Raw genomic sequence first — 121,896 nt, forward strand, 5'->3', positions numbered from 1 at the left:
CTCACGACGTTTCGGCCACAACGCAAGCAGCCGTCCTCAAGTGAAGACCAGGTCTGTCGGGGAGACAGCGTCTTCACCTGAGGACGGCATCTTGCGTTGTGGCCGAAACGTCGTGAGAATTATTTTATTATGTTTTATTTTTATTATTTTATTATTTCCATTCTACGTGACTTTACCGAAAGAACCAAGAAGATGAATCCCTGCAGTCACGAAAGCTTTAAATCGAAATTTCACCTTCCTCCTGTTGGATATTATATGTGCTTATATCCAAACGTGTGCTTGTATCAGACGTTTCCACCAGCGTAATGTAAATATGTTGGGGGGGGTGGGGGGGGGTGCGTAACGACGCGCTGTTTGTGTCGTGCGTGTCGCGCGCGGCGCCACGTGCTGCGGGCAGCGTGTTTGTGACGTGTTTTCTGTATTTTGTGTGAATTGTATCGAAATCGGCTCCAGTGCTTTGGCTGCTGGCAGTAATAAACGTGGTGTAAAAGTAAAATAAAAAGCTAACGTGTTGCTATATACCCAGTACCATGCAGTGGAATAATATACGACTTGTATGGATTGGCACACCTTGTACCCGGGTGGTATATTGCCTTGTGTCGCTAATCGCTACTCCAAACCAGTCTAGCAGCGTGCTGGAAAACATCGAGTGAGGAATTATAAGCCCCGCTAAAACAAGAACGGCTAATATTAGGTGTGCTTATATCTAGCTTGCACTGGTGCTTCACTTCAGGATTGAGAGGGAGAGTCGGGGGTAGACAAATCAGGCCCTTAAATGCCTTGTGGTGCGTTAGGGTACGAATGTGTGCCATGCTGATCGATACGTGTATTACGTCATTTTCATTTGTGGGGAGCGGTAGTGCAGTGGTTAGCGCGCTGCGCTACGAACCCGTTGACCCGAGTTCGATTTCCGCTCACGGACAAACACCAGTGACGATTATCTTAACCGGTCATGGGCCTCCCCTAGGTCGACTCAGCCTCAAATTAGTACCTGGTGCGGTGTGTAAAACATCACCACTGTAGAGGCAAAGGCGGCCGGGCGTGGTGCTGGCCACCCACCCCCTCGTGTGCCGTGCCGGCCTTAATAGGTGTTCGCTAACAGCACTTGCTCCAACAGTCTGTTAAAGCCATAGGGGGATCTTTGTATTTTTTACCTCATTAAGATGGTCACGTAACTCATTACCTCGTTAAGATATCACATTACAAATGAGCAGGTTTGACTATTTAAGGGCACCTGGTAGCCATGGCTGTGGATCTGCTTGGAGAAGATGCCCCCTGTACCTGTTCTTTATGCTGCACCAGTATATGCCTGGCTGATTATTAAATAGCCATTTTGGCCTTACCAGTACTTACGTGTGCGTCTATGTCTCTACACAGGGAAACAACATGGCCCTTGAGTGAAACAAATGGGAAGCGATATTTCCCGTTCGTGTGGGTTGAATTTAATGTTCCTGATAAATGTGCGGCTTATTGACCAGAGCACCCAGAATGTGGCATTTTTTTGGCGTATTTAAGATGCCAAGCAGAGACTGAGACCAAACAGCGCTTGGACAGAGCGGTCCGCATGGATAACAGGTATTATAGGCTGCGAGACTACGTCGTGGGCAGCGACAGAGACCAGTGCAGCATCATCCCTTCTTGTAGAAAGGCCGACGTGATTGCTACCCACCTTCAACCCGCACTGACTAACGCATGGTCAAATAGCCCCACAGGGAGGGGGAGGGCGGGGGAGGGTGGTGGAGGGTGGCTCATCCAGCAGAAGATTGACACAAGGCTTCACGTGTATATATATATCTGTGCTGCATGGGTATTTTCATTGGCTCATTTTCATCCGCCACTGTGCGAAAGCCTCACTGTGTTATGATGAGCAGCAGTCAAAATAAAGCATAAACGCGATCCTTAAAAGTTTAGATGGATCTGGAAGTATTCGTTTATTTCTCAATGCAATTACCCACAATGTCACCCCACTTGCTCTGCTTCATGATTATTGCCTTTATAGATGGCTTAAACAGATATGTCACATTAGGCCAGAGCGACATTTTGTATATGTGTGTCTTAAAACATTCTACCACACATATATGTTGCTCAAAATGATAAATGTTTTAATTATATTTTTATACGTAAAACCGGAAATCAGATGCCACAGTCAATCAAGGAACTTGTCATTGCAAACCCATCATTGTGAACATGTTATTTAAAAAATATGTTTTTGCATTCCCCCCCCCCCTCCATTATACAGTATTCCGGTTGTGGGTGTTAAATGGATTGTTACAGCAGGGGGATGACCATGCCTAATGATGATTAAAATTGTGCAATTGGCACCATGCCATTAAATGAATTATATAAATTCAGAACTCTGCAGCGAGCATTGCATCAGCCTGTGTCAGAGAACAGTCCCGGAAGGTCAGTCGAGATGATTTGTCCCTGAGATCCATAAGCTGGCTACACTTGACAATCTGGATTGATCACGGGCCTCTGCCCGGAGTTAAACTCAGCGTCTCATCGGCACCGGCTCAGTGCTCCAACTCCTGAGCCACCTGGCCCCTCGATGAAAGCATAATGAGCCAAAGAAATCGCACGAAGTGATGAGAAAATCCTGGACTCGAGATATTTGCAGTCTGTAACACCAGCATATGATAAGCCAATGCCAGCATTGAACAAAGTTTAACTGTTTTAGTGTTCAAACAAGATTTTTGCCGAAGAATGTGAAACCTTCATATTTGGTACACACGTATAAAGTAAAACAAATAAGAATGTACAAACTCTTAATCGATCCACTGCTGAATGAAGGATGTTGTTTGACCATACTTCACCACGCTGGCCAGTGTGGGTTAGTGAATGGGGGGGATGGCGCTGGGGGTTCTGTAGCGTTTTTTTTTTTATAGCGCTCGCCACTGACGTTGGCAGAGCACGGTGCGCTTACCTCTGTGTGTACATTTGAATGAAAGAATTGTGGATGGCAGCAAAAATGTCGCATTCTCTATGGGGAGGACTTTCAAAAGGCTGCCATTGTTCAGCGTTTAGAGCTGCAATTTCCATGAATGCTGCCAGATAACATTATAATTAATATTATATTGCAATGTGGCCGCATGCTCTGCCAACCACGCAATTTTTTAAATTTACATTTTATCAGAGGTTCTTAAATCCGTTTAAGAAGGAAGCCACGTGACCTGTCGGTCATCACCATCGCACAATTAAAAAAAATATCGGTTACTGACAGAAAACGGAGCGATGAACCAGCACCTCTGGGATCCTGGGTTATACTTTGAGTTGATAGCCACCCATGATGAAATTGAAATTGTGTTCTCAAGTGCAGCAGGTTGATGGTGTAAATCCGGTCATTAAGGACTGCACATAAAAAGCATAATTAAATTTGGAGTTGCATCTAACTTTGGCTAATTTTCAGCTCTGAATTTCATAAACATCAGTTTGACTCCATTGGAACCTCATTTGCCAGTAAAAAATATGATAATTGGTTTTTTACCCTTCTATCTGGCAACACAACTGACACCTTTTTTTTACAAGGCGTCATGTGAGACGAGGCTCTAAGGAAAGCTGTTTCGGGTGTGGACCAATCAACTTCAAGGACAGTGCATATATTATCAGAGTTATGTTTTTTGTTTGCATTATGACTGCAGGTATTGTGGTCTATGCAAACATGACTCCTTGTAAAAAAAGGTGTCAGTTTTGTTGCCAGATAGAACAATAAAAAACCAAGTATCATCAGTTTGACTGTTTACGTATCAGATATTTTCAGAGCAGCGTGTGTGGGCGAGTTGCGACTCATCTTGTGTAAAGAATCAAAGGGACACTTGACAGATTTATTTTCTCTTCTACAGCTATTCTCTGAAAAATATCACAAATGCTCTATGCAAATTTGTCATTGATTCTTTGTCTAATGACAGCACGGTTTTAATAAATTGGTGTAAAAATACATTTGAAAAAATACTGTCTACAAAGTGACAAATACTAATAATGTAATTTGCAACGTTAGCAATATTTGCTTTGTATAAGAGGTATTCTGTATCGACATACTTGCTAATATTAATTCGTCCTAGCCAGCAAACCCCTTACTAAACGAAAACGAAAGAGAATTAAGAGAAAAGGCGGAGGACTGTAATGGCTTTAATAACCACTTTTTTTTCCGACTTAATGTGTTGTGCAGCTACCTCTGCGTCATCCCAGCGGCGTTGACACATTGGCAGATTGGGCTGCCACTCTAGAAAGCGTGCCGATATTTTTAGTTTTTGTGTCAGCCTGCAAATTTTCAAAACGCTATTCGAGGCATTAAACGTCCACGGATGAAAAGTGGATAATCCACGGCTTCAGTTCCCTTCGCACTCAAATGCAGTTGAGTTGAGTCAGTCGTACACTGCATTATTTTCCTCTTACATAACCTCTAAATCAGTGGTTCTTAACCTGGGGTGCAAGCACCCCCTGGGGGTGCGAGATGCCTTTTCTGAGGTGGGAGACATATCGGATTGTTTAGAAGGTAAATAATCAAAAACACAAATTAAGCATGGGTACATAATTACAACGACTTTGTTTCATCAAACCGACGTATTTATTAACATAAAAACTATTTACGATTGAGAACCAAAGGGTTGCAGGCTGTAGTAAAGGTCAAGAACCACTGCTCGAAATGCACACGGACAGCTCGGTTTTGGTTTTTGCAATCCACTACTGGATGAGAGCACCCCTATGTAGTGGAGGTGATTTGCCCATACTTCACCACGGTGGTCTCTGCGGACTAGTGAAGTCGAGGGGCATAAAAGCTCAATGCAACAATTGGTGTTGCTGCCCTTGCCCTCGGAAAAGTTCAAGTTCACTTATTAGGTATAGCCCTGCGAGCCATTCGGCTCTTGAATCGGGTGCAACCGCAACAAACAAAAAACATGAACAAAAAAGCATCTTAATAAGTACAAAGTCCTCCTGCAGTAGCTTACAACACCTGCTTTATGCATGACGGTCGCCCATCTCAGGACTATTCCGGGCTCAAACCCGCTTAGCTTTCGAGAACTGATGCGAGCAGTTGCATTCTGAGTGATTTTGTCATAGGACACCTATACAACCCATGCGTTAAGAAAGTAATGATTCATCGCTGCCCGAGCAATTTCATGGAATGCCATAACTCAGGGTCATTATTGAATTCAATAATCACTTGATATTGTCTCGTTTTAACCATTTCGTTGGCATTGTCTCTGATTTAATAGTCTCGCCTTCATAGTTTTGTTCGTATATGAGCATGAATGCAACATTAGCATAATTTAATGTATATTACCTACAGTGCGCACACGAATAAATTGTTAAATGGTTGAATGAACGCATCGTTTACCTGCCAATCTCACAGCGACACATTGTTGTTCCAAAATGTTTTGTCAAGGGACGAGTTTCTTTCTCCAATGTGATTTTTTTTTATCGTGTAATGTACTCGAGTTCCCGAAGAAGCTCCCTGCACACGTGAAGTGGAACGTCGGACATCATTGCTGAACAACGCGGTATTAAAACTTGAACACAAACGAGGGGGGGGGGGGTGGGGGTGTGGGGCACGACACAGCACAACCACGAAAACCTTACAAAAACCTGTGGAAAGGAGAGGTCATTCCTCTCGGGTAACTCTACAAACTTCTGCTGTGTGAGATGTCAAAACATTGCCGTTATATATATTAAAAAAAAACCTTCACCCGTACGCATCGTACTTTTATGTTGTCAAAAGTTATTTTCGTATGTCGGGCAGCAAGGCGCTGGCCTCGTGGCACTCGTGCGCATGGAATTGCCCACAAGCACACAGCGGTCGGGTAGGCACACCGAGGCAGCGTGTTTAATAGACGTGGCAGGTCAGCCAGGGGTGTACCGCCAGGGGACACGCTCTCGGTAAGCCGGTCGTTTAATTTTAGCAGGTAGCAAGACCTTGTGTTCTTTTCCGCGCTAAGTTGATGTCACGCATCGCTGCAGGCACTGTAACGATAACGCACAAATAAGAATCGGAGGAAATTGAACGTATGGGCAGGGTTTTTGATTTGGGCTCTCGCTCTCTGTTTTTTCTCCCCCCCCCCCCCGCCGCCTCTGCGCCTCCAACTTCGTTGTACCTCGAAGCTCACGATCTCGTCCATTGATTGAATAACAGAAATTGCAGTCATACTTGAGCGAGCCGTTTTTTTGTTGTTGCATGATCCGCCGATTGAAAATATTTCCCGGCGTACTATTGGAAAGGTCTTTTGACGTGCTGCTCAGTTGCTGTTGGCTACGGATGGGTTGGTCATACCAGCCGTGGTCAAATGCACCGCCTCTAAGGTCAAGGGGTCAGCGATTTCCAACCCCGATCTCAGCCGTCCCAGTGACACGCTGCTAATGCAGCGACTAAGCTCACGTCACCTTTGGTCCCTCGCAAATGGAAACAATCTTCGCTCTGTTTGTTGCGGGAATGGAACGATGGATTTATTCATATACTGTGCTCATATCGATTCAAAATTTCCGGGGTGGCTCTCGCTTGCTCTCAATTGCTTGGGAACCATGGCTTTGCCAAGCATCGTGCTGCCAACGAAGCCACCCCCCCCCACACACATAAGCGGTGCCTTAATACACAGGTTTGTCAATCTTCGCTGTCTCTCTCTGTTCATCTTCTCCTTGCGCTCAATCCACGCTTTCGCTCTTTTCTCGTCTTGCCCACCCCCTTTCACTGGAACAAACTTCCCTCTCCACATCAGGCAGTCACCTTCGTTCACTAGTTTCCGCTCCGCAATCCAAACTCACTTATTTTCCCTCGCTCACCCCACCGCCCCTTAATCTCTCCCTCTTAACCACTGCCGTTACTCATAGGTGGGACAAAGTCATTGTTATGCAAGTCCAAGTCGAGTCGCAAGTCATCAAATTCATGACTCGAGTCTGACTCGAGTCCAAGTCACATGACTCGAGTCCACATCTCATAGGTGGGACAAAGTCATTGTTATGCAAGTCCAAGTCGAGTCGCAAGTCATCAAATTCATGACTCGAGTCTGACTCGAGTCCAAGTCACATGACTCGAGTCCACACCTCTGCCGTTACTGTTCCCTCTTCACATTCTCATTGTATGGCTATCACCCATTACCCATTCATCAATTTCATTCATCAGCATTTACTGTCATCAATTTCGCTCACCGATTTCACGCATCACAGATTTGCCTCCATTGCTTCCTCTCATCTATTTAATTCACCTCATCACCACCATTACATTCATATGTTGTACCACTGTTAATTATTTGTAAAAAAAAACCCTTGGTTAAGACGCTATGTACATTCCTTTAAGATAATAAAAGGTAAACACTGGTGCCTTAACACACTGCCCCTGGAAGTATAACCGCCTCATGCTCGGCCACGTGACTCGTTTTGCTTTTGCTCTTCTGTGGGTCTGCGTCTCACTCCCTTACTCCATGAAATGAATGTGCTCTGATTGCCTCTCACAGAAACGTACTACTGTTGATGTACTTGTATCCCAGCACTTATTGGTGCCGTGATCATTGTCCTGGGGGAGTTTACATGTCCACAACTGTTTATGTATCCAAGAAAGCGACAATACAAATGCAGTTGATCGTGAACGTTTGCAATTGAGAACATTAAACAATTCGTTAATTATGCTACTTGCATACCAGATTCTATCTCAAACCGGGCCAGTACCTGAGATCTGTTCGTAACTTCTGTCCCAACTCCACACACAACTGGCACTTTTTAAATCAATTGGGTACATCTGACCACTCTGTTATCACTGGTAAGCACCTCTACACTCTTAGAACTTAACAAGGCTAAATGCACTATTTGGCAATAGATCAATTATGATGGCCTCAGTGACTTTATGCTTGGATCCATTGGCACATAACCTGGATTTCAACAAGTGATGCATCCACATGTGCCTCTACTGTTACCCAGTCAATGAATACTTCACGTAAGACTGGCAATTCCACAGTTCCTCCCACTTTATTGAACGATGATATTCTTAGCCATAGTAAATCCATTAATCTGCTTGGAACAACAATCTCGTCTGAAAGAAGATGAATCTCGTCTGACCTGTCATGCCATGGCTTTACATTGCTACTAATCTGGCTAAGGAGGCATCAAAGAAGTGTGGTTTCCTTTTTCCCTGCATAAGCCTTCTGTATCTCCGAACAATTATTACTACTGTACTGCTGTACAGAGCACAGATCAGGTCCACGCTGGATTCATGCTGTCCTCTCTGGGATCGAGGCCCAGTACTTCCTTTAATTGAGTAAAGCAGTCAGGGTGATTGATCAACCCATTCACTTCAGTCACTCGCTCACCGGCGGTCAGTCGCCTACTTGTCACTCACCTATCGCTACTACCACGGTGACTTTTCCCGTGAACTTCACCCATTGATTCCTCCACCCACGTTGAGGACTCGGTTTACGAGACACTGACTTTTTTTTCATCCCTAACACAGTGTTCAACCGCCACACTGCAGGTCAACACACTTCTGTTTATGGATCTTCCCTGCGCACTGCTCAACATTCCTGAATTCAAGAAACATGCGAACTCTTATCTATAACAACTTTGATAGTATTTTTGGTTATTTCGGTAAAGTCACGTAGAAGGGAAATAATAAAATAATAAAAATATAACACAATACAATTCTCACGACGTTTCGACTGCAACACAAGCAATCGTCATTAGGTGTGAAATCCACAGCAATAATTTTTATTATAATTTATTATTATTTTATTATTTCCCTTTTACGTGACTTTACCGAAAGAACCAAGAATATGAATCCCTGCAGTCACGAAAGCTTTAAATCAAAACTTTGATAGTGATGTTTGCTGCTGGTCTTTGGGCTTGTGCTAGGCAGTTGTAAAAAAAAAATATTTTCTATTTATATGTGATGGGTTCATGTGATCCCTACTGCCACTGGAGGACACTACCATTCACGAACAATGTAAACAAGTATAACCCGTAAAAACAAAGTTTTTCACTATAAATCCTTTATATGCGTGGCGGCTAGAGTCCTCTCGTCCTCTGGCTTGAGATGGCTGCCACCTATGGGTCAGATGATTGCATTGCACCATTAAGCAATTGGTAATTAAATATAATATTTTTGTCCTAAAAAGTGTAAAATTTTGGAGAAAAAAATTCCACGAACATTAGTTGTCACGCACAACGAGTCTGTGTGGAAAATGTCAGCTCGATTGGATCACGGGAAGTGGGTTAAAAAACGACCGAAAGATTTGCACGGTCATAAGCAAGCAAGCGAACTTAATATAAAGGATTTAAAAAAAAAAACCTCCATTGAATGGTGACCCTGAATCGCAACGATGCATTAAATGGCCGGTGTGCAAATCATTATTTTCCCAACGGTCGACATTAGTCAGTCACCGTGTGCCGATTCTATTTACCTCTGCCCCTTAAAGGCGACCAGACCGTACAACGTATAAAAGCCCTCAAGCTAAGAAGAAAATTCAATTGAATGCGGAAAACAAAGATAACGCGTGAGGCCGAAGCGACACCCAGCCAAGCCAGCATTTGAAATGACACCCTTTCAATGCTACGATTTAAAGTACTGTACGTGGATATGCGACTTCAACTACAAACACCTGCTCGACTCGTCAGCATGTGTGACAATCCCGGAGCCAGCCGCTCCGCCATACAGACGGCAGCCAAAGGCTCAAATCCCTGAGCGATGTGCCCCACCGGGTTTGTACGAAGAGAGTATATAGGTCAAATCACTCGATGCCAGAAGAAAAATATCGTGTTAAACCTTCGGAAAGCGCCGAACTGTAACTTATTGCAAAGTGTGTTTTTTTTTTACCGCCCTGTTTGCAGAGCCTCTGGCCAGGCTTGCTTCGGTGCCAGCCTTCCAGCGCGCCAGATTTGTCATGCTTCTTGTATATGTCATTATATTTCAATAACAGAGAGGAAGACAAAGGACCAGGGCGACGGAATTTCCACGCGACCGGCGTAAAACGACGACGATCATTGCGGGTCCAGAGAAGCAAAGACGACAAGAAAGGGAAAAATAAGAATATGATTACAGTCGACTTTCGATTATTCGGCTGATGACGGGGAGGACACCCGCGGGGATAATTGAAAATCGCGGACAATGCATAAATAGCCATTTTCACCGGATCTCTATGCCAAAACCCACGACTATAGGTATACATTGTGTTTAAATTAAGAAAACACACTTTCCCGCTCCTGCGCAAAAGAGTCCACCCACTAAGTGGATAGCAGAGCCGCGTCAATCAAAATCAATCAAATTCCACCCCACTGTTGGAAATAAATGCAACTACTGTACTGTAGAGGCGATCACGTGGATTTCGGATTAACCGGAGCACATCTTTGTTCGGTTTAAGCACGTGACTTGCAATACACATTTCCAAGAATAACGATGTAGAACTGTTTGTAGATAATTATTAATTCGGGGCTTAAGGGAAAATCCATGAGTTATTAATTTACATCAAAATCTCAGGTGCGTGGTTAATCTGGAAATCTGATACACCCACGTTGATAACCGAGAGTCGACTGCATATAGATAGGGAGGAATCGATTGAAAGAGAAGAGAACACTGAACAAACGGAAATCAGATCGGGAGCGAATCACGAAAAATGATTTGGACTGGAGGAATCCGATGAGCTTTGACGCTATTTTTTACAGATTGTCCAGAATCGACAAGAGGGTACCAAATATTCATATAAACGATGAGCAAAACGTGTAACAGACTCCCCCCCCCCACAGAAGATTTATCAGGCTTAATAAACAATGGAAATATATATATGGCAGCACTAATGCCGAACAGAAAAAAACTTTTTTGTGGAAGCAGCCAGCTGTTCTGACGGTATGGGCGGCTAGTGTCCAGTGTCAGTGCACACAGACCATTTGACTGAGGTCATGGGTTTGGGTCCTTGGGTTTTCCCTTGAGAAGGTTTAAAAGTACAATAAGTTTGTCGACCCGGTCACTGACGAGTGCACAGAATCTGTAAAACAAATATGCGCATTAAAACTTAATCACAAAGCATCAATATTTTGGTCAACAGAGCGGAGCAGTTGCTTTAGATTAAATATTGTTATTATTATTGTTGAGGACAGAATTGATTTTGTATTGTTGTTATTTCTAGAAAAAGCAATTATATGTTCAATAAATTATTAAAAAGCAGAATAATTACGTACAGCCTTCAACTGGAGGAAGGCATGTTCATGGCGTGTTAGTTGTGCGGGGTGTTTGACCATACTTCACCACGCCAATCTGTGTGAGTTGGTGAGGTGGGTGATCGGGACCGGTTCAAATATCACTCACCATTGATGTTAGCCATGGCTGGAAATCAAACTCTATGGGTTCATAGCACTGTGTGCTAACCACAGTGTCACCGCACCACCATCACCACCACCATATATATGATTTAAGTCGCCTAAGATCTATAAATGCATCCCTTTTGCATGTAGAAATGATGGAATTAAATAAAAAATGTAAAAACAATTAGTTTCCTTTTCTTAAATTAGCATTCTGAAATTAAAACAATTTCACACCAGCTCATTGTACCATGATCCTCAATCTATTTGGGTTCAATATGTGTTAATAGTATTCTACAGAATTATTGAATAGAGACTCTATCTCAGAGAAGAAACCTTATTTATTGCATAGCAGAGAGCATGATAAAAAGCACACTATTAAACGCCTTTGAAACTGAAAATGTTGATATATCTGAGGCACAAAGCCCACGTGATTTTGTGTTTATCATTTCTCTTTTCATGACTGTTATTATTTTTCTTACACGAGGAATTGGATTCTTGTTCTCTGGCGATATTCGCTCACCAGCTGATCCTTTGTCATGATACACACGGTAATCAACAAGCTCGCACGCAGGCCCAATCTCCATCCTCAAAAGGCCCCCCAACCCCAATCCATGGCCTTTGAGGCTGCCAGAATTTGCAGGTGCTTCGGTATTTGGAACAGTCTTAGAAATCATAGGCAATTTAATTTCCATTTCGCGAATGTTCCACGACTCATTGCATTTGAAAAGAAAATAGTAATGGGTGCAACCCTATAATTTCTTGCTCACGTCACTGCTGGCGGATATGCCTCCACCACAGAGAGAGCGCCAGAGAGAGAGCCCTTGGCCAGACGCCTTGGAAGAGGTGGGAGTTTCCCACACTTTACTCCACCACACATGAACCCGTGTCTATCGACTAACTGTGATGTGTCCATTTCTACTGTTGGATGAGCAGAGCTTGGGGGGGGGGGGGCGATTTAAAAACTTGCCCAGTGTTTCAACTGCTGCGCTGGAATATTGGACCGCCTACCTCTGGATTGCGAGTCTTGTGTGCTAACCTTCCCACCCGGGCAGCATCCCCAGCTCTTTAAGGATAAGAGACATGTTAAGCTCTCTTTTCATGTCAAGTGCATTATGCAATTGATTGCCTTTGGAATGTGTTGGGTTGAATGCTTAAGCTTCCTGAGCACACAATGACGTTGCTGGTTACTTTAATAACATAGATAATTCGTCTGTCAGCTTGCACATATTTTTTGGTCATCCAACTTGCACGATGGAGCACGGCTAAGAAAGGGAAAGAATGCTGAACAGCTCCGTTAACCGCTGATAAGAAAAAAGTCGGAGCGGAGGAAGAGGGCATTGGGAATGCGTGCACTTTAACCCCTACCCCAGCAATTAAAGGGGCTACTCCAGTAACGATCTCAGGGCTGGGGAATGATCTCATTTCAAATGACCCATCCTTTGACGTGATTTCGGGTTGTACCTTGTTTTGTTCGACATAATATCTGACATTTGCTGGGAGCTTCTGCAGGAACATGCCGACACCGTGCCGCGCAAACACGCAGGTACAACCCAAAAACACAGCACAGAGCCAAACAGCACAACCCTTAAAAATGTACACGGTCATATTATCCATCACATCCTAGATGATTTAATCAGGTACTGTTGGGGAATACTTTCGACCTGGCAACAACACTCTGTTTTAAATTTGTATTAACGTTTGTCATTTGTAAGGGCCTCTTGCAGGAGGGACAGACGTGGTTCAAGGTGCGGTGTTGTTAACGTCCAAAGGTATTTGAAAGTCCTTCGTGGACTGCGGTGAAGACAAGATTCCCGATCACGGGGCCACGCGTATTGAGGGGATTCGCCGAGTTGGTCGTGACGCCACAGAGATGCGACAGGACAATTGGAGCATTCAAAGTCACTGCAGGGAGCAGCCGTGAGAGTTACAGTTTCCTCGTTAATTTCTGTTTCACAAAAACAAATTGGATTTGTTTGTAGCGCTCCTAAAGGATCATTGTTCTGGTTTTAGGTCGTAAATTGAGATGTGGTGCTTTTGTTGCTTTCAATGCGAGTCAACGAATAGACAGGCAAAAAAAACCGAACGAACACACGTGTTTAGGTTGCGCACACAGCGATGCATTGCATAATTACTGTAGATACACTATTACTGGTAGGAACCTCCTGGTTACACCAGCCCACAGGGGATTATTGTGTCCGTCGTGCAGGGAGGGGCTGGGTGGGGAGGGAGGGGCTGGGTGGGGAGGGGAGGGTGGGGAGGGGCTGGGTGGGGAGGGTGGGGCTGAGCGGGGAGGGGAGGGTTGGGAGGGGCTGGGTGGGGAGGGGCTGGGTGGGGTGGGGCTGGGTGGGGAGGGGCTGCTCACCCCGTGGTGCCCTTATAAAACTCAACGTTTTACCTACTCACGCCGGCTTGTGCCCGCCCTCACAGTCGGCCATATTTGCGGAATACACCACGCCACCGTTGATCCTGGCCATTGACCGAGCAACCCAACGTTCCTACCAGCTCCCTCCGCAGGAGGAATGTGTTAATGTGACGGGAACGGCTTGTACAGGCCGCTAGACGAGATGATGGCCGGTGGTCGAGAATAATGATGGAATGGCAGCTAGGGGAGGGAACGTGGCTGAGAGGATGTCTGTCGTGTCGATGCAGCGATGAGATCAGCGGGTATGTGAGTGCTCGGTGGATTATTACATCACAGGACCACGAGAGATGGCGACGGCTTGAGGAGGCCTTCATCCAGAAGTGGATTGACCATGGCTGATGATGATTTGTTTTTAAGGAAGAAAATATGCTTGAGCTGTACTTGATTTATCTTCATCTTCCAACCGAATGCCTTTTGGTAACAAATCACTAAAAATAGCACAGAGTTGTGTAGTATCCAGCAGTGGACTGATTGTCACTAATTATGGTAATGATGGCAAAGGGTTGAACAACCCTTGCCTTTAGACATTTTGTCTATAATTGAACAAAACTCAATTCGGTGTCTCCGCATATTAATGCTAATATTATTTAGTCAATCAGCGTCTTGGCTTTCCAGGCAAATATTATGCAGCAGCATTTGTTTGAGCAAGGGAGCAAGCTGTGAACCGGTTTACGCATCCAGAATTGAGGTTCATTGTCTCAAATGTTCGCCCAGCTGTGAGTCATCAATTTACATTGGGGTCACTACAGTGAGTTTGAGTCGAGGGAGGCTGGGGTAGATCCGGCGGAGAGGGGGAGATCACGTGGGAGGAGAGGCGGTCGGAGCAGGGGGTGGGAGGGCAAGGCAGCTGCGTACACTTGTCCCGCAGATAGGAGCCCAACGGGACAACAATAGGGACCTGCGAAAGCACAATATTTATTTTAGTCTGGCTCTGCGCAGCGAAAGGTGGAATACCCCCCCCCTCCCACGCCTCCCGCCCCATTCTCTGTATTCCTTGACACTCCAACGCCTCCCTTCCCACCGAGAACGAGCAGCACCACCCTTCCCTGCCACCATCGCGACCCATTCCTATCTCTCAGCGGCACCGTGTGTCGCCCTGTTGATGTGGGAGGGCGGGGGGGGAGATGAAGTGTCGAGAGACGACTTTCCGTATGGTGCTAGCGGCCACGGAAAAGTGGCATGATCCGATGAAAACAACCCCCCCCCCACCCCCCACGAAATATAATAGGATGCTCCACAGATGATTGCTTATCCTCTTTGGGCCTCATTGAAGAACTGTTGCAGCTGCGCCTCGATTGCAAAGTGAATAGGTGTGCGTGTGTACGGTACACTCTCTTTGAGGATGCTGCTGTGGTGTCGTGGTTATCGCACTTGACTTGCAAGCCAGAGGTCTCCGATTCGTCCTCCCCGTGGCAGTTGAACCAATGCTGCAAGTTTCTCAAACCCCCCTCCCCCCGCCTCTGTCTCCCCAGCAGTATGGGTACGACCACAGTGAGTCGATCGGCAGGTTTCGTGTGGTGGGGGTAACGTGAGTTCTTCCACCTCTTCCATCATGTATGACCAGTGTGTAAGAGTAGGCCATCTACCCACTTAGTCGGCTTTCTAGAGCTCCCTCTATTTTTATTTTACGTGTAATTTAGAGGGGTTTTCTAGAGCTCTTTTGAGTAAAGATCATTTTTCCCAGCAATGGAGCAAGCAGCAATTTCAGGGCTGCACATTTACGTTCCATCCTTCACACTTTGTTAAGCGTTTGCGTTCCTTGAAAGCACAGGCCTGGTAAAGGGGAAAACGTAAATCATTTGCACAATGGAGAGAAGCCAAATTGCATTAATTAGTATAAAATATAGTCATCACAATTTTAATAACCTTGATCAATGGGATGAGACCATTTTTGTTATTTCCACCCCAAATTTCACTCCTCCCAGAAGACCTGGTAACATATACCCGTCAAATGTGGGTCTCAAAATGATAAACAGTCTAAAATAGTGGCCATAATTGTCTTTCTATTTTTTATCAAGTAAAGGTGCTCCAAGCCATCCCCATCTCTCACAATCCTGCCATATAAATAGTGACCATGAACAGCCAATTGATAACTGTATATCCGTGGTGTTCTGAAGTACTTGTACAGTATGTAATTTGCTGTAAAGTTCACATCCGAAATGGTGTGACCTTCAGACTAATAGGCGCTTCGTTTGTCGATGCCATCGGCCAAATCACATTTTTTTAATTACCCGCAACTAAACAATAAAAATGGATAACTGTCACTTTGTAATTAGCCACACAGATCTTCCCTGAAATTGAGGTAGTGAATCTCAAAGGGTTCTCACTTGGTTAAATAAATGACAATGAATTTAATTACCCCTGCAGTAGATTAATTTCCTTAGTTAAAATGTTTAACTGAAGCTGGTTTGAATTAAGTTGCTGCGGCGCGCAGTGCACTGAGTACGTTCAGCAGGGTTATTTTAGGCACACGTAATAATCTGGACGAATATTCCTTCACCAAACATCCACGACTAAATGAGCACTGCTGCACGATGATTCTTCTGGCCTGTGCACGGGGGCCGTGGCCCTGCTTAATCAGCGCACGCGTTCACAAGTGGCGTTGCAAAGGGGTCAGGATGATGGCTGGAAGAGTTTTGATTTTTATAACAAGATGTTTCTGCTTTGCCCTACGAGTTCATCGAACGTGTTTTTAATTTACTAGCTAGTCATGCGACAGCGCCATCCTTTCTTGCGCGTGTTTCTACCATGGAAGCTTTCCTGAAAAGTTCTAACTTTCATAAAAAGGTTCACTCTCCTCTTCATCATGGGCTATTTAAGTCGGCTCCCATGTGCTCGCTTCCTTCAAATAATGGAAAAAATACAAGATTGCACGTAACGGAATGTGATAAAGCAGCCAAAGGAGCTCAGTTGACCGTCACTGGCAATGGTTGACAGGGGCCCAAGAATGTGGGCAGTTAATCCTTCTGGAGAGATGCGCTTTGGGCACCGTTAGCGTCCACCTCCGTTTGGAAAATACTCTCCGTGCGCTTCGTGGTTTAATGTTTCCCGTGGAAAGCAAACGAGACAGCTGCTCCACTGATGGCGCACAATTATCAGCAGGCGGTAACAACATAGAAGGGAAATGTTGAAGTCTCGGGTGTCTCATTCAGGCGGCTTGCTGACGGACGCCACGTTAGCCATTTCATTCCTCCTAAAATAAACAAGGCGTTGACAGTCCATGATTAATTATTATCGTGCAAATGCAGGCACTAAATTAGGCTGCAATTCTAGTTATTGGGTGGACTTGACCCAGTGTTGTATTCATGCCTGAGTCCATTTTGTTATGGCTATTAGGAGTGCACAACAGGGGAAGGGGGGTGGGGGAGAGAAATGTTGACAACGACGAGTCCGAAGTGCAGAGATGTAATAACGACATAAGTGTATATCGGTCTGTTTTGAAGCCTTGTCACCCTCTAAGGGCTCGTTGGTCCTCAGCCTGCCACGTGGTGCACCCAGCAACGCATTTCAGAGGGGGGGGGGGGGGTGAATTGTGTTTCTCCTGTAATACAAATAAATTATAAAATTTTGACTTCAAACTTTTGTGACTGCAGGAATTCATATTCTATGGTTCTTTCGGGAAAGTCACGTAGATAGAAAAATAATAACAATAAATAAATATTTTTTCATTTTATTGTAATTAGTTTTGAAATATCTAGATTTATTACTTTATTGTTATTATTTTCTTCTTCTATCTACGTGACTTTACCGAAAGAACCATGGGAAATAAATTATTAGTAATACACTTATTTCTGGGAAGAAAATGTATTGCAAATAATTACGTTTTCGTTTACCGTATACTGTTAAAGGTATCTAAAATCAGAATATGTATTCATCCTGAAGGAATCCGTTGAGCTATACAGCTTTTTTTTTCACAGATGTCCAGTAATTTCATAGATGCCCAGAAGTGAAATAAACATTCGAGAGAAATAATTTATATATTTTTAAAACTTCGTGAAAAAAAAATCTCAGGAAGGGCATACGGCATAAAGTAATTGTCTCAATATGTTTTTGGAGAAAGACTATTAACCTTTGTTCTGATTCTGGTATCTCCATCGCCCATTACTCCCCCCTGCTCCCTCGCTCCCTCCCATGGTGGCTGCCCTCCCTACCCCCTCTCACGTCGCCTGCTTCACCAGTGGCGTCAACTCGGTCGCGGAAAGCGCCTCTAAGACGCTTGTCGCATTCGTAAGCTATGTCAGCAGAAATTGTTGCGGATGTTGTTTAACCGTTATATTTGAATTTTAAGTGAACGATTTAAAATACTTTAATGCACTGCAATGCATTTTAAATATTCAGTGGTTCATATTTGAGCGTCAATAATGGGTGTAATAAGCGGTGGAGCATAAGTGCAGTGAATAGCACGCGGCACACACAATGAACCCAGAGATTTGAGTTCGATTCCTGGCCAAGGCTTAATATCAGTGATGAGTGACATCCGGACCGGTCCCAGCCACCCTCTGCACAAACCCACACTGACACTGCCAGCGTGGGAATCCATGTGGTGGACGCAGCTCTGTCGTGGACACACACAACGGGGGACCGTGGGAGTGATGTAATCACATTTCTTTTTTTGAAGATTGCGGAAAAATACCAAAGAACATTTTGGGAGTGTGGGGGGGGGGCAAGGTTGCGGGGGGGAGACAACATTTGTATATGGTACACGAAGAAGAAACAAATACAATGTATTATTTTTTTTAAATTAAGAAATATAGCTCTGTTACTATCATGTTAATTTGAGCGATATAAACGATACTCTGTTTATGGTTTGTTGTTTGCATTGGAGTGAATCCCGGCAGGGAGGGTTGCCGATTTTTTGTTTGTATTTGTTTGTTTGTGTTTGTTTGTGTTTGTACGTGTAACGAGGAGCGGCAGTGTCGTGTGGTTGGCGCACTGCCCTACGAATCCGGCGACCCGAGTTTGATGCTGCTCATGGCCAATACTGGTGACGAATATCTGAACAAATCCTGAGCCTCCCCGAGGCTCACCCAGCCTTAAGTGAGTGCCTGCTGCGGTGCATTAACATCGCCACTGGGCAGCACTGAGGATAAGGAAGCGAATGTTGTTGGTCACCCACCCCCCTCGTTGCCCTGCCAGCCTTCAAAGGTGATCGCTTGCAGCACTCAGATGTTAACTACCTCGCCTGGTATACAGGAGGCCGTGGGTTCGATCCCGATGCTTGTATATTTGGAGTTTGCGTGTTCTCCCTGTGGTTCCCCGCCACATTTAGAAACATGTATCGAGCGTATTCGTCTGCTGTACATTTTCACGCGATAAGCCGCTTCGTTGAGCTATCATTTGTGGCCATGTCGCTTCTGAAAAAGGAGCTATACAGCTCGGCGGACCTTACCTGGTAAAATAAAATAAAAATAAAATAGGTTAGTTTTTAGTTTTTACTTGCCTTCACAGTCCGTTAAAGGCTATATTTGTCTCGTTGTATGTGTAAGGGCAGAGGAGGTGGACGACACGGCCGGGTTCTCTTTTCTTCTTCAGTGTCCCAGTGACACAGACAACTAAACCCAGCCTTGTACCCAACGGCATCGTCGTGTTCCTCCTCGGCACCCACAGTGACACACAAAGACGAGGCCGTTACCCGTGACGCACACCACCACCACCACCACGCCTCAAAAGCCATCAAGGGGACGACGAGCCCGAAGTGATAGTGCGCCCGCAAACATTGCCGCTGTTAAATTTCGATTTAAAGCTTTCGTGACTGCAGCAGCAATTCATCTTCTTGGTTCTTTCGGTAAAGTCACGTAGAAGGGAAATAATAAAATAATAAAAATAAAACATAATAAAATAATTCTCACGACGTTTCGGCCACAACGCAAGCAGCCGTCCTCAGGTGAAGAACAGGTCTGTCGGAAAGACATCGTCTAGAATTCAGACGCTGTCTTTCCGACAGACCTGAGAATTATTTTATTGGTTTATTTGTATTATTTTATTGTTTTATTTTTATTATTTTATTATTTCCCTTCTACGTGACTTTACCGAAAGAACCAAGAAGAAGATTGCCGCTGTTCACTGCGTCGCTCTCAAACACCGACGTCGAGTCCTCCGTGTGCGTGCGCGCGTGCGCTATTAACGGCGCCCGGTAGCAATACGCGTGGTGAATGACGATTACATCGAAATGGCGCTCGCCTTGTTTGTCTTCCCTCGAGAGGGCTCGTGCTGCTCCCCACAATATTTCACTGGGGCAGCGGGGGAAGACGTGGCGAGCTGACTGACACGCGCTCCTAAAGCTTGAATGTGATACGTGCTTTGTACGCACTCATATCAACTCGTAGGGCATTTGTCTGCAGCTTGTAGTCATCTAGGGCTTAATGCTGGGGATGGCCCGAAATAATGAAATGTTGTTGCATTCGTGAATATCTGTTCGTGGAATTCTACATTGCTTACCTAATCCTGTTTGATACTCGCAAATGTGTCTCATCTCCTTATCTACCCGGGTCTCTGCTGCAGACAATCTCAGTGTCTAGGGAGCTCAGCCCTCACTGCACCTCACCCCCAACGAAATGAATTTTGTATCAGTCTCTTCAGCGTCTCAGCATCACTATTAATTTAGCTTTAATGGCGTGGGCGCTGGTTCAAAGCAAAGAATTGGGACCCCCTGTACAATATCCACTGTCGGAGCCGTCCCCCCCCCCCCCCCACTCACATCTTTGTACCTCTTTGCCTGGGCTCCTCTGGCATGTGGAGCAGTTGCATCTCCTGGACACTCATTATTATGATTTATATAATTTGGTTGCTTTATCTAGTAAAATGAAACATAGTTCAGTTTTATTTGTACGTTTTGTGTGATTTACTTACCTTTCCTATACTTTGCACTTCTATCGTGTTTTTGTATTATTGTTGTTGTTGTAACACTCTGACCCGTCCCTATTGGACATCTGTAAAAAAAAAGAGCTTTATAGCTCATCGGATTTCTCCAGCATAAATACATATTCTGATTCTGACATCGAGAGCGACACCACTGTTTGGCAGCACATATGATACAATGCAGAAACAGAGTTGGCTGCTTGTAGACTCTAAAACGCTTGAATGAGGCCATTATTCCAAACACATTATTTACACTCCTTTTGCAAGACCGAGTGGCGTCTTTGAGGCGCGGCATCCACGGTGGATATGATCAGAGCTTCACAGGGCTTTGATGGGCTCATGCATTATTTTCATGGTTGCAATTTTCTCCAAACTCCTAAGGAACTGTAATGGTGAATATCATTCTATTGTTGGGTGACGTGGTTTTTAGGCACATAAATGGCATCTCTGGAAAGCTATCTCAAAGTAAATATTTTTTTTATTGTGTGGGGACAAAAACACATATATAATCCGCATATGGATATTTGTGTAAAATAATAATATACAGGATGCTTCAAAAAAATGTTGACACTTCTGAAAATTTGCAACAACACCACAAGAAATGTGCCTCCGGGCTCTGGAGACCACCTGGAGAAGATTCCAGGCGCGTGTTGACAATGATGGCGAACATAACATTTGTTATCACGTTACAGTGTATTATCCGTTAATTTTCCATTAAATACGATAGTCCCTTATAATTGTTAAAACAATTTTGAAGCACCCTGGAGTTTCGTTTTGTAGAGCGTCGTTCATGAAATTTGCATCTCACAATCGCTGAGGAACCACAGAGGAGTTACAAGGCAGTAGCCAGACAGTGAGCCAGTGCCAACATTTGTCACAATTCTGCGGTCCTCTCTATATTAAGATGTTTTAGCCAATTAGTGAGTGCTAATACATGTGGGAGGAAACCAGAGCACCCGAAGAAAACCCACGTGTGCAATAGGGCAAATACTCTATCCCATACAGATGGAAAGGATGGAGATTAGTCCACGCTTTCCTGTACCTCTTGCTCAGTACACTCATGTTCACTGATTACCAGCAATTACATATATGTAGTGACGTAAATAGAGTCACTATGGCGTTTAGCGCCAGCTACTGTCACAAGAGTGGAACTGTGCGTCTTGAGCCTCTCTCTGGCACCAGAGTAGATATGGCATGGAAGCGGCCCTAGGGGGCATGGTCCTGGTGATGGGCAGAGCGAGAGGGCAAGTGAGGACGTGACAGTCTGGGTAAACCCGAGAGGGCACGTGATTAGGAGAGGGGGGCGAGGGGGGCCAAAGGGTGGCGAGAGGGACACGTGATATATGGCCCAGAGTCTTCTAGTAGGATCTAGAAGGGGGCGTGACCGTGGGCGTAGCCAGGACACGCTCAATAGGAATAAAAGGAAAGTCCCGAGAGCTGATCCGGGCTGTCTGTTGGAATGGAACCCGTCGGTGCTACGTCTCTTCGATCCTCGGCCCTCGGTCTTCGGTCTTTACGCTCGGCATCGTGGGTCAGGCAGTGTGTTACTGACGGACCCGGTTATGTAGTTACCCCGTTGTGGTCTAGTTAACCAGTGTTACCTTTATGTAGTTACCCTGTTGGGGTCGTATAATAAACGTGTTGCCTCCAAGTTCAAGTGTATGCCTCCGTAGAACCCACTTTACATAGATCACCAGGTTCATATCGTAGTGTGCTGACCACCGTGCCACCATTCTCTTTGCAAAAGGAAATCATTGATTGTTTTGCAAGCCTTCGATTCGTGCATTGTGAGCTTAAACATTTAGATAAATACATTGATGCCTTTAGATACCCCGAGAGTATATAACAACTATACTCTTTGGTTCTTTCGGTAAAGTCACGTAGGTACAAAAATTAAATAAAACAAAACATAATATTTCACGCCGTTTCGATCGGTCGTCCTCAGGCGGAAAAAAATAATCCAGCAGTGGAACTGCTGAACCAGCGAGAGAGCTGTTACAACAAGAGGTTATATACGTGGCGATAGGCAAGCAAGCGGGGTCTGAGCTGGCAAGCACGTCAGTTGTGTTAATGGGGGAGATTAGGGAGAGAGAGATTAGATAGAGAGATTAGCATGAAATGAGCTTCCGCCGCCACATAAGAGTATCATCTCCGCATACATAAAACCTGCACGTTGGTAGTGTCTAGACCCTGACCTGGGCTCGAACTTATTCAGCTCAGCATAACGTAAGCAAGATACCTTTGCAGTATATAAACATCAAACATGTAGAAGGAAAACAAAGGTAGACATGCATGGCACTTGCCCTACCCTCATTTCTTGGGCTACGCTGGCCATAATATGCACTCACTAATAGCACTTTCTCCACCGTCCGTTCATTATTAATGACATATTTAATCGTTGCTCTCCATACGCCATAATGAAGCAGAAGAACGAGAAGACATTCTACGCGTTGTGCTATTAATGCGCAGATTATTACGTCTAGACATCTGAAATATTCCAATTAACGTCACATGCCCAGAACACGCACACGCACTCAAATGCATAGAAACTTATTCCCGTGAAATTGTGCGTGCATCATATTTCTTTTTTTTATTAAACTGGTGGACCAAGAACCTCATCAGAACATCAACAGGCCGCTGCGTACAGCTGCTTCATCGTGCGACTCTGGCCATGCAACCCAACACTATGGCCCACGTAGAAAAACCCACTGTAGCCAGATGAGGAATTGAAAAACTACACGAATTCTCTCCTGAAGCCCTCTCGTGGCTATCAGACCTCGGACGTTTGTGTTTAGCTCCTGAGCATGTTTGATGCCATAGGCAAGAGCAGAATTGAAATAAATGAGAGGAAAGATAACTGCGATACAGTCGTGCTCACTCAAAACCTCGCGTGCTGCCCACGACTGTTCCTGGTGAGACTTTGTGTGAGTGCAGAGTGTGAGGTTTTGTGTGAGTGCAGAGTGTGAGGCTTTGTGTGAGTGCAGAGTGTTGAGTCTCTTTATGAGAGTAAATTTCAAATGTTGGATTCTCAGATTTTGGGGCCAAATTTACGAATTTTATTTTGGACTACTAACTAAAAGTAACTTTTTGGATCGTCAAAATGACATCACGTGATGGTACTTTTGGCGAAAAGAGTCACAACTGGAAGTCATGGAAATAACGTCACATTTTGTCAGATTCATCCAAAATTACACCTTTTTATGGGACGAGTGACAACTGAACCAGGATGCGAACTCAGATTTTCACATATTGGACCCAATTTAGGGGTTTGTCAGATTCATCTGGAAAATCTAGAAGACGTCCCGAGCAAGGCCACAGAAGGGACGAACCGCACTGCCCATGCCTCTGTGCGTGTGAGGTCCTCATGGGAAAAGCAGGAGCCCAAGGAATGTCCTATAAATAGTTCGCTATGCAGCCGGCAAACCTGAAAGTTACGAACCCTCTTCTCTGGGTGCCCAAGGGAAATGTTACAGTTACACTCATTCCGATGTATGAGAACCTTTTGGTGGCGAAAACTAAAGTGTTTTTAATCGTAAAGGTAGCTTGGCTCTTCACCACCACCACTATTGTGACACCACCACCATAGTCACCCTCCCACCTCCGCAGCTAACGCTGCCCCATGAGACCATTGGCAGTATCAAAGTATTAAAATCTGTTTTAAAACCTGTGCACATCTTCACACCTGGTTTTATTGCCAGAAAGGGTCAAACCTGTTCTTATTATTTTCATATCATCACCACCACCACCAACAACACTTAATTATCACTACAAATTACCCCACCAATATCAATGCCAAAGACAAAGACAAATATCCCCGGTACAGCCTTAACAGGCGATCGGGGCAAATGCTTTTAGCGAGCACCTATGAAGGCCGGAACAGCACATGAAGGGGTGCGTTGCCAGCACCAATGCCCGACCGCCTTTGTCTCCCCATTGGCAATGTCCACACATCACACCAGGTACTCATTTGAGACTGAGTCGACCTCGGAGGAGGCCCAGGACCGATTCAGATAATTGTCACAGATAACTGTCACAGATAATTGTCACCGTGAGCGGGAATCGAACTCGGGTCGCTGGGTTCATAGCGCAGTGCTCTACCCACTACACTACCGTTCCCCACAATATAAAAACCACCAACAACAACACAAAGACAAATATCCCATATATAGCCTCGATAGACTGTTGGGGAAAGTGCTGTAGAGAGCAGCAACAACACAACCACCACTTTCACCATCATTACGACCACCCGCCACTGTTATTACCACTCCCGCCAACCCCAAAACTAGCAATATCATAATCTCACCACCATCACAGCTACAAACACCACTGTCATTTCCACCACCAACACCACTCCCGCCAATAATTGTTAACACCACCACCATTACCGTTATTACCTCCACTACATCGCCCAACCTTTATAATCAACACCATAACCACTGTTACCACCCACCGCCACCGTTATCATCATTTCTAGATTTGAAGCTTTCGTGACTGCAAGGATTCATACTCTTAGTTCTTTCGGTAAAGTCACGTAAGTAAAAAATGAAATTAAAATTAATAAAAATGAAATAAAAATCATGACGTTTCGGAGGCAACACAAGTCTCCGTCATCAGGTGGGACCGTCACAGCCAGATTTGCTGCAGCAAATCTGTGACGGTCCCACCTGATGACGGAGACTTGTGTTGCCTCCGAAACGTCGTGATATTTATTTATTAATTATTAATTTAAATTTCATTTTTTACCTACGTGACTTTACCGAAAGAACTAAGAGTACGTTATCATCATCACCGCCACCGCAATCACCACCGCCATCACCCAACACCACCGTTCGTTCCTCTTGGAGTCCGTGCTGCTGGTGGGGCACATTTTCCGCGGAGTCTGTCGCGTGAAGCGGCGGGCTAGATGACACCTTCTCTCCGGCTGAGTGAACGCGGGTGTCTTCCTGGCGGTCGTTACCTTGACGGAAGTGTGCGTGCAGTGGGCTCGTACAAGTGCCACAGAGCTGTCAAATGGCGTAGCATTTAAATGTTGAAGAGCCGAGCAAAGCGGGCATGAAAATTGTCTCTTTTATGCTTGCAAACATTTCTTTAATCCTTAATGCATTCCAATTAAATGATATTACGGTTTTTTCTTTTTTACATTTCTTACGCGTGACCATGTCTTCCTTTCAAGTAGAATGCATTCCTGTGTAATGTTTACACGCGTGTGCCTTCCTGATCTTTTTTTCTGGTGTTGTCACATGATCGGTGTTTTTTTTATATCAGTGCGGGAAACTGTGTTATTTTAGTCTAGCTGAGTATATGTTCAATTACCCAATGTTACCTTCCTGCTCTGTGACCGAGCGTGACGTGATTGCCTTCTGAGTCTCCGCAACTCAATAAAGGCCTCATTCGGCAAAATGGTGAAGGTCACGCATTTAGGACACAAACACACATTTGGAAATAAAGCATGGTTGTATCCGTCGTACAGATTTGGATGGACGTTTTTTTTTTGTCACAATACAAATGAAAGCTCACGAGTGCGGTTTATGCTTCAATCAAGCAATGGGGGGGGGGGGGGGGGACAGCGAAAATGTTCCCGTGACTGATGGATTTTTCTCTTCCCCTTCCCATCTCGGGGTCGCGTGGCTCTCATCCGCTCATTATGTCGCCAAAAAAAGCACCGAATTAAACGCTTCCTCTTTGCTTCAATGCATTTTTAATTGCCATTGCGGACGACGCGTTTTTTTAGGGCCACTAAGAGGCAGAAACATAAATAAATAAGCAAATAAATCGTGCTGATGAATTCGCTAAGAGCTCATCATCGTGTCGTCGTCAGCAGTTTAAGCTCTGGCTCCATTAGTGGCCGTCCCAAGCACTGCGCCTGAGGGATGAGGATGTGGGTTGGGAGCGCCGACAGGTTTGGGAGCGGAAACAAATGTTAACTCATCCCTCCGCTATTCCTCCAGTGGCGGCGTGGCATTAGGCAATCGACGGGAGCGTACTTCGCACCTTGTTCTCGCCAGAGAGGGCATTTGCAAAGGCAGCCACAGTGTTTTGCATACCGGGCTGTGTAATCGACAAGCAGGGATTATTCTCTCACTGAATATTGAACCAGTCGGCTCCGCTCAACAGCAAACCGAAGGGATGCGCGTTCAAATCCTCCTGGGGAATTGATTGAGCCCAACATCCCTCCTGGCTCGATCCAAATGAGTACCACTCATGGGGAAGGCAACAGTGGTTGTCCTATAAATAGACTCACCCATGCCATTGGAATGTGATATTTCCACGATTGGCTCAGGGCTTCAAACAGGAGATGAGCGCTGCCGCCTCAATGCTCATTTAAGCAGGACATCACTTTTACTTTTGACTTGAATATTCCTGGATTGCTTGAAGTAGGCGGCACGTGGCTAGACTGGCAGCCAGTCACAGTGAGAGGTGCATCGTGGACGTGGTGTGTCGTGTTTACAAATGTTTCCCCAGGTTGCTGACTCAGACGGACAGGCAGACTGAAATCAAGCTCCGTCTATAATAAATTTAGTTTCGTGTGTTTTGTTTTTTTGACGGGTAGAAAGAACCTCTTTCACTGTTTTCAATGGGCTACTTTTGTTGGTATTGCAACGTTTGTCAGTTGTTCAATTAAGTCAATTGCTGCCAACTACGGGGAGTGTTTTCGAGGCTGTTAATGCGTCCTGCAGTCAATGCGGGCGACTGCACTCCTGTGCCACCAGCGTGGAAGCGAGTCGAAGGTGGAGGCAGTTCCCTGAGTCTGTTTGATGCGACTGAGTTTGGCTCCGCCAGAGGTTCGGCATAAACAGAGTCGTCTAAAATATGAGTTTTCAAAGTGTATGCTGCGTTATGGGGACGTTCGCGCAGCGGAGTAAATTCTGGATATTACCACCTCTTCCGAGACTTCTGGACAGTATTGAAGAAGAGGCCAAAACCCTCTAGAATGTGCTAGCAGTGGTAAGAGCCAAGTGATTTCAGGGCTCTCCCCTTCACCTCCATATATGTCTCCTGTGGACTTGAGGTAGGGGTGCTGCAGCGGGAAGCTTACTGTGCTATGAATCCCAGCACCCCCGAAAATTATCGTGGTTGGCTACGTAGAAGTTCAACACGGAGCATCCCCCAGTTCAATTCCCGGCCACGGCTCACATCGGCGTGGCAGAGTATGGTCAAACATCAGTGGCGCGACAAAAGGCGGTACAATAGAACTTATAATAATAATAATCATTATTATTCATACAGTACATTTCATACAATGAAAGAGAAAAAAACCGCAATTCTGCGGGAAGGTCTTGATAAAAAATGAATTTAAGATAAGAACAAAGATTTTCCTTGTAATGACTTGGGCGAGAATACGCGGTTTTATTAATCACTGATTGAGGCTGATTAGGAATTGCCCGCCTTTGGGGTCCCACCGCTAGCAGCTGCAAGCTGAAGATGGTGATGATTATGACAATTACTCGTTCTTTGTGCACAGAGACATTATGTGATTTTAAAGATAATACTGTAAATGATGTGGTGCAGAAGTGGCTTACGTGCAAATAATCAGTGATTAAAAAAAAACACTTGGAGATGTTGGTTTTCGCAAGCATCAGGTAACCATTACCTTAGAAAGAACACTTTAAAATAGTGTGTCACGCTGTGTTTGTTATTTTCACTCTTGCCAAAAATTAAAGTTCATGTCGCTGCGATCGCAGTTGGTGACAAATGCTTTCGAACCAGTTATGCAACAGTGATCTCATCTTTGTCGGTTGGGTTGGTGTAACATTTTCGCTTTAGCAGCTTTTACTTTTAATGAAGGTAAACCTTGCGTTATTACTATAGTAAGGTGCTTGATTGTTCATGGGCGGGTTATATGTGTTATGGATTAACTGCGCTTGGCAATATCTTTTAAAAAATACAATGCATCTTTACATGGACTGGCTTCATGAGTAACTGCTCCTCACTCATTGGGGGTCAGTGACACAGTAATCTGGTGGTTTATAGATGTATGGATGATGTTTTGACTCTGGGAAGCCGCGTGAAATAGCATTTGCTAAATAAAAATAGTGACGCAGTGCCCACATGGCCTCAAACACGCAGACTACTTTCAGTGACAATACAAACGGAGACACATTCTACATATTCACCCCTATTCTACATATATATATTACGAACATTGTTTTTATTAATAGCCTAATGTACGAATATTGTATAAATGTGCACTATTCAATGAATGTATTGCCTCTTATCTATTACACTTTGAGTAACGTCGTTTGTTGCTAGCCGCTTGGCATGTTGGGCCTTTGGGCTGATTTAAACGTACTTTATATGTTTGCCATTTTTGCCATGTTGTTATTGTTCTATCCGGGCCACCCTTCACCACCATTTCCCTGGATGATTAAAAGTTCGCGGACATTTTCCACAGCCTGAGTGCTAAAATGAGTAACCCCATTCCTCCTCTACGAATGGCATAACCCGCTGGGTTTGCTTGAGGCCTCCAGAGAGCCCTTCCGAGAGCCTCCCCCCTCCGCGTCTGGATTAGTGGTATGCCCCCTTTTGGCAGGTTCGATTCGTCGTGGGAACAGGTGCGGGATTTGCTGCCCTCGGTCTTCTCTTCACACCCTCCGCCCACGTCGCCCACCCCGCAACAAAACGGCCCCAGACCCTCCAGCCCACGCCAGGGACATAGCCACAGGGGTGTCCACGGAGTCTAAGCTGGACACCGCCCCCCCCCCCATCATTTTTAGATGAGGCTAAAAACATTTTGGGACATATTGTATATCATAGTGTTTTCGAGTGGGGTATTTTTCTTCCTTCAGCCAAGGGGCCGTAAATGCTGATTGTGCTGATGATTGGACCTTTCGAGACGCAGTAGCGAAGGAACAGTCGGCTCAGTACTGAGTCAGCAGCCAGGTAGTTGTGCGCATCTGCTACGATTGCAATGCAGTAGAACGTGTCTTATGCGTGGAAAAGTGGAGGGCGAGCCTTGTAGATCCTATGTTGATTTGAAGCTTTCGTGACTGCAGGAACCCATCACTCATTGATTATTTCGGTAAAGTCACGTAGGTAGAAAAATAAAACAAAATGAAAATAATATATCACGATGTTTCGATCGCAACACAAGCGGTCGTCCTTAGGCGAGAAAAAATAATACAAATTAAAATCCAGAAGTGGAACTGCTGAACCTTCCATTTGTGGATTATAATTTTTTTTTCCGCCTGAGGACGACTGCTTGTGTTGCGATCGAAACGTTGTGATATATTATTTTCATTTTGTTTGATTTTTCTACCTAAGTGACTTTACCGAAAGAACCAAAGAGCATAGATCCTATTTGTAATGGAAAAGTGATGATAAAACAAAAACTTGAGTTACTTTCAAAGTGTAGATGCAGCCCTACATCTACATCTAAAGCGACCTGATTCACTCTTGCAGAGATATGTTAACTAACTAATCAATTGGGACTACACAATAGCGATTATCACCCCCGACTGGCAGACTCATGCCTTCGATCACTCTTGCAAATGAGACTCTTATCTTGAGTTGTCATCTAGTTAAACAAAATAAACTTGAACATACTTTGGTAATATATGCATTGTGGTCATATATATATTTCGCCTTTTGGCGTTCTCTGGTCTGAGACTGTTTGAGACGAGGCCCTAAAGAAGCCTGTCTCTGGTGTAGACCAATCAGTTTCATAGACAATGCATCATGTTACCAGAGCATGTTTTTGTTTGCATGTTCACCACAAGTATGTGTGGTTAATGCAGGCATGATTCGTTGCAAAAGGTTTATGTTTGGTGTTTTAACATTTTAACACCTGTATTATTGCCAGAAAGGATAAAACCTATTCTTATATTGCAAAGCGTGGCTGTGCCCCTAGGGCAATGCTCTTTGCCCCTCACAGCCTCCGTGGCCCCAGCGATTCAGAAAAGATTCTCAGCATTGTTGATATGTGCCAGCATGTTGATACACCGTGCGTGATGTTCACACCGAGAATTTATAGTCAACTATTCGCCTTCGGGGACACAAATGCCACACTGGGTTTAGTGCCTTGGCACCAGTAGACGTTGCAGAGCTTGGTTACGAAATCCCCGCGTGTCGCGCACACGCAAACAAGGCACTTGGTATACGCAAACACACGTACATAAATGCGTGCAGCAGATACGTGAATACTTTAGATGTTTAGGAAACATAATCTACAGTCCTGCTGGATGAAGGCCTCTGTTACACTGTGTCGGTCACGAGGGGTGTTCGACTATACTTCACCGCGTTGGTCAGTGCAGGTTGAAGGAGTGCCCAGCACTGGTAGAGATATCAGTTAAAGCCACTGACGTTAGTCGTGACCGAGAATTGAATTTGGCAACTTGATTTTAACAAATGCATCACCGCTCCCCTGGAAAATATTGCTCGTGTTTTTGTTTGAATATACTTGTATAAAACCTCTCAGGCAAGCTTGCGGGTTGTACCACGTGCTGTTCGGCATGATGTCTGACGTTTCACGGCACGTGCCAAGATGCGTCTTCAGGATCTGCAGTGCATTTTTGACATATGTGCTATGCAGCTTTTTTGGCTTCTCTGTGTCTATTTTGTTTTAACGTAAATCTTTACGTAGATTGTCCGATGGCCAGAGCCTCCAGGCGATGTTGTCGGTATGAAGGAGACCGCTGGGTAGGCTGCTGGCACCTTCGTTGGAGTAACTGTAATAGTCCACACGGTTATTCTCTTTGTTCTGGAGCAGTTGCAACTACAGTCAGAGTTGCACATTTTCACTTTGATTTGAAATGTAGCCGAATATTGTGACAAATGAACGCGTTGCATTGTGACTGATTAATGCAATTGATGCGTGGCGGCTGCCTTCCTGTGCCCGAGCCAATTAGTAGACATCGGATAATTTTTCACAATGTTGATAAATATACACTTACATAATTAAATAACAAGCAATAATAATTCGTCAATCCACTGAGAGTTTGGGCAAATTGTAATTGTGAAGTTGGCAATAATGTTAATAACAACAACAATATACGGGCCTTTGTAAATCCAATTCAAGACAAAGGCCTCACCACATGGGAGTTGTTTGATCATACTTCATCAGCCTGGTCTTTGTGGAAATGTTATCCATGGCCAGGAGATGAACACAGGTTGCCGGGCCCATTCTCCGAATACAATTCCAATTTGTAATATCATCATCATTGTCGTCATTATTTTCATTACTTTTAGGTTGTGTACAGCGCTTCAGTTTGACCGACCGAGCTCAGCCATTCACCGAGTCTCAAGAACTGGAACATAAAAATGTTCACCTCTTATGGAGTTCACTGTAATTCGGATTTGGCGCTAATCGTTGCCAAGTTAATGCAATTGCAACGATGGTGGCCGATATTTTGTTCGTGTGTTGCGTCAATTATCATTGCGTTTGAGTACGAGGCAATGCAAGTGTGATTGTTACAAATTGTCCCCTGTACCGCAAACCCCATGTGTCGTTGCCTCTCATTCCCATGGAACTCGATTATTCACGCCGATGACTCAACCCAGTGGATTACTTTCCCTCTGCCGCTGGCGTCTTTGGGGCCAAGTTAATGTTCATTATTTTAAATTAAATGGAAATGTCCCCCCCCGGTGGACTTGGAGTACCCATAATGCATTAACACCGGTAACAATTATTCCAATGCGATGAACTCTAGGAGTGGCTTGCGCGCCCGAATTGAGCCAGGAATCGAGCACACTCGTAACCGAGTGCGGGCAAGCCCTGTCCGTCCCGTGCATCTGGCCCCAGCTCCTGATTACTTCCCCCCCCCGCCCTCTCTGATATGTGATGCAACCTCCGACCTATTTAGCAGGCAGGCAGTCGGCGGGGGTAGTATTGAATCAATTTATTCCTGACAAGATCTTGACGTCTCGTTAAGCGCCCGGTGTTCGGCCGTAACGTACGGGCATCGGGCTGCCGTCAAGTCGACTGGAACCGCCGCCGCGGCTGATAGTAGCTGCGCTATAAACCTCCGGCGAGTCCCGGCATTATCCCCGCAAATGAGCTATGCTGTGCCCCCCCCACCTCTGCCGGGCATTAATTTTTCAGGTCCACGAATGGGCGAATGGAATGAAAGGGGGGGGGGGGGAGCGACGGGGAAAGGTGTTTTGAGCCGATAAGGGAGCTGCATTCACTCCCCCGCGCCGTAACTTGAGCCTATCGCAGTCAGCGACAGCCGTGTGTAATTGTGAGCCTCTTCCACTGCTTACAGCCCATGAATCAGTCCGTGCGGCAGCGTGCCTCTCTGCTCTGCCGCACCCATCATTCCTCGTCCTGAATTCAGGCCTAATAATGCTTTGGGAGGGTAGAGTTGGCCTGCTGGTTTGTTTTTTATTGTAATTGTAGATCGGCAGCAATATGCACAAATTGTATAATATGCACAAATTGTATCATATGCATATGTGAGAGTGTCTGTCTATATGTATGTGTGTGCATCAGTGGAGCGGTTAGCGCGCTGCGCTATGAACCTGGCGACCCGGGTTCGATTCCCGCTCACGGCGAACACCAGTGACGATTATCTGAACCGGTCCTGGGCCTCCCCTAGGTCGACTCAGCCTCAAATGAGTACCTGGTGCGGTGTGTAAACATCGCCATTAGGGATACAAAGGCGGCCGGCGTGGTGTTGGCCACCTACCCCTTCGTGTGCCGTTCCAGCCTTTATAGGTGCTCGCTAACAGCACTTTCCCCTACAGTCTGTTAAAGCTATACGGGGGATCTTTATCTTTGTGAGCATCAGTATCATGTGCAGTCAACCCATGGCACCTGGGTCTGTCCCGTGACGTCCTGCCAGCGGGCGTTCGACACTTCACGTGGCCTTAAAGTGCACGTAGCCTGGCACAAGCACTTAATGGCGAATAGCTGCTGCTGTTGTTGTGTGGTCGTTGCCGCGCGGCGACTCATTTTTAAACGCGTTTCAAACTTCTCCCGCAATCTGGCTTTGTCCTCTAGATCTGTCCACGGGGTTTGCCTCTGGCCACGCCAGAGGTACTCTCCTGTTGTGTTCACTTCGTCTCCGCTGCCGTTTCTTACAAATTAATTCATAAAAGCACAATTTACTTGCGTGCGCGGAGCGTAACGCAGTGGCAGATGTCCGTTTCCGCCTGCACCATGAGGTTCAAAACATAATTGCTCTCTCCTCCCTTGCGAGCGCGGGTGCTTTTGTCTGCACGCTGTGATATAAGCGCTAATTCATCCATTGCCTCATTCACGTAATAACGTTTGGGACCTGTGGTGTCGCTCATTAATGCAGCGCAGGAAAAATACAAATTCTCTCCTCCATTTTTGTACATTGTGAACTAATCCCTGGCCTGCTGACAGTTGCATTTTGTTGTGTAATTGTCGCCACATTTGGTAAACAGAGGTTGCATTTTACATTGATTGGAGGTTGAATGCATGCAGTTTTCCCCTAATTGCATTTCAAAAGTCATACATTATTAAGTTTATCAGAGCGTGATGCATTCACGTCCCCTAATCGCTCATACATTCTCCCACAATGAAGCACGTGATTTCACGTGACACTTGTGAGATAGCTAATAACGTGAAGGCGTTTTTGTCCGTCCGATTAATGCGTACAAAGAATTAGGGCGGCATGGGACAGCGGTGGAATTGACTGTGGCCACACGCCACCTGACATTTTCCAGCCAATTTATGAACTCGGAAGCTCATCTGTTATCGCTCACACTGAAACTTGCGCGCCGCTGTGAAGTCATAAATCTGAGACAGACGTCTGCTTTTGTTGATATGGGGGGGGGGGGTGGCACCGAGCCAGTGTCTCAAGGTAATGGTGGTGTGGCAGGTGACGTGGTTGAGCCAGCAGTGCCCACGTGCTGGCCCTGATGTGCCAGCTCCATGGATTGGTTTGAGAGTCGATGTCCACCCAGCTCAGGGACGATGCCCAGATGATAAATAAAGCACTGATTGATCGTTATTTCTTATGAATTTAACTGCAGGCGAGAAATCTGTCGTGATTCATTATTGTTTCTTTACCAAAGTCAGACCTTGCAGTTATATAAGGTGCATTATTTTTTTATTAAGAAAAAAAAATCGATGTTGTCGATAGTTTTAGATCTTTTTTTTTACTTGAGCTGTGTTGTCAACACACACACAATATCCTGTGCACATCAAACAATGTCATACTTATTTTTTAAAATCAACAAACGTGCACAAGTTAAAGGCAAAGGCGCAGCCCTGCAGTTGCTTGCTCAGCCACTCCTGGCGGAGGGCCCTCCACTCGAGATAACTCTCAAGGGTATTCCAAAATATCTAACAGCTTTTTGTTTTATAAAAGCAGATTACTTAGAAATCTACTTGAAAGTGCCACGTAATACCGGACCTGGAAGTTTACCTTTTCGGTGACGAAAGTTTCAGCACAATTTACACCTTAGAGCATTCAAGTGAAACCTCCAAACCTTGTGTTTGTCTCAGGATCTTGTTGATGCCAGAGGGAGCCCGACTCCCAATTGTAACCTGCGATGGAGTCCTGCCCAATTTCCATGGAGAGTAACCGGTTGCCACACACACACACACACTTGCTTTAAGAACTGGGATTAGCATGCTTGCAGCATCTTGTTCGCCGGAGCAACCATAAACAGCAAACAGCGACAGCTACCTATTAATAATTCAGCTGGTGATTTACGCCGGCGACACTGCCCGGCTTGCTGCGCAGATAAGTAAAGCCGAACTGTTCCATTCACACACGCAATCTGGGCGGCTTTTTGCCGCTATTTGCGTGCAGCCACGGTGTCATTTTAAACCTGCCAGAGAAATAATCTGGAGGCTTCTAAATGATTGACGGGGGGGCCTTTCCGGAGTCCTGATTATTTGGCGGCACTGTATTATCCTAGATGAGCTGGCCATTTGCTTAATATCCTATTGGATCTTATTGAATATTTGTGACTCTTAATTGTGTGTCACGTTTGTCATCTGTCCTGTTTTTTTCTCAGGATCGTCATCCTCTCGTTTGAGATTGGGGTCCTGGGAAATAATATGACACTTAAGGAAATTCATTTGCATGTAGTCCCCCCCCCCACTTCCGTTAATGTGAGATATTCGTCGTCCCAAGATGCGTACTGGATTTTTGTACCTCAGAGGTGGCAACGGAGAGTGGTGGCAGGGTTGGCACTAGGCCTAAGCAAGCCTAGCAAACATTTAGGGTCCCAAATAGCTCTACGGGTTCCCAAATTAATGAAAACATAGGAGCAAACCAAATATCACCTCGAAGTTATATCCTAACGAACATAAAACAATGTAATTAACATCGTCTTTATCACCTCTATTTTGTATTTTTCTCTTCTCTCATCTAACTTTGTCTCTGGTCTATACCAGTGTACTGCCTCCTCTCTCACCTATATGTTTTCTCTCATATCACTACATTCCTATTTCTTGTCTCCACCTCTCTCGTTTTATTACATCTCCATCTCGTTTGCATCAGTCTTCTTTCGTCTGCCTACAACTCTATCTGCTGTCAGTATCTCTTAAGGGGGAGTCAAGTGGTTGTTCTACGGAAGAGACTCGCTCCCACCACCACCACCACCATAAAAACGTGGAATTTCCACCACTGGCTGAGGGCTGTAAAAAGAGGACAGGATCACCGCCTCAATGCTCATTTCAGCAATAAATCATACTCTTAGGTTTTTTCGGTAAAGTCACGTAGGTAACTTACGTGACTTTACCGAAAAAACCTAAGAGTATGAATCCTTGCAGTCACGAAAGCTTCAAATCTAGAAGCAATTAATCACTTTGACCGGACATCTCACTCGGATTTGATCAATGCAAGGTGAGAGGGTTGGTCCCAAATTGTTTAGGGCTCTTAGTGGGCCAGCATCACCACTGATGAGGGGGGAGGGGTCGTCTTAATGTTGACAAAAGTCGCTCTCGCCAAAGGGGAGGCTCAGGTCTTCAGCGCAACACTCAACTCCCACGTGCGCGCGGGTATCGATGTAATTATAATGCTTAGAGGCAGCAGGTTTTTTTTTGTTACAGCAGTTGCTTTTAAAAGACCTTCACAATTGACTCCGTGTGACGCCACTGATTCACGCTCATTACCCCGGGCTCGTTAACATTCAGCTTGACCTGGTGTTCTCCACCGAATTGCACTGTAAATTGAAATGTATCGTTGGTGATGGATTTTTTTTTAATTTTACACGTTAATTGTGCCCATTCCAATCGATTTGTTTGCATCGATACTCTTATTTTTTTCAAATTTCAATTCACACAAAAGGACTTTTCGTCCTTTCTTGGGGGGGATTTTTAGACGTGTACATTTTTCTTTCGTGTGGTGGGCAGTTGATCAACGATGTTTACACAAGTTTTCGTCGAGGTTGGTGAGTGAGCCAGCAGACGGCTTCATGAGGAACCTGGTGAATGTCTAAAATTCTTCTGGAAAATTATCGAAGTGAGCTTTGATGTTACTATGTGGTCCATGGTTGGAGATTGGTGACAGCAGCCACCACACTTGTGGGCTATTCTCGATGGCCTCTCAGTGTTGGAGAAACCTGCATCTGCCACACTTTGTTCTGTTGGTAAGGATCAGTGGCACGGTCCCAGTTGTTCTTCACTGAGCCTCAGGATCGAATGCAAGTGCTTTGAGAGCTTTTTCTCGATCCAAAAGTTGGGTCAAGATCAAGAAGTGAGCCTAGCCAAAGCCGTTGATGCCACCACACCTCACCAATGGTTTATACCCTGTGCCTGATACCGCAGCTGCTGCACAGTAGACACACGGCCGCCAAGATTTGCGCTAATAGTGTCCAACCATCCGGTCTAAGGTCTTCCCCTTGTGGAGACCACTAAAATGCCAAAGTAGGTGAACGACCTTCTCCCATCCTGCACACGTGTCATACCCAAAGCTAATTTTGCTCAGAATCATACCTACAATATTTATATTTCGGACTTCTGCATTCCTCATCCTGTCTTGCCACAATATTCTACTAATCGGATTCCTCGAGTATGAAGACACATTCTGATTCTGGCATTTCAAGCATCTGTCTCAGACACCTGTGCTCAAATGCCACAACCAACGTCTTTCTTTTTGGGCTGCTTAGACGTAGTCCCGCTCTTTTGACCCATGCGGTAGTCGTAGAGATGGATTCATTTGTGACACTGCTTTGGCAGTGGTTCACAAACCACGAAAGACTCAACACGTTCATCGATAACACAGGTAGTACTCATGGATTAATGGGACTCGAATCCATGTAAGTGCTGCTTGCGGCAGTGTCCTCTGCTGCCGGTCGTGCACCTTGTTGTATTTGTAGAATGCGAGCAAGTAAGTGACAGTCTAAGGACAGCTGTGTGGCGATGCATCTGTGGCTGTTGGACTGCACGGCACTCCGTCGATGCAAAACCACGAAGGCAAATTCCGCCACAAAAAAAACCAGCTGTCCCCACCTGGTCGTCTCCAACCCCCTCCCAGTCTGTTTCCATCTCTCCCCCCCCCCGCTCGTTTACGCCTGTGATAGAACCTACGTATATATGTTGAACTTCTTTCGCACCGTACGTAGACAACCGTGCTCATCATAGGCGATTTAATTATTCATTAAAATGCCAACAAATTACACCTGCGTGTGGTTATTTGATGTAATCTCTTAATTAATTAAGAAATGTAAACAACTCTATGTTTTATTAAACACATACGTACACGAGTACAACGCTCATTTTCTATTCGGATAAACAAATGTTGGCAAGAATGTTAAATATTCACAGCAGCCGTTGTCTGCTATAAACAATTCAGCTACAGTGCAGCAACAACTTTCCAGTGACCAAATCATCCGGAATGCGCTCGTTCTCATCACTCCAGCTTAGCTTCCACATCTTGGAAGTTAAGCTGGCTTGAGCCTAGACAGTGATTGGATAGGCGACGGCCACACACACAAACAGCAGGCGTTATAGGTGCTGTGGGCAGTAGAGGGCAGTGCCGCAATAGCCATTGTTGTTCTGCACGCGCCTCCCAACTCGCACTGACTGATCAGCGTGGTGAAGTATGATGACAATAACCGTCGCCGACTCGCAAGGAGTGGGAGGCCCACATTCAGCAGTGGAATGACAACATCACGCTGTGCATGCACCGCATATACAGGCAACAACTTGCAACACAAAAACAGAGTGAAATGGACTTTGACAAGCAGCTCCAAGCTTCACTCGAAACAAAATCATCCTTGACTTACAGAGACGGCGTTTGTGCGAGACTATGAATGGTCAGCCCATTACTGTCCTTTACAATTACCCACCCAGACACGTGTGTGTGTGTACACATGTCGAAGGCATGCAAGTGGTTCGCTACTCTCGCGATTCACAATACGGGGGAAAGGATTTAATGAACAGTGTGTTCGTGCGACCGCTAGTGACTGTAAGGGTCACGTGAACCAATTACTTACAACGACTTCGTATTCTTCGCGTTGGATTAGCGGTCGTCTGTTCCGGAGTTACAAGCCATGCCAGTATGCCACTTATGTGGCCACACTCAACATACGCGAATAAGAAACAAAATATTTTTTCGACGCAACCATCGTGAACCTCTGATTAGCACCTCAGATTTAGCACGGTTGGCTACGTACGGTGCGAAAGAAGTCCAACATACATACGAACGTAAGAATCAAATTAAATCCGTGGAATGTGTGCATCGGTATCTGTCCGTTTTTTTGCAGAGCGCACGAGGCTTTATTATGTTTTAAAAGCAAGTAGCAGGGCATCGGAGGATGCGGTGTAAAACATGTATCGTCATATGGAACTTGAAGCAATTTCGAGGCACATTTGCGAAACACACGAGCAGCACGTTGGGGGAGGCCCACGTCAGCATTTCGAGCCCCTTTCGGCAACGCGTCGTCACGTCCCTCGGATTGCCACCCCGGCGTGGGATGCCATGGACATCGGCGCTCGCTGCGGCGCAGATAAAATGACAGCCTTTGCTTAATCCTCGATAATGAAACCAAAGCCGTGGCTATTTATAACCGTAACAAAACCCCGTGTAAAGTTCATGGCTTGTTGCCGCCCCGCTCTCCGATGTTTCCAGGTTGTATCGCGGCGTGTGCTGCTCGGCTTGAAGTCTGACGTTTCGGTTTTACTTGCTGGGAGCTTCTTGGGTTTTTGCTCCACGTTCCGGGAACTTCTAAAGGAACTGACGCTAATGCCGAATAGCACGCGGTACAACATGAGAGCACGCGGTAGAGCCATATAGTAGTACTTCGTCGGAGCTTTGTTGATGTATCCATTGCTGCCCAGCGCTGACCGACAACGACCACATTTATAAAAATGCAAAGTTTTCCGGTGTTCTTTTTTTTTAAACATTCCAACTTTCTCGTGCATCTACCGCAACGGGAGCAGGCTCGGGCGCGGCGTCAGATTGTGAAGTGGGCAGTGGTAATCCGGGTACATGGGGACTCGAGTGGGGAGCGCCATGTGCACGAGGAATAACAAGTGGGTCTCCCAGTCCTGGGTGTCCCCGCGCCCTGCCCCCAGCCGTGGCGTGCCGTGGGTAATGATGGGGCCCCCCGCCCCGGGCCAAGGTAGGAGGCGGCGCCGTGGTCAGAGGCCCGTGCTGCGGTTTTCGTCGGACCGTTGGGTGACGGTGGTGGTGGCGGTGGTGGTGGCGGTGGTGGCGGCGGTGGTGGCGGCGGTGGTGGCGGTGGGGGTAATTGGTTAGTTGGCGGTGGTGGGAGCCCTGGTGGCTCGAGAGTGGTCGGTCTCTGGCTGTGCTTGCAGCATGCATAAATCTTGCAGGCTGGATGGACACGGGATGGGACGTGTTTATGGGCTGAGGATTAAAGGATTCTCCCCAAAGATGCTTAGATTTACTGCGAGTGTAAGCAGGATGCAGCCTCACGCTTGCAAAGCTCCGGATATGCCAAACTGCTAACGTGCTCGTTGTGTGATTATATTTTTCTTTGCATTACTTCACGGTTCACATTGTGATGTTAATGCTGATCGTGGTGTTGAGATATTGATATTGTGTACTTAGTCATGCTGGGATATCCGGACAGGTGGCTCAGCTGTAGAGTGAGCGGCTTGCATTTGGAAGATTTGCGAGTTGAAATCCTGGATAGGGGTTGACTCAGCCCATATTCACTTTGCGGTCGATAACATCCCTTGGTAGGGAAGTCAACAGTGGGATGCTCTATGGATAGAGTCGCCTCCACCATAGGAATGCGGAATTTCTACCACTTGCTCAGGGCTGAGATCAACTGAGACCGCCTCTGTCCAACCAGCAGCGTCAATGGGGACACCGCAGTTAGTCGATCAGCCAGGCGCCTGTAGATACTCTCACCGCTTCCAAGGCACCATTGGTACCTCTTTTGCCATTAAAAAATATGATAATTGGTGTTTTTACCCTCTTATCTGGCAACAAAACTGACACCTTTTTTACGAGGAGTCGTGTTTGCATAGACCACAATACCTGCAGTCATAATGCAAACAAAAAACATAACTCTGATAATGTGTGCACTGTCCTTGAGGTTGATTGGTCCTTTTGGCGTCATCTGGTCCAACCCATGTGAGACTAGGCTCTAAGGAAAGCTGTCTCGGGTGTGGACCAATCAACTTCAAGGACAGTGCATATTATCAGAGTTATGTTCTTTTGTTTGTATTATGACTGCAGGTATTGTGGTCTATGCAAACATGACTCCTCGTAAAAAAAGGTGTCAGTTTTGTTGCCAGATAAGAGGGTAAAGAAAAACAATTATCGCTTCCAAGACGTTTGTCCAGTGTGAAAAAGTAGAATCGAATACCCTCTAGAGGGGCCCTCTAGAGGGGCTCTCGAGGGCTCCTTCTAGTGGACGCCTTTCCACCAGCAGCGGTGCGAGCAGGCAACTTGCAGGGCTGCACCTTTGCTTCATCTCTGTGAACACCACCTGGTCATCGGGCGGCTGTCAGAGACGTGCTGATGAGACTTGATTGAAGCAAACGGCTGTTTGCACCCTTGTTCACATATGCTGATTTGACTGGGTTTTTGCATATCCCGTCCGCGGCATATCAGCGCGTTTGTTACCAGCTGAATAATTTAGATAATTTCCTCAGTGGGAGCGGGTGGGTAAAGCAGTGAGGAAGGCGTCGAATGTAAACGGTGGGGGCGGGGGGAGGGGGATGGTGGGGAGGGGGGAGGGGGATAGGGGGGCGGGGGAAGGGGGGGTGGTAGCTCCTGCTTCTTGGTGTGAAAAATGCTTGCGAGCATTTTGGGCGTGTACGAAGGCATGAAATGACACTGCTCAGCAATAATTAGGCATGGGGCTTTCAATTATTAAATCGTATCTTGCCCCTGTTTTTTGTTATATATATTAAAACATATGTATCGATTCAATGCCTACGGTGGGGTAACTGCTACGTGCATTAATCCAGCTACCGTTGCAGTAAGGTTCCGTTTGACTTCAAACACCGTTGAGACTCTGCCCGGTGAATTGTCACAGGAATTACGTGAAAAAGCAAAACACTGTAGGCGCCAGTTGTGTGGATTAGAGGATAATGAAGAGTGGCGTTGTTCCACCGCCATAATTTTTTACGCACATCAGTCACACCTGATGTGTGTGATTGAAAAAAATCAATTCTGGATATATTTCACTGGTGCTAAATGTAGACAGGGAACAGGCCCTGAGGTACGTTACAAAAAAGATATACAGCTCTCAAAATACACCCTTCAAATGATGTGATGTCAATTCTTTAGAGGTTTTTTTTTTACCATTCTGCTGCAATTCAAACAACGGAGGAGCGATGGTGTAGGAGCCACGTACCTCGAAGGCTTTGGAGGGAAAAAAAGCATAGATCCATCAAATGGTGGCTCTTGAAAAAGATTTCACCAATTTTTTTTTGACAACTAAGAATTTCTGTACAGATGGTGGCAAAGCAAGTAAATGAATGACTCGAGCAGGAGGGTTGATTGCAAATGGCCATGGCCATTTTTCACCGTTGACTCATTCATCATTTAGTCATTCATCAGGCCCTGCTGACAGGGCTTGGTGTGGTGCCGTAGTTAGAAGCTGCAGTGCACTTTCTCTGCCTAACCGCTAATGGATTGGTGAGCGCCTATCTGGAAAGCCTACCGATATGTGCGGCCAAAACAAAAGTTGCTGCTAAGTCCATCAGTGTTAAAAGTCGTTTCCTTAAGGTTGTCGATTTAGTTACAGTGGTGGTGTCGGTTTTATACAGGCTCGAAGCTCCAATTGACCTTGATTGATAATCTATAGGATGGCCTAGATGTCTTGTGACCCCCCCCCCTCCACTTAATTCTCTCAAACTTGAAATATTTTTACATTTTTAAGTAAGTTTTCTTTTAAAAAGGAATGAATATATAAGGAAAACATTTTGAGGGGTGAATTAATTGGAGGTTACAAGACATCTGGAACACCCTGTAGGACCAAATCTCCCCAGATACGTCAAATCTAATCAGATCTCGAAAGGTAAAATAAGGTTGAGGCTGGTAAGTACAAGAATGAGAGACTTCCTGGGAACAGCAGGTGATGTCGATTTGGGTTGTGAGGTGGTCAGATGATGGCGGTAGAACGATGGATTGTTAAATCCATCATTTGCGCGAATGGTTTTCTCTCGTTGCTTCAGTTTCGTCCCACACGAAGCCAAAAGCCTAACGCACGGAATTTAGTCAAACATCCCGATGCAGGACCTTCTTTGATAAAGAAAAGTATGCGTCAATAAGTCTCCCAGCACCCACGATTGACATTGCCACAATTGTCATTGTCATCTCGTCCCCATGCATGATAACAGGTTTATGTTTGCCGTTCACGCTCGCGGTGTATACATCATATTATATTTCATTGACTCGAGTGCTTGCTGACGCAAACATATACGAAGCGCCGTGTAAAACGATCAGCGCACGGTCACGAGAAAATGATTTACATAACAATACGCAAAGTATATCTACAAGTATCGAATGACTGCGCCAGGCTCTGTCAGCAGAATCAAAGGGAACAGCCATCGTTGCTGGGTTTAGAAAACTCCAGTCCTCGAGACCCACCACCACGCTCCATATTTCCGCGTTCAACCAAATACAAATGGACTCGTTCAACGCTGCACGCGTCCGATGATTGTTAAACACGTCCCACGTGACGCGCGAAGCAATTAAGGCCGTCTGCGTCAATAGGGCCTAGTCAAATTAAGATGAAGTTCTCAGTGTGTGTGTTCCACGCGACGCGGACGCAGTTAATTGTTTAACGCGTCACGTGGGAACGTGTTTAAAAAGCATCGGGCGCGTGCGGCGGTAAACGCGGGATAGATGGAGCGGTTGTGGTGGGTCGCGAGAATTGGAGTTTGGCAACAAACAAAAAAACCTGCCTCACGGAGTCGGTCGGTGGTGACTTATCTGCTAACTCAAACGTGTCTCTGCTCCCCCAACAGGCTTGCTCTCAATTATAACGTACGCGCGCGCGCGTGTGTGTGCGCGCGTTCTCGCGCAGAGAAGTCGCGCACTTATTTATTATTTATCTCACGTTTCTGCGGAGATGATGATGCTCCGTCGGCCGGCGTGAGATGGTGGGTGGTGTGTGGGTGGTAGAGGCATGGGGGGGGGGTGTCTGTGGAAATTTGATCCGGCTGCCCCTTAACGGCCGCTGAGAAGAAGATGTGGATACGGTGCAATAAACACGCGCGCAGCGGCACGGTGGGAAATGAAAGGAGGGACGCGGTGACAGCTCGGCAGGGGGGTGACGGGGGGAGGGGACGCTCTTTCACGGCGAACCCTGCCCGCCACGGAGGGCCAGGGCGCGCCTTGGCATCGAAGAAAACGCAACGCGGAGGGCGCTTCGTGAGTCGTCCATTCGTAGAGGAGGGTCGGGGTTTTTTTTTTGGTTTGATTGCATATTGAAAACGGGGTACAAATTGTGCGTGTTTTGTGTGCTGCGTTTGGTTGTACGTTCCTAAGAGCAGAGCCGGTCACGGTGGTGGAAGCATTGGACACCAGACGAGTTACCGCCTCTCTGCTCGCAAGGAAGAGGCAGCCTTTCTAGTTGTACGGGATACCATCTCTCTCTCTCTCCCTCGGCATTCCCATCTCCGTCTTGCCACCCCACAGCCTCATTCCTCCCTTTTCTCTGCCCCCCCCGCCCCCCAAACGCCTTCCAACCCCATCACAAACCATTTCCTCCTCCTCATCTCCTCTCCTCCCACGATGCATCGCCCTGCCCTCCCTACAGCGACTCCCTTTCCCTTCCTACAACCGCTCCTTTTTCCTTAAGCGAAAACCTTCCTCTCTCTCTCCTCCGCGTCTTGAGCCGCTCGCTGAACGCGAACGGGATTACTCCGGCAGCTGGAGCAACGCCTCGATTGGTTGGAGCTTTGGAAAGGCAATGGGGGGGGGGTGAGGGAGGCGGGAGAGTGTGGGGGGGGGGCCGCCGGTAGCCCCTGGATTGGCCAACGCACTGCAAAGCAAAGAGAGCATTGCGATTGACTCCGCCGCGCCAGAGTGACACAGAAAAGACGGAGCGCACCACTTGAGTTTAGCGAGTGGGTTCGCCGGGTGCCTTCGACGGCGTGCGTGCGAGCTTGCCTTGAGTAGTAGGTACAGCGCATCATTATTTTTTTTCATTATTATTTTTTCATTTGCCCTTATTCCTGCGTCCGCTAAACTCACCTTCGAGCGAACTCGCCATCCCATGAGGTTGCTGCTGCTGCTGTGTAAACGTTGCGATGGCTGCGATTGGACCTGGGCACCCAGCCGTTGTCGTGGGACTTTAAGGCTTCAAGATTCGTACATCGCAAAGGTAACGATGGTGGAAGGGGGGGGGGGTATTTTGTGTTTTATCTTCGAGGTAAAGCACGGGGTGCCTCGTTTAGCTAAGCTCCGCTGGAGGCGTCAAAAAGTACGACATTGTGCCTACAGGAATTGTGAGGATGCAATAAAGATTACCGTGTTGGCAAAGTGATTATGCGACGACATGTTTGTGAGTATATTAAAAATAAAAGGCAAAGATAATATCGAAGCTAAGCCGCTGATATGTGTAAATAAAATTTGAGATATTTGCAGTAGAATTCACGTTTTGTTTGCATGAAGTATCAGGTGGTAATTCTAAGGGTCAACGAAGTGTTTAGTCAGCTTGTCGGTTACATAACTATCAATCTGCTTTAATATATTAGTGCTGTTACAATCTGTTATGGTGTTTGTACATTTATATACATCTCATATTAATAACAATGAAATCATAATGAAAATACATGATCGTTTTATATATATATATCTCAATAGCTTGCATAGATGCTGTTGATTAAATTATATCTACTTTCATCCACACCATTCTGAAAATTGTCGTAATTCGAATAATTTAATTGAAGGACAAAAAACTCCCCATGGTACAATTGTAAATATAATTTGTCTTATGAGAAGTTTATGTTTTACCCTGAATAAAAAAATAGAGTTGTGAAATGCTCATCGGTGAAATTCCTAAAGTAAGAAGATTGCATTATCCCTTGTGGTAATACATTGTTGACTTTTTATTTTAAATCATGGAACTGTCGGCTCGGAACCGTTAATGAGATTTCACTATCCATGATAAGTGTTGACGATTTCCGTATCAACTGCTTGCGATAATATAAACAATATACTCACTCCGATTATTTGCGTAGTTTTCAAATAAGTGGATTAAATGTTGTGAACCTAATTTCCCAAGTGTGTACTATGCGTGCTTAATATTATGGAAAACAAATTAAATTCGCTTTTATATAAACATTTGTTCATTAAAGAGAAACTTTTCAACTAAAATGTTTGTTAACCCCTATATGTTGCATTTAAACTAAGTAATAGTACCTGTGTTCCGAGGGGAAATTCGTTTTATGCATTAATTTATTCGATTTATGAGCCAGTTGACATTGCACAACATTTTCAAACTTATCTGCAGATTTGGTTATACGTTGGTGTCATGATTACGCATCCTAATTTCGGCCTGAATAATTCAAACATGGTACCTAGCAAATGTCCTCGCGGCACTGGATTAATTTCTCACTGAATATGTTTTGGGTCGTTGTTAAGACGGGAATAGGCGGTACGGTGACTGGTAGCCACAGCCACAAAAATAGGTATGCTTGGTGTGGTGTGCCGAGTGCGGGAATATTTACCTCGGGCACCCCAACCCGGACAGACCTCAGCTGAAATCATGCCTCTGTGACACCACTCGCCATGCTTGTCGTTTTTTTCTTGACCCTTCCTGCCACCACCACCACCACCACCGTCGTTGAGTTGATTGGTGGTGCTGGTCACGGACAGCCAAAATGTGGAAATTGCAGTTGATTTTCTGATGCCCCGTGGAGCAGGCAGAGCCCGGCGCGTAGCAGCAGCGGTGAATCCATGGCGATTGGCGATTACGATCTCTTGTGCGCGACGCGCATTAGTCGCTCTCGCCCGACGAGCTAAACAAAAACAATTAGGTTGCCGAAACGATGCGAGACGGGACGCCTTGAAATTGCGCGCAGAAATTAAATTGGCGTGATTGATCGTTGGTGGGATCGCCGTGCATGAGTGACGGAAGATGCGGATGGGACGTTCTTGTGCGCGCACACTGGCGGCGAGAGGAGCGGACGGGTACCACCGCGGGGGGGGGGGATTGATTGCTCCGCTAACTTGTACGCCAAGTTGGCATATTGTGTATCTCCTGCAGTTCGTGTAAAAGGCGAAGCGTTTGTTAAAATGCGTGGATGGCAATATCGATTGACGTTTTTCCTTACGAGTGTTTCGTTCATAAATTATTTTCCTATCGGTGATATTTATTTGTACAATTTCGTCTTAAGAATAGCTTCTCAAACTGCATTGCTGTGTGTTTAGATGCTTGCATTCTCTATGCGGAATGGTGTTTAATGTACCTTATGCATTCACAATTGTATTGTACATTTAATATATAATTCTGCTAAATGCGCATATATTGTGTTGTATGTTTAATCTATGTGTAGGTGATGTGTTTGTATGTAGGACACTAAATTAAATTATGACACCACTGGTCAAAACAGTAGATATAAATCTTCTATTGATTTTAAAGATTACTATTCACCTTTTCAGCTGCTGGGGAATTCATAATAGGAATGAATGCTTTTACTTATATATGTTATAACACACATAAATTGCAGTGAATAAAAAATGAAAAGAAATGGTAATAAAAGCCATTTCAGTGGAACAACGGGCAATGACTGAACCACATGAACTAAATTTGAGGCGGCGATGGAATATAAGATTAAGTACTACGGGCACGTAAGCCCTTCATGACCTTCCCAATCATGATTCTTGCCTAGATAATTAAGTCGACATTTTGGGGTAGTGTATTTGGTAGACAATACCTGCCTTTGTCTACAGCAAAGTCAACCTCTTGTTTGAGAGCTCAAAATCAACCTTGTATGGTGCCTGCAGCAGATTTTGGTTTGTGTGTGAATTTTTTTGGGGTTAAGTACATTCTAATGCATTCTTCGTTGGATTCGTGCGTCAAGTGTCGTGCACATTTTTGCATTCACGCTGCATAATCAATCTTCGTGACAGCATGCGGTGTTGACAATTTATTATCGACAAAATTCTCGGTCGGGATTGTATGGGCAAATGGACCACAAAGTGCCTTGGCTTCCAATTACCCTCGGCGTGCGGAACGTGTGGTCACAAAACACTTGTATGTAATTTGCGTCGAGCAGCAATGCATGCCTTTTCGCTATCGGACACCGCATTTTCCCAATCGTGTTATCAGACGCTGAAGAAAACAACAAACAAAATTACAATGACCCGTGACGATTTTTTTGCCGCACAGCGTTCTGGAGAAGGCAATTATTACAGCCCCGTGTGTTGAGATGCAGCGCTTCCACTCTCCGTCTTAATGCATCAAGAGCTTTTCTTGTCAACCGCCGCTTCTCAAAACCACAGTAAAACACGACATCGCCGTAGGGACAAAGCGTTGCTACGTGGCTGCTGTTTTGTAAGTTAAAAAAGGATATTTCCCCCCCAGCAATGCAAATGCCGCGATTGAAAATTGAGCCAGGCCCTGGGTTTGTGTTCCAAGGAGGCCGTACAATGAGAAATGGCACTGCCGCCTCCCTTACGCGAACCCTTCCCTTCGCAGTTTGGCCCCACTCATTTCCCTGTTTTTTTTGCTCGAGCTCAATGTTTTCAGATAAAATGCAATCGCAACATATATTTCTCTTTGGGGAGTGGAGCGGTGGTACAGTGGTTAGCACTTTGCGCAATGAAATCCGGGGACCGGACCTAGATTGACAGCCACGCTAACATCAGTGACAGGTTATATCAGCATCGGTCATGTCCTTACTGGCACCCTCCCTCCCCCTGCATTGACCAGCGTATTGAAGTACGAGTTTAAAAAAAAAAAAACCCATGACCAACATCGTGCGGGGGAGGCCGTCATCCATCGCTGATGGAAAATAGCTGGAATTTAATTTCTTTTTGGAGGCTTTTAAAATATTTGTTATCGCCAGCACATGTGGTATCGGGATCGAGGGTAATATTATTTGCTATTGTCTATACGCGCAGGAATAAAGCACGTATGGTTGTTGTATGCTATATGTGCGATGGGTATATAGGGAATATGTGTATACATTCCTTTGTGGGCATTTGCATACATGTAATATATATGTAGTGCAGGGTTTAATTTAATCTGCATTTGTTCAGACTGGGGACCAGGAAAATATTTCTGCACCCTACGCACCACATCAAGCATATTTCTCGCTATGGCTGTGGCTACTCGTCATGTGCCAACCCTAAGCTACCAATGCGGTAGCATTGGTATACTGATGTACACGTGCCCACGTCTTGATATTTTCGTTATTTGGAACGGTTAAGTGCCTGCCGTGGACACACCGGTGCTCATTCGCTAAGTGCGACCCTTTGCCACGAATGGAGGACACTTAGATTCATGTTAGACTTTGTGGCATGCTGCCGGCTCTGCCAGCATGTCAATTCATACCGACGACGCCGCTAAAGCCTACGATAAAATCACCCAGGAATGCACCCAATATCTAAAGATTCCGGAAGCTTAGCAGGCCAAAGCCTGGATGGACTGCCACCATGCATAACAGGTCTTACAGACTGTAGGGTATATGTAGCAAAGGTAAACGCAGGAAAAAACAACATTTGACTGCACTTCTGTGCTCCCTACCTTCACCAAATACATACCGTCTAGTGTAGTGAAATAATGCCAAATAAAACCACCATGGTTGGCACGGAGTGGGGAGGTCTTCATTGGTGGATTGACAAAGGGGCCGTAGATACAAACATTTGCAAACGTAGCGACACCACCAAAATACAGACAGATCCTCGCGTATAACGAACCAGGCAGCAGATGGCGAGGTTTATTTTTAATTTGTTATGGGGCAATCAAGAAAAGCAGACGTCACTACAGTTAAATATAAGTGATTATTATAGATCACGTATTCGTGGCCTAAATATAAACAATTCAACGCCAGTGGGGCATGTGCTGCAGTTCACCTAATGATAATGGTCAAACAATACACTACAACGTCCGTCTGTATTTTTAAATCCTTTATTAAGTTCGCTTGCTTGCGCGCTTACGACCGTGCAAATCTTTCGGTCGTTTTTTAACCCACTTCCCGTGATCCAATCGAGCTGACATTTTGCACACAGACTCGTTGTGCGTGACAATTTATTTTCGTGAAAAAAAATTCCATAACTTTACACTTTTTAGGAATTTGTTTTTATATTTAATTACCAATTGCTTAATGGTGGCAGGTAATCATCTGACCCATAGGTGGCAGCCATCTCAAGCCAGAGGACGAGAGGACTCTAGCCGCCACGCATATAAAGGATTTAGAGTGAAAAACTTTGTTTTTACGGGTTCATTTTCCACCCCCCGGACCGCTCAGAGTTGACCACCATTGTCGTTGTCATTCTGCTCTCGTGTCCACTCTACAGGTGGCCGGGCCACCACATGCAGCTCAGCGCGCTCCTCCACGTACCGCTCCCAAACCCGACTCCCGCCTCCACCCCGTGCCAGCCGCCGTGTCACCCGCTGTGCCACCCGCCGTACGCGGCGGTCATGGACGTGAAGCCGATGCTGCCGTTCCAACTCGGGGCCACCGCTCCCATGGGCCTCTTCCAGAACTTCAGCAATGCAAGTAGCTCGCAGTGCGCACCCACAATGACAAACAAAGATGACCTGTATAGCCTCGGCAGACTGTTGGGGCAAGTGCTGTTAGCGAGTACCTATGAAGGTCGACATGGCACACGAGGGGGTGGGGTGGCCAATACCACGCCCAGCCGTCTTTGTCTCTCTCGTGGCGATGTTTACACCCTGCACCAGGTAGTCATTTGAGGATGAGTCAACCTAGGGGAAGTCCAGAACTGGTTTAGATATTCACACTGATGATCGCCAGGAATTGAAGTTGGGCCACTGGGGTGTAGTGCAGTGCATTATTAACCATTGCACAACTTCTTCCGAAAACGACAGAGAATAAAGGTCTCCCTTGTATATCCATACAAACCGTTGGAGCAAGTTATGTTAGTGAGCAGGCTTCAGTGCTGGCTGGCACGGCGCACGAGGTTGGCATGCACATAAAGGCTACGCCACACAAACCCAAACATGAGGCGTGAAGGTCTCTCCCCCGTAAAGCTTTATATAGGCAGCATATTCTATTTAAGTTCGTTTTTGTTTTCAAGAAATGGGTTAACATGTACTCACGCTGATTGCCTGCCTGCATTATAAATACCAAAGACAAAGATCTCCATTTAGCCTGACAGACTGTTAGAAAGACGTGCTATTAGTGAGCATCCGTCGAAAGGCTAGAACGCCACACAAGGCGGGGGGGGGGATCGTGTGGCAAGCATGACGTCTGAGTATATTGCCTTCCCGTTTAAGGCCGAGTTAACCTAGGGGAGGATCAGGACAAGTGTAGTCACCACTTGCTATGGATGTTAGCCATTGACAGGAATTGAGAAACCACTCTTAAGAATGGCTGCACTTGAAATCTACAGTGGAGCAGTATCAAGGGAGGTAAGACTTTCTCTGCATGAGACAGTTGAAATTATGGGATTAGGACATGGGAAAAGAGGCCACTTGCCCATCCACTTTTTGGAAGGGAAGTGGATAGAGTACGTCTTACAAGAATAATAATGTCAAATTTTATTCGGGATAACCTCACTGAGCCTTAGGACAAATTTAATGAGGGTCCTAAATTCGTATTTTTCACTGATTCCTTTTTGAAAGAGCGTTTAAAAAGGCAAGTGGAGGGAATTCAGCGTCCTCGAAGAAATCCCATCACACGAGGAAATCGCACTCAAAGATCTGCACAGACAGACTCAAGAATCCATCAATGTACTGTCATCTATGGGACACCTCGCAGCTCAGCGATTGTGCGAGGTTATATGCTGCAACAACTCCTCCATCCAAAGTGCTGGATTAGGGGCACGCCTTGCCGTGCTCAGCGCATTCTGCGGCCCCTGAATTAATATCCTTCATGGCTCTTTGACATGCACCCAACACCCCCCCCCCCCCATAGCTGTTTTGCCCCCGGACTGCAAAATTGTTCCCACGCGCCTGATTGGAACAGCACCGGAGCATTCCCTGTGGATCTACTCGCTCCAGCTTGTTCCGATTTGCCATAGTTCCACTCTTACCCCTCCTGTCTCCCCTCCACCCACCCTCCAGCTCCCCCACCCCGCCCTGCTTTACTTCCACCTCCTCCGCCTCCTCCACCTTTAGCAAACAATGGCCCCTTCTTAGCAAGTTTTAATGAAGGGATTACAGCCACTATAACGTGCACCGCGTGAAGGAGTGCAGCTCTGCTTATTTAAATAATGCATTTACCACGAGTGCACCGAGATAGAAAAGGCTGTTCAGCAACGGGCATGTCACGGACGGTCACCACCTTGCCGCTGATTGGCCACCGTCGCGTCGCACGGCAGCGGATAACTTTGGGAAATGGTTTTTTTTTATTTGCGCGGAGCGTGATTGACTGCCCCCGCAGGTTCAGTCAATCGGCCGACTCTTGCCGCTGCCACCGCCGCTGCAGCAGCTGTACCTCTGAGATTCGCCCGTCTCGGTATTGGCAGTCCAGCGAATGGTGTGCACAGTCCGCTAACCAATGTGTGCGGCAGTGTTGATTAATTGCACATTCTAATTACTCTTACTTCTGGGTATCACCAATTATATGGAACTAATTCGGAATTTGTAAAAAAAAAAATGTTGCACAAACCGGTTGAATGGAGATGTATTTTTTTCAAGTTTCACTGCCTATTTCATGCCCCGTCAAACAAGCACCCAGGGTTCATCCCTGAGCGGAGCTCGGTCTTCAGCCACCGTATAATTAGGTGCTAATAAATGTATCTGTCATTCATGGTGGTGGGGGCGTGGGGGAAATCTGATAAAATAAAAAAGTCCAAAGTGATTGCCTTTTGCGTGCTGTTCCTGTGATGAAATATTCTCGAAATTCTCTGGAGACATCGTGCATTTCCGAGGAGAACTCTGTGAAAGTGATATCCCTTTGATTGTTATGCGCATCGGCCACTGACTGGTTGTGCGCTTTAATTTTGTATTCTAATAAGCCTTTTATTTCAGGCCTCTGCCACACGTGGCGCACCATTACAACAATGCAACTGTCACACGCCGATCGTGATTGGGCTTAAATGCGGGCATTCGCATGAAATTATCATTCACCACTGCTCTCGGCCATCTCCGCTGTCCATTAGGCTGCGCTTGCTCACATTAGCCCCGAGTGCTGGTAGCGCTGCGCTTCAGAAAAGGTCAGCAGATGTACTCGATAATTGTGGTAAGGCAGTGAAATTTTAACTCATGGGAGAAAAATAAGTGAATCGAGGATGACATGTCTGCAGCGACGTGGGTCATTTTTGTTGTCTGAATATTGTGCATTCTGGTGTCCTATGTGCATGAAGGTGGGCTTGGACAGAGCGTATTATGGTGAGAAGGGATGGTGGTCAATAGATGAGACTCATAATGGAACGTTGGGCAGAGGAGAGAACGCGCCTGAAAGGATGACCGTGATGGAGATTGAACAATGAGATCAGTTCCTGCGCTGGGGGAGATGTATCTTGCAAAGCGCAGGACCACGGTGGATGGTGACCGCATGGGATGGCCTTTTACAGCAGTCGATAGTCAATGGCTTATGATTATGATGATTTTCATGTACGTGCTGTGTTTGCATTACATATATAAATTTAAAAAAATTAACTCTTACTACAGCTGATCTGTGTGCCTGTCACAAGAGCAAGACACCAAAGATTACATTAATTGCACATGCCTGCATAGCTAATACTGCTTTAAAAAAAAACTGTCTGATTCGTGAGAGTAAAAAAAGTTATTTAATCCTTGATTTCATGGTTTCATCCAAAACGACGACACACATCCACCTTGGATTTGAACACAACGTTTCATGAAACCAGGTTTTTAAGATACTGGTAGGGGCATTGCAAAGTAGCTGGTGGTGTTAGAGACGTTCATTTTGAGTTTGTTTTTTCCCCACTGATTTCCAAATCCTCGTAAAGTTGCATCATCACACCATATCTATGGACATATGTATAATATATATTGAATCGTACAACTAAATCACCCTGAACGCACCCGCCTGTGTCCATTATCACAAAGCTCAGCAGTGTTGAGCCTGGTTAGTACTTGGATGGGAGATTGTTTGGTCATTATTGAGGCGATTCGATACATTTTCACGATTTAAAGTATGAGGATTTCATGAAAAAAAAATTTGCTTCATGTAACATCTTGATGAAGGTAACACCTCCTGTGGCTGCAGGGGTCACATTTATCCTATTTCACACAATATATTCACATTGATAAAAAAAAAACATTAATTCTTACACATGTAAATCAATACATGCAATGTGAAATTAAAAATCAATATCATTCTACGAATTGATTTTTTTGTTACACCTATTCTGGGACTACCAGGTATTTAAAATTCGGGCTATGATTTGGCCAGGATTCGGTAGTTGTAGAGCAATAGATTCTTAAACCCATCTGTGCAGAGTTCTCATATACGTGGGGTTTCTCTGGGAAATATGGTTTCCTCCCACATACCAACCCCTCATACATGGATTTATCTAGATATCCCCAACGCAGTAGCAATTTGAAAGAGAGTCTGGAATAAAATAGGTATTATCGCAATTACGTGATTAAATTTGTGGGGCATTACTGCATTATTTAGTCACTGCGAACATCATTGAAAGCGAATAAAAATATAGTTTCGATGGACAAAAGGGTCATGAAAAATTCCCTTTTTTATTCCCACAACTACATTTAGAGAAACTGAACGTAATAGATGTTTGCTAGACGTGCCATCATCATCGCCATTCATGCTCAATGCACTGCTGGATAAGGCCTTCCAAAGTGGCTACCACCTCTCAGGACCCTGCCAGGTGTTTATGGGCACTACCATGTACAATTGGCAAGAGGAACTCTCGTGTGGCAGTGGACATTCTGTGTCTGGGTCCCGTTTTAAAAAAATAATTAAAATAAATACAATTGCAGCCGTATTCAATCCACCAATGGATGAAAGCATTCACATGCCATGTTGGTGATAGAGGTCTTGTGGCCACACTTACACCACGCTGGTCAGTGTCAGTTGGTGAAGTGGGCGGGTGAGTGGTGAGCAGGATTGGTTATGATATGACTCGCTGCCGATGATCGCGGTGGCCACGAATAACAGCGCGCTAACTACCGTACACCTTCACCCACTTAAATTGCCATTAATAAAGTCCAAACGCTCATTAATTAAACGGATCTAACACCCTAGCGTAGTGCACTAACGAAACACTGTCTCGAGACGCTGTGGTCTCAATACTCTGGGTGAATAAGAGCACTATTATGTTTATTATATTGTCCTCTCTCTGTCCACCCAGAAGTATAAAATTAATAAACCGCAGTTAGCCGACGAGCAGACCACATGCGGTGGGGCAAATTGTGGGAACCCCCGTCGCTTCTTCCAAAACGTTTGGGCAGCGTGGAAGAGCAGGCAACACCCACTGGAGGCGTTCTCCAGAGCTCTCTCTCTCGTGGGGGCCCTTCCGCCAGCAGTGGTTTGAGCAAATAATTGCAGGGAGGCACCTTTGCTGCGTTAGCTATTGTTATGATTATCATTGTTATCATTGTTATTGTTATCACTGTTATTATTATTATCATTGTTATTATTATCATTGTTATCATTGTTATTATTATCATTGTTATCATTGTTATTAGTACCATTGTTGTTATTATTACCATTGTTATTATTATTATTATTATCATTGTTATTATTACCATTGTTATTATTACCATTGTTATAATTGTTATAATTATCATTGTTATCATTGTTATTATTACCATTGTTGTTATTGTTATTATTACCATTGCTATTATTACAATTGTTATCATTGTTATTATTACCATTGTTATTATTGTTATTGTTTTACAATTGTTAGTTTTACCATTGTTATTATTGTTATTATTACCATTGTTATTATTACCATTGTTATCATTGTTATTATTACCATTTTCATTATTATCACTGTTAGTGGAAACAGTGGTGTGTGTGTGTGTGGGGCCATGCTGGCTCCATGGGCGGCTTGAGGTGCAATCATTTCCCTCCCAGGCACTAAGCGAACCTCACCAATAGAGGATTATTTTCCCCGACGCGGTCGGCTATTTGTGACGACCTCATATCGGCAGAGATAAGCAAGCGAGTAAGCGAGTGAGGATTTTTTTCTTTTAAGCTGCTCACATGAAAAAAGCCCCATTAAGCAATGATAAGATAGGAACTACCGTAGAGTATTTTAGTATTTGAATTTCTTGATTGCAAATTATAATGGTTCCCATATTTCCCACAATTGTTTTCTGATGTGCATCTCTACGTGCGCCTTTAGAAAGATGTACACGTGGTGCAAATTGTACAAATGCACTTTACGGAAATTGTGTGCACGCGTAAATAAAGCTTCGCAAACACAGATGTTATTGTCAAGGTTATGGGCGGGGTAAGGGAATTGCCTCATATCTTTTTTTCTTTGAAGCTCATGATGGAATGTTTTTTTTTGTGAGATTAAGAGCCTTTATCAGAGCCAGCAGTTCTCATCGTTAATGTCAGTGTCGGAAGTTTGAGTTGTTTTCATGTGGATTTAATTTAGCACAAAAAACAAACATTCCTTGTATAGCTTAGACAGGCTGTTAGGGCAAGTGCCACCGGCAAACGTCTCTTCAAGGCTGGCATAGCCCATGAAGGGGGTGGTGTGGCCGGAACCACGTAGAGCCAACGGTTTCTTGCTAGAGATGATGACCTTCGAGATGGACCAGGACCAGTTAAGATTTTTACCACCGATGTTGGTCATGAGTGGTAATCAAAATCAGATTGTCATGTTTGTAGCGCATTTTGCTAGCCACTATATTTACGCATAAAAAACACACACAAGCACCCACATATATGCACCAAGAGAGATGAATTAGTTCAGATAATGAGACATTACACTAACAGCACTGAATTGAACATAAATGAACATGGATAATTATTATACGATTATGACACAAACATTGTGTCATAATCGTCAAAAAAAAGCCACTTTTTGATGATAACCGACTGTCAACTACAAATATATTTTTTAACGGGTCCGACGTGTACGTCCAAAATCGTGAAAAGTAATAAGGTAAAGACACAGCCCTGCAATTCCTTGCTCGTGCCACTACTGGCAGATGGGCCTCCGCGAGAGGGAATTCTTAAGAGAGTCCCATACATATAGAGGGTGTTTTGCTTACTTGTCCATGCTGACCAGGCATCTTTAGAAGAGGCAATCGTTTAAATGCCCCCACTGTTAAAATAAACTGAACCGGGGCGCTGTGAATCTCGTTCAGGAATTAATCCTGGCCGCGCTTGAAATGAAGTCATTGGTTGTGTCGTGCCGGCACTTTGATTTTTTATTTGGGGACACGGCAGACACCCCCCCCCCCCACACCTTCTTCTTATTATTTTGTCCCCTGCAGCAGCGGCGCGGATGGGAGATGCCAACACACAAGGTGAATATGAAACATCCAAGGTGACTGCAAGGGAAGCAGGCGTATAAATTAAATTTTTGCATCAGAGAATTGATTTCAATGTGCTCCTCTTTTATCACGGTGATGGACAAGCCGATAAATGTGGTGATTAAGTTGCTAGCCGCGAGAGCGGAGCAGTTTTTTTGCTTCTGAGTGCGACGGTACATTAATCCTGAATTGCAGAGCATGACCAGGATTTAACCTCGCTGGACCCGGCCAGCCAGCGTTACCACGTGCTCTGTGATCATCTGCCTCAGCTGTGCCAGGGGAGACATCGCATTGGTGCTCATCAGCAAGTCTGGCTTGTCTTAGACGTGGCGTTCGTTGGGGGTGGGTTTTTGCAGATGTTGTATATAAACATTACCCTTTTGCATAACGTACATACTACAGGGCTACGTTATAGGCAGCGAAGGACTGTGCAGTAATATCCATTGTTATGCTGTATTGTACTTCTATGCTCACACGTCCATGCCCTCTGCCATAATCGACTGGTACTGACTCGCATGGTGAAGTATGGTCAAACGCCCCTCTCCCATGACCGATGCGGCGTGGAGAAGCCCTCGTCAGGTTGCGGATTGACAACAAAGCCGTACGTGTGTACACGTGTACACACGTACATGTGGTGTTGCACGTGGTGTTACATGTGGCATGCATGTGCACTTGCAAAACATGAGTAATCATGTTCTGCCAGTGCCTGTGGGAAATGTCAATTGTGAGAGTCTCTCAGCTCAGGGGTCAATTATTCCTTCTTTTCTGGGAATGCATTTTATGTATTTGTTTGCTCCAGCGTTTAATCTGATAAATCGGCATTTCGTGATTTATGTATGTGTGTGTGTTATGTCGAGTAAATCCCGGTCTTTCACTCCAGATGACCGAGTTGTTGTTGTTGTTGTTGTGTACACGGTGTGATGGACACAGAGCTGGGGCAGCTCACAACAAAAGCAACTTTCCCTGTGCCCTCGGTTTTAGAAGGGTGGAATTTATGTACGGCGCTTCTGTTACTTGAGTCAACAATGCAACGAATTTAGACTTCAACCAAAACAAAGGTAAAATGTGCAGCCCTGACATTGCTTTTTCATGTGACTGCTGCCAGAAGCCCCTTCACTGGCGAGTCTGAATTGGTTGATGTAGTATGCCAAGTAAAAAAATCAAATTTTTGGTTATTCTGAAGCTCACCTACATCTTTAACTGGTCGGAGGTGTACGGCCAAAATGTTTATCGGTAAAGGTGCATCCCTGCAATTGCTTGCTCACGCCACTGCTGGCAGAAGGGCCTCAACGAGAGGAAACTCTGAAGACAGCCCCAAATCGAGGGGATGTAGTCCTCCTCCTCCTCCACGCTGACCTGACATCTTAGAGGACGAAGTATTACCCACACTCGCCAACAACAACTTGCCCATCAACTAACTGTTATTGTTTGTCTTGCATCACATTGGGATTTTTGCACACAGCGTTGTAATACGGTGGGGTTTTTTCTGGAAGATGTGCTGGTTTATCCAGGATGTTTCTGTTGCGCGTCGTCGCTTTAAAGTGTCCTCTGTTCATATTTAGTTTGTTGCGGTTGCACCCGACTCAAGAGCCGCATGGCTCACAGGGCCATACCTAATAAATGAAACTTGTGATGAACCCGTTTATACTTCTGGGTGGACCGAGGGGGTGGGTGGGGTAATTTAACGAACTTGCTACATAGTTTTCAAATGCGATGGAGAATTGGGCAGTGTACTGGATTCGTATTGTTCCAGGTGAAACGAAGACGGCACTTTCCCTCCGAGCTCCATCCCGTCACCACAGCGGCTTCTCCAAAACAAATGATTAATAGCTAAACACACAAACGAACGAAGAGGGACGACTCAACGTTCAAATAATTCGAAAGGAAGATCTCGTCCCTGTCCTGACGGCTGTGCCCTGCGTTTCCCCACAGATGGATCCGGTGCAGAAGGCGGTACTCAACCACACGTTTGGGGTTCCCACGCCACCCAGGAGGAGGCAGCTCATCACCTGCAACATCTGCCAGCTGCGCTTTAACTCGCAGGTCGAGCACCGTCGTCCCCGTCGTGTAAACGCAGCAGGCGCACGAGGCGCGCAGCAGGCGCACGAGGCACGCGCCGTCGACTCGACGATTCGCCGTCGCTTAGCCGACGACGACGACGACGTAGCACGGCGGCGCGTTCCCCTTGTTCGCTCTGCTAAACATTGACTTGTTCTCCAGATTTTTTTGTTTTGTTTTAAAGCATTCATTGCTTCGTTGGCTGCCCGTATTATTATTATTATCGCGTAGGACAAAGGAGACTGCTCCACTAAATAGAGCATTGATCTCTTTCAGCGGCCGTCTCGGCAGGGGGATGCTCGCGCGCGTGCGCTACAGCGCACGCTCGTTTTTTGTTTTCTGCATGCAGCGCGCATGAGTTTCCCATCAGTTATCTGGCTTAATAGACACGGAGAAGATCGATATGCCAATTTACTGTCAAACCAGAAGATGCTCCCAGCTCCAAGGTGGTGGGGGCAGGCGGGTGGTGTACGATCAGGCGAGGTGTAAAAGGAATCTGGCTTCTTGACTTGTGCACTCATTAAATAAATCGCAAGTCACGGGAGAGTGCCCGCCTAATGAAATGGAGGAACAAGTTGCGTAAATCTGTTGATGTCTTTGAACTTTGACGTAAAGGACTTATTTTTTTTAATACTTACTCTCTGTTTTTTATATTTTTTATTGAGGATTCCATTTTGCTGTCATCGCTAGTCCCTAAAAAGATTTTGGATATCGGCTTGTCCAGTTAAAATACCCCATTATAATGGAAGGTCAACGATTGGCGATGAGTTGATGGCTTAAGAGGCACTTGGAGGCACATTATTCCTATCACAGCACCTCATTAGCGGGCGGAGAGAAGTCTGGCAGACGCAGCAGGAGGGGATAAAACAAAGTGAGAGACACTGGCTCCTGCTAAGTGGTAACAGGAACATAAACCTCTCCATGAAATGAAAGGAAGAAAATTTTAATAATTAAGTAATGTTGTGCAGGGACCGATTTTGGTATGGGAGGCAGGACATTGTGGGGTTTACATTCGGAATAGCGATACTAATTATGCACGGCACCGTGAACACAAATGTAAGGCAAGTATTCATTTTTGTGTGACTTTAAGGCTGCATCATCTTATGCCACACACAAAACAAAATTCTGAATATATTAGACATCGCAAACTGATGTGCGGTCCTTCGACGGTCCATCGAAACCTATTCTGTTCACAAAACGCAATGTCTGCTCACAGGGTGGTGAATTGCAGTGTTTTACTACAAAGTCCTTGTACGACCGAACAAATGACCTGCTCCCCCAGGGAAATGGGCGGCTTGGGTTGACTCATCTCGTCAGCCTGGCCATTTTCCTACGCAGTTTGAGTTGTCAACATCAAGGCCTGGCCGCCCGAATGAGCGGAACAAAAGCATCGGCGGCAGAGCCTGCTGCGTCGCAGTCAGACACACACACACAAGCCGGCGTGACGGGTGATGATGCACTGTGGCGAACAGCAGGCTGAGCTGGCAGGCTGACAGCATGCGCGGGGGGGAACAGAGACCACATATGGGCATTTAATTACGGCTGTCAGTTTAATAAAGTTTTTAAAGGATCCTCGCAGAGATAGGCTTTTCTGGATTGATTCTGCCCTCTGAGGTTTTCACGCGCGCTCGGTGCGGTTCTGACAAGGGCTCCACCGTTCGCCGGTTGCGCTCCGCGTGTCACGCGGCTGAATGTACGGACTGCAGATAACATACCGCTGCCCGACCGCTGTCAGGGAATTGGCCGTAAGCTGCCGCAGCGATTGCGAGATATTCTTAAATAACGTTGCATGTCGACTGATAATTGTCATCTCCATTGAGACCTTCCGTCTCAATGGCTTTTCACATGCTTCAACAATAAAGGATGTCTGTATAGGTATGTGTATATATGTACGTGCATTGAATTATACGCGTGTGAATGATTTTTATTATTAGTTATGTATGTATGTTACTTATACGCTGCTTTTCATTTCGGACCATGCGAAGAAACGAGATGTGCAAAGCAAACAACAGATAATCTAAACGACAGATAGTTAACTGAGACAGTAAAAAATATATAGCAGCCAGTGCAAATAATGTGTTTGTGAACAGCACAAACCAGTCCGTATTTACGAGACAGAGAACCAATTCTTGAACCGAACCCTGCCCGCGAATCGTGACAATTAATCGAATTACTAAGCACATGCTGAATTGACGAATGGATTCGTGGCTATTAATTCATTCGTGGGCGAGTTGCTGATGAACAAAGTACCAAACTGACAATCACTTATCAGATTCTCGCTAGAAGATGTGGTCTTGTGTGCCCTTGATTCTGAGACATCTGTGCCTTCAATGCATGTGGGAAAACCTGGCATCGCTGTTTGGGGGGAAAACATCTTGAAACGTGATTGCATTTTTATGTAATATTAATCTAGATTGCACTGTACTGTTCTGTAAAACAAAAACACAATTATCGTCTTGTCTTCTAGAAAACGACTCGTATTTTTGTGACAATTCCATCATTGACTCCAGCATTGCAACCAGGAATTGAACGGAGGACTTGTTTTTCCTGCTGCCAAACGGGTGGGGGGGGATCTCCAAGCGCAATAGCTGCAATTTCAGGAAAGTGCCACGTTTTGAAGCCATCGGTGTTGTCATTATGGCACCATTACTCCATCCCCGCTTCCCTGCTGCTGCTGCTGGCCGGCTTGCGCTACGCCCCATTCCTTCAGTTCTCCCCGTAGCTCTAACCTGCTGCTGATGGGGGTCACAACGCTGTTTATTTTCATTACCGCAGAACCCCGCAGGCAACGCTACAGTCCCGCAAACGCAGCGCACACTTTGCATGGAATATTAATTGCCTACGATTTCAGAACGCTGGCTGCTCGTACTTTGTAGAAGAATTTGACACGCACAAAATGTGTTGCTTTGACGTATGCACTCTCTTCTCTCTCGCTTTGATTTAATTACTGTACCATGATATATTTTTTTATTACGAATTGCAGCTTAATTGCGGTGACAGTATTAAGAGTCATACGTTGTAATTAAACCAAAATTATGAATGCAACATGGGCAAACACATGCTCACGTTCGCTGCCACTTTCATATTGAAATATTTTTTTACGGTAGTGTTGTACAAGAGGCCAAGCTTCAGTGTGCATGGGTGTTTTCACAATAAGCCAAACATTGATGTAGGAGGCTTGTTCCCCTGGGGAGAAATTGATGTGACCGGCTGTCAGTTTGACGTTATGGAGCGAGGAATCATTTGGGGTGCCGCCTCTGCCAGGGTGGCTGACTCGGGAATGCGGAACTAGGAAGCCGCTGGGGCATGAAGTCAAGTAATTGGTTAATTATTACCGTGTAGATTCCACCCTCGATCAATAATAATACAGTAATAATAACGATCGTCATTATTACTGAAAATAAACCCGGTCTGTAATACATTAATGGTAATTTCAACGTGTTTGCCTTTCATGTTTTTAAATCGTCTGCATTTATTTGTGTTGATTGTGCTGCGAATTAGATGCTTAGCTCGGGTGAATGTCCATGGATAGCGCTGTAAGACAGCATAAAAGCAATAACAATCCTAAAAACAATTTACATGGTGATGATGATGAGGATGCATTATTAGGTACTGGATTCCCTATTTAGTGACATCATAAGCTATGTGATTTTTTTTTATATAACACCGTATAAAATAAACCTCCAGGATAATCCGAAGCTTGTATGCTTTATCAAGAGCATGCAGGCATACAGCTTGAATAAAGGAATACACTCGTTCACATTATTAAAGCAATCAAATCAAATGTCAGGGTACGTTCTAGTATCCTGGCTTAACTAATATTGACTGACATCACTATCCTTTGTCTCTAACATGCTGCTTTCCATAGGCCAAAGTAAGCGTTATAAAGGTAGGCTGCAAACCTTTGAAGGGAAGCCACTGAAATATTAATATAAATGGAAAAATACGTATTGCAGTTGGGTCAAAGATTTATTTTGTATATGCAGAGCTGCATTACGTACTCGAAGCTATCCAGTCGAAGTACTTTATGTTTTCCCACTGGCATGTTTATGATTAACAGCTGGCATAAACGGAGCAATTTAGACACGTTATTATTGCAGTATTTTAATTATATTCCAACTTTCAGGCCATTGAAGCACTTACCAAAGTAATACACTCCGTTTTATGTAAAAAAAAATTGCGTTTGGCAAACATAAGCAGTTACGTCCGTCAAAATATACGGTGCAATGCGTGTGCGTTTGAAAACGTCAAGACAAAGCAGACTTGGCGAGCACTCACTCGTCGGTACATGGCCGAGCAATCCGATCCAGAGCTCGTGTGTGGGTTTACTTGCCACGTATTCTAGAACACTCGAACATACATCTGGGGAAACATTAAACTATATTTATTGGAAGGCCACAATATCCAGATACTTGCAATGTACACATGGGTAATTTTTTCTCGGTAATCTTTACAATGTGTGCGTTTTGAAATCGATATTATTTCTAAATACACGGCATATGCATTTGAAGGTATTTCCGCAATCCGTCATTTCCAGTGACAGTATTGTCCAAATTGCGTGTATTTGCCAATCCAACGAAATGCATGAATTTCGCTCCGTTTTCTTCCGGCGAATGCTGTGTCGATAGCCAAGCCTGTGGATGCTCGTGGCTCAATAACGCAGCAACGTTGCGCCTCCTAAATTAGCCGTCAGCAGGTGCGGCCTGCTCAGTGCTGCACTTTGTCTGGCAAGCCGAGCCACAGCCCCGCCGCCGCACGCAGCAGCAGCACTTATCTCCTGCCTCCGTTCGGCTAATTGAGGGCACCGCTGAGCCAATCATTAGGTACGAGCGCCGCACATCCGTCACGTTGACTGCAGATTGCGCGGTTTTACTGCAGCGCTGGCACCGAAGCTGAAGCCATTCTTGACGAGTCTGTCAGCTCCCCTCCACAGCTGCATTCTGCACATCGACCCGATTAACAGATGTGCAAGGCCTAATCTAGGGGTTTTCAAATGCGTGGGTCAAGTTCAGTGGCATAGCGTGGTTGATATGGGCCCTGCTCTACTTACGATGGAGATGCGTTACGACGACCCCATCGTAAGTCGAAAATATCGTAAGTCGAAGATGGCCTCGCCTACCCAGGAGTCTTAAAGAATGGTGATAATTTAGCAAAACAGAGCAATTTATAGTACCGTACTGTATAAACTATATACTGTATGTATTTATTAATTAGAATACTGTATTGCACAGTAAAATGTAAAGTAATAAAAACATGCTAAATTCTTAGCCTACCTATATGAACTGCAATTTAATAGAAAGCGTTTTCAGGAAACAATCCTATCCGCTATAAAATCTTTTAACATTTACTGAACGTATCGTATCGTGGTAACCTTGAAATGAAATCGCTAAAGCCATGTATCATACATGCATTGAACGTATCGTAACGTATCATATTGTACTGTACTCACCAAGATTCTGGCCGTCGTCTGCATACTTTAACGATGTTAGGTTGATAATTGTTTTTTTACCCTTCTATCTGGCAACAAAACTGACACCTTTTGACGTCATCTGGTCCAACCCATGTGAGACTAGGCTCTAAGGAAAGCTGTCTCGGGTGTGGACCAATCAACTTCAAGAACAGTGCATACATTATCAGAGTTATGTTTTTTTTTGCATTATGACTGCAGGTATTGTGGTCTATGCAAACATGACTCCTTGTAAAAAAAAGTGTCAGTTTTGATGCCAGATAGAAGGGTAAAAAAACAATTATATTTTTTACTGGCAAATGAGGTTCCAATGGTGTCGATGTTAGGTTGTTGATGGCAATTTTGTCGTATCGCTATCGCCATCGTAAAATCGAAATGTCGTAAGTCGGTCCATCGTAACTCGGGGACTACCTGTAATTGAAATGGACCACCGATACAATATCCCCTCCTCCTGCCAACACCTGAGCCCTTTCCAACTCGTGGGCCCCGGTGCAGGTGTGCTGCCTGCACACCGTAGCTGTGCCGTTGGTTCGCATGGCCAAGGAAGAATTGTGGAGGGGGCTCTGGGGAGCTGTAGAGGAGTCTCAATTACCCCAAAAATGAACGATGAATTGATATGTGTAACGTAACCAAAGTGAGCAGCTGGATGAGATGTTTGTGTGCAAGCCAGTTTAGTTGTTTTATTGAGTGTGTTGGGTCCGAGTTGTGGTGTTTATCACGTATAATGCACCTTGGGGTGCACTATTCTAAGAAAAGAGGGGACATAAATATGAGGTATGCAGTCACTTACTCCCTCACCTCTCACCCCTCTGATCAATTCGATAAATTGCCCTTATTTGAGGTTGTGCTTCGATTTTATAATTGGTTATTATTTTGTCTTGTTTATACTACCACGTCTACAGTCCCTGCCTTCACGAACCTGCACTCATCAGCATGGAGAAGTATGGTCAAATTAATCCCCACGACCCACATGGTGTGGGGTAGCCGTTATTCAGCAGTGGATTGACGCATTGATTTAATGGCATGAGCACAGATGGAGAATATGGTGGTGGGTAATTCTCAGGTGTGGTTGACGGGTGTGCGGGGTCACAGCTGTAGTTATTGTTTTGTACCCACACGTCTCATTGTCCTACCACTCCGTGCCATTCCCCTGATCTGTGTGTGCTCAGGTCCAACGGCATACGCTACCATTAGTGAGTAGGGCCCTCACAGACAGGATTGTGGTTAAGATCCGGCATTGTTTCTTCATGATAGCTGTGGAGAAAATCTGGTTATTGTGTTGAATCCAGTTCTATCCTGCTCTCATCATTGAACAGCGGATGGACAAAAGGGCTTTATCTGCTTGGTTCTTTCGGTAAAGTCACGTAGAAGGGAAAAAAAATCTGAATTCAGACGCTGTCTTTCCGACAGACCTGTTCTTCACCTGAGGACGGCTGCTTGCGCTGTTGCCGAAACGTCGAAATAATAAAATAATTTTTATTATTTTATTATTTCCCTTCTACGTGACTTTACTGAAAGAACTAAGAAGATGAATCCCTGCAGTCACGAAAGATTTAAATCGACAAAAAGGGCTTTCCATATACAGTATATCATAAGTAGTACTATGTGTATGTGGTAGTTAATACTTGTACTGCCTGTGTTGATTGTCACAGAACCAGGCCGAGGCTCACTATAAGGGCAGCAAGCATCTCAAGAAGATGAAGACGGCCGAAGCTGAGAAGGTGAAGCAAGGACCCCCGCCTGCCGTGCCAGCAGCCCTGGGACCCCCAGCCCTGAGCCACAGCGCCAGCCCAGCAGGTGACTGCAACAGGCCCAGGTTTTTTTGGAGGGAGGGAAGAATATTTTCCTGGGACCCCAAACTCCAGAGGGACCCACGGACAAAAATATGCAAAGAAAAACAGGACGATTTATTGATATTATTGTTATGTTTGCATCGGTTCGAAAAAAAATTGTGGTTCAAATCTACTTTCTTTATTAGTAATGATTTTCCATGGATTGGCATTTACTTGGATTATACGGTAGTGTGCATCTAACCATTGCTGAAACTGGTTTGTAATTTTTATTGTATAATACACACAGTTTGTTGTTTACGCTGGAGTGTGTGCTGGTAGCGAGGGTGGGAGATTGTGCGCGTGGGAAACGAACCCTGCAACCCGGGGTTCGATTCCCGCTCATGGCCACAACCAGTGACGATTATCTGAACCCATCATGGGCCTCCCCTAGTTCGACTCTGCCTCAAATGAGTACCCAGTGTGGTGTATACACAAAGCCACTGGGGAGACAAAGGCGGCCGGGCAAGGTGCTGGCCACCCACCCCCTCGTGTCCTTTTCCGGCCTTCATAGGTGCTCGCAAACAACACTTGCTCCAACAGTTCTGTTAAGGCTATACCGGGGATCGTTGTCTTTAGAGGAAAGGAGATGGGGGGGATGGGAATTTTCTGCTCTAGTGTCCAGGGGAAAAGATACCTGAATTGCAGCAAAGTGGTTACATCATTGTCCTGTTGGCAAGATACATCATTGTTCCAAGAACCACTCCTCAGTCACGAGTTAATTATGTGATCTTAATGAAATAATGCATGAGACATGATTGATGCCTGACTGTGATTTTGTATTTAGAGTGGAATATGGGGACCACAATTACAAACCGATCATGTCATGATTTTATTTGCTTTCATTCGAGTGTTCAAAGGACAGGAGGTTAAAAGGATTGAGAGAATTCACTTGGCCTGCACACAGACCCCGACCATCTTTGTCTGTTCCTTTTGTTGTTACACGGGGGCTCTGATGATTAATTCACCGTGGCTTGTGATTGTTCGTGGTGCGTAATTGCCGCACGAAAAAAGAAGAATGGGTCATTGTAACATCGTCAATGTTACATTGACCTGAATAATTGTGCGGCACCAGTACGTTCGGAGAATAACTGAACATTTGGCACAGACCTATGCAATGCGATTCAGGGCAAGCGTCTTATGAACCACGTGTTTGTGTATTAAACACAAACGCTTGTGTAAACTCTATAACAATATCGCTCAAAGGACGCTGCCTCAAATGGTAAACCGGTGTTACTCGGTGTCTATTTATACCATACATGTGGCGAGGTGCTAACATAACTAATTGAATCTGTCAGTTGTCACATTTTTTCTGCCTTTTAGATGAGCACGTGTCATGGACATGTGAGCAGTTTGCCGGGGAGGGGGGCTGTGTTCTATAACTTCCGGTGTCTTATCGTACATGTGTGTAACACGTATGTGGATTATGTTTTCACGTGGTCAAATCAACCCTTTTTGTTTGCATGCAATGTTCACTTGTTACGCACTCGAAATGAAGGACGTGGGCAGCTGCTCCAAATCGAGGGCAAACACATTGATTGTGGTCAATCTTTGGGTCCTTTACCTGTAAGATGCAACAGCACGTGTGTCACACACGGCAATCCTCAACCGAGTCGCCATTAACCACGTGACTGGTGTACCAGTCCGGTTAATCAATAACCCTGCCAGTCACCCACCCACAAGCCCAACTCAGTCATCGCATGCTGGTGTACACACGTGCATTGATGTACTGCACAGCACATGAGGACTTTCACAAAACCACACTTTACTCCATTGCTGCACGAGGAAATTATTAAAAGAGTGGTCCATTCCTAATGTGCCACACACTGTTGCCAATCGTCTTTGAGAGGCACGCCGCTGTTCTGTACAATTCAGCACGCAGCAGAGGTGCATTTACGTGATGATTGTTTCTGTTCGGTATGAATGTCTCCTGGTGGAACCAAACCGTGCCACTCTTTTTCAGCGTTGCGTCAGGAGCAAACAAAAACTGGTCCAAAAGGCACGTGACAAGTGTTTCTGTTACATCAGCAGTGCATGGCTTACCAGCACCTCCCCAGATGCCCTTGTTTCTGCCACAGAATGAAAATAAGGCTCAGAAGATTTCTAATTCTTGAGCTGCTTGATATTTTTAGGATGAGTAACAGCGCCGACTTCACACGTTCAAGCACGCACTAGTAAAGCGTAAAGGTGCAGCCCTGGAAATGCTTACTCATGCCCCTGATCACAGAAAGGCTTCCACCGACGGGAACTCTTGAGAGCTTCGCTGGAGGGTATGTGGCATACTCTATCACTTGGAAGAGGTGGGAATACCCACACTTGACCCCACCATGCATAACCTACCTATCAACTAAATGTGGTGTATTTATACTGTTGGGTGGATAGATGCAGGAGGAATGTATTACATCCATTGTTACAACTGCTGTGTCGGGAAATCGAACTGGCGACCTCCGCATTGCAAGACCGTTGTGTTGACCGTTACAACTGGGAATTTTATTGTCGCCGACATTCACGTTGTTGATGTTGCTCAAGTTGTTTCCCGTCGTAGCCGTCAGCGGTGCTGCCTTTGCCATTGCACGTGCAGCAAGGTAATGGCGCAGTCGGTTCCTGAATGACACCGCAATCACCGTAAGCCGGTTTCATTCGCCACCGTGCAAAGCGATGGCACTGAGAGTGAGTGTCTGGCACCGCGCCTGCCGCGCCTCCCCCCCCCATCTCAAGGTTGACTGAGCTGGAAATGAGCACTTGTCACTGGGCATGTTTACCGAATGTTGAGGGGGCGTGTGTGGTCTGCAATAGATCTGGCCCGTGTGTGTATGTGTAGTAGTATGTATGTTGATCTTCCTTCGCACCCTACATAGCCAACCGTGCTAATCGGAGGTGCGGGTTCTCATCTCATCAGCGGCACAGCTGTCGAGTGTGCAGGCGATGCAACTGCACTGGTGCCCACAGACCAGAGGCACAGGCAGCAGGCAGGAAAAAAGGGAGGGGAATTGGAAAGGGGGCCCCATTTCATTCCTTGCACCGGCGCCCATGCCAATGATGCTACGCCACCGCTCGTCATGTGCCACTTCCTTCTAAATGAATGCATCGCAAGAGCGTTTAACCCTTAAGTCGTGCAGACGTTTGCTGAATTGAGATATTTAGCTGTTTCTGCCTTCTTATATGGGTGCGTATGTAATTGTGTATGTTTATAATGTGATGCGAAGCGACAGTGCAGTGGTTAGGGCACTGCACTGTGAACCCGGTGACCTCGATTCATTCCTGGCTGTGGGTAAAATTGGTGGCAAGTGGTGTCTGAATCTTCCCTCTCCTTGGCTGGCTCAGCCTTATGTGAGCACCTGATACGATGAGTCAACATCGGCACTGGGGGACGCAAAGGAATCCAGTGTGGTCTGTCCACACCACTCGCTTGTGTGATGTTTAGGCCTTAATAGGTGTTTGCTAACAGCACCTGCTGTTAGAAAACACCTGATGGTATGTATAATGAGGGTATGCAATCCAGAGTGAGTAGTGTTAACCCATCTTGTAAAAAAAACATAATAATATGCAGTCACCTAGAACCTCAGCTGTGCCCATGACAGGGTGCTGACATTTTTAAGAGCCTCTATAAAGCCTGTCTCTCTGCATCAACCAACAACAAGCCATCACTCTTTTGTTCACCCTAACTTGTCCATCTTTTACATTTCCTATGCAGGGTGTAGAAATCATCTGCTGAGGAAATGATTTGCATTGATTTAATGACGTTACTTTACCGTGTTCCTTTCTTAATAATCAACCGTGTGAAATCTTCAAATGCAGACTTTTAATTTTTATGGTAAAGATTGATTTCAAAATTGCCCTTTGAAGTGTGAAGCTGTATTCATCAATTGATGGTTAACACATGGGATTTTGGATTAGCCTAGCTGTTTCAGTGGAGATCCATGAGTAATTGTGCATTTAAGCCCCTCTGATAAAATTGGTTAGATTTTTCGGTTTATTGATTTTCATCAAATGTATTCAATTTGCAGAGGGAAAAAAAAACTGCCGAAGAGGATTACAGATTCCTTTTGTTCAGGAAATGTAGACATCGAGAAATAAAATAAAATATAGTGTTGTACAGACCTCCGGCACTGTTTCATGATGGCCTCCCCATGCCACATTAGTAATGGCAGTTATATGACCATACTTCTACAAATTGATCAGTGTGGGTTGATAAAAGTAGGGTGGCCCTGGACTGGTCCAGATATCAGACGAAATACATTTTAAGCATGGCCGACAATTGAACTCAGGTCTTCGGATTCATAGAGCAGGACATGAAACCACTGCGCCACTAAAAATATATGTGCCATATATAGTGTACAAAAATATATAGTTCATAAAAAAAAAACATGAGACGAGTGCATATCAAGCAGATCTCTCTTCAATTTGCTAATTAAAGATGGAAGAGTGACATTTTAAAGAATTACATTTTTTTACTTTTCTTTGTTCCTTAAGAAGACACTCAATTATCTGTTACATTATCCACTCACCATCTGTTCATGAGCTTTAGGTTTATGGCATGTCATCCCCATCTAGTGTCTGAAGCTGCAGTCTTGGCTAGTGACAAAAGGCCAACCAGGAAATAATTTTCTCCTGACACGCAAGAACGACCTCTAATATTGTTTACACTTTGTTGCCTGATGCCATATTTCTTGAGGACAGTTCTCTACCCACAGCGATGCCCCCCACCCCACCCCAATTGGCGTATTAGCACGGAGCACGGTGGGCACAATTTCTCTTCTGGTAGAACGATTCCAGCAAAAAGGCGGCGAGTCGAAGTGCCTTCGTATACACTCCGTGGCAGGTCAAAAGTTATCCGCCAGGACAACAATTGGGCACAGCGCCCTTCATTGTGGGGTTGATTTGCGAGCGGTGCACGCGATTGATGGAATTGACATCACAGGTACAGCTGAGCGCACGCAGTTCTGGTTCCCTGGAACCATATTTCATGCGCGTTCCCGTGGTGAATCATAATTTATTTTCCATTATTCTAACTGCACTGATGTTCACATATTTAACACTGTCGCTGCTTTGCATAAAATATTTCAGGAATGTATAGGGTTGTGCAGGTCATGAATATGCATTTGAACACCTCGATAAGTCTCATTTCCTGATTTTTTACAATGCAGATTTAAAAACGTAATTTTCACCGTAATTTGTATTTATTTATTTATTATTCCCGAGCATCAGCCCAAAAATAGCAAGCGGTCAGCAACATTGTGTGGACGCCGCAGTGTTGCAGTGGCTAGCCACACCAGTTCGGTCTGCGGGCGGGAAAGTTGAACGTTTCTTGATGAAATCCCCCAACCCCGCAGTTTAAATGAGTACGCCTCAATTAGTCAATCGTCGCCTATGGTTTGGCAAAGTGTGGATACTTTTGCTTACTCATCTACACTGGCCAGTGTAGTAAGCCAAAATGCCCTCTGGAGCCCCATCTAATAGAAGTAATTCTGTCGTAAAATTATTGAAGTCATTCTGCCAGGAATTGCGTGGCAAAGACATTGCAGCGCTGCACCGTTATCTTTTACTCGCGCTGTTCATGCACGTGCGAAGTTCTTGCAGTTACTCAGTCCTAGGCAAATCAAACAGCACAAAACTAAAAAGCAAAAGCTGTGAGCCAATTTTGACATGCAAGCAAGAAATTGCACCTTTTATCTCTTGCCTGATTTTGCGGTCCAATCAGCCTTGCCTTTAATTTACCTGCCCCCCCCCCCCCCCCACGGTGTGCAGACCTAAGCAGTCAATCGTCCTCGCTGAGCCAACTCAATGGGGTCATCAGCCCGGAGCTGGAGACATCGCTCCCAGCCGCCGTCGCCGTTGCCGTCGCAGAAATCAACGACACATCCCCGGCGAGTGACGCGGCATTCCCGCAGCCGCCTGGCCCCACGGTCCCTGCCACCACCGCCGCCGACGGCCCTCCGTCGTCCGAAGAGGGCAAGGGTCAGCTGTTCTGCTCGATCTGCAAGCTGGCCGTCAATTCCCAGTCCCAGCTCGTGGCCCACAACAATGGTGAGACGCTGCCGCAGCAGCCGAACTTGGCTCTGCACGGGGATCCAGGCAGCAACCCCTGTAGCGCGTAACCTTGTGTAAGGAGGGGGGGGGGGGGGCACAACACCATCAATATTTAATTAACAAACGTTCATGGTTAAATAGAATGATTAATGATATGATCTGATATTGGTTGTCATGCAATTCTGCGCTAGCTCTCAGCAACTATGTCCATCGAGGAAAGGCTGCAGCACTCATCGCTTAATTTGTACTAATTGTACTACTGCAAACAGTTGTTTTACTTCACCATAAGAATTTAGCAAGAGGGATGTGCTCCCCCCCCACCACCCTCGCCACCATTGATGCTATGGGTTTGCCAAGCAATGTGGTACGCGTTAACGCGCACAGAGATTCCAGTATTGAATCCAGATACCATCTGGTGTTAGAGCCGCATTGTAATTGGCACCAGGATGTGATGTAAAATGTAATGCAACGTACAGCCCTTTTTCAATCCACTGCTACATTTATGGCCTTTCCACACCGTGTCGGTCATGGGAGTTGTCTGACCATACCTCGCCACGATGCTCTCCAGATTGCTGTCCTGGGAGGACCCCACGAGGGCTACAGACCGAGCCGTACGGTGTTCCCCATACTGGACAAACCTATGACTTTTGGTGGCAGGACGTAAGAAGAAAGTGAAGCAGAAAAGGCAGGATACTTTTAGCTATAGCTCGTCACTGATATAAGGGCGTGGCTTGGGAACTGAATTCGGCTTTCCCGGGTTCACAACACTGTTTGTTAACCGCTGTGACATTGCTACCACCCCATAATGTAGAATAGTCGTGTTTTATCTATGGCACCCTATTTTTTAAAATCAATAATAGTGTTATTATAACAGCGTTTGACCTGAAGTGTTTTATGGAAATTAGGATATTTATGCAGCATCCAAAGAGCCAGAGAAGCATTGATCATAACCTCTCAGTCAGAGGAGGCATTTAAAAAACACACACACACACACACGAAATCCACCGTTAGTTCCAGTAACTTGTGTTGCTGCAGAATGTTCATATGCACGGACGCACACTGACCTTTTCAGCGAGAGTCAGTGCAATGAGCAGTAATTTGGATATATTTTTCTTCGTGTAAGATGTCCACCAACAATGCGTTGTTGGTGCAAATAAGTGTACTTGCCGGAAAGCTTGCTCCGAGGTTATTTTCTTCAATTTGTGTAAAAAGTTGTTACTGACGTGTGTATGGCCCATCAGAGAGGAGGTAAATTGCAGGAAACATGCCCGGTGTTAGTGTCTCTCCGTGGGGATAAAACTGAAAATAACTTTAAGGGTCTTCAAATCAGATGGAAGTGGGGACGCGGGAAGGAAGAGCACCTTTGTTCTGTTAGCAGCATGTGTGAAATAAACAACACAGCTTCTCTGGGGGGAGTGGAAGTGAAATATAAGGTGAGTTGTCCTCAGCTTCCGTCGATTTGACACTGAAGCTTATTAGGATGGCTGCTCTTTCACGCATATTTATGTTTTACTTCACATTTATTTGTGCACTGAAAATGTCGGCCCGGATGCACTGTTTAGAAATGTCACGTTTAAAATATATATATATCAGAATGTCGAACGAACCATCAAGATATCTAAGTGCTAAATTACTGTGAATTGCACCTTTTCAGTTTCATTGAAATAATGACTAATAATTTTCTCAATTTCACTATCGTTAGCCGCACGAAATGTCTCGGCTCATTAGCTTTGCAGATCTGTTGGATCACCTATTCTTAGGCAATTATTCTCCCCAGCTGCCTTTCCCGCTTTAAAATTGAAGTTGATCTGGTGGTGCTCGTGCCAGACCGAATGACACTCATAGAAATGAGCCTCCAAGGTCCTTGCAAGGTCGACACGAGGAGTTTAGGAGTTGTCCCGAAATTAAATGATACTATGTGAAAAAATATAAAACAACTATCTGACCCAGCAGGAGAATTGGAGATTAATCTCCAATATTCAAGGTGACTGGGAAACATTGTCTGTCCGTCTGAAAACACTTCATACGCTTTCACAAAAACTACGTAATCCCTACACCATTCGGTGATAAATTCACCACACAGCTCACATATTTCTGTGGAGAGATTTGTTACCTGTCATTTGTGGACTAATTTGGAAACAAAAGTCTATTTTTTTGACGTTTCATTGGAAAAAATAGTGTGAGGCTTCATACGAGCAGGTATAGTGTATGTTAGGTTTAAGCATCACGCTCTATGAATCCTATTTTCCCATAGACATGTTATAAGGGGGGGGGGGCTGTACATCATCGAAGACAAATGAAGTATCATATTTTATTTCGTTATTCTAGCCCTGGATGTACATAATTCGTAAACAAATTTAATACTTAACAATAATATTCTTTCAATTTCGATTGAAAGCTTTCGTGACTACAGGGATTCATATTCTTGGTTCTTTCGGTAAAGTCACGTAGAAGGGAAATAATAAATATGATTTAAAAGATTACGACTTACGAAAATTACGTATTATAATAATAGGTTTTACCCGTTTTGCCAATAACACAGGTGTTAGGATATTTAAACACCAAACAGAAACCTTTTGCAAGGAGTCATGTCTGCATTAACTACACATACTTATGGCAAACATGAAAAAACAATTCTCTGGTAATATGATGCATTGTCTTTGAAACTGATTGGTCTACACCAGAGACAGCTTTCTTTAGGGCCCAGTCTCAAAGTGTTCGGCCAGAGAACGCCAAAAGGCGAACAGCACAAAGACAATGCACTACCAGGGCATTTATAGCTCAGCTATATCATGGGACCTTTCTTTCCAGTATCAGTTTATTGCCAGAAAGGTCCCATGTTAAAGATTACCTAATAACGAGTAACGTCAGGGCTTCTTGAACGCTTCTGTGGGCTGCTTGCAGCAGCACGCACGATGCAGACAAAGGCAGTAGTAGATCTAAGATGGCTCTGCCCAATCCGTGACACTGGGTCCTGCCATCAGGCGGTGACGCCATCAGAAATATATTTTGTTCGTAGAATTGAAAATTATTATTTGTATTTCTAAAAATGTAATGTTACAAATGTTTTTATTTCTTTTTATTGAGCACGTAACTGTGAAACGCATAGGGTAGGTGTGAAGTACGTCCCTAAAAGATGAATCGTGTAACTACAAATGCATGCTATGGGGGGGGGGGGGGGCGTTATACGAGGAACGCCTGTATTGGTAATTGTTTCTTTATACACATTCCTGTGTGTAGGCAAAACCCCGAACCAAATCTAGGCTTATTTAATTTACTCACTTGCCAGCTTGTTCATTGCTATTCATGCGAGTGTCAATGAGTGACAGCTGTAAGCGAGAATTCCTACCACAAATGGTTGCCAGGTAACAGCAATGGGTTTGACATCTCCAGGACAAGGCAGAGATGAAGAGGCATCACTGTTCCCCTTAAATAGGCCTCATCCTAAAGACTAAACTGACAATGCAATCATATTTAGTTTATAAAGCGTTGATTCATGCAAATCGAATCTCACAATCGCTGAGGAACCACAGACAGTCAAGCTGGAAGGCAGCCAGGTGGTGAGTTAAAACCAATAATTGCCTTAGCTCTGCAGTCATCTATGTATTTAGATGTTTTCAGCCAATGAATAATTTTGGTGTGTCCTTCTCCTGATTTTCAGGCTTGCTTGCCGTGTCATCGCACTTGCAGCACCACGTTTTGTTGTCCACTCATTGATATGCTGATTTTTTCTCTAACCCCCCTCCCTCTCTCTGCGTCCGCCCTCCTCTGTCTATTTAAGGCCACCCCACAGAGACGATCACCTCTCTCTGTTGTCTGTGTTGCTCTCTCTATGTATCTTGGTGATGTCTGTCTGCTAATGTGTCTGTCTATAGTTTTCTGGTTAGATTTTATGTCGCTATTTCATTGTACCTAATGATGATTGCTTGTGTTGCAATCGAAACGTCGTATTTAATTTATTATTTTATCTTTAGACGTGACTTAACCGAAAGAACCAAATAATAATGAATGAGTGTTTATGTATGTGGGAGGAAACCGAAGTACCCAGAGAAAACCCATGTGGGCGAGGGGGCAACACGCTATCTCATAAAGAAGGGACAGATGATTGTATTCCGCACTTTGCTGTACCACATTCTCAGAAGGCCTTGGCTACTGGATTGGAGAGAACGTGAAGGGGAGGCCTCATCTTAACAACCAACGTTCAACCTCTTCAGTTATATCTCACCCTAGCAACAAGAGTTCACCTCCACAGAACCACCCAGCAATCACTGCTATGCACTTACATTGATTTTGGCTGTACTGGAGTCTAATGCTAAATTTCCAGTGGACTTTTTCTTTGAATAGGTGTTATCTATATTGTGAAGATGTGCTTGGAAAATTGATAGGATGGTAAACAATATATATGTCAACACGCATTCACCTCATGAACAGAATAAAAACATCAACATGTTTTATATTATATCGATTTATTTAGTTATTTGCGGTGCAGGAGTATTACGCTGAAATAAGCTACATGTGATGGATTCCATCTAATCACAGTTATATTCAGGGCACCGCTGTAAAATCAATGTGTAAATCGCAGCACATGAAAGCAGAAGCCGGTTTTAAAGACAGAAACAATTCTGTTCTGAAAAACGGCAATACATCAAGTGCCACCGTTACACATGAATACCTTGAGTTTTGGAACTTTAAAAAAATATATTCATATTCGCTGTTAATGAAACTCACTTCAGATCAAGGAGACAAAGCAAATCTTTCGCTTGTCCACTGGTGGCTCAGTGAACCAACAATGACACTTCTCCCACGAATAACTTCCCCTTCTTCTAAAGTTGAAGAAATGTCTCGTGAAAACTTAACACAACATTGCACTGCAGTTCTGAGAGGATGTGATTTTTACTGATTCTAAATTGTTTTAATGTTGAGTTTATGGATGATTAATATTTATGCATTCACTTTGGAAATTCTAACTTCTTAAATAGAGTTTCTGCTTGCGATGTTTCGCAAAGGTGGAACCAGAATGCCTGGAGAAAACCTATATTACAAGACGTAATACTTTAGATGATAAGTATTACAACTAACCATTTTGATTAACGCAAATGCTTCGTGCATTCTTACTCTGGCTTCCTCTCACATGTAATATACTCAATAAGGAATCAAATATTTAAAGCAGATCCCTTCTTAAAAGGAGTATTGGCACCTCATTAGGTTCTTGCTGAATAATGTAAGGACACTGATTACTATAAATTGAAAACAACTACATTAACTTGTGATGAAAGTATATTCTTAGGTTTTTTCGGTAAAGTTACGTAGGTAAAACATTAAAATTATTTTTATTTTTATTTTATTTTACTTTTATTAATTTTAATGTTTTACCTACGTGACTTTACCGAAAAAACCTACGAATATGAATCCTTGCAGTCACGAAAGCTTCAAATCTAGAATTGATGAAAGTATGTGAGCAACAGAAAACAATATCAAATAAAAACACAGGCATATGCTTCTGGATTTTCTGGTGTGAAACAGACCCCCATTTGTTTATATTTTGTTATTCCCCACAAACTGCCAAGATAGCGCAGAATAAATCAAATACATTTAAATGCACTGCACTTATTGTGCTGTGTGGTGTTTGTGGATGCCTTTAGCCATTAACACGATGCAGGCCAGCGGCGTTTGTTTATAAAGCCACACCTAGAAAGATCGCGCACATATGTTATGTACTTAAAAGCAATGTATCCTGGCAAATAGGTGTTTTGGAAAATGGCGTCAAATATCACAATCAATTTAATGAGCCAAAATAGTGGTGATGGAACCCAGGTAACATTTGCATTGCCCCTACTAATTAATTATCAGAGGGTGAATTGATTGTGCTGCGGTTCACGCATTTCACTGTGAAACCGGCGACCTGCGTTCCATTTCTGACCATTGCAAGTGGTGAATGATATTTGAACCAGACCTGCCAAACCTGCCCCCCAACCCGCACAGGCCAACATAATCCAACAGTGGCTTGACAAAGGTCTGGGAATTATACTAATTAGCTCTGCGTGGTAATCATATTCCCACACCCTACTGATGAGACGCACACAGTCAAAACCATCGTAGGGTTTGCCTGCTTAACCAAATTATGCTAGAACACATTGGATCAGAAAGGCCCATTGTCTGATTAAATTAAATGAAAAATTAGTTGGGTGACAGTTGGCCTGCCGCTTTTTTGTCAGCTAGCTGGAACACATTCTCTGTCATCCAGTGTTTCCGGAGATGTCTGGACTGGGGTTTATATTATTATTCTTGTGACGGCGACACAGAGTACAGGTTTCCATCCCTTTATGCGGGTTTGGTTTGTGCAATTTTGCAAGAAAAAAAATCCCAAAACATTCACGATACACTTTGAATTCGCTCATATGCTGCTATGCGGTCAGACTTGGGGACCACATGTTGTGAACTGTCTGTACTTCTTAGCAGGTAGACGTCTCCTTGTGCGGTTTCGTTTTGTGCGCCCCCCCAACCCCATTTTATTTGGAACACATCTTCTCTTACCGCATAGAGAGAGAGAGAGAGAAAAACCTCTACCTTGTCCGTATATTTAAAACCGACCCTGGTGGCTGTGACAGGTGCGAGGCACAAGGCCATGATGGAGGGGAAGGAGGTGAAGGCGTCGGGCAGACCGTTCCCTCGCCACTCAAGCCGGCATAAAGCGGCCAAAGCTCGCACCAAACTCGGCCCGGCTCCACCGCCCAAAGCCTTCCACTGCCAATTGTGCGACATCAAGGTCAACTCGGAGACACAGCTGCAGCAGGTGCAGTTGTTTATATTCAGCTTTTTTTTTCTCTCAAAATTTTTTTTAAGTCACAACTGGGGGGGTCTCTAATTAGCAAATGTGAACGTATTTGTTTTGCATTCGGATGCAGACTTTTTGATATGTTAATGTCTGATTAAAATGGTATTCCGAATCATAACTGTAATTTCAAAGATTGTGTTTTGCTCTTTCTTAATTACATTTTATATGCATTATTTCATAGTCTGCCCTATTATTAATTCATATTTGTAATGTTCATTTAAAATACATGTTCACGTGTTTGTTTAAAAAAAGTGGTAAATTACTGTTATGTGTTCTTTTTCTATACCAAGGTTGTTTTTTCAAGTTTATTGCTTCGTAGCTTTGCACATTTAATTGTCATGCTTCTTGATAGTGATTCCATGCACAAATCCACTGGTCCATTATGTGCCTGAGAGGTGACACAAACCCTATGCAGTGAGACCTTATTGAGTCTCAAAACCCTTTCAGCAGGGTCCTCTTTTGGTGTGACACGAGGTTGATCAGGTGATATACTGACCCTTGTTCGGCCAATCCAATGATCTGGTCCGATTCCATTTTTTTTTACCACAAAATGGTACACCCCCTAATTTAAATACAGCATAAATAACTGTGCGGTTGTAATTTACCTGTGTGCAACAGCACATGGCCAGTCGGAAACACAAGGACAAGGAGGCAGGGAGGCCCCCAAAGCCAAAATTCAGCCCCTACAACAAACTCCAACGACGCCAAGGGACACATCTCGTGGTGAGATTGACACCAGCATTTTTGTTATTTGCTTCCACAAGAGAATTGAATATAGGTGTGTCTCACTTAATGGGCATTCTCTCTACGAGAATTCAGCTTAACGAAAATGTTAAAATTAGACTAATTTGTTCGCCAAACGAGCAAATGCTCACATTACGAGCGGAGACTGATCGAACAAATGCGTTCCGTGGTGGCAGGGGGCACACTGTGCCCTCCAGCTGTTAGTTTACCAGTTGTCCTGTGCTGAGTGTGCACGTGATTCGCCATGTGGGGGAGGGGAGCCTTGTGGTGGCACTGTAATGGGTGGATGGGTGTACAGGCACCTGCAAGCACTGTGGTTCTTCATGTGTGGTAAGTGTTACATTTGATGTTTTATTACTTCATTTAAAAATTATAATTAATTTGTATTTCTCACGTAAAAAAAGTTGTTTAAGACTGGAACATTTTGTGGCTGAAACGTAACTCGGCTTTTAACATGGTAGCTAATGGGAAAACGATGATCGTTTAATGAGGTTTCACTTCGCTAGAAATTTTCGCGGAACGTATTTTGCTCCTTTAGCGAGACATGCCTGTAAAACTAGTATAAAATGTGACCGGTTGATTCCAAATCAGGTATACAAAATAACCCACATTGTATATTTCGTACGTTATTTATTTGTGTAGTCAATGTAATTCTGCGAATTTGATCTCTGAGGGCCAAATGTTCACCATCTATTAGTAGCACCAGGCATTGGTGACGGATGAAAATGCATATGTTTGGCTAACCGCAGACACCGCTTAAGCGAGAACCCATTTGGAAGACAGTGACAAAAAGGTAATGAAGACCTCTTAATGGGTTTTCCGAGGTGCGCGGTTCATTGTCCGAAGACTGAATTTTAATCAACATAAAGGCAGCCATGGAAAGCTGGCAAGCGTTAATCGTAAATACTTATGCGCATAAAACCAGTCTGCATGTAATTGCTAACCGCATGTGGCACAACCATAATACCACGTGTGTGTGTGTAATGCAGGGGTTACTAAAACAGCTTCCCATATTAGTATTGTGTTACTAAACCCTTACGACTGTAAGCAATTTGGTGACTGGGCATTTCAGGTGTATTCCATTTCTGTCCGATTTTTTACTCAGATTAGAAATAAAATCTGGCTACAAGTTTGGATTCTCATAAATTCAGCCCGGTTGTTGACTGGCTGCTGGAAGAAAAATCAGTTTCTGTCCAAATTCGATCCCTACGTCAATATTGCCCAGACACTCGGTGTGTTTTATTATGCGCCGCCACTACCGCCACTACCGCCACTACCGCCACAAACCCTTAAAAGCATTCACGGCCGGCAGTTAGAAAATAAGAACGGGAAAGCCTCGGTGTAATCTCTTTGCGGGAGTGGCTTTGCACCAGATTGCTCTACTTTTCTAAGATGTGCTGTACTGAAGCACTGCAGATTGTTGGAACAGAGAAGACGCGGTGTGAAATTCTGAAATAGAATTCACAACATTCGTCTGAAAACAATCGATGAACTCCAATACAGGGAACCGCTGATAGAGTGTCAATCCTCACTGCTTATCTTCAACCGAGCACCGTGCTTGTGCTGCACGCGCCTAATGACAATTGTGAGCCCCTGTGGAGCAGCGTTGGTCTGAGTCTCGCTGCATCGCGAGATTCCACAGACTTTGGGTTCGAATCCAGATTGTGGTGATGGAAATCACTGCCTACGTACTCGATAGCTATGCCATGGTCTGCAACATCATCTCATCTTAAAACAAACGCCTTGTGCAGGGTTCCAACATCAGCACTGGGTGTATCAAAGGTGGCCATTTTATACATTGTACTGGCCACATAACCTCTTTGTGGTTTGTGTGGACCTGAACATTTACCCGCTTACAGCACATTCCTTTGTATATTCTTCGGTTTTTTCGGTAAAGTCACGTAGGTAAAACATTTTAATTAATAAAAGTAAAATAAAAATAAAATAAAAAATCACGACGTTTCGGAGGCAACACAAGCCTCCGTCTTCAGGTGGAACCGTCACAGCACGATAGCTGTATCAAGTGAGAGAAATTCCAAAAAAACAGTCCTTGTATATATACTGGTTGAGGGTGGGAGGAGCCAAGGCAGGCCCTGGATATTATTTTTGTGAGGTTCGGTGCGGCTGAAGCACGCTGTTAGGAATGAGCCTTTGTTGTGTAAACTAGGTGCGCATGATGTAAAGGTGCGTGTAAAAGGGACTGAGACTTTTTGTTATGTAGAGATGATGCGGCTGAAATCGCTGCCAGGAAATGAGTCTGTGTTGTGTAGAATGGTTTTTTATTTTATTTTTATTTTACTTTTATTAATTTAAATGTTTTACCTACGTGACTTTACCGAAAAAAACCTAAGAATATGAATCCTTGCAGTCACGAAAGCTTCAAATCTAGAATTCCTTTGTATGTCCGTACATAAAAAAGGGATCTGTATTATCGTCACACTATGCACATCCTGTAAATCACCACTACTGTGCCTTCTCTGTGTGGCAGCACAAGCTGGGGCTCACGAAGGAGCTGGCCGGGCCTCTTGCCGCACGCTTTCTGCCATCCCATCTCGCCGCTGCAGCCTTCCAAGCCAGCAGCGTTCACTACACGGTAAGGCTGACTCGCATCGCCTTTACCTCACCTCACTGCAGCCTGTAGCGCGGGGTTCCTTGTGGCACCAGTAGCAATGTGCGTTTGTTACACAGCATATGCCATGAAGTTAGGGCTCAGCCCCTCATCGGGTCTACAGTAGGGTTGCCACCTGTCCTGGTTTTCCCAGCTACCTCAAGAAGAAGACATCCTCGTCTTGAAGTAGCCGTCTTGGGAAATCTACGCGTCTCCCAAGGACATGAACATTCTCAGTTTTTGTCACTTGCATAATAATACACCACTCAAGCCAATATGTCTTCATCTAGTTCTTCCATCTGGTATGAGATATTCTTTATTCCTTTGATAGGTCCCGGTGTTAATGTACCATAGGTGGTAACCATAGGCTACAGTGACATAGGCTACAGTCTAATGAGCTCAGCCATTTAGGGCCTGCTTGCTCAGTGGCCAGAGAAGGCATTGATGGGTCCAACACACAGTTCAGAATGTGGTGGACAATGGCAGAATCCAGAGGCCCAAAATTAATATTGTCCTGCCTCAGAGCCTAAAATCACCTGAATATAGGCATGTGCCATTGACTAATATAGATATATAAATTGAGATAATGTAGCTATCTATTGCAATGATTGTCTATGTAAGCCAAAAAATATAATTAGGCAATGAAATTACCTTTTATGCGACTAAAAAGGTAAAAAAATCCCCACAATAGAAATAGCTGCACATTTAAATTGGGATTGCAATGGAGCTGCCTCTCTTCATTCGCTTTACAACCGCAACACGAGTGATTTGTTTTGTGGAATTGGATTATTTTTATGTAAAATTAACACGATTTATGTGAAATGATTTCCCCCGCGTGTCGCCTTGCTTGGAACCCCGTGGTATTGCTGCCACCACCGTCACCACTGCCGCCGCTCCCCCCGCTGCTTCTGCCCAGTGCTCTGTTAAATTGGGCTGTCTCCTCACCGGGCCATAGTGTGATCCATGTAAATTAATTTCAGGATGAAGGAAATAAAGGGAAAAAAGGCATGCATTTGAGAATATTTATTAGAATTTTAAAAAATAGTTACATGATAACGATAATTTATGCGTAAAATAAAAAATTAATCAACTGTCGTTCTGTCACATTAGATCAATAAGGGATTAACTTATGGGATTTATTGTGGTTTGACTGGCAGTACTACAGCTAATTTATAAGATAATTACAAAATCTAATTTCATCCAAGTCTAGTAAATCCTTCCTGGCCCAGAAAATGGCTTGACTCAGACTAAACTATCTTTAACACCAGGGCCTATTTTCAATCAGGTCTGCCCAGATAAGGAACCTGGAAAAAATATCTGCACCCAGCACACCACATCCAGAATACCTATCACTATGGCTGCAGTCACGTGCCTCCTCCAGTCTACCAGCAACCCAAAAAATATTTACAGAGAAATTGAGCCCTGGTGGACATCAACGTAATGATCCTATTTGCTTCATCAGTGCAAACACTTATCTCTTTTCCATAGGCACATCGAAGCTGAGCCAGCATGGGGCTCCCATGGTACAGATAGCAGAGGTGGGACAAAGTCATTGTTATGCAAGTCCAAGTCGAGTCGCAAGTCATCAAATTCATGACTCGAGTCTGACTCGAGTCCAAGTCACATGACTCGAGTCCACATCTCATAGGTGGGACAAAGTCATTGTTATGCAAGTCCAAGTCGAGTCGCAAGTCATCAAATTCATGACTCGAGTCTGACTCGAGTCCAAGTCACATGACTCGAGTCCACATCTCATAGGTGGGACAAAGTCATTGTTATGCAAGTCCAAGTCGAGTCGCAAGTCATCAAATTCATGACTCGAGTCTGACTCGAGTCCAAGTCACATGACTCGAGTCCACATCTCATAGGTGGGACAAAGTCATTGTTATGCAAGTCCAAGTCGAGTCGCAAGTCATCAAATTCATGACTCGAGTCTGACTCGAGTCCAAGTCACATGACTCGAGTCCACACCTCTGACAGATAGTTTTCCACTATTGTGCTCAACCAAAACCAACCCATAATGCACTGGTCTCACAACACGTTGATTTTGGTTCGGAACCAAACAGGGCCAGGGGCGGGGTTGATAATTTACGATGTAGCACGATTTTTGTCCCTGGGTAGTAAGTGTTATTTTTTAATTGCTTATGCCTAAAAAGTAGAGAAAATGGCTATTATTCCCCACAAACTTTGCTTTTGTGACCAGGACTTTATGTGAAGGAATGACACAAATGTACACGTTTTCTCATTGAAAATAGGTCAATTTCAAAATATCACTATCCTGGTCACAAAAGCAAAGTTTGTGGGGAATAATAACCACTTTCTGTACTTTTGAGGCATAAGCAATTACGAAATAACACTTACTACTCAGGGATTTTTTTTTACACAGTGTAATGCATTAATTGCGTGTGATGTCAGTGGTATTGCTCAGTTTCTGCAGTGGAAAAAAAACTGGTGCCTCTTTGAGCCGCGCCAGGCTAGCTGGGCACAGCCCCTGCATGGCTCAGTTGTACTGTGGAAAAGACGTTTTTATCAAAGACGTATTCGTTCAGATTGCTGCTAAAACCGAGACATTTCACCGGGGTAGCATGGGTGACTCTTCCTGTGGCCCACTGTTTTCGGCGCAGGCAAAGATGGCGCTACATAAAGACCTCGGCAAGCCACTGATGGCGGCGATGGCGGCCGCAGGGTTCCTACCCTCGCCGCTCACCGCCACCGCCGTCAGCATGGCCTCTCCCATGGCCCTCCGCAGCGCCGCTGGCACCGCGGCCTCGCTGCTTGCGGGGCCAGGCCTCTCTCAGGCCATCCTGAGACCTGCACCGGGGCCAATTAGGACATCTCACCCGTGCGCACGGCACATCGTCTTTGCTCCCTACTGAGTCCCTGGTTTTTTGTTTGACGGTTTCATGGAAATGTCTGGAATTGTTTCATTTTGTTGTCCGACTTATGTTTTGCGTGTTCTTTTTATCATGTGTAAGTTTTCATGTTATTTTGATTTTTTGTTTCCACCGCATCTCCTGCTGCTGTTTCTGACACCACTGTTGCAAGTGCACGGGTGTGTAATGCAGCAAGACAGAAAACACGTGTTTTCCAAAAGTGATAAAGTTAACAATGACTAGTAATACGACAAAAAATATATACTTCCATCTGTGTTTCAATGTCATGGTTAAAAATGAGAACCCATGCTAGTGCACTTTTAAAGACGAAGGCGTTAAGTTTCAAAATGACGTCGCTCCTTCCTGCCAGTAAGAAGCCGATTCGTCCAGCAAAGGATCTTCACCGCTTGGACAATGTCGGTGACCCGTGGACGGCACTACATGATAACCCCGCTCGCTCGCTACAATACTCTACCGCCAATAGTTGTGGGCTCGCTTTCCAAAGTTTGTTTTGGAACTATCCGCCTTTGCACAAAATGGCTCCTTTGGACGAGGACGTGGAAAGTGGCATCTGCTTGTGTTGAAAAGTATTTTTTCTTCTTCTTCAAAAACGTGACCACAGGACCATGAGATGAATGAATGAATGCCTTGGACCTCTGCACTGTGTTTGGCTACATTGAACCAGGCAAGGCTGACTGCGGGACCTATGCAGGGAGTGCAACAAAAAACACGTGGGCAGTTTGGTATTGAGGAAGCTCCCTCTCTCTCCCTCGTAAGCAATAATGGTGTACATGTTATTGTTTGTCAGCGCAGAAGAGTTACATATTAGATGTGAAGACCGTATCTGTCCGTGCTGTTTCGTGTACATGAAGCCCCGTCTTGTGTGAAATGATAAGTGTGCATTTAAAACCCCACATTTAAACAAGGCGTCTGTTACGGATACCAAAACATGTTGTAAAATGTCGTAAGTCTTTTTCAAGTGTATGAGCGTGCGTGTCAATTATTGGTAAGAGTCGTTTTGTAAGCTTCAGTGTTAACAAGGGCGTCTCAATATTGGAGCATATTGAACATAAGTGCTATAGTTTCTGATGGCTAGCTGCTTGATCTGTGCCCGCAGACATACCACAGGAGGCACTAAGGATAATCAAACCCTCTCCTTTTAAACACAAATACTGTATATGTACGTACGGAACTAGTATGTAGTCTAATTCAGCACTATCACTTGACGGTGCAAATGTCTCAGTCGCCCTCCGTTTTCCCTCCACAAAACACCTCTTCCCCGGCTCTTTCACTTCTCTAGACGTCCACCTTAAGTACTCTGTGGGTGCACCTTCAGTACCCTGAGGTGGTGCCAGGATGACTAGGGCGCTGCGCTGGCACTACTGCATTTCTGGATTCCAATCCAGGTTTTCATCCACCTGTGATTAAACCAAATTCACAAGTGAATTCGTCATGTCAGCTCGTTCACCAATGACTGCACAAAAATTCCCATTTTATGAAATTTGGTCGGTGATTGATTTTGGCAGATTCCAGTTCTGAGAATTAAAAATGTTGGTTTGACTGTCACTCAACGAACTCCCAGTGGCAGAGCGAGTATGAAGCGTTAACTGTAATATCCGCTTCTGCGGGCTATTCTCCAACAGGAATTATTGCATTGCTCTGAGAGAGATCCAAAAAGATACTCCGTCTCGTGATACGACACCGATAGCACAATCGGAATACAATTGTGGCAAAATATATTTTCTTCTAAAGGTACTCTATGGGTGGACATTACGTGAGTGCATTTGTGTGCGCGGCGTGTGTGTAATAGCCAGGGAGCACGCTTGACTGTGTTGTACTTGCCTCTGTGTGCGCATCTTCGTGTATGTACTGTGACAGAGGCCCAACGGAATCAATAAAAACCTTCAGTCTTCCTGTAAATAACGTAATGCATGTATGTGCTTTGAGAGAAGTGTGTTTCGGCAGAGCGAGGGCATGGAAACTTTGGGAATGTTTGCGTGGGTTGCTAAATTATTGTGTTCATTTAACGAAGCACATGGGACAATGTAAACAGCATCGCTCCAGGGCTGCTGTATACGGCACGTTTTAATGGCTCTTAACTGTGTAACATGTGCACTTTCACTCCAGAAAAGGCGCATAGGTACAATGAAGATTACTAAAATGTAAAAAAAGATTCCTGCTCACGTGCCAATTTCTGAACTTGAAAAAAGATAATCATACTCGTCTTGCTGGTTGAAATGTAACTGCACGGCCCACATTTCCAAGTGCAGCAGTTAAAGTATCATTGATGATGGCGATTTCGTTTCGCTGTTTATCAGATGTACGCTGGTGGATGAGTGAACACGTGTCGAGGAGAAAGCTCTTCTCCCCTTTCAGCGCTGCCAGTCAAAGCCACCAGGGAACACTCTCTTAGGAACATCACTCATCGCCGTCACTTAGTTGATGCGGTGGAAACCCTTTTAGAATCACTATCTCTTTCACAACAGAGACACGGGAAGCTCCAGTTTAGTAGGGACAGTGAACATGTAATTACAAAAAAAAAACTCTTAAGAAAATAAATTCCAGCCATTCTCAATCCACTGATGGATAAACGCCGCCTCATTGCATGTCAGTCATGTACATTCTTTGACCCTACATTGACATGCTGATCAGCGCGGGTTTGGCCCGCTGCCTCAGGACGTCAAGTTTATAACGCAACCCGCTCATCACTGTACTACCACTATATCCCAAAATACATTTATTTTTTATAACAGTTTGGGATTTTATCTGCGATGCAGTCACAACAATGGGACATCACAGTCATTCTCCACAGAATTAACCGGGCAATTGTGGTAATCCACCTGTCGACGTTTTGCAAGCTAGCTTAGTGGTAAGGAGTGAGCTCAACACTAACCTCCCCCAGCCACGACAGTGAGAGGGTATGGCTTCTCATCAAGATGGGTCAGGATGTCTGAAAATAATCAATTCGGGCCTTTTTGTCTGTGATCTGTAGAGGTCACCCAGCATGGAAAGGCTCACACTGTCTGATGCTACAATGTGCGTGCTTTCACCGGCTGTGTTGGCATTGACTGTTATGTATTTTAACATTGAAATGTAATTGATGTGATGGTTTTTCACTTTATGCCATCATCTACGATTGAGATGTGCTCATTAGTTCTTCTGGAAAAAGAAATTCGGAACAGTCGGAAACGTTCCCTTTTTCCTACTTGTTTGCCCAATGTCTAAGTCCACTTGGCTGCCTGCAAATGATGACATGCAGCATGTGCTCCCTTCGATTCGCACCATTTTACATGATAAATTAAGGAAAATTGTCACCAATTGCATTTTTTTCAACCAGCTACAGGTTATGTCGCTGGTTCTCTCGTTAGTTATACTGAAACTTGGTTTCGAACTGGGGTTCTTAGCGATGCCAGATTGATGCTCCGACCATTGAGTCACCTGGCAACTTGACAATTTGGCACTTTACTCCACGTAATGTTAAGGGTTACTTTTAATTACTTAAATCAAGTTTGGTTACTTTTAATGTTTAGTTTCGTGTCAGAGCCAGAATTTTCAAGCATTGGGGCACCGCAGAGCCGAAATTCTATCTTCTCCCTCACCCAGTATGGAAGAGGTCATGGGTTAAATTCTAACCATGACTTCTGCATATTTGCAGTGTGCATGTTCTCCTCGTGGTCACGTCGATTTTTCTCTGGGTCCTCCAATTTTGCCCGCCACACTTAGCAATACGTGTTTCGATTATTTGTCTACGATAAATGTACACATGTGATAAGTCACTTTGATGGGCTGTCATACGTGGCCAGGTCGCCGCTGAAAGATAACTATTAGCTCAGTGGGCTTTACCTGGTAAATAAAATAGTAAAAAAAAGTGGTAACTGTGACTTCACGTAAGAGACAAACTCGAAGGATGTCGTGCCGCTGTGTTCTCTCGTTACTTCCGTGGTAATTTTTGTGCAGACACCTTTCAGACCTTTGTGGAGATGGTGACTCACAGTTTTAGAAACTCTGCATTGGAGTTGAGACAGAGAATATGGACAGTGTTAAGAAAAACACACATGTCGATGAATGGTCGCACCTCCGAGAAGCACGGTCGGGTACGTACTGTGCGAAAGAAGTTCAACATACATTCATACGCAGTTTTTTCCGTTGCACACTACTTAACGGCCTGGCACAGGGAACACCTCTGGATGAAGAACCGATGTGATTTCCTCTCTCAAAGTATTTTTTTCCCCTTCAACCCTTACACCGTTTTGTACAACTAACGAAGGAAAACGTCCACGAAAAATGTTACATTTAACCGGCTGCACCCTCCACCTGCACCACCTAACTGCGCGTAGTGATGGAATTCAATCCACGGCGCACTTAATGAACCCCATGTCTGGTATTTGCATGCATTATTGGCACGGGAGCGTGGAAATGGTTGTAGACACTGCAGTGTTGAAATTACATGCCAACAGAAAAAAGCAACAGAGACAGTAACGCTGCTGCATTGTTGCAATGGACGGCGGAATATTTAGGAAACCAAGGGCTGTGGTTTTCTCCCCTCGTTGCACAGTGCGGTTTTCAGTCACGCTCCTGTCGCAAGTCGTCTGATGGATCGCGTTCTGCCTTGGACACCTTTCACCACACTGCATTAACTCGTGTATGTGTTTGTGACCGTAAGGCGATGCAAACCTCTTAAAGAGATGTTTTCACATCTGAAGCCCCATTATGTGAAATCTGATATTATCTGAATGTGATTGACGATATACCGGTTCTCACTTGGTGACCCGTTTCCTCCCATGATCTACTTGCAGAGTAAATGTTAAAGCCTCTTAAAAGAGTTTCGCAAGCAGCGATCAGTCATTTACTTTGTTTTATTTGAAAATCATTACACTCGAGCGACTCCATTAAGTTCTGCACCACATGTTTACAAGAAGGCAATGTTTGGCACCTGTGATTGTTGTTGTTAATTTGGTGAAACCTCGGCGTACAATTGCCAATGCTTGCAAAGTGACCACATTAGCCCCCCCTCTCCCCCGCCCCCCTCAGCAAAATCGACTATAATTCATCAGGGATGAATTCACATTTCAAGCCATACTCAATCTTGAGCTAAATTATCTGCAGACATCGCCTTCAGCTTAAAAAAAAAAACATCCACGGAGATATACATCAAAGGACCTGTCCCGATATTTTTTTTGGTATTTTCTTACTTGTGCAGATCACACTCTACAGCCCTCTGGATGTGCACATGAGAGTATGTAGTGAGCTCCTGGCTTTTTTTTTTATAATCAGTCAGAGCTGGGCATGACTGAATTAAACATAATAACCAGCCCCCCCCCACTCCCCACAGCTATAATCTTATCTGCCAGGGCCCTATTCATTAATGTGGCTGCATAAGCCATTGGACTGGTGCAAACTCAGTTCAGGGGAAGAACAAGGGGAGGTATGACAAAGGGTTACGGGCGTAGATAAAGTATCATCTATGCCAGCAATCCGACACCGTCCATGTATGCCCGAGTAGTCATCATCATCAGCGTCATCGTGAGCCGTGATCATGCTAGATAAAGGCCTCCCCAACCCGTCACTATCTGTCCTCCGAAGAAATAATCCACTTAGCATCTGTAGATGAGCTACTCAAATCGCTCCATCTCCATGGTGGGCGTGGATTCCAGCACGTTCCCTTCATTGGCTGCCACTTCGCATTTAGTGTCAACCATTTGTCATTGTCCCTTGTTGCTCGTAGGGATGAAATTACGTCTCGAAGCTGCATACATTATAATCCATGGGATCCTCTTTCTAGCCAAGCGTGCTAACCTCTGATTAGCATGGTTGTCTGTGTATGGTACGAAATAAGTTCAATATACATACTAAGATGCATCTCCACATCCATGCTTATTTGACCACTTTTGAGCTTTTGTTCCTCCCCCTTGTTTGTCATTGTCCTTGTGTTTATCTATATGCCTGAGCAGTACTGAGCACTATACTTTGCCCTGGAACTCACACTTTCATAATGATAACAATAAGGATCGTAATAATGCCCTTTATTTACCCAGGAAAGCCTTGACATTTGGCAGGAAACTAGAGTTCCCGGGCAATGGCAGAAATACAAATGCATAACAATAATAATAAGCACATCTATTTGTCCAGCACCATATTTCAGAGACAATGTTATGAGGCCGAGGCCTGTGGCAGTCCTCGAGTACAGAAGCGCCGGTAACTTTTGGTCTAAGTTCCAAAACCTACACAAAATAATGCTGATCGACTCAGATCGAGTCAAAAGTGCATTGCTATCCGGCCACAACCTGACTACCTTGCAGTCCAAGTCTGCAAACACCTGGCATTGCCAGGCAGTTTACAATTCAATTCAGACTCAACTGTGCTTCGCTTCCAAGAGTTGGTGAGATTGGACACATTCCGAATGATGTTGCCATATGACAGGGGGTCGGCAACTAACATAACAAGTAGAGACATTTTTTTCGAATTCGGCAAAAAAAGGAAGAAATATTTCAAGAGGATCCGCAATGCACTGTGGTGGTGAATACGAGACGGTGGCTCCTTAATAAATGAACGTCAGGAAGCAGTCTTTAAAGAGCCGCATGCGCCTCCAGAGCCACAGGTTGCTGACCCCTGCCATAGGACATTGAGTCACATGTGGCATTGCACAGGTTTTCCCTGCAAGTGCAGCGTGTTGCATATCTTATTAGGATGCCGTGGACGTTCCTGGGGCTTGTAGAGCCCCAACTTAACCTCAATGCAATGAAGATGCCGAAATAATGGCACGGCGTGGCACGGAATTTCAAAACAAACGTCTTCTGAAGAAGCGGTTTAGCCCTTAGTCACCTGCCACCCTCTCGCCGCCACCACCGCTGCTCTCTCCTTTCTCCCGCCCCTCCATCTTTCCACAGCCTGACATCTTCAGGAATGCTCTCAGCGGGGACAGTAATTCCTCTCAGACACTTACACCCAGGCCGCGCCGATAACGGAGTTACTTTGGGACGGTGGGAGGCACGGCAGCATCTCTGATAAATTGTTTAGCAATGCTGCTTGTGCAGAGACATGATGGTGAATGTGACAATGAAGTCACTGACAAATACTATACTGGCAAAGTAAATGTAACATATTTTTTCAGTTCTTGGTTTTTCGTTAATTATATTTCAGCTATGCCATTGGTGTCATGATATGAGATGACGAGATTGACTTTTTGAAATATTGCAGCCAACAGTGAATCACCGTGTGTCATGGAATGGCCATGATAAATTATGGCACAGAACTACTGCTGAAGTTGTTTAAGTAGCCCTCTTTTTTACACTCAGGACATAGCTATGATATTCCCTCAAAAGAGTTTTCATTGCATTGCCAATCGAATAATAAAACATTCTCAGAGATGGAATATGCCACGTAAAGTAAAACTCTATCCTTTTGTGTGATGTTTTTTTTGGTGTAGTCATCGGCGACCAGGCTGAGGCCATTAATTTGCTACACTGGCGAATCTGGTTTAATCATAGGTGGTGAAAATTCACGTTAGAACTCAGTGCTAGCTAAGTGCTCTGACCTCCGTATCACCCAAGCACCTCAACATTGTGATATTTTCTCCAGTTATTCTGAAACGTTATTTTAAAGTTGGCATGGCTCTTAGAGCCGTGGTTCCCAAACATATGGTGAACCGAAAGTGGCTGCAAGAGACACACTCTGGGGATGTCGTTCTACCACATTCTCTCATTAAATTGGTGTTCATTTTGGTGCAGAAGGAGACCATTTCAAACCCCTCTGGGAATGGGAACCCACAGTTTGAGAAACCCCATATTGGAGTTTAGAGAGACAATATGGTTAAGGACAAGGCAACTCTCCAATATGTCTTTGGTTTGTACCGCGGTACAATCTGAAAATGCATTGGAAAGCTAGACAGCACCATTGTGAAACCCTACGCAGTAGCATTATGGCAAACCCACATTTCCATGAATTCATCATTGTCTCTGTCACTCATTGCATCACTCATGGACGGTCACGGAGAATACCAATAGATGAAGAGGCGATGTGATTTTCTTTCTCAACACGACCCTCGCTCATAAGGACGTGACAGCAGCCGTCACGGGGCTTCAGCAGGAGTGGGCAGACAAATAACGTCAATAAACATGAAGTGGTCATGCGTACGAGACTTGTAGCACAAGCAGCGCTTGCTTACGTGTTTAATGGCGCATTCCACCACCCTTGATCAGAATGCACCGACACAATCAGCCCCTCACCAATTCCACCCATACTGCTGCTAATTAGAATAATATAGTGGTTAAATTTTTTTTTGAGCTATGGCAGTCAAGGGGGGTTGTTTGACCATAATTTACAATACTGGTCGGCGCAGGTTGGTGAAGTGGGGTTGGGGTGAGGGGGTTGGACTGGTTGAGATATTACAAACCACTGACATTAACCATGGCTGGGAATTGAAACTAGGTCAACGGGTAAAGAGTGCAGTGCAATACCCCCCCCCCCCTTCATAATAATAACAATTATGCCTTTAATTTTCCCAGGAATGCCTGAGTCTCAAGACAAATTTTCAGGAGGATCCTGTAACATTGAGATACTTGACAATGTTCATCAATGATTGTCTCGATTAATGTTGGAGGAAATAGAAGTACTGTGCCTGGATAAAAACGCATACAAGGGGCGTGACACTCAGAATTCAGCAGAGTTAGGTTCAATAATCCATTGCTGTACTGCCATTTCCTAGCCATCTCACAGCCCAAGCCTACAATACATGATATTCCTTGGCAGTCTGCCATGCAGCATTAACCAGGCTCTAATTCCGCTTAGCTTCTGTGCTATGAAAATAATCGGGGTATATTCAGCTGTTTTTCTGCTGCGACTGCTGCACTTCAAAAACCTCCCACCTTTTGCTACGCTGGGCGGGTGACCTCACAGCCACAATTACACATTCCATTAGTGCCATGCCGAGGCCATTACGTGACCCACAGGAGGTGGGAGCAAACGCGAGGGACAGCGCCAATTTGTGTGACCAGTCCGACGGCGTGAAGCCAATTTTCCTGTCGAGTTGAGACCATTGACCGTGATGATGATGCAGGCGATGGTTACCTCCGTTTTGGAAGCGCAGGAGGCACCAATTAATCTGTCCCATCTCTCCAGGAAGATCCCAAGAACCTGCAACCTTCTCCCTGCACCTGCCGCATTACCATACAAATGCGACTTACCCTGCATGGATGTTGCTTGACAAAGAGCATTTGCTACATCATATTTCAAGCGGCCGTAATCTGATTTCATCCCGTTCCGCTTATTTAAAAGGTTTGAATTATTGTACAGGTGATAAGCCATGGTGCTCCTAGCCCAAATATAACCCATAAAAAATACCCCACAAAGGCAAGCTGGGACCAAACGTGACTGCCATATCACTTATGTGTGTTTGCTATCCCGAGTGATTTCAGAGCTCTTGCATATTTGATGGATGTAAAAAATGATGTTCCATGGTTTTTACTGTCCATTTTGTGATGCGCGTGTCTCTGTAAAATGTCAATGAATGTTGAGCTCTTTAATAATGTTTGTCATGAGCACAATAGCTGCTTCCATTGATTTTATTGTCTACATCCATATATATATAATTGCAATATGGCCGTTGAACAAATCACCAGGAAACATAGTTTCTCATCTCGGAAGCGAAGAACGTGTGAGCCTAGATAGTGCATGGATGAGTAACCACCATGCAAATTAGATTTTAAAGGCCGCAATACCTAGAGTCGTGGGCAGCAGATGCGCGATTTTTAATTACCGGCGGCTGTCCTCATCATTAGCGCGGATAATCGAGAGTCTACTGTATAAGGGTTTGTTATTTCGTTATCTGGGTTTGGTGGTGCACGCCTGTGATTTAGCACTTTAGAGGCAAGGTTGGTTGGATCAGATATAGGTTTGTGAACCTCCCACACCTGTCGGGCTGCGAGGTGGCCAGGAGATGGTAGCACAGCAATCGAGGTTCATAAACTCGTCTGTGTAGACTTTATAAGTGTTCTTATCCCACTGTGTGTGGTGGATTTTCTCCAGTTTTCTCGCCTACACAAACACAACTTTATAACAAAAAAAACTCTTAATTTGCCAAACATCGCAACGTAGCACGACCCTTATGAAGTAAAATACTGAAACTCAGTGAGGTTTTACTGGATACATAAATGGCCTCATCGTTAATATTAATGTCCACATGCCAAACTTTACCTCGGATTTGTTTAGTAGTTTATGCCAAGCAGTCATTCATTCAAGCCATGTCTCTACCGGTCTACGTTCTGGAAAATATGTCTACTCCCAGTGGACCACACCCAATATACCCGTCGCGATGGTTGTGGCTACTGGTCATGGACCGACCTCCACTCTACCATATGATCCCAACAATATTCAGTGAGCAATTAATCATCGGTATCAAGTGAACATCACAAGGCCATGAACTACTTGTAAGATGAGCGCCGTGGCCCAAAAAGCACCAACATTCGTCATCTGCCGGACCGTTTAAACGCCATCAGTACGTTCAGCCAAATGGCTCGCGTGCGATTAGTGGGATGTGGCTTTGACGGGCAATGTCAAAGGTGCAAGCGCAGCTTGTCAGTCAGGTGACCTCATAGGTCTGTGATGGACCCTAGGCAGACTATCCCACGGGCCATTGTCAGTCAAGCATCTGCTAACGTCGCCTTTGTTCCCTGTCCTTGGCGGCACAGACGTTTGTTTCAACAGCTCATGCGGCTGCTGTGCTGCGAAGTCACTTGTACGAACGCTTTGTGACTCCGTTGTCTTTAGCTCTACCGCCCTCTGCTGGCTGTTTTTTTTTAAATCGCTTGCTAAGCAGACAGGCGCAACACTCAATGACACCTGAAACCAGAGGTGTGGACTCGAGTCATGTGACTTGGACTCGAGTCAGACTCGAGTCATGAATTTGATGACTTGCGACTCGACTTGGACTTGCATAACAATGACTTTGTCCCACCTATGAGATGTGGACTCGAGTCATGTGACTTGGACTCGAGTCAGACTCGAGTCATGAATTTGATGACTTGCGACTCGACTTGGACTTGCATAACAATGACTTTGTCCCACCTCTGCCTGAAACCTTATGGCGGGACCCCCGGGGTCTCATGAGCCCTCGGCTCTCGCATAAACTGCGTTGCAACGTCAATTTATGTCTGTTGAAGGCGAACGATACGGCAATGTATTCCTCTCGACGAGCTCTACACGATGCGCTAATCAAAGTTTCAAAGTTTTGTTTATGACTACGGCAATTTTGGCAACTACGGGTGCTTGGCGAAGAACGAGAGGATTGATTTCTGGTGGTGCGCGGCGTTTATGTGCGCGGTGGGACGGAGTCGCCAAAAAGTAAATGATTTAATTACGATTTTGACCTCCGTTTATTATTTGAGGTTCACATGCCGCACCATCACAGGCTGCCCCAAACCCACAGACGTCGAGAATGTCACCAAACACGAGTGGAGCTGCGGCGAGTCGTGCGGAGAGGGCGCGGGCAAACTGAGGACACCAGACGGCCGTCGACACAACCACGCCGCAGCAGTCGAACGCCCGAAGTCACAGAGGAGCTTCCTTACAACACGGGAACGTTGCGACGCACCAAGGAGGAGGTGTCGCGGGGCATACACGGACAACGTTGGCGCTGAGATCGGCATGGGCATCACGGCGGGCGATCAGCTCCCCACGGAAGTAATGGCGCGGTGAACCACGTGGGCAACTCTGAATCGGCTTCGCACCCAAGTGGGCAGGTGAAAATCCCACTTGGCTCCACAAAACCACGGAGAGAACTGCGACTGCTGTGGCGAGAAGGGGACCTCTTGCTCTGCTCGAGGAGGGCCCTAGCAGTAGGCGACCTGCGAGCGGTGAGATGTGCTCGCCAAGGGAAGGACATTTGACTTTGATGGACGGACACGAGAAGAAGATGTGAAACTATGGGGTCTCCATTGGAGTCTATTGCAGTGGTGGTTCAGAGGTGGGTGGTTGGCATGGGGGCGATGAACCACTCGTTCCCTTGAGACCCCGAACATTTTACCTGAGAAAATTCGTAGATTGGTAGTATTTTTCAGAGGTGGGACAAAGTCATTGTTATGCAAGTCCAAGTCGAGTCGCAAGTCATCAAATTCATGACTCGAGTCTGACTCGAGTCCAAGTCACATGACTCGAGTCCACATCTCATAGGTGGGACAAAGTCATTGTTATGCAAGTCCAAGTCGAGTTGCAAGTCATCAAATTCATGACTCGAGTCTGACTCGAGTCCAAGTCACATGACTCGAGTCCACACCTCTGGTATTTTTATGAGTATAATGAAAAAAGGAAAGGCAATCTTATCCTTCAGGCAATCATACAGGTGTTCAGATGTTACAACAGCAAATTAACACCTATTGCAAGGCAATATAATTTTTATACCGGCAAAAATGGTCCCATACATATGCGTACTGTATATGTGTAGGGGTGTCAGGGGAAGGATTCCCACCAATAGGAGGGTTAGTGTGAGGGGTGATCGAGGAGATATAAGGGGAGAACGGGCGGCAAAGAAGGGGGCCTTTTGGCGGGAACGAGATTGGGACGGCTGGGGACAGGTGTGGATGGGAGAAAAGGATTAAAAGACGAAACCCCTGCAATCTTGTGTCGGCTCTCCTTTACATCTGTAAAAACTATAAACTAAACAACTTTTTATTTTACCAGGTAAGGCCCACTGAGCTATATTGCTATTTTTAGAAGCGATCTGACCACAAATGATAACTTAAACAAAGTGGCTTAAAAGATGATCCGGAGAAAAACCCATGCGACCACGGGGAAAGAGACACCGCAAACTCCAAATATAGAGCAGGCATCAGGGTCGGGATCGAGCCCACGACCTCCTTGCATACCAGGCGAGGTAGTTAACATCTCGCCACCGTGGCGCCCTATGTGTGCGTCACTAGGTCTCTCATTAGCTGTCCCCGTTATCTAAAACCTCCTTAGCCCAGACATCCATGCTGTCGACTCCACTGTCCTTGTTCATGTCCAGACTCAAGAACTTGCCTCGATGACTGCCTCACTCTTTCTGTCAATGCAATAAGACAATAAAGACATCCCCACAGTTTCTGTGCAATGTCTTGAGATGCGGTAACATTTGGACGACATATAAATGTGCATTATATTGTTTTTTTTTAGCTCTATGGCTTACAACCCAGCGATTACTTTCCGATGAGATAACCAAAAGGGCCCCAAAGTTGGTCACGGTTGGCTGCGCGCTACCAGCAGGGGGTGCCGGACCGACACGGCCCCCCCCCCTTCCTCCACCCCCCCTCCACCACCCCCCACTAAGCCCCCCTTACCCGCCCCTCGTCCTCGCTCGCATCTTCCAACTGAGACTGGCCAAGTGGTCACGGAATGAGAGCAGCAGCAGCAGAGAGGGGTTGGTGGCGTCCGTGCGTGTGACCTCCTTCCTTCCTCCTCCTTCTTCCTACACTGAGATGCTTCACTGCATCCCGGCGGATAAATAATCAATTGTGGGGCTGCTATGCTCGGTACGATTATCTCTTGATTCACAGCTTGGAGATGCGAAGGTTGGTGTCGGGGAAGGGTTATATTTGCAATTGATCCTTGATTAGAGGGGAGTCACCCCACCTATAACATGTTGAAATAAAACAGCAGTGTTCGTTTTTTTTAAATCAAGCCTGGCTCTGCTGATGAGACCCAGCATGTCAAATGCCGCTCCAGAGTTTGTTTGCTGAATACTGATGCCGATGCTTTGATTTAAGTCTGGATGTAACGCGTTCATTGGCTGATAAGACTCAAGAAGCAAATTGTATGTTCATGCTGAGTTATATAGGTCGGAGGTCGCTTTATCCTTTATACGTACACGTCTCCTCCATTCACTCTAGATAGGCTGGTGTGAACCTCCACTGCAACCGGGCGAAGTTACCATTGGCTGCCGGGAGCTGCGCTCAGATCTTGATTTTCTTCCAGGACAACCGTGGACGGACGTCTTCTACCGAAAAGGTAAGGGCTGAGTAGCAGCAAACGTGCTGTGGTGTCAAGGGGTGAACGTCTGTGCACTCCCCCGCCTTCACCGACCCGCACCGGAGAGACCGGCGTGGGGAAGTATGGTCAAATTAAGCACCCCCACGACCCGCACGGCGTGGGGAAGCCTTCATCCAGCTGTGGATTGAGAAATGCGACTTGTACGTGCACGCGACCAATGTATGCATGCGCGATATGGGTACCTTGATTCCTACTCGGGCTGCATATACCCACCCTTCAGAGCTGGATATCGTTGAAAGGATGCATTCATTATACCTCGGTATTTATTAGTTCACTTGCACTGATGTAAATTGTAATGACAAATTAAGTGGAAGATTCCACTTACGCTATTAAACAACCGGGCACTGATCACACGTACGAGTGAACCAACTTGCCATGTAAAATCTATATATATATCAATCGCTTATTCATATTTTGATGATGTCGTAAGAAGGGATAGAATTTGCGGAATTTCAGCACAATTGTTGCTGAGCCTCTGGTCATCACAATCAGAGTGGGGGGGGGGGGGAAATAATTCAGAAAACCGAAGTTTTTGAACTATAAGTCCTCCAAAGGGTAAGTCCGGGATTAGGTTGATTGGTTTCACTCACAGGACAGGCTCGTGACGAAGTTCTACGTTGCTCCCAAGTCGCGTGCGGATCACTGAACAAAATAAACGATCCCCATCGCCAGTGAAGCAAGGAGTTGGCCTCGAGTGGAGATGGTGACCCTAAAGGCAACAGAACGTTAGTTGTGAGACAATGCCTTTCCACGGTGTTGATGATGTAGTTCGCCAGTGACCACATCACCCGGATTGTGCAAGATCTGGTCAGATCTTGGAAGCTAAGCAGATTTGAGCCAGGATAGTGTCAAGGGTGTGTGACCACAATGCCATACCAGGTGGCATAGGCTTTGGGGCTACGTGGTATGCTGCAAAGGGCGGTGTAGAGGAGAAAAAAACATTGTTGTACTGTACTGCTCCCACGTCTATGCTCCTCCGCCTTCACCGGACTGGTACCGACCAGTGTGCATCGTATGGTCAAACAACTCCGACGGCCTGCGCCGTTGTGGGGAGAGCCTCATCCAGCAGTGGATGGCCACAATGTCTGTGCAAGTTAACGTGATGTAGATGTGTAGTGTAAACACGCGGGGAGAGTTGCCCAGTGCACGTGGAGTTACAGTGAGGTAGGTGCCCCTGTGCTGTAAATAGCGTCCGGAACATGGGGAGGGGGGAGCAGGGTGGTCTCTGCGTCTCGCGTGGCATTTATTAAATAAAGGGCATTGCAGTAGTGTGTCATTATTATTGGAGACTATTTATGTCTTCCACGTTAAACACACGCATGGTGCACTGATGTACATGTGCATCCCCTTTTCTCCAATCCGCTGCGAGATGAGGACCTCCCTACGGCTGTGTGGGTCGTGGGGGCTATGTGACCTTTATTCACCACGCACCGTTCACTTTGGCTTGGTGAATGAGTGGAGCAGCGATGTGGAAACACAAGTGCAGTACAAAGATGTATTTGCTGCACGACCCACCACATCCTCCAAAGGCAAGCTGCTGTACGTACATGCTGCTCGCCCATCCCAATCGCTATTCCTGCTCGTGCCTGCTTGGCCAGCGAGCTGTGATGAGATTAGACACATTCTGGGTGAATTGGTCAACGGTGTTGTATTGATGCAGGGGCACAGTCATTGTTGTGTGCATTGTGGGTGTTCGGACACCCCACCTCCAATTTTTTTTTAGATATAGCTAAGAGACACCCACAACACTTTGGACAAAAATAATATAATTTTGAGTTTGCAATGTTTTTTCTCATCAGCAAGGTGACGTCAATACTGATTATGCTGATGGCGGAGGCTCTAAATACACAGTAGTACACTAATAGTCGGCTAGTAGTGGCACAGATTTATAATTCTAGTGCAGTAGAACTCCTATTTTCCGTAATGAAGCGGCAGAGGGGAAATATTTATGAATCCTACCTGTAATGTAACCAATACCTACCGGAACCCTTTGACTAAGAGGACACCCCCAAGTTCCACAGCGAGGTAATGCGCCTGCATTGATGCCCACGTGAATCTGCCACCAGGTGCCTGGATTACAGGACGAGAGCCAAGGGGTCTCCGACCCACAGGAGGAGTTCCTCTCCCTCCCCCGGAAGAGCTTCGAGATGTGGCGGCCTCTGCGCCCCTCCTCACCGCCTCTTCTCACCCTCTGCCTCCTCGCCGCCTTCGCACGATCCGCGCAGCACGCGTCACGCCTGCAGCGAGGTGACCACGGTTCACCGAATGATCAGTAGGCTGATTGTGCTGTCTCTTCAGGAGAGGCTGGAGGCCACGGATCCACAACTTTTCCCTCGTCTTGAGACCGCTTTGTTTCACAATGTTGTCCATTTTGTCCGCGTCACCTTCTTGCTCGCATTCGGGGTGTCTTCGCTGTGGGGACGTCTTTTCTGTGGGAACGTTTGAGACATCTCTCACCACCGGCGAATCGATCTTGGTCGCCGGGTTCACAGTGGGGTGTGTTAACCACTGCGCCAATGCTGCACTTCAGATCGATCATAAAATATGGCAGATGCCTCAGCACTATGATCATAAATGTAAACTATCAACATTCTGGGGGGGGGGGGGTCATTCTTAGAGCAGAGGGTGAGAAGCCTCAAGATTGTGATTGATAATTTGAGACAGTCACAAGGGGATGCTGCACTGTGTTATGCATAGGCACTGGTGGCACTGTGGATTGTACAGTTCTGTATACTGCGCGATGACCCCGATTCCCAGCTACGGTTGACATCAATGGCATTTATCATAAAAAAAACCTGTGCAGAGCTTCCTTTAGGTTGACTCAGCTTGAAACGAGTACTTGATGCAATGTGTGAACATCATCGCCAGGGATACAAAGTTGGCAGGGCGTTTGTGCTGGCTTAACGACCCCATCATGTGCTGTGTCAGCCTTAATAGGTGCTCGCAAACAGCACTCTCTCCAACAGTCTATAAGGCAATATGGAATGTCTGATATACATTCGCTTTGAAAATCTGCTTTGCTGTGTCATTCCTTGCTGGGTCATATAGTCAACTCTCGATTATCTGGGGTAATAGAGGGGAGGGGTGGCCTAGATAAAACCAGAAGACAGATACTCATAGAAAACTTATATAAGTTAGGCTGTAAAAACAGAAGTATTGCTTTACATACGCAGCATGGGATGGAGATATAGAACGTGTTGTCTGTTTTTGTATTTAAAATAATTAATCAAATATATTAAGGTTTTGGGTCATTGAGGCACGATTGACGAGCTTAAGGTGTGAATGATCGTGGAATTCCGTTTTTAACTATTTTTCTCTGAACACATTAATCCGCATCCCGGATAATCTGTCCACGGACAATATTCGCGAGTTAACAATTAGTTTTTGCATGCGTTCTTTATAAATGTGTAAACATCTACATTGAGGCGTGGTACTCTCGTTTGGCTCAAAAGCTCAGAGGCATCGTGCACTGCATTCTAATAAACACAACAAGAACCCCCCCCCCCCCCCCCCCGTAATTGAATGAACGTGGATGCAGTCGTTTGTGATTACATTTGACTCCGCGCCTTGCAGATGAACACAGGAATCCTGTCGCATCGCCATGCTGTCACCTCCTGCCCCCACCACCGCCACCCCCAATGTCGCCCAGCTTCCTGCAGCGTCGCAGTGTTGAGAAGGTGGCTTTAGAATTTAATCCACGTTTTAAGTCCCCTTTCTTCAGATGATATCTGTGCCCCCATATGTAAAGCGAATGTTTCTTCATTTTACAAAACTAGTCACAACTCTTTAATCAAACAATGTAAAGAATTGAAATAGAGTTCATAAATGTATAAAACAAAACGTTGTATTGTGGTCTTCTTAACCTAGGTCTTATATAGCTTATCTACAAGACCATAGAACCCTGGTTTGTTTCAGTCAGTATGAGATATTTGTACTTGTAAATTACCCGCTTAAGTGCTGTGAATAAAAGACTGACTCACATTTGGACAGATGATGTTCCTAATACTGTTGATGTATTTTAATGGCAACATACACAGCAAGAGATAACATTCCATCAGATGAATTGGGTGTATAAGTATCAACAGTATTACACCGTTTCCATGGACAGGTTTCTGTAATTGGGTTTTGAGTGGCATTGGATTAGAGACCCTGCTATTGCCAGGGTTCACAGCTCGTGTGCAGTGTCAGTTTAACTTTTTTTTCCCCAAACAACATTCACAAAACTGTCCGTCACAAAAGTGGGTGTGCGTGTAGCTGACCTCATGTTCAATGAAAAGCATTCGAACATGCCTTTCAGAAAACCTTGTTTAAAAGTGTTGGCATAAATCTTATTTTTTTAAACCCACACAGCCTTCTATAGTATTCTGATTCAACATAATGTACCTTGGCATGATGTCAGTGGGGATGGTATCAAGTGCACAGGCGGGGCAACTGGACTGGAGCCCATGGACTGGAGAAACCCAGGTGCCAGGCTAGTAAGAGGGAAAGGAATTGGACAGGGGGCCCCATTTCATGTCTTGCACCAAGGCCCCTGCCAACCACAATATACGCCACTGCACCGATTCCATCCTCCGCAATTTTAGTTCAGAGTGCTTCCAGCATTGCTCCACTGACAGAGCACACTGCAGGACTTCACGCTCATTCGTTTGGTTGATTTGTTCCTGGAGAGTTGGAGCGAAGGGACAGGGGGAATTTATTACTGAGATTGTTTGAACCTAGTGTGCCGTTGAAAAGTCTGATTGATTCCTCAGATTGTACACGGCGATCAGGAGAAAAAGCTACCGGGACCCGGTGAGAAGGTTCAGAGGCCGTCCACATGTACCGCAGGACAGCCTGGTCCACCAGGGCCTCCAGGACCCCCAGGCCCTCAGGTATGAAACCTGATATAATAATAAAATATAACAATTGCTGAAATAATAATAAATTTCGATTTAAAGCTTTCGTGACTGCAGGGATTCATCTTCTTGGTTCTTTCGGTAAAGTCACGTAGAATGGAAATAATAAAATAATAAAAATAAAACATAATAAAATAATTCTCACGACGTTTCGGCCACAATGCAAGCAGCCGTCCCCAGGTGAAGAACAGGTCTGTCGAGAAGACAGAGCCTGGGGTGTGTCATTCAGACTCTGTCTTTTCGACAGACCTGTTCTTCACCTGAGGACGGCTGCTTGCGTTGTGGCCGAAACGTCGTGAGAATTATTTTATTATGTTTTATTTTCATTATTTTATTATTTGCATTCTACGTGACTTTACCGAAAGAACCAAGAAGAGAAATAATAATACTTTAAAATCACGTACAGCCCTTTATCAGTCAAGTGCTAGATCAAGACCTCCCTTACATCGGCCTGTCGTGAGGGTTCTTTGACCATACTTCACCATGCTGGCTAGTGTCGTTTGGTGAAGGAGGGGATCCATGATTCATTGGTTCAGATATCACCTATCGTTTATGTCAACCATGGCCAGGAATCAAACTCAGGTTGCTGGATTTATAACTCTAGAAAATGTTGCGTCCCACGATGAATGCTGTTGTGGGCTGTGTAAAATGTTTTTCATTTTGTTTTATCTTAGGGTCCGCCAGCATTGCCTGGATTAATGGGACCTAAAGGAGATCAGGTGAGTGCAATGGGAACACAGCATACTAGTTTAAGTAAGCTTTTGAATGTGAGGTATGGGGAGGTGTAAGATAAGTATGTGAAATGTAAGTCACTACTTTGTAAAGTGGGTGTGAATGCAAGCGTTTTAACAGCAGTCTAGGTTTGTGTATGATTAAGTATAATAAGATGATTTCGTAGGATACATGTAATGTACTTTTACAAATTGACCTGTGCATTGTCTAATGATGTTATTATGCTTTAATTAAAGGGGATGATCGGAAAGCGTGGAAAACAGGTGAATTCCTTCATTGTGCACATATGTGTACAAACACATAATAAACATACGTACATATATCAATGTACAAATACACATATGCAGTTACACACACAGACCTTTTCTCAATCGGCCACTGCATGATGGCCTCCCTACGTGTGGGTCGTGGTGGTTATTTCAACATACTCACTGGTCACTATGGGTTGGTGAAGGCAGGGAACATAGATGCACAAGTACAGTACGGTACAACTGTCGGTGTTACTGCACCGCTGTCTGCTGCTCACCACGTTGCCCCGCAGCAGCCTATAGCAATTTTTTGTGCACGTGAGCAGGGCTGGATTAAGGTTCTTGTAGGTCCTATGCACTTTTGTTTCATAGGCCTTCAGTGATAACTTTCTCCAGTTGGTGCTGCTGCCCATGTTACTACCGCCACTGTCACTCGCTTGTTTCACGCGCACTTCGTCCAGCTGCTGGACAGATGTCGTTACTGATAAGTTCATTATTTAGTCTGTGCCCTAATTTGATTGGAGGGCGCTGTGTGCCGCAGAAATCTCAAAAGTTAATCTCCAGTGTTAATTTCTCTCACTCTTATGGAGAAAAAAAAAACAATTGACATGACTCTGTCTCTTTGTATATACATTGTGCCTATAATTTGCTATATAAATAGATTTATTCACGAAGATACCTTGGTTTATAGTAGCAACAAAAATAACACTGTCAGTAATTTTTTTAGTCGGCACTTTAGTTTTCGTAGGCCCTAGGCACAGTGCCGAGGCACAGTCCTCCATGCCTCCACCGACTCCTCCACAGTGCATACTGCGCCTATTGGATAATATGGCCCTACACGTGGGTCACCTATCCAAGCACTCTCAAGGCTCCATTCTTTTTAGCTTTAAAAATCCGACAGGATCGCGCACGCTCCGGACAATTTGATCGCAGGCAGGATCGTGAACACCCAGGGCAGGATCACTGCGGCGATGCTGCTGGGAGCACGACTGATGGCCGCGTGTGTGCGTGTTCGTGCCAGGGCCGCCGTGGAACACCTGGGCCGAAGGGTGAGCAGGGCGGCTCGGGCCCCATGGGTCTGCCAGGAGCAATAGGGCCCAAGGTGACACATTGCACTGGCTAGGGTTGTGCCTGGAGTAAAGGGGAAGATGTGGGATTATTATTTTTCTTCTTGGTTCTTTCGGTAAAGTCACGTAGAAGGGAAATAATAAAAAATTATACATAATTAAATAATTCTCACGACGTTTCGGCCACAACACAAGCAGCCGTCCTCAGGTGAAGAACGGAAAGACGCTGTCTTTCCGACAGACCTGTTCTTCACCAGAGGACGGCTGCTTGCGTTGTGCCCGAAACGTTGTGAGAATTATTTGATTATGTTTTATTTTTATTATTTTAGTATTTCTCTTCTACGTGACTTTACCGAAAGAACCAAGAAGCTTTAAATCGAAATTATTATTTTATTTTATTATATTATATAGATTTACTATGACGAGTAACTTTTTTACAACATGTTGTTTGACAACACATAGGTGTGGGGAAAATTGCACATTTCACGCCGCGTTAATGTGGTTAAAAAGATTTATACGGAGAGCAAGCCGACATCACAACAGCACATCTATCGATTGCTTGCTTTAAAATATAAACAGAAACACACCGAAAGATATTAGCTCGTGTAAAGAATCACTACAACAGGGCGTAAAAATAACTTTGCAGCCCCTGAAACCAGCTGCAGCTGTAAGTACATTAATTCCACAGAGGGTGGCTGTGGGAAGGACAGGGGCAGTAATGAGTGTGACTTCCCGCCGCCGCGGTGCGTGAGTGAGTGTGATCGTTGTGTTCTGCTCGCAGGGAGACAGCGGAGAACCGGGCGTCCTGGGGATGCCAGGTCCCCGAGGGCCTCCCGGTCTCAAGGTGAGCATCGGCTCGATGTGGAAAACACGATGTGTGTGGCAGCTCCACTCTGTCTGCTCCACCCCAACAGACAAACACGACGTGTGTGGCAGCTCCACTCTGTCTGGTCCACCTCAACAAACAAACACGACGTGTGTGGCAACTCCACTCTGTCTGCTCCACCCCAACAGACAAACACGACGTGTGTGGCAGCTCCACTCTGTCTGCTCCACCCCAACAAACAAACACGATTTGTGTGGCAGCTCCACTCTGTCTGCTTCACCCCAACAAACAAACACGATTTAAAGCTTTCGTGACTGCAGGGATTCGTCTTCTTGGTTCTTTCGGTAAAGTCACGTAGAAGGGAAATAATAAAATAATCAAAATAAAACATAATAAAATAATTCTCACGACGTTTCGGCCACAACGCAAGCAAGTCGTCCTCAGGTGAAGAACAGGTCTGTCGGAAAGACAGAATCTGAATTTCAGAGAATTATTTTATTATGTTTTATTTTTATTATTTTATTATTTCCCTTCTACGTGACTTTACCGAAAGAACCAAGAAGAAGAAAAACAAACACGATTTAATACACAATATTTGAACAAACTAGATGTACGTGTAAGAACTTAACCCTCTCGTGCATTAATTTTTCAAAGAAAACCCCAAATTAATGTTTATTTCAAGTGATTTTAGGAGTCAAAAGAACCCCCTACCCCCCCAGATTTGTTGAAAATGTTTCATATGATTTCACAGCAGCTCCAAAAATGATATCGCGAGAGTGAACATGATGTATGAGTGGGTTAAACAAACAACGATTAACACACGGTGCGATCTGCAGTAGGCTTCCCTGTCAATTACTCAATGATGAAACGATTCACCCCCTCAGCTCGGCCATTAAATGCTACGATTCAGGGTCGCGATTGATTCAATAATGTTTTTTTAACTTTGCGGTGAATGCCGAGGGGACTCTAGGCTCCAGGGGTCACGTGAATATCTTAGATACAAAATATATGATTCGAACAAATATATATGCTGACAGACATTCTTCGAACCATGTATCATGAGCTACAATTCGATGTTAATTAATCCTTACATCCTTTTAACTTGAGGCAGCTGCCATATTTTAAACAGTGTTTGCTCTTCCCCAACCAACCCCTCCCTCTGAGCAACACTTCCATGCCTCCACTTACTCCCCCATGCCCCCACCTACTCCCCCATGCCTCCACCTACTCCCCCATGCCTCCACCTACTCCCCCACGCCCCCACCAACTCCCCCATGCCTCTACATACTCCCCCATGCCTCCACCTACTCCCCCATGCCTCTACCTACTCCCCCATGCCTCCACCTACTCCCCCATGCCTCCACCAACTCCCCCATGCCTCTACCTACTCCCCCATGCCTCTACCTACTCCCCCATGCCTCTACCTACTCCCCCATGCCTCCACCTACTCCTCCATGCCTCCACCAACTACTGCTGTGGAAATGTACAGCCATACACCATCCAGACCATTTAAACTACTACATTGCATCACCAGATCGAAACCTCAAATCTCTAAACCATTATGCGTTCATAATTGATGTATTTTGAAATAAATTGCCCTTGAAAAAATAGATACATTATTCCGTGTGTGTTTTTTTTTCAGGGTGAACCTGGATTAAATGGAGACAAGGTATCTGGTTCAGTTACTATCTAATGGCTTTTGGATGGTTTGGTGTTGTGTGTTTGACCTCATCTACCTTTTGGAATCCAAGGTAATGGAACTTAGACAATAATCATGGTATGTGCCCTTGCTTTACTTGCATTTTACTCCAGGGTGATGCAGGAGAGAAGGGTCAAACTGGCCTGCACGGAGAGAAGGTATGGGCATAGTTCTTTAAAAAAAAAAAATATGTGTACGTGGCTGTGTGGCTAAGGGGACGGATTGCTGAAGCGGCACCGTTGCGATCCTGGGTTAGAATCTTGGCTATAAGTATAAGTTCTAGATTTGAAGTTTTCGTGACTTCAAGAATCCATCCTCTTTGGTTCTTTCGGTAAAGTCACGTAGGTAAAAAAACATTTCACCTACGTATGTGAAAAATATTTTATATTTATAAAAATGAAAATATTTATATTTTTCACCTACGTGACTTTACCGAAAGAGCCAAAGAGTATAAGTATAAGTCTCAGCCTGGCCACCAATGACTTCACAATAACATGACATATAGAAATAAATTAACGCACTAAGGTTTGTTTTACATTGTGCTTATGTATTTGAAATAACTTTGGGGAGTAATGCGAGTAATATGAAAAATTGTATTGTATTTCTAATTCCATATATATAAACTGCGTGCATTTTTTGTAGGGTAAAACAGGGAGTCAAGGAATGTTGGGACCAAAGGTACAATCATCTCTGTGCATAAAGCAAAATGAATATCCATAAAATCGTTCAAACAATACATTTATAATAACTTAATTACCAGTGGTTAAGATGGAATGATATATAACGTTGATTAAAACTGTTAAACTTCAGATAAAACGTGCTATATTACATGACCTATATACGTTCATGTTATAAACAACCTTTGATGTTGTGCATGAATAAATGGATTTCATGGCTTTAGCTACTAATCATGTCATAGATGTCTTTAGGTATTAATCATGTAATATATTCATAGTGTTGAAGTTGAGGGTTTTGTATGGAACTGAGTAGTAAATACTTAACCACTTTAGAAACCTTGTTGATGGCTGCTGTTAATGTGGACTTTGAAAATACATGGGGGAGCGGTGGCAGAGTGGTTAGTGGACTGCACTATGGACAAGGATACCTGAGTTTGATACTCAGCCACGACTTACAGGGGTGAATTATATCTAAACTAGTCCTGGGTCTCCCCCTCTTCACAGCCTTAGTGCAATCGCCTGCATGGTAAACTATCGTGAAACAACGCTGATGACTGACAAGGGATCGGGAGGCCTTCTCCCATCAGTGTATTCACAAACATTGCCGGATTATCCTAGTAGCACAAGTAGCTACATATGCTACGGGCCCCGCACTTTCAAGGGCCCCACGCTGAATGCTTTCAAGCTATCAATTCCGGTTCAGTGATTTTGCACTTGCTCTATTACTATAGTACTATACTGCCTTCAACTTTTATGAACGACTGGGTTTTTAAGGTTAGCGATTTGTCTTATTATCTGGCTGTATAGAAAATGAAAAAATACAATAACTTTACTATGCAAGAAAATGTTTCTTACATATATTTATGTGTTTTTTTTTATTTAGGGCCCCTTTATAACATATGCTACAGGCCCCACACTAGCTTAATCCGAAACTGTTGACAGATGTCTATACATTTTTTATCATTATGAGAATACATATAGACATGGCATGAAACACATGTTCAAGTGTCCTTCGAGGTGTATTAGAAATGGAAAATTCCAGCCTCAGACTTGCAAATCACAAACATGACTGCTTTAGTATGTTACGCTTTTTCACCACACCATCTTAATTCCTCCACCCATATTGAGCACTCGATCTACCCAGCAGACGAGTTCATCTCATCTCTGCTGTGTTCAACCACCACACTGCAGGTCACGACTTTTCTCTTTCTGCTTCATGTGTTCCTCGACTGGAAAGCGCTCCTGTCGTCAGGTTTTCATGAACCTTACAGCCTTGCTCAATGAAAGAAGTGTACCAACTGTTACCAGTCATACCTTCAAGAGTGCTGTTTCTTGCTGGCCACTTGGCAATTTGGGCATTTAGGGCCCGTTCTCGGCACCCTCGATTAATTAAACGAAAATCGCAGGTTGTTTACGAAGCGTCGTCTTGGCACCAGTGTTTACGTGGGTGCACTGTGTGACAGGGCGACATTGGTCCGAAGGGGAGCGATGGACCTGCAGGTTACCGGGGCCCCATGGGAAAGCCGGGCAAGCGTGGAAAAGCCGTGAGTGCTGCACGTGGCAAGGCCGTGACCCACACTCACGCGGCACGGTTAAATCGTGGCATCGAATGTGGCAGTGCACGTGTTTCCTTTCTCCTCAGAGCAGTGTCACACTAAGGGTTGCCACCTATGAGGTACAAAAAAAAACCTTGGTGTATAATGGAGATATCTCAATATACCGGAAATAGGGAGAGCTATACATGTGAATGTAATGCAGTGGTGTCGGAACGTATTCTGTGGATTATAAGATGCTCCGGAATGTAAGACGCACCCCAAACTTGTGCATGGTGTCATTAAAGTTAGGCAGATCGAGTCACATACACTATGGATTATGAGACATTATCCCCAGTTATCGCTTTAAGAGAGAGGGAAAAAAGTGTGTTTTGTAATTCGAATAATACAGCATGATGAGAAGACTCAGAGATTCCCACCAACCCAACAAGAGGATGATCCTGAAAAGACCAGGACAGATGGTAACCATCGTCACACTGCCTTTCTCATTTGTCTCCAAGCAGGGCATGAAGGGAGAGCTGGGGCCTCGGGGACCTCCTGGGTTGCAGGGAGTAGTGGGTCCCCCAGGTCCTCCCGGACGGCCCGTACTACCAAGTGGTACGTTGTGCCCTCCCCCATTCCACCTGGGTGCCCACACCACCTGCTACCCCCGCCCCAACCCTGCACTCCCCAACCAATGCAGCCTACCTCATCGTGGTTGGCGTTAAAGCACTCGTTAAATAAATGAAAATAAACGCAATAATTTTTCTGCTGCATTGCATTGTGCAACATTAATCAAGCGAACGATGAAAGTTAATTTGGTGAAATGGTGCTAATTCCTTTAAGTTCTGCGAGCTCCGTTTATATTTTTTTACGAATTTAGATTGGTGTCTTATCTATGTTGTAAAAGTAGTAATGTTTCACCACAGATTGCAATATCTCGCTGGGGCAATTTTCTCAATGGATGATGTCGTTTGCCCAGGGGAGATGCCTCTGCGTCAGTGAACCAATGAGCACTGGAGTAGCCGGCCGGCAGGAAAGCCTGCACTGCCTCGAACGAATGCATACCCAACACGGCAGTTAATTGAATTGAGAAATGTCAATACCACTTTGTCGAATTAGTCTATAATGCAGCCATGGAAAGAGCAGAGCTTGCACTCCACGCTGCTGCTGCGTTATTTGAATACAAATGGCTCAATTCCTCTGTAAATAAAAACTAGATTGACCTTACCTGCTTCTGAATGTATCCTTTATTACGTCGTTACAAAAGGACCAGGATTAATTTGCATAATATTGTTACAAAAAAATCTATAGCCGTTCCAATTCCCTCACAAGTCAATGTGTTGTGTATGTTTTCCTAATGCGGCACAACATTCAATTATTGTCGGAGTTTGAAGCAGTACGTTAAATTAAAAAAATTGCAATGATTATAGTAGTATCTTCTTGGTTCTTTCGGTAAAGTCACGTAGAAGGGAAATAATAAAATAATAAAAATAAAACATAATAAAATACAATTCTGCATTTTCCATACATATGCTAAATTCCTCTGTTGATATGCAAATTCCTTTGTCAAGGCGCCCTTCCTCCTCTAACCCAGCTTCAATATACGCTGCCAAGCTTGGTGGTGTTCATTCAGACGCTGCCTTTCCGACAGACCTGTTCTTCACCTGAGGACGGCTGCTTGCGTTTTGGCCGAAACGTCGTGAGAATTGTATTTTATTATGTGTAATTTTTATTATTGTATTATTTCCCTTCTACGTGACTTTACCGAAAGAACCAAGAAGATGAATCCCTGCAGTCACGAAAGCTTTAAATCGAAAATTATAGTAGTAATTTATAGCTCAGCGTCAATACTGTGCTGCATAAATGTCTTCCCGTACTGTGTTGGTCATTGTGTTAGTTTGTCCATACTTCACCATTCTGGTCAATACAGGTTGGTGAAGAGGGAGGGTGGCATAGGACTGGTTCAGACATCACTCGCCACTGCTACAAGCTGTGTCTGGGAATCATACTCAAACGACCACGTTTTGTAGCCCATTTCGCAAACAATTGGCAGTTACTTAACAACCAGCGCTGATCAACGTGGTGAATTATGGTTAAATAACCCCCATGACTGACATGGCATTGAGAGGCCCTCATCCAGCGGTGAATTTACAAATGGCCTGTCCACGTTGAATAAAACCTGTGTACAACGTAAACGTGTATATTCTTATGACTATGAATGTGTACATATTTATGAAACTTCCAATTTCTATCTCCCTGCCATTTACTACTTCCAATTTCTCAGACTTAACTTCAAATTTAGCAATCTTTGGAAGAACGTAATCAACCAGGTGATGTGTTAACTGTTGTGTTAGCCGACTCTCTGTGTTGCATTGCATTACATTTCTAAGTGTACTAGGTTTGTTTTCTCAAACTTCCAATTTCTCTCCCCCTGCCGTTTCTGTTTATTTTTTCTGCCCCACCACCCCCTCTACATAATTCCTCACCACAGAGGTGTTGTTCTGTCTCTCTCTCTCTGTGTGTCTCTCTCCGTGTCTGTGTTTTGTCTCTCTCTGTATGTGTCTCTCTCCGAGCTTGCATTATTTCAAACCTGATGACAGTTGCTTGTGTTGCAATCGAAACGTCGTGTATTCCATAATTTATTTTATTTCTTTCAACGTGACTTTACCGAAAGAACCAAAGATTACATATATATGTTTTCTTTTTTCAGATCAGACGATTCAGACGGCCAAGGGCGAGCGCGGTTTTCCGGGAGTACCGGGCCCCCCAGGGAGGTGCTCGTGTCCCAGCCAAGGCAACTCCCTGCAGACACGCGCAGCCGGCGTGCCGTACCCCGCCGTGCAGGCCGTGAGTGGCATCTTCTCGCGACCCCCACCGAGCAATCAGCTGTTAAACCACGACCCTGCACAGCGATCTCCAAGCCGCAGACGTGCGCTCGGCGCGAGCCGCAGACAGACTGAGGAAATCCTCAAGGACAGACCCGTAGCATGCACAGGCTGCTTACAATAGCAGTTACAACTATGAATTTTTGTATGTGCACATTTACAGCCCTTCATCAATCCACTGCTGGATGAGGGCCTCCGCATGCTGTGCGAGTCGTGCGGATTATTTTACCATACTTCACCACACTGGGCAGTAATGGACATTGAAGATAGGTGGTATAGATGTGGGAGAATATAATTACAATACTAAAATTTGCATGCAATGCCCTATGCTGTCTAAAGTTTATTGTATAGCCTATAACAACTTTCATGCATGGTGGGCACCCACCGCAGTAGTATCCAGACTGAATCGAGCTTAGTTTACTAGATCTGATTATCAGAAATTCCCTTTGTTCGAAATGTAATCATCCCCCCCACTACCTTCGTGAGTCGTTGAAATGTTATGATTCACGGTCATGATGCGATTCAAGAATCAGTTCTTTTTTGTTCAATTTTTGCAGTCTCGTTAGAAGAGTTGTGTTCACTCCATTAGCCTAAAGATAACATCTTCTATATTAATAAAGACCTTAATCTGGATGTCTCAAAAACCTCTAGGGTACTTCCCGACAAGGTATAAAGCTGAAATTTGGTAAATAGGTAGCTTTTAAGACACAAACAACATGACAAATCAGAAAATCAGAGATTTTTCATTTCAAGGCCCACAAATCTAGATTTTAAGTGCCCCATAAACATGTTTGTGCATCTCATTCAGAAACCGTTAAAAATATAAGATTGCGTGTTTTTCTTTTGATAGACCCTTAAACAGAAAATCAAATAAAAGCGAGAACCATTGGTTCTATCCTTTTCCTGAAGAAGAACGCTTGCGCTGCGATCGAAACTTTATAGTTTTCTGTTATTTTTTATTGTTTCTATCCTTATAGTTTTTCTGATATTTCGGATTCAAGCGGATTTGAACCAATGAAGTTAAAATCTGAATAATTTGAAAACGGTAAAAGATAGGCGTATCCCCTCATAGAGTATTATAATAATACATGTTTGTTCTTTCTCAGAAATAAAGAATAGAATATTTCATTTGAGTGGTTTCCGATAGGTACGTCTTTAAATATAACAAGTTGAATCAAGTCGTCAACAATTTTTGTGTGTTTTTATGCAGTAAAATACACATTTTTGGAGTAGTTGTTAGTGTTTGATCGTAGATAAAAGTTGTAAGAAATAATATCAGATTAATTATTATGTTTATTAAAACGTTTGCCTGGCGAAGACAAGCTTCATGAACTAGCTAGTAGACACTTTAGGACACCTCAGGGTCGAAGAGGTCGATGTGTACCAAACGATTTCAGCCAGGTCTGTCCAGGTTGGCGATACGGAAAAGATTTCCGCACCTGGTGCACCACATCCAATATTCCTCTTGCTACGGTTGTGTCTACTACGAGTCGCGTGCCTATTCCAGTCTTCCAGCAACACTAAAAATGTTGCGTGACATTAACCCCATGTTACGGCTGTCCGAAACTTCGTGGACAACTGCATGCAATGAGCTTGCCTTCAAAATGTCGTGTAGCTCAACTAGCTGCTAGATCCGAGTCCCTTTGTTCCGATTGCCCTGAGCATACGCACACAGTGCAGCTGAGCGTCCCTCTGTTGTGGCTGCAGATCTATGTGGTGAGCAGCCAACAGGACCTGGAGCTGCTGAGCTTGCCCAACACCATCGCCTTCTGCCGAGACGTGCGCTCGCTGTTCTTCAAGGAGCCCACGGGCTGGGTTCCCATCCAGGTGCACCCCTCGTCAGTCCCTCCCTGAGCCGTGCGGCCAAAGCCTCGAGTGCCTCGTTATCTCTGCCAGAGGTCGCAACCGGGTACCCGATACCCGTACCCTACCCGATACCCGGCTACCCGTATCTGGCCAGGTACGGGTACGGGTACCCGTTTGCGACCCTGGTGCGGCCGGGTACAGGTAGGCCGTGAGTCACTGGTGAGTAACCGTTTGTCACTCATTTCGGGTAGGGTACGGGTAGCGTACGGGTACCCATACCCGGCCGGGTACGGGTATGGGTAGGCCGTGAGTCACTGGTGAGTAACCGTTTGTCACTCATTTCGGGTAGGATACGGGTACGAGTAGCGTACGGGTACCCATACCCGGCCAGGTACGGGTATGGGTACCCATTTGCGACTCTGGTGCGGCCGGGTACGGGTACGGGTTAAAGAATCAAAACCCGTTTGCGACCTCTGATCTCTGCATGTGTCCACTCAGTATAACCCAGTGTTTCAATACGGTGTTGCATGTGGTGATTCCGATGCAACTGTGTGCATTTTGCCGTTTTGTCACATTTTTGTTTTTTAAATGTCAGGCATCATTCAAGTGTAGCTGTGCAGATTTCATGTGAAGGCACTTCTGGGTGAGGCCTCCCCATGCTTTGCGAGCAAATGGGGTTATTTGACCATACTTCACCATGCAGTGACATTTAGTGAAGGGGTGGGGGCAAGGTGACCAGGTGACCAGGACCAGTTCGGATTTTACCCTTCACTGATGTGAACTGTTTACGAGAATAAAACTCGGATTCAGTGCGCAGTGCGCAAACCACTCTGCCACTGCTCCTCAATCATTCAAATACATATCTTTACATGAGGAAATCTTCATATCATTTTCAGTGTGTCTGAAAAATACATACATTTGATTTCTAAGAAGGTAAAAAAAAATGTTCTAGACATCTTGTAAATAATGCAATTGCACACATGTGAATGACGATGCTTTGCTGGATAAATTACATTATTATTTAGGTTCATCCATTGGCTTTGATCTATGACTGCTCACTGCGTCATGCAACATTTTGTCAAGCATTGTAAAAACAATCGTGTTCGTGGCCATCTTTGTTTATATTCAACATTCGGTGGTCATGCTGAGGTCATCAAACTCGCTGCACATGCGAAATGCTTTAGACTGCGGAAGACGACGTTGATTTATTCTCCAACGGAGGTCTTGGATCTCATTCTCATGGAAATAATGGCTCGGGACTGCCAACCACAGGCATTAGACCACCCCAAGCCATCCAATCATCTCGCATTCAAGACAAACTGCATATTTTAATATAAAAATGAGCTGTTTGTTTTTACGACTTGATAGACGTCTGCAAATAAAACAACTTCGCTTATTAGTGAAATCATTCATTTGTAAGCCATGAATGCCAGCTGTTGCGTATATTCCCTTCACCCCCTGCCATCACCGTCCCTCCACCGTCCCGTCAGCTCGCCCCTCCCCACCTCACAGGGTTCTGCGGAGACGGAACCGTACAGGAGGTGAACGGAGAAGAGTGTGACGACGGCAATGAGGTCGACTCTGACGCCTGCGTGGGTGAGTTCCTTGCATCTTGCTAAGCCAGGGGTGAGGAATATTTTCCTTACTGAGGGCCAAAGAGGACTTTTATATACCTTTGGGCAGTAACCACACATTAGCACATACACCTCGACCACTTATGTCAATGTAAGAGACCCATACTGTGACAAAAGTGACTGGGCATGTTAAAATCAGAAACATGCTGTTCCAGGTCAAACATTTTCCCACCTAGTAGCCAATTAGTGCTTTAAGTGATTGATAAATATTGTTAGCGGGGCTGTTTCGCAGTGGTATGCCTCATGTGTTTATCCCATGGTCTTGTAGGTCCCCCACCTGCATACTAAGCCCACGTTCACAGCCTAAACTCTTCGATCAGAATTTCTACATTCCTAACACCTTGCTCCCCAACCTGTGACGCTTACAACAATGTACCTGTGCGCTAAACATGGCACAATAATCCTGACCCCTTGCAATTTGAGGAATTTCCACAGTTCGAATACACGATTCAATTCAAGAATCTATCATTTTTGACATTGTGGTGAATACAGTTGCCTCTGGTGTTGCTGCAGGGTTTATATTAATTACACACAAAATAAAAAGTAAAGCCGTGGATTAACACAAGGCAATTTGTCAGTCGGCTGGATCATCATCTTCATTGTTTAGTTTATATATATCATGCCTCCCATGCAGTACATCTCGAAATACCATCTTGAGGATGAAGATTATCCATGGTGTGTCAGTCATGGGAGTTGTTTGACCATATTTCACCACGTTGGCCAGTGTGGGTCAGTGAAGTGGAGGGGCCCAGACCCAGTTCAGATATAATTCGCCACGGATGTTGGCCGTGGCCGGTAATCGAACTCTGCTCACCAGGTTCATAGCACAGTGCACTAACCATCCGCTTCTACTCACAAAAAAAAATCGATTTTAATCGGTGCGTCATTATTTACAAGCCAACTGTGTGAATATTCTTGAGCCAATCCCAGTTCTACAACACCCACAATTATCGCTTGCAGCTCACTCTTGTAAGACTGCACTGCTTCGACTAAGATCAGCATGCTGTTGCCTCATGTTCCCTACGTAGACTGCAAGCGCGCGTTCTGCGGTGACGGCCACCGGTGGGACGGGCTGGAGGAGTGTGACAGTGTCGATCTTGGCCAGCAAACTTGTGCCACATACTTGCCTGGGTGAGCACAGCCATCTGGCAACACTGCCCAAAATACGTCTCGTTTTGCCACCATTCACTAATTACTAAGCCGGAGCCAGCACGTTTCTGCTCAAATGAGTGTTGCCGGGGGGGTAATCAGTTGCATTGGCAGTCCTAAGCCAGTGGTGCAAATTCCACTTTCACATGGTGGGTTTTAGTCTCTTCACAGGACAGCCACTGTTGACTTCCTACATTGGTACCTATTTTATTGACCCGAGGGGTGATGAGCAGAGCCTATCTCTGATAACGGGGATGTGGATTCCTACGTGAAAATGTTCGATGACCACTCTTTATGGCACCTTTAATAAATCATAATAATTTACAGCCCACTGTCAATTCACCGCTTGATGTTGGTCTCCTCAAGCGGTGCTGGTCGTGGAGGTTGTTTGATCATCCCTCTTTACACTGAACAGTGCAGGTTGGGGAAGGGTGGACCCACGACTGGTCTCCACTGGTGTTAATATATATATCATTATATATAGAGAGAGATGATATTGTTTAATACAAACATTTGTGTGAAGTTTAAATGATTCCTTTGCATTTCTTGCACCGTGTTAATACAATATCGATGCCAACCACTTGAATAATTTATATGTTGAACGTTCAACATAATTAAAAGTGTGGTTCATCTTCTTGGTTCTTTCGGTAAAGTCACGTAGAATGGAAATAATAAAATAATACAAATAAAACATAATAAAATAATTCTCACGACGTTTCGGCCACAACGCAAGCAGCCGTCCTCAGGTGAAGAACAGGTCTGTCGAGACGACAGAGTCAGACTCTGTGTCTCGACAGACCTGTTCTTCGTCAGACTCTGTCGTCTAGACAGACCTGTTCTTCACCTGAGGACGGCTGCTTGCGTTGTGGCCGAAACGTCGTGAGAATTATTTTATTATATTTTATTTTGATTATTTTATTATTTGCATTCTACGTGACTTTACCGAAAGAACCAAGAAGATGAATCCCTGCAGTCACGAAAGCTTTAAATCCAAATACAAGTGTGGTGTTGACTTCCGTGTTGTTACTTTGCAGCTCATATGGACAGCTGAGGTGCACCATATTCTGCAGGATTGACTCCACTGCCTGTCGCTTCTTCTCTTGATCTGAAATCGTCACACTGGGCTGAAGATCACGGGATTACGAGGGACAAACAAGCCTTATATTACGGACATAGACATAACTTAATTTCTCACTAAATATTGTCTGGGTCACTGGTAGACTGGAGGTGGCATGTGACTAGTAGCAACAGCCATAGCAAGATGTTTTACTGGATGTGGTGTGCCGGGTGTAGAAACATTTTCAGGGTTACAGACCTAGCCAGACATGGCTGAAACTAACCTCTGGACAGATATTTTTAAGCTGTCAAACAGAATGCCATTGAGAACTCCTGGAGGATTTATCGTGAAGACGAAGGTAAATCTGAGACGATAATATACCTCACATTTTATCGAGCTGTGAAACATTCATACGCAATATAGCAACATATCCAATCCATTTATGGTACAAGAACAATTTGGTGGAACCTGACTTATTTGGACAGCTGTGGTGAACTGCTAGAGACACTCATCGGCCTCATGCAAAAGTTAAAGATGTGCCTGACATATTTTACTCACACCACTGTTGGGAAAAAAAAAACCTTTGCCTTCCACCCTGGACATATGGAACCTGTCCAAGTTATTGTTTCATTGTTGCTTAGCTACTAGATATTAGGAATTGCATCGTGCCTATGAATTATGCTTATGAATTACATTATGGTACAACGTACGTTATCGTACAACTATTTCTTTTAAGTTATTTAAGGTGCTTTGAATAATACTTTGCTGCTATTTGGAAAGACCAAAATGGGTTCTTGACAACATGGTACAGTATTATGAATTGATTTTTTATAAACACTATTTTAATGATACTTCTCTGTTGATGTTACACTTGTTCTATTTACCTCATTTTTTAAAGTACATTTTTATCAATAGCAGTCTTAATTGCATCACGGTTGTATTTATTATAATTATTTTGACTTTTTTCATGTTACTATTATTTGGAAAGATTTTGTTTATACCAGATTTTGTTAATAACAATGCATCATGTATGGCCTAGACCACTTTCTCGTTGTCAAGGTATCCGAATGTGTAACAGATTTCATTATGCCAAATTTGGACGAATTTCATTTTTCATAAGCTGTGATCATTTTTCAGCAATTGTACGCGTCTTTCCTTGACTGCTAGTGTCTAAATGAGAAAATTCAACTAAGCTTTGCCGACATATCGCATATTTCTCAAGTACTGTACTGGAATGAATACTGTACAATGAGTGTAAAATGTGCACTTGTAGAATGCATGCTCCATTCTCCCCCGCGTGTATGTTTACGCTTTGTATGCTAAGGGAGAGTGAGTGTCCCGGGGCCCATGAAGAGGCCCGAATAAATTAAATTGGCTCACCCAGGGAGAGACCTTATTTTCATTGCATGTCCTTGCCAGAGTGCCTTTTTAAGTCATGAATTCACTTCCCTACACCTTACTCATGGCTGCTACTCCATTAACTGATTGCTTCCTGTTCCTCCGAGCACTGGATAATGAACGATGTTTCTGTTTTCAGCCTTGGCTAGAAAATTAATGGCAATGTGAAAGCAACATACAAAGCATGGTGCAGGGTTGCTTTGCGATTTTTAAATCTATGACATATTGTATTAACTTAGGCAAAAAAAGGATAGATGTAAAATTATAAAGGTGAAGCCCTGCAATTTCTTGTTCTTACCATTGCTGACAGAATATATTCCTCGAGAGGAAGCTCGAGAGAGCCTCTGTAGTGCTTATATTTG

At 44.9% G+C, this 121,896-nt stretch overlaps 2 protein-coding genes across 2 annotated transcripts; both read left to right on the plus strand.

Moving 5' to 3' along the window:
• Window positions 1–44,913: 44,913 nt before the first annotated feature.
• Window positions 44,914–87,830, plus strand: LOC144720941 (zinc finger protein 385D-like). The gene is made up of 9 exons (XM_078598130.1): window positions 44,914–45,229; window positions 50,374–50,572; window positions 59,399–59,509; window positions 66,644–66,788; window positions 72,569–72,847; window positions 79,459–79,643; window positions 80,304–80,408; window positions 82,918–83,022; window positions 85,662–87,830. Exons 2-9 carry the CDS (start codon window positions 50,390–50,392, stop codon window positions 85,911–85,913), a joined length of 1,365 nt encoding a protein of 454 aa, XP_078454256.1. The 5' UTR covers window positions 44,914–45,229; window positions 50,374–50,389; the 3' UTR covers window positions 85,914–87,830.
• An 8,318-nt stretch (window positions 87,831–96,148) lies between these two features.
• On the plus strand, window positions 96,149–121,515 carry LOC144721135 (uncharacterized). Its single transcript, XM_078598530.1, has 19 exons — window positions 96,149–96,222; window positions 97,292–97,586; window positions 101,993–102,173; window positions 103,500–103,603; window positions 104,678–104,797; window positions 105,496–105,540; window positions 105,790–105,816; window positions 106,823–106,903; window positions 107,650–107,712; window positions 109,337–109,363; window positions 109,507–109,551; window positions 110,036–110,071; window positions 111,534–111,614; window positions 112,127–112,220; window positions 114,316–114,452; window positions 116,198–116,317; window positions 117,787–117,892; window positions 118,959–119,061; window positions 120,114–121,515. The coding sequence occupies exons 1-19, from the start codon at window positions 96,149–96,151 to the stop codon at window positions 120,181–120,183; spliced, it is 1,809 nt and encodes a 602-aa protein (XP_078454656.1). The 3' UTR covers window positions 120,184–121,515.
• The last annotated feature ends 381 nt before the right edge of the window (window positions 121,516–121,896 follow it).

The sequence above is a fragment of the Lampetra planeri genome, chromosome 10 (genome assembly GCF_965212315.1).
Source record: "Lampetra planeri chromosome 10, kcLamPlan1.2.h2, whole genome shotgun sequence".
Taxonomy (NCBI): Eukaryota; Metazoa; Chordata; class Hyperoartia; order Petromyzontiformes; family Petromyzontidae; genus Lampetra; species Lampetra planeri.

What these genes read in the sequence shown, in the direction of transcription:
- LOC144721135 (XM_078598530.1), top strand. Translation starts at nt 96,149, where the DNA reads ATGTCTCTACCGGTCTACGTTCTGGAAAATATGTCTACTCCCAGTGGA. An exon ending in CAGGACCCCCAGGCCCTCAG is followed by an intron (nt 104,798 to 105,495) that starts GTATGAAACCTG and finishes GTTTTATCTTAG; the next exon opens with GGTCCGCCAGCATTGCCTGG. An exon ending in CTGGATTAAATGGAGACAAG is followed by an intron (nt 109,364 to 109,506) that starts GTATCTGGTTCA and finishes ATTTTACTCCAG; the next exon opens with GGTGATGCAGGAGAGAAGGG.
- LOC144720941 (XM_078598130.1), top strand. Translation starts at nt 50,390, where the DNA reads ATGCAGCTCAGCGCGCTCCTCCACGTACCGCTCCCAAACCCGACTCCC. An exon ending in GCCAAGGGACACATCTCGTG is followed by an intron (nt 80,409 to 82,917) that starts GTGAGATTGACA and finishes TCTGTGTGGCAG; the next exon opens with CACAAGCTGGGGCTCACGAA. An exon ending in CCAGCAGCGTTCACTACACG is followed by an intron (nt 83,023 to 85,661) that starts GTAAGGCTGACT and finishes TTTTCGGCGCAG; the next exon opens with GCAAAGATGGCGCTACATAA.